Source organism: Mytilus californianus, unplaced genomic scaffold (genome assembly GCF_021869535.1).
Source record: "Mytilus californianus isolate M0D057914Y unplaced genomic scaffold, xbMytCali1.0.p SCAF_32, whole genome shotgun sequence".
Classification (NCBI taxonomy): Eukaryota; Metazoa; Mollusca; class Bivalvia; order Mytilida; family Mytilidae; genus Mytilus; species Mytilus californianus.
Genome location: NW_026262682.1, coordinates 9,038 through 132,162, shown reverse-complemented (window position 1 = coordinate 132,162; position 123,125 = coordinate 9,038). Strand labels below are relative to the sequence as shown.

General features: G+C 33.7%; 3 protein-coding genes across 15 annotated transcripts; all 3 read left to right on the top strand.

Moving 5' to 3' along the window:
• The first annotated feature begins 8,200 nt into the window (after positions 1–8,200).
• LOC127736535 (uncharacterized) lies at positions 8,201–21,201 on the top strand. The gene is made up of 3 exons (XM_052247099.1): positions 8,201–8,646; positions 11,274–11,507; positions 18,782–21,201. The coding sequence occupies exons 1-3, from the start codon at positions 8,466–8,468 to the stop codon at positions 19,462–19,464; spliced, it is 1,098 nt and encodes a 365-aa protein (XP_052103059.1). The 5' UTR covers positions 8,201–8,465; the 3' UTR covers positions 19,465–21,201.
• A 22,107-nt stretch (positions 21,202–43,308) lies between these two features.
• On the top strand, positions 43,309–69,728 carry LOC127736533 (uncharacterized). 12 transcript variants are annotated; one of them, XR_007999000.1, is made up of 15 exons: positions 43,309–44,054; positions 44,863–44,892; positions 47,873–47,955; positions 48,801–48,934; positions 49,992–50,802; positions 51,703–51,957; positions 52,600–52,762; positions 55,364–55,411; positions 55,852–55,896; positions 56,448–56,498; positions 57,129–57,173; positions 59,018–59,062; positions 60,629–60,838; positions 61,284–61,373; positions 62,421–62,475. XR_007999000.1 is itself a non-coding variant. In XM_052247095.1 (13 exons), the coding sequence occupies exons 4-12, from the start codon at positions 50,263–50,265 to the stop codon at positions 60,832–60,834; spliced, it is 1,398 nt and encodes a 465-aa protein (XP_052103055.1). In that variant the 5' UTR covers positions 43,309–44,892; positions 47,873–47,955; positions 48,801–48,934; positions 49,992–50,262; the 3' UTR covers positions 60,835–60,838; positions 61,284–61,374. The 12 variants fall into 12 exon arrangements, 3 of the variants coding, with proteins under 3 accessions (XP_052103055.1, XP_052103058.1, XP_052103056.1); XR_007999002.1 differs by having other exon boundaries at positions 43,309–44,892; positions 57,132–57,173; XR_007998999.1 differs by having other exon boundaries at positions 43,309–44,892.
• A 5,934-nt stretch (positions 69,729–75,662) lies between these two features.
• LOC127736532 (beta-1,4-mannosyltransferase egh-like) lies at positions 75,663–98,686 on the top strand. Of its 2 annotated transcripts, none has more exons than XM_052247094.1 (2): positions 75,663–75,793; positions 95,812–98,686. In XM_052247094.1, the coding sequence occupies exon 2, from the start codon at positions 95,830–95,832 to the stop codon at positions 97,207–97,209; it is 1,380 nt and encodes a 459-aa protein (XP_052103054.1). In that variant the 5' UTR covers positions 75,663–75,793; positions 95,812–95,829; the 3' UTR covers positions 97,210–98,686. The 2 variants fall into 2 exon arrangements, with proteins under 2 accessions (XP_052103054.1, XP_052103053.1); XM_052247093.1 differs by lacking the exon at positions 75,663–75,793 and adding an exon at positions 76,982–77,039.
• The last annotated feature ends 24,439 nt before the right edge of the window (positions 98,687–123,125 follow it).

Sequence of the window (123,125 nt, the reverse complement as noted above, 5' to 3'; positions counted from 1 at the left end):
TATTGGTATTAATTACCAATTTAAATAATTTTATTCAATCAATTTATGCAGTAAAATAATACATAAACTGAAGTTTTGTAAACATACACGTGATTGTTTAACATTCAATATAGTCACTCACTGTTAAGTACATTTTATACACGTTTTTTTTTTATATTATTTAAGGAATGAATGTATAAATATTGTTTTCTGTCTATTCGAAATAAAATCAAACATGTAGTGCACACTTCAAATAGATAGAAATAAATATACCAGTCATCCCTTATAATTCAATTACTGAAACTTGTCCGCAGAACTTTAAAGCTTGTGTCCGACGCGCTAGCCTGACCACTCGACCACCTACCCTCTAGACAAATTTTACCAAACATTGAAATTGAATATATAAAATGAATCGATGAGTTATTTTATACCTCGACTACTTACTTACCCATTGATAATTGAGATTTTACATGTAATCTTGAAGCGACAGAGTTATCCGGTCAACCAAGGGTTCCCTAGAATCCTATCTCTCTTGGTCTCTCCATAGTCCCAAACCAATTCTGCACCTTTTGGTATATCAACTTTAGACACCAAGAAAAGTTTCTTATAACTTTGTCCTTTATCATGCACCACAGATATAAGTTTACAATTCGGAAACTGTTTCGAATGGTTGAAATATCGTGCTAAATTTTCTTCTTCCTTAAACAAATCTCCGAGCTTATTCCGATTAGCATCCAACACTAAACTCTTTACAGGATCAAATACTGCTACTGGAAGCAAATTGTTCTCTGCATATTCCTTCTCGCGATCTTTATTTTCGGATTGTGTGATCCATTGTCCTTTGTATTCTGTTAAATGAAAATTCGATGGAATATTGCAGAGAGCGAAAACGCCACATCCAACGTTCTTGTTCACAAATTTTCTTTCATAAAATTGTCTCTCGAAAATTGATTCTGTTGCAGAATGAATTGCTTTTCTGGATATTCTAGGCAAGTTTACTTAATACCCCCTTGGTTTTGTACATTCTTTTATCTTGTGTATAATTGCTAGCTTTTTGAATCTTCTATAAAATCCCGAACTTGCTTGATGATGAAGGTCTACAGCCTCAGTTCGAGCACTTACGTATCTAAGGTAAATACGCTTTAAATCAGTACTTTTCACTGCAATGTCAGACGACTTCAGTAATTTCACAAAATCTTCAATATATGGAACAAATGCTCCAACGTCCCTTGGGTGTCGATTAGTTCCTCTTAAATTGGGATTCCTAGGCATTTAGCGTGCAGATGTACAACATTAGGGAATTCAAATTAGTCATTTCAAGTGTTATGTAACACGTAGGTTAATTGACATATCAAATGTAATTTAATAATTGTATGTTGAAAAGTTTGCACAGTGCTAGTTTCATTGGGATAGCGGTATTTGTGAACAATTGATAAGTTCATGCATACGATTCTCCTTTGAAAAATCATTATGAATAACACAAAGGTGGGTTTACAACAACATCCCGTTGGCCTTAATTTAAAAGAGAAGCAGAAGATACCAAAGGCACATTCAAACTCATAAGTCGAAGACAAACCGACAAAGTCATGACAAAAACGAAAAACGACGACAAGGCAAAAAGCACTACACAAAACAAAACATTGAAAACTAAAGACTAAGCCACACGAACCCCACAAAAACCAGGGTGATCGCAGGTGATCCGGAAGGGTAAGCAGATCCTGCTCCGCATGTGGCACCCGTCGTTTTGCTTATGCATATATACGAATTAGGTGATCACATATCATTTGTAACGGTCAACCAACTCGTGATGGCGTCCGTAACATTTTCGCAGGGATTACTTCAACTTTACCACTTGGAACCCTTGGTTTAGTAGCTTCCTGGTAAGCAGCAACCCTCAATCAAGAAAATCATGATAGGAAACGCAAGCCTCTGGAATATCGTATCAACTGTGAGATATATTCTCCATATGCAGGCGCTGCTGGAATGTTGCTACATAGAAATAGAAAGTTCACAATTGGAAAGCTGAAATCATCTCTTTTATCGTATAAATATCAGTAACTTACTATTCCAGTTTACTATTAATTACGACACAAAAAGAAATACAACCAATACAAGTAATCATAAAACAAAACTATCCCTATCTACATTATTAGCAGAAATTCATAAAGACAGGTTAGGACGGAAAAACTAAATCAAACACAAACTAACGATCGCCTTTTTCTATCCATAACAATATGATAGTGATATGCATCAAAGATATAACTTAAAAAAGGCGGAATACAAAAATAATATTGTCATTCTCTCATACACCCCTTACTTAGGAAAAAAATAAGTTGACGATCGCTCTTTCCTACCTACACACGTTTAAATTCTAAACAGCTTTTTTCCCCTTGTCGAAAATATATCAGTAACTTACTATTGCACTTTCCTACCAATTACGACACAAAAACTGGTACAATTAATATAAGGAAACATAACAACAAACTATCGCTATCTACATTATTAGCAGAAGTTCATCAGACAGGTTCTGACGAACAAACTTATCTCAAAACAAACTGATGATCACTTTTTCCTAACAATAGCAAAATGATAGTTATGTACATCAAAAAAATAAGCTGAAAACGGCCGATTTCAATAATGATTTTAATGTTGTCATTCTGTCATAAACCACTTTCAAAAATTTAAGTTGACGATCGCTCTTTCCTACCTACACACGTTTAATTTTGAACAGAATGTTTTACTTCCAAAAAAAAAGAGTTTCCTACCAATTACGACACAGAACGAGGTACAATCAATATAAGGAAATATCAAAACAAACTATCTCTATCTACATTAGCAGAAATTCATAAGACAGACGAGGACGGACAAGCTCTTTCGATCGCCTTTTCTTATCAATAAGAATGTGATAGCGATGTGCTTCAAAGCTATAAACCGAAAGGAGGTGGAATACAAAAATGATCTTATTATTGCCATTCTGTCATGAACCCCTTATTTCGAAAAATTTAAGTTGACGATCGCTCTTTACTACCTACACAGGTTTAAATTCTAAATGTCATTTTTCACTTCCTAAAAAATCATTATCAACTTACGTTTGCACTTTCCTACAAATTACGACACAGAAAGACAATTAATATAAGGAAGAATAAAAACAAACTATCACTGTTTACATTATTAGCAGAACTTCATATGACCGGTAAGGACAGACAAACTAAATCAAACACAAACTAACGATTATACTTTCCTATCAATAACAGTATGTTAGTGATGTACATCAAAGGAATACGCTGAAAAAATGCGAAAAAGGATCTCTTAATGTTGTCATGCCGTCATTAACCACATACTAACAAAAACTAAAGATGACAATCGCTCTTTCCTACCAACACACGTTTAAATTCTAAATAGCATTTTTCCCTTGTCGCAAAAAGATCAGTAACTTTCCTACCAATTACGACACAAAAACAGGTACAATTAATAAAAGGAAACATAAAAACAAACTAACGCTGTCTACGTTATTAGCAGAACTTCGTAAGACAGGTTAAGACCGACGAACTAAATCAAGCACAAACTAACAGTCCCCTTAATTTTCCTATCTATAACAATATGATAGTGATGTACATAAAAAAAAGAAGATGAAAACGGCGTAATAAAAAAATGATCTTAATGTTGCCATTTTATCATAAATCCCTTACTAAGAAAAAATTCCATTGACGGTCGCTCTTTTCTACCAACACACGTCTAATTTTAAACAGAATTTTTCACTTCCAAATAAAGAGCAGGTACTTGAGTTTTCCTACCAATCACGACACAGAACGAGGTACAATCAATATAAGGAAACATCAAAACAAACTATCCCTATCTACATTATAAGCAGACATTCATAAAACAGGTTAGGACGGACAAATAAATCAAACACAAACTAACAATTACCCTTTCCTATCAATAACAGTATGATAGTGATGTACATCAAAGAAATAAGCTGAAAAAGGCGGTAAATGATCTCAAGGTTGTCATTCCATCACAAACCTGCTACTTACAAAAAATAAAGATGACAATCGCTCTTTCCTACCTACACACGATCAAATTATAAAAGTCTTTTTCACTTGCAGAAAAAAATGTCAGCATTTTACTATTGCACTTTCCTACCAATTATGACACAAAAAGAGGTTTAATTAATACAAGTAAACATAAAAACAAACTATCCCTATCTACATTATTAGCAGAAATTCATAAGACTGCAGGTTAGGACGGAAAAACTAAATCAAACACAAACTAACGATCGCCTTTTTCTATCCATAACAATATGATAGTGATATGCATCAAAGATATAACATAAAAAAGGCGGAAAACAAAAATGATCTTAAAATTGTCATTTTCTCATACACCCCTTACTTAGGAAAAAAATAAGTTAACGATCGCTCTTTCCTACCTACACACGTTTAAATTCTAAACAGCTTTTTCCCTTGTCGAAAACATATCAGTAACTTACTATTGCACTTTCCTACCAATTACGACACAAAAACAGGTACAATTAATATAAGAAAACATAACAACAAACTATCGCTGTCTACATTATTAGCAGAAGTTCATCAGACAGGTTATGACGAACAAACTGATCTCAAAACAAAATGATGATCGCCTTTTCCTAACAATAGCAAAATGATAGTTATGTACATCAAAGAAATAAGCTAAAAACGGCGGAATTCAATAATGATTTTAATGTTGCCATTCTGTCCTAAACCACTTACTAAGAAAAATTTAAGTTGACGATCGCTCTTTCCTACCTACACACGTTTAATTTTGAACAGAATTTTTTACTTCCAAAAAAAAAGAGTATCCTACAAATTACGACACAGAACGAGGTACAATCAATATAAGGAAATATCAAAACAAACTATCTCTATCTACATTAGCAGAAATTCATAAGACAGGCGAGGACGGACAAGCTCTTTCGATCGCCTTTTCTTATCAATAAGAATATGATAGCGATGTGCTTCAAAGCTATAAACCGAAAGGAGGTGGAATACAAAAATGATCTTATTATTGCCATTCTGTCATGAACCCCTTATTTCGAAAATCTTAAGTTGACGATCGCTCTTTACTACCTACACAGGTTTAAATTCTAAACGTCATTTTTCACTTGCTAAAAAATCATCATCAACTTACTTTTGCACTTTCCTACAAATTACGACACAGAAAGACAATTAATATAAGGAAGAATAAAAACAAACTATCACTGTTTACATTATAAGCAGAACTTCATATGACCGGTAAGGACAGACAAACTGACGATTATCCTTTCCTATCAATAACAATATGTTAGTGATGTACATCAATGAAATAAGATGAAAAAGGCGGAAAATTATCCTAATGTTGTCATTCCGTCATAAACTCCATACTAACAAAAAATAAAGTTGACGATCGCTCTTTCCTACCAACGCACGTTTAAATTCTAAAAGTCATTTTTCACTTGCCGAAAAAATGACCAGTAACTTCGTATTGCAGTTTACTATCATCTACGACACAAAAAGGGGTACAATTAACACAAAGAAACATAAAACAAACAAAAAATGGCTGTCTTCATTATAAGCAGAATTATATTAAAAAAATTAGGACGGACAAATAAATCAAACCCAAAATAACGATTACCCTTTCCCATCAATAACAGTATGATAGTGATGTACATCAAAGGAATAAGCTGAAAAAAGCGGAAAAGGATCTCTTAATGTTGTCATGCCGTCATTAACCACATACTACTAACAAAAACTTAATAAAGATGACAATCGCTCATTCCTACCAACACACGATTAAACTCTAAAAGTCTTAGATCGCCTTTTCCTATCCATAACAATATAATAGTGATATGCATCAATGATATAAGCTGAAAAAAAGGCGGAATACAAAAATGATCTTAAAAGAGGGACGAAAGATGCTTAATGTTGTCATTCTCTCATACACCCCTTACTTAGGAAAAAAATAAGTTGACGATCGCTCTTTCCTACCTACACACGTTTAAATTCTAAACAGCTTTTTCCCCATGTCGCAAAAAGATCAGAAACTTACTATTGCACTTTCCTACCAATTATGACACAAAAACAGGTACAATTAATAAAAGGAAACATAAAAACAAACTAACGCTGTCTACGTTATTAGCAGAACTTCGTAAGACAGGTTAAGACCGACGAACTAAATCAAGCTTAAACTGACGATCACCTTAATTTTCCTATCCATAATAATATGATGGTGATGTACATAAAAAAAAGAAGATGAAAACTTTTTCACTTCCAAACAAAGAGCAGGTACTTGAGGTTTCCTACCAATCACGACACATATATAGCTCTTCAAGTGTTCATGTTCTTATACATACTTGGGTTTTCAACGTTTTATTTGCCAGATCGAATTTTAATCATAGGAACAGACATAGAGTTAAAATTGTTAAGCCATTCTACAGTCTATGTTCAACACAAGTCTTTTCTTTTTAAACTTTAGGGTTTATTATTATCATAATACATTTTCTTTAGAATGTTTTAACTAAACTCTACAGTAGTTAATATTTGCCGGCAGTGGATCAGACCATATTGTTCAAGGTCCTTCAAGATTATCATCGCTAACGTGGCGAATACATGTAATATAATATATATATGAATTGTTACAGTTAGGAAAATGTGGATGTCCAAATAATCAACATGTGGGTTAACCCGACTAAATTCATATGTCGTGAATTCCTGCAAGGACTGGCTCAGCTTTTTAAATAGCTAAATATTGTTCATAGTGACATTCCGCAGGCTCGTTTTCGTAAAGTCAAAATTGTCAAATATTGTCATTGATGATGACATAATCAGCCTGAATCAGGTTACATCATCATCACCATTATCGAACACAACCCCTGAAATATTATTCACATTATTATATTTTATAATGAATTTCAAAGGAAGCTGAATTTACAGAAAATTCTTCAGGACTGAATTAAATCTTAAACCACGTATAGTAGAGTAATTCATCAAAAGGGAATTCACGAATTAGACAGCCTGGTTTTCCCGCAATCTTTTTTTAGAACATACATTTATGATTAAGCAACTGTCCAGCGCCACATTCTATGTGGAAAACTGTTTAGGTAAACATGTTAAAATTGCTGTCTTATCTTAGGAATCCATGACAAATCGCCCCACTGGTAAATCGCCCCACACATAATCGCCCCACTTTTTCACCAGCTCGCCCCACTTTCTTAAAAATCGCCCCACTTTTGTTAACCAACTCGCCCCACTTATGAAAAGGATAAAATCCCATTGAAAATAGGTTGGATATATTGCTCCATTTATGAAAAGGGAAAAAAATCCCTCTGATATAAGGTCTGCCAACTCGCCCCACTTGTGAAAAATAAATAAATCCTGATGAATTTAGTAATGCCAACTCGCCCCACTTATGAAAAAAGATGCAATCCCGTTGTATATCTATGTTCCTGCCCCACTTATAAATAAAATCAATACCTATTAAAACCTTAGATACACATGTTTTTCCCGTTTGAATGGTTTTACACTAGTCATTTTTGGGGCTCTTTATAGCTTACCGTTCGATGTGAGCCAAGCTAGGCTCCGTGTTGAAGACAGTACTTTGATCTATACATAATGGTTTTTCTTTTACAAATTGTGACTTGGATGGAGAGTTGTCTCATTGGCACTCATACCACATCTTCTTATATCTATTTTGTAGTTCTTCTCTTTTTGTTGAAATAAAGCATAAAGAAGTGAGTATCAGTATTTTCTGTGACGTGAATGCCAACTAGCCCAACCAGTGGAAAATAGAAAAATCATGATGAATTGAGTAATGCCAACTCGACCCACTTATGAAAAATAGAAAATACCTGATGAATCAAGTTGAGTCATGCCAACTCAATGTCAATAATAATGATTTAGTAAATTTTCGTTTTTCGTTTTTTTTTTGTATTCTGTGTATAAGATTTTTTTATTTAAGTGGGGCGAGTTGGCAGACCTGAAATTATATATTCATCTAGGTTTACATTATTTCATTAAGTGGGGCGAGTTGGCAGGAGAAAAATTAACGGGATTTAACCCTTTTCACTAGTGGGGCGATTTTTTTAAAAATGGGGCGAGTTGGTAAACCAGTTTGGTGCGATTTTTCAAAAGTGGGGCGAGTTGGTGAAAAAGTGGGGCGATTTGGTGTGGGGCGATTTGCCAGTGGGCGATTTAAAAGGTCGAATCCAAATGGCGACACGTATTCTTTCGAGGTTATGCAACAAGGTTCGTTTACAGTTGACGTATACCCCAGTTTCTTGTTTGTATTCCAAAGAATCTGCATTATCACGGAACGCATCTTGTTCCAGACTTATAAGAGAAGCACTCAGTGATTTCGAAGACACAGAATTTCAACCCTTACGAATAAGAGGATATGCATTAGGTAGAAATTTTTCCAGGGCTAATGTTGATACTATACAGTATCTGGAAGATAAATCCGGAAAAGTTCTTGATATAATGGAAGCACAGGAAGTCATGAAAACAGGTGAAGGGGTTTTCACTAAACGAGTATCATTCAAGTCCATGTTTGAGGATGGTTTCCGTTCTCTTGAACTAAACATCGAAGGAAAGAAATGTCCAGATCCAAGTCTTCAGTTCGTTACGGACGCTTTTATATTAGGATTCTTAGAAGAGAAAGGTATGTAAAAATTGTAGTTTTTGTATACATTTTGATTTATGTCAAAAACCCCAAATGAAAAATTCATGATGTGAAATTCACAGGTGCTTGCGGAATGCCCCCCCTTTTTTATTTTACTTTTTTTTGTTGTTGTAAATATTAGGCAGCGCCTGCATATGGAGTATTTATCTCCCAGTTGCTACATTATTCCAGGGCTTGCATTTCCTATCATGATTTCCTTGATAAAAGTTTGGGATCACCTGAACTTGAGGATCACAATCTCGAGATCACATTACTGGTATACCATGTACATGTATACAATGTACACTGGTACATATACCAGTATTGCTAACAATAATGGTATAAAATTTTATTCGAGTATTGTGTTTTTTCTCTTAAAAATACTATGATACTGGAATATGAGTGTATTCTAGCAGTCTAGTCCAAATAATTATGACGTCTTGAAAGGCTATTTTAATTTTTTGTTGTGACGACAACGTAGTCTTTCAAGAAGTCATTTATAATTACATGTATTTAGACTGGGTCACTGTATACCATGTATACCAGTATTGTTAGAAGAAATGATCAAATTTTAAAAGTTATGTTAAATTTTGATTAACAGATTAAGTATGATAATTGTGCATCAGCCATCAGGAAGGTTTTTAGAGAAGTACATTAATTGTGCCCAATTAATTGTCATGATTGTTGTACTAAGTTATAAGATTTAGTTAGAGATTTGGCTCATGTTGATAAGGAATACCTTGCTATTTATTGTCTGTCAGATTTATAAGAAGACAAAATAATATCTGCACAACATTTTTATATTTATTCATGGATACATGTACTGTACATACTATGAATATACATGTAAACCAACAAATTGACACTTGCTACAATAATATCAATCAAATCATTAACATAATTCAAAAATGTTTATAAATGAAATATTAAACTGTATTATTGCTTAGCAATGAGAACCTCAGTAGTATGATGAAAACTACTTCTCCAGTTAATAACACCTTATATATAATTTGCAGAGGTCTTATTTGGCCTAAATATTATAGCAATTTGAAAAGTTACCATACATATTCTTAAATTTGTCCTGACTCTAATAAGGTATAAGCGCGCTTAAAGTTTTCAGAAAATAAAAACACATTTCACATCACAGTATAAACATGTTACTATATACATGTATTGCAATTAACAAACTATGACACACATGACAAAATGTGTGTATTTTGTAAAATTTCTTGATTTTCCTTGATTTACATCTTTTAAGTATATATATATTAGATTGGAAAAGTATGTGCATCCAAGAAACAACTTTATATTTAGTGACAGTATGTCAATATTTATAATAAAAATACTCTTAAATTATTTTGTTGTTTCTTGGCTGCGCATGATTTTTCCACACTGGAAATAACGATGGAAAACTGTAGAAATTCTGGAGTTTTCTATGTTTTCATGAAAACGGTGCATATTATGACATAATTGCGACTACATTACATCAAAAATCTTTTGTGATTCATTTACATTTTTTTTTATTTTATGCATTTCCAAACAATATGTGCAAACTTGAAATAGTTCTAAAAAACTTTATTTTCTTGGGCCAAACCCGGCCTTAATGCACCTACTTTGTATTAATATTAAGCAATGTTTTTCAAAAATATATGAAAAAGAATGAATTGACCACACATCTTTACTTTAAGCTGCAATCTTGTTTTCGAGTCTCTGGGCCAATACTAAACTCGAATCTATACCAGGGCTAATACAGAAACAGCCAGTTAATTATGCAGCACTAACAGTAAAATCTGTCCGGTAGTAAAATTTGTTCCCCAGTCTTTTTGTTTCCTAGGTAATCGTCCATGACCACAATTTTACTAGAAAAGTGAGCCCCAGGAAAAGTTTTCCAAGGAAAATAAATCTTAGTATTCTATAGCTAGTCAAATATGCTGTTTTCCTCTCTTTGGTCAGTTTGTTGTCTCTTTGACACATTCCCCACTTCCATTCCAATTTTCTAGAAAATTTAGAAATTTGTATCAAAAATGACTAAATAATATAAATATAACATTTTTGAACAAACGAGATGTCTAATTTATGGTTCTAAAAGTCTGTGATATCAATTTTTCTAGGGAAACAAAATCTCTGTAAAATTTCAATTCTTAAGACCTTGCTTAATATTATTACAAAGTAGGTGCATTAAGGCATTGTTGGGTTATTTCCCCTGAAATTTCACAGTTTTTGGTTATTATCTTGAATATAATATATATATACAAATGTAGATAGAGAGAAACAGTAACAGAAAAATGTTCAGCAAAGTAAGATATACAAATAAGTCAGACCGACGGAAATAGTCAATTGAACCCTTATAGGAGTTATTGCCCTTGAAAGACTATTTTATTAATTTTAAAAGTTTTTTGCAGAAGCTATGATAGATAGAGAGAAACTGTAAATGGCAAAAATGTTTAGCAGAGTAAGACCTACAATAAGTCACAGTGCTCCAGCTAGAAATCAAAAGGGGCAGGGCACTTTTTATGATAAGAAACTTGAAATGGCAAAAAAGTTCAGAAAAGTAAAACCTACAAATAAGTACAAGGAGCCTCTTGTTTCTTTACATATCTAATGCAAACATGTATATATATTTGCAGATTTCCATGAGGATTGTTTGAGATGCATGCATAGAATACCTGAACAAAGAGATAGACCTATAAAAAATGATGAATCATATATTTGCACATTATTAGCAAATCATCTGTTCTCCAGGCTAACTATTCGGTTCTCTGGACATCATTATTTTTTAACAAATGACTATCACAATAAGTTCGATGTTTGTCCTTGTATGAAATGTGGTCAGCAGATCAGATATCGGAATACTGGAATTGGTGAGTTATTTGTCATAATTTGCATGTATATATTTCTTTGAACAGCCACATGAATATGTGACAAGATTAAACCAGATCTTCTGAAATGCCAACCCTCCTCCTTTTTAACTATAAAAATGTTGATCGATGTAATTACATGTACAAAAGTGTACAGTGATTAGCCAATGAAATGTATGATTTTACAAATAAACATGAATTTAACATGTATACATACAAACTTTGAATATAATTATATAGCAAAGTGCTCTTGACTAATGAAATTGTAGGATTTGATGTGTTTTAATCGTGAAGAATGAATGTAAATCATGTTCTTATGTCCTATTGTTTAGGCCTACTTATTGTTCAAAACAAAGAATTTCTATAAATGCCTGATAGCTGCCCAAAGCATATTTATCAGCTTGAAAATATTAAATTTCATAATTGAAATTGTTTAAAAATTGAATTGTTAAACAAGCACTAAAATCAAAATAATTTGAAATTCACCGGTGCAGTAAACATTGGTACCATTAAAGTTATAAGTTGAATACTAATAACTTCAAAATTACTAGAAAAATCACAATATCAAAGCAATGCAAAAAGAAATAAAAAACTTTTAGAATTGAATATTATAACTCCAATCTTTATCTAGAACACGATTATCCCAAAACTCTGATTACTGGATCCGCGGTTGGTAAAAATAGTATTTGCAAATATTCTGATGCAATTAAAACAGGAGGTTAAATTAAAATGTCAATTGTTCTTGAACAATTGAGAGGTCTTTCCTTTTGTAATGTAAAATACATGTTCCAATAGACGTAGAGTGTATTGAAAAGTTCTTACACAGGTTATGCCCCTTACAGAAAGGTCAAATCTCTTCGGTCAAATGTAAAAAAGTTGCGCCTCATCTTCCTCAACGTTTTTCACTATTTACTATTTCTGTAAGTACAATCGTTTTTGAGATATCGACTAAAAAGTTGTAAGGTCAAAGGTCAAGGTCAACCTTAAAAAGCTTCAAAACACACTGAAAATGTTTAAAACACACTGAAAATCCTTTAAATTAGGTCAAAAACACATAATTCGCTATATGGGACATGACCTTGACCTTTTACCTTTTGACCTTTGTCAAGGTCATTAGTCCCCAATGTCATTGCTGAAAACCCCATGGGTCTAGGACCTTTGGTTATATAGTAAAAGCTGATTTTGTCTTTTCGGAAACCTAAAACTGGGGTTATGCCCCTTATAAAAAGGTCAAATCTCTTTGGTCAAAATGTAACAAAGTTGCGCCGTAATGACCCAAACATTTTCCACTATTTAAAACTTCTGTAAGTGTAATGGTTTCTGAGATTATCCCATAACAAGGTGTTAGGTCAAAGGTCAAGGTCAACATACAAATTTGACCTTGAGGTATTTTTCAAAGATACATGAATTGATGATGAATAGTGAAGATCCTAGGTGTCTACGACTTACGGTTTCTGAGTTTTGGTGGCCAACCGACACCGGTTAATTTTCATAGGGGCATAACCCTACCAATGAGTCGTTGAATCTTTTCGATCCAAATGTAACGAAGAACCAGGGTCTGGTCCTGAACAAATTTCACCCTTCGTTTTATTTCTACCTATTATGGTTACGGTGTTGGAACGATAACAAGGTTTTTGGGTTTCGGAGGGATTACTCCGAACCGACAAAATATTTCGACTAACAGGGTGAGTTCAGGATAGGTATTCATGAGACCGATACAAATTGTGAACATGAAAGCGACACGCCTTACGGTTAACAAGGATAAATTTGTCAAAGTTTGGCGGAAGAATAATAATAATAAACAGAAGAAATACAGTAAGGTCTTTCCCTTTTGTAAAAGGAAAGACCTTAATAAACCTTTGAATTTCATATAAAAGGCATTTTATTTGAACATTTAAAGGAGTAGGTCCGGTAAGGGCCGATTTTGGCCTCAAATTTCAGGTTCATCTAACGAAAGTTTTTGGGCACTTTTTAAACACTTAAGTGTTTATTTCAATTGATTCGATTATGTGAAAGATTTTAACTGATTTAGTCATTAAAAAGGCTCTGATTCAAGCTATAATATGAAAAATCTATCAAATATGCCAAAAAACGTCACTTTTAAGATGTTTTTTGTCAATAATGAAAGTGGCCGCATCCGTGTTCATCCTCAACCTTTATATATGTTTTGTATTATCATCAAATACAACTTACATTTCAATATTATGAATGAACATGAATGCGGCCACTTTCATTTTAGACGGAAACCGTCTAAAAATTAACCAAAATGCTAAAATTTTGAAGATTTCAGTAATTTAACATGACTTAATGATGCTAGAACACGATATTTGTGCATTGCATTGTCAAAAACTGCTCATATTTATGTAGCAGAAGCGCTTTACTTGGCAAAATATAGCTTAAAGATTACATTTTCACAATTTTCTAAAACTGCTATAATTTGGGGCCAAAAATGGATCTTACTGAACCTACTCCTTTTAGCATGTTTAGTTAATCATGTCAATTACCTCACTTAATGAAATAGTATTTGATGTAAAGTGCTGGAATAAAATTTAGTTGTAAGTAAAATTTTGCATTTATTGATTTGAACTGTAAACAAACAAACAGATACTTCCTCACTAACATATTAAAACTTAAAACCTTTACTAAATTCTTCCATAGATACAAAGATTTAGTTTGGAAGTTTGGCTGTACCTGTAGAAAACTTATTTCAAACGGAATAACACATACTACATGTCCTAATTTTTACGGTGATGTTGTTTACGGTGCCCGGAAATTTAGATACGATCAGGTTAAACTTATCAATCCTTTAAGTAAAATTATTCTAAAAGATTACCAATTCAATACTGTAAAAAAAACACCGTAAGGGAACCAATCACCCACACCTGTAAAAGTGAAAAGGCTTAAATTATTGTAATATATAAACAAATTTGTTTTCAAATTAGTACAATCTAAATAATTCCTTATTAATTAGTAATGTACATGTAAGTATGCTAAAATTGTGTATACATTTTTTAACAATGAACAAAAATTGTTGAATAGACAATTTTCCTTAACCAAAATTAATAGATAACTCTTAAGTTAATATAAGTTATATACCGTATATATAAAAATGAAATGACTTTGGCTTCAAGTTTGACCAATTTAGACAGAATGGCAATTTATGTTTAGGAGGGTTACATACATCTATAATCTTTATGAGTAAACTTTTCACATAAAGTTTGTCTATCATGTCTATGTGTGGTCATGTATATCTAAGAGTTAATGCTGTATAAATTCTTTATCCAATTTATACACTTTTTAGTTTATAAATGTCTCAAACAAATTAACTTATAAAGTAAATTAGTTTGTTTTACATACATGACATACATGACATATATATCTTTTATGTATTAAATTTTAATACTCTTAAAGAATGAGGCTACTATTTTATATTACCCATTAAAACCCAGGTTTTCCCAGTATTTCCCACCCGGCTGAGCAATACTCATAAAACACGTGTTTTTAACAACCCTGTTTGTAGTTTATTACTGTTTTATCTTTAATAATTTTGATGTAAGTTGAGTCGTGAAGTTATTAATAATTTTTTTTTATTTCAACCAATTGAAGTAAATATACTTCAGGGCAGTTGTAACTCATTGATAGAAATTCTTTGTTTTGAACTGTAAGTTATATTGATTAACATAAAACAGTAAAATTTGTCAGGGAATCTGGTAAGGCAGCTTGAGACAACAGATCAGAATAAAGCATTTGATAGAAGTCTCAAGTCATATATTTTATACATTCTATTTTATATGTACTGTAAACTGAAGAATACATGCAGTTGTCTATTTTCATTTAAACTAGATTCTATTTCATCAAACTATTTAGCTCACCTGGCCTGAAGGGCCATGTGAGCTTATGCCATCACTTGGCGTCGGTCGTCGTCCTTGTCTGTCAACAACAGCATTGTCGTCGTAAACTATTTCAAGAATCTTCTACTCTGAAACTACTGAGCAAAATATCTTCAAACTTTAAATGAATGTTCCTTAGGGTATCTAGTTTATAAATTGTATCTGAATTTGTGATCTATCAACAAACATGGCCGCTGTTGCTAAAATTAGAACATAGGGGTCAAATGCAGTTTTTGGCATAAATATCTCTGAAACTAAAGCATTTAGAGCAAATCTGAAATGGGGTAAAAATGTTCATCAGGTTAAGATCTATCTGCCCTGAAATTTTCAGACGAATCAGACAACCCATTGTTGGGTCGCTGTCCCTGAATTGATCATTTTAAGAAAATTTTACAGTTTTTGGTTATCTTGAATATTATTATAGATAGAGATAAACTGTAAACAGCAATAATGTTCAGCAAAGTAAGATTTACAAATATGTCAGCATGACCAAAATTGTCAATTGACCCCTTAAGGAGTTATTGCCCTTTATAGTCAATTTTTAACAATTTTTCGTAAATTTTTGTAATCTTATACAAAAATCTTCTCCTCTGAAACTACTAGGCAAAATACCTTCAAACTTTAAATGAATGTTCCTTATGGTATTTAGTTTATAAATTGTATCTGAAGTTTTGATCTATCAACAAACATGGCCCCTGTTACTAAAATTAGAACATAGGGGTCAAATGCAGTTTTTAGCTTATATCTCTGAAACTAAAGCATTTAGAGCAAATCTGACATGGATAAAAATGTACATCAGGTTAAGATATATCTGCCCTGAAATTTTCAGACGAATCAGACAACCCATTGTTGAATTGATAATTTTATGGAAATTTTACAGTTTTTGGTTATTATCTTTAAAATTATAGTAGATATAAAAAAAGTGTAAATGAGAAAAATGTTCAGCTAAGTAATTTCTACAAATAACTTAGCATGATCAAATTATCAATTGACCCCTTAAGGAGTTATTGCCCTTAAGACACAATTTTTTTACATTTTTTTGTGAGTCTATTACTTTTTCAAAAATCTTCTCCTCTGAAACTACTTAGCCAAATACTTGCAAACTTTAATGGAATGTTCCTTAGGGTATCTTTTTTATAAATTGTATCCAAAGTTTTGCTCCATCAACAAACATGGCCACCATTAATTTTTTTGCTAAAAGCAGAACATAGGGGACAAATGCAGTTTTTGGCTTATATCTCACAAACCAAAGCAGTTACAGCAAAAGTGACAGAAGTATTGATTAGATTAAAATCTATCTGCAACAAAATGTTAATTTTTATACGACCGCACAAAAATTGAAATTTAATCAAAAGGTTGTATACCACAACAGGAAGGTTTGGATTGATTTTGGGGGTGATGGTCCAAACCGTTTAGGAATTAGGGGCAAAAAAGGTGCCCAAAACAAACATTTTTCTAGTTTCAGGACAATAACTTGTGTATAAGTATTTTGATTGTTCTGAAATTGTACCATTAGGTTCAATACCACAAGTAAAAGGTTGGGATTCATTTTGGGGGTAAGGGCCCAAACCGTTCAGGAATAAGGGGCCAAAAAGAAGCATTTTTCTAGTTTTCAGACAATAACTTGTATTTTTAAAGTGGATGGATGTCTCTTTAATTGTATCACATTTTACAACAAGAATATATTTATTTAAAAATTATTCTTTTTGGAGGGGTCAATTTTTTTCCGAAGATTTAAAAAATTGGGGGTCACAATTTATTTTGCTAATTCTTTGTACATGTATATAGTCTGAAAACAGATTTTACTAAGTATTGCACAACAGCAAGAAATCTTCAATTGAATGTAAATTCAAATCATATAAACAATTTCAAGTTCTTTGACTAATCTGTATCAGAAACCTATAATGTGTCAAATATGTAGTTACAATCCAAATTCAGACCTGTATCAAGCTTGAATATTGTGTCCATTTTTGCCCCAACTATTCAGGGTTGGACCTCTGCAGTCATATCGGGCCGCGCTCGGCGAAGCACATTTTTTATTGTTTGGTCTGTTTTTTAGATACAAAAAATGTACTATAAGGTATCCGGAACTATATTTGGTTCATGGAATGATTTTAAGGTGTATATTTGTCTGGCAGGTTTCATCTGACCTTGACCTTATTTTTCATGGTTCATTGGTTGATGTTAAACTTCTCTGATTTGGTCTTTTTTTCGGTACTATAGAGATAGTTGTCAGCCAAAGAGTTGCATTCAAGTTACACAACTACATGTAACAACTTGATTTATGCAGATCAATTAAAACAATTGATATCTACAGTTTTTTTTCTAGGATCAATTATTGGACAGCAGAAAAATTTTAAAAATCACCCTCAGAAATGAAATGGCAAAAATAATTATACCTCAAAAAACACATTTTTAAGAATTATATATACAATGTAGGAATTACCCTGTCTGTCCCTTTGTCCATATTTCTTGTAAGTGAAACTCCTCCTTAATGTATTGACAGATACAAATGAAACTTAATACAGTTGCAGTACAAAACCTGAGTATGTACATGTCCATAAAGGAGAATAATCCTGGTCCAAAGTATTTCTAGGGAGATATTTGAACTTGCATGCACTTAGTTTATTACAACATGTGGCAACAGTTCTCAGAAGCACAACTCCTTAACAGCTCAATTGATATTGATGAAACTCCACATATAGTACACAACCTGCTGATTTGCATAATTAAAAATCCTGGTCTGAAATATTTCAAGAGAAATAATTGAACTAATTATGAGATGTGGGATCCTTGAGTGAATTGACTCACATTTCTATGCAATAATCTCAGAATGCTTACAGATACTATCCATGTCCACTCTTGTTTGAAATTATACCTTGAATTTCTATTCAGTATTTAGCTTAGAAATTATATCTTGAATATAATGCATTGTAAAACATGGCTGCTATTGCATGTATTGCCAAGAAAGAACATAGTAGTAAAATGCAGTTTTTATATTTCATCTCTTAAGCACCAAGGACAAAACTTACAGAATAAATATGATCAACAATTTAAAATCTACATGTATCTGCAGTGAGATTGCAGACAAATATTTTTTTTTAATTTTGAAGCAAATATGACCAAAACAAAGAATTTTTAAGTGGCATTTTTAAGCAAACACCCGATATACATTAAAAAGCAAATATATAAATCATGATTGATGAATGAATTGAGCAAAAAAATTCAGGTGAGCGATTCAGGCTCTTGAGAGCCTCTTGTTTACTAAAGAAAGCGAAATGTAATTCTTCTGCCACTTTTAAATTTGAATTTTTCCGCACAGCTGCCAAGATTAGAATTGATTATTTAAATTCTAATCATTCTAATTCATTGTTTATGTTATTTAAGGGAGTGAATATTTATGGTATGGAAGACCAGACATCATGTTGTTCACTATGGCAGGAGGTGGCTGTAATATTATATATGCAGAAGACTGCAGTGCAGATGACAGAGAGTTCGATGTAGACCAAGCAGAAAATCAGATAATTGAAATTGATTTGAAATCATCAACATTACGAAAAAAGGAAAAAATTGAGCAAGTTGTTGCACAGACAATTACTTATTCAATGTACCAGAGGGTACGTCAGAGAGAAAAAGGCAAAACACTTCCTCAAGCTTTTTTAATTCCTACTATTGTTGCAAGTTCTGATTACTTTGATATTTATATGTATGATACACAGAATGACATCCTGTTAAGAAATAAAGGAGATCCTATTCCTATTTGGAATAAGAATAAATTTAGTGCAGAGGGTGAAACATTAAATTTATCAAACATTTTAAAAATTTGGATGACATTGAATCATTTTACCTTAAAGCCTAAACTTTTAGTAGATGAGATTAAAAGTTTAAAAGGAACATGTGATTTTTTAGGTCGTATTGCTCCAAAACGCTTACATTTGATTGAAAAAACAATTTCTATGCAAAAAAAATTTCTCCCATTAAAGGAGATGGAATTGGAATTGGATGTTCCTAGTGTTCCATTAAAACAAAAGTCTCTACCCAGTACATGCAGTAATGATGAAGAAAAATGACAAATCTACATTTATGGTATAATTGCTTACATGTATGGCGTTCATTATTACTGAACTAGTAAATATTTTGTTTAGGGGGCAGCTGAAGGACGCCTCCGGGTGCTGGAATTTCTCGCTACATTGAAGACCTGTTGGTGACCTTCTGCTGTTGTTTTTTTCTATGGTCAGGTTGTTGTCTCTTTGACACATTCCCCATTTCCATTCTCAATTTTATTTCATTTGAACTCTGGTGGATAGTTGTCTAACATGTTTAACACCACCACATTATTTATGTATGTGCCTGTCCCAAATCAGGAGCCTGTAATTCAGTGGTTGTCGTTTGTTTATGTGTTATATATTTGTTTTTCGTTCATTATTTTTACATAAATAAGGCCGTTAGTTTTCTTGTTTGAATTGTTTTACATTGTCTTATCGGGGCCTTTTATAGCTGACTATGCGGTATGGGCTTTGCTCATTGTTGAAGGCCGTACGGTGACCTATAGTTGTTAATGTCTGTGTCATTTTGGTCTTTTGTGGAAAGTTGTCTCATTGGCAATCATACCACATCTTCTTTTTTATATATCATTGGCAATCATACCACATCTCCATATTTTTATATTTACATCCATATTATATTTTCAGCAAAAAAAGTTAAGGACCACCAACATGACCAATTTGTACTTTCCATTACAAAAATATTAAAAACTCCTGTCTGAAAATCTTCTGTAGCAGCCTTGGTATTAAAAGTGGCACAGAGAAACATCTTTTTGTCTGATCATTGACAACTCATTTTTACTCATTAAAAAGTTTTATGAAGTTGATAATTCCAACACATGTCAAAAGGTATAAAACATAATTTGTGAAATTTGATTTTCGTCCCAAAAAAGAGTTAAAAATGTGTTCTATTAAGATGGATTGTGTTACAAAAGATTTGTTTCTTTTGAACTGTTTATTACAGAAAATTTCATGACTTTCTCATTTTCAAAAAGTGGTTTTAATAATTATTTAGATTTTCCGTTAAACATATATATGCTAAAGAAAATGACTCATCAAAGCAATCTTTATTTCTGTCTTCATATACTGATAGTTAAATGGTGTTAGAATTCATTTAAATTGACAGAATGGAATTTTTCAGGGGGAGAATGTTGATATTAGAAAAAAAATGATAAACTTGATTTTTTTTTAAATGTGATAACGTTATAAAAGTTGGTTAATTGTTGCATAACACATTAAAACCACCCTGCCAAGTGTCATATTTCTGGCTACAGAAGTTATTCCTGTAGCCCTTGTAGATAGTTTAAGTCATCTATAATTTTTTTTTAGATCCCATACAACAAAGTAGCAGGGGTATATAATGTTTGTGCTGTCCGTCATTCAGTATCGTCATTTGGCAATTTGTAATTGTAATGCTTGTAATATTACATTTTTTTTTTATGTAATGTAAAGTAATTTGTAATGCACATTTTCTGCATTACAATTACATGTATTGTAATGTAATGATTACTTTTGTTAAAAATCAATGTAATGCCTCCATTACTGTACATTACTTTTCATTACAAATTGGTTAAATAAATAAAATTGCAGAATATTGTAAAATAAAAATAAAATAAATAAAATATTAACAAAAACAAAAGAAAGTATTGAATAAAATTATTGTCACAGTTAATTACTGTATTAAATAAATTGCATCAAACTTTAAAACACAGATAAAGGTAAGAAATATAAAAACTTCTTTAATTGGCAAAGGGGGGGGGGGGGGGGGGGGGGGGGGGGGTGAAAATTATCAAGTCTTGATCTTTGTTTCTGATATTTGTATAAATGATATTAGGAATATTTTGGTAGTCCATGAAAAATCTTCTAAAAAAATTATAAAACAAAATTATATTGATGAATAGAAAAAATATGGAGATGAAATTTCATTATTCCATACACACCTTACAGGTATTTCAATGAAAGATTGAATATGTCAATCGACATTTTTACACCAAACTGTAATTTGTATCCTGATTAATATCAAATTGTTTTTATTGTAATCAAATCTTCTCAACTTATGTTTGTCCTGAGCCCTTAGGCATTTAACAAGATAATCTTTTAATGACACATTTATTATATTCCTTTGAAATCCCTTTATGATGTCTTAATAATTAAGTGAGCAATGTTAGAAACGAAATTATATGATAATTTATTTATTTTTCACCACCACCTAAGAAACTTGAAAGTGACTTTTTCAGTTTCATGCCTCCTACTACTCCATCATAGAGAAGACACAGGTCTGGTGCAGTACATGATGTTGACATTTACTTGTCTGAGCCATGTAAAGAAATGTCAATCAATCCACTGGAATACTTGATGTCAAATTCAGTGCACCTTTCTTCTTTGGCTAATACATCTATCAAGTATTTAGCCATTTCCTCCACATCAACTCCTTTAGAAAGGCTTTTTAGTAATGCTAGAAAGGTGTACAGACCTGATCGCTGTTCTCTTAATGACAGCACGTTTGAAACACTTATGATGATAAAGTGCAATGGACATGTTGATTAACCAGTATTTGAAATCTATGCTCTAACACTATATATATATATGTACATATACCCTGCTAATATTTATCAATTTCTTTTTACATTGCAATGTAATGGCCCCAGGCCTGATTGCAACCATACTTTGATATATGGTCGCATATAATGAGAGTAAGGTCTCTGTTGATTTTGAGGTTACTATGTCTAAAGTCAAGGTCATAGTTACTACAGAAATTCTGAAATTTGTGCAGAAAAGAAGTTTCAGGATGCTTCATATACCGGTATATGGGATTGCAACCTAACTTGGATATATGGTCACATACAATAAGAGGAAGATCCCTATTGATTTGTAAGTCACCAAGGTCAAAGTTAATAAATATGGAATTGTGTAACACAATATTACTGTCTGAAATTATAAACCAAAATCATATTTTAATGCAAAGAAGAAAAAAACTGCCATCAGGTCAATATTAGCTTTTCCTCTTTATCTTGGGCATGGGGTATGTGAGCTGGCTCACTAAAGGTTCTTTAAAGTTATAAGTCTATCTCTTTCATATGAAGAAAAGCCAAACAAACTCTCCTAAAAATTATAGTATACCCTGGTAAGTAGGTCTGATTTTTTTAGGGTAAAAATTCTTATAAAATATTGTGTTTTCACTAAGCCTGGTTCATCTTCAGGAAACCACATGTCGAAGTTGTTAGCTTGTAATTTTGCATAACACTTACATATTTTCTATAATAATAAATGATTTATGTTTGTTCTGCCAATGCAATACATTGGGATGAAAATTTGGTAGAAGTGATGTTAGCTCCTTGTAATAAAGCTTTGTATTTCAGAAGGAATAGGAGCTTGGTATACAGATGTCTTATGCAAGTTATGGTCTAAATCTCCATCTGGCATATATGCCCATTGTTTTTTTCCTCATTTTCATTGTTCAGTGACTTCTTTTAAAAAATGTATTTTATTATCCTTTGATTTTCTCTTCATGATGACTCTCATACTACTTTTTTGTCGAGCCTGCGACTTTTGTCGCAGAAAGCTCGACATAGGGATAGCGATCCGGCGGCGGCGGCGTTAGCTAACTTCTTAAAAGCTTTATATTTTAGAAGGTGGAAGGTCTGGATGCTTCATACTTTGTATATGGATGCCTCATGTTACGAAGTTTCCGTCAGTCACATGTCCAATGTCCTTGACCTCATTTTCATGGTTCAGTAACTACTTGAAAAAAAAGTTAAGATTTTTTGTAATGTTAGATTCTCTCTTATTATAAGTAATAAGATAACTATATTTGGTATGTGCGTACCTTGCAAGGTCCTCATGCCCGTCAGACAGTTTTCACTTGACCTCGACCTCATTTCATGGATCAGTGAACAAGGTTAAGTTTTGGTGGTCAAGTCCATATCTCAGATACTATAAGCAATAGGTCTAGTATATTCGGTGTATGGAAGGACTGTAAGGTGTACATGTCCAACTGGCAGGTGTCATCTGACCTTGACCTCATTTTCATGGTTCAGTGGTTATAGTTAAGTTTTTGTGTTTTGGTCTGTTTTTCTTATACTGTATGCCATAGGTCTACTATATTTGGTGTATGGAATGATTGTAAGGTGTACATGTCTAGCGGGCAGGTGTCATCTGACCTTGACCTTATTTTCATGGTTCAGTGGTCAAAGTTAAGTTTTTGAGTTTTGGTCTTTTTTTCTAATACTATGTGCAATAGTTCAACTATATTTGGTATGTGCGTACCTTGCAAGGTCCTCATGCCCGTCAGACAGTTTTCACTTGACCTTGACCTCATTTTCATGGTTCAGTGGTTATAGTTAAGTTTTTGTGTTTTGGTCTGTTTTTCTTATACTATATGCCATAGGTCTACTATATTTGGTGTATGGAAATATTTTATGATCTATTTAGCAGTCACGCAGGTTTTTGACCTTGACCTCATTTTCAAGGTTCATTGCTCAGTGTTAAGTTTTTGTGTTTTTGTCTGTTTTTCTTAAAACTATAAGCAATAGGTCAACTCTATTTGTTGTATGGAAGAATTGTTAGCTGTACATGCCTGCCTAGCATGGTTCATCTGACCTTGACCTCATTTTCATGGTTCATTGGTCAATGTTTAGTTTACTTGGTTAATGTTAAGTTTATGTGACAGTTGTAATAAAGCTTTATATTTAGGACTATCAACATAATATCAATGATTAGTAAAGAAGGCGAGACATTTCAGCGTGTGCACTCTTGTTCTTAAAAAAGGACACATATTACATAGCCTTTTATTTTCCAAATCTGATCATTCAACATTCTATGGTGATATTTTATAAAATCTTTTCAAAGCAAGATTTTTGCCAAATTGAGGTAGATTTTCAGTAGATGTAGTTTAGAAAATCAAAATAATTTTGTTCATGAAGAGTACACAATTACATACACTGAATTCATATATTGATGACAAAATGGTGCCAGTTGTAAATAATCATTGATGTCATTTCCATCAACATGTGAATTTCTGGATTTATTTTGTACCTTATTAAATATTACAGACTTCTTTAAGTTTGAAAAATGGTAGTATGTTGTATAGTTTAAATTAAAAAATTTCATGAATTTAATCACATGTAAATACATAAACAAAAGGTGTATACACACTGTTATAATTTATATTGAACCTGTTTTTAACGACTATGTTTAAAACAATGATTTTATTATTTCATTGTATTTCAGCTTTTATTTGATAATATTTGTTGGAATTTTTTTAATGTTGATTCTGTCGTCAAACATTGTATTTATATATAATTTTTATTTTACTTATCAAGTATCAATCCATGTCAGTCCATTGCATTATTTTTCTACTCTGAAGTTTTTAAACAATAATGTTATCTCAATGTACATGTAATTTATTGGCATATATTTATATATATATGAATATATGAAATTTGATATAATAAAATCATTAATAACATGATCATAATGATATAAGTAGACTCAATTTCATTACAAAGGAGTATTGCAGTAAGGACACTCACAGTTCCTCCATATCTTATTAACTTATTTCAGTTGCATTCAAATATTTATACCCCGCTTTAAAAAAGGGGGGGTATACTGTTTTACCTCTGTCTGTCCTTCCGTCAGTCCGTCAGTCAGTCCGTCCGTCCCATGAATATTTTTCGTCGCATTTTTCTCAGGAACTACAATACAAGGATTTCTGAAATTTGGTTTCAGGGTTTATCTAAGTCAGCTATACCGTGTGATGCGTTTTCAGATTGATCACTTGACAACTTCCTGTTTACCGAACACTTGTATGATTTTACACATGATAGCCAAGTTGAAAATTTTCGTCACATTTTTCTCAGGAACTACAATACAAGGATTTCTGAAATTTGGTTTCAGGATTTATATAAGTCAGCTTTACCGTGTGATGTGTTTTCAGATTCATCACTCGACAACTTCCTGTTTACCGAACACTTGCATATTTTTACACTATTAATATTATCCACTTGCGGCGGGGGTATCATCAGTGAGCAGTAGCTCGCAGTTTCACTTGTTTTATTTGCTTGATAGACTTTTTTTATGTATTTTACATAAGCATGTAGGGACATTAGCTTCAAAAATACAAATCAGAACCCGAAAATGTCTTTACAGTGGTTTACAAAATTGACAAGTTGAGAAAATTAAAAGTTCTGATTTCACTTTTTAGTTCACCTGGCCTAAAAGGACATGTAAGCTTTTGCCATCACTTGGCATCTGTCGTTGTCTGTTGTAAACTTTTTCAAAGATCTTCTTCTCTGAAACTGCTGAACTAATTTCAACCAAACCCAAGAAAAATGATCCTTAGGGTATCTAGTATAAATTTTGTGATTTTTATACGACCGCAAAAAAATTTTTGTGGTCGTATATTGGTATTACGTTGGCGGCGTCGTCGTCGCCGGCGTCGTCCGAAGACACATTGGTTTTCGCACTCTAACTTTAGTTTAAGTGAATGGATCTCCATGAAATTTTACCACAAGGTTCAATACCACAAAAGGAAGGTTGGGATTGATTTTGGGGGTTATGGTACCAACAGTAAAGGAATTAGGGGCCAAAAAGGGGCCAAAAATTAGCATTTTTGTTACTTCCAGACATAACTTGTGTGTTAGTGTATGGATCTCTCTGACATTGTACCACAAGGTTCCATATCACAAAAGGAATGCTGGGATTGATTTTGGGGGTAATTGCCTCAAAATATTAGGAGTTAGGGGCAAAAAAAGGGGCAAAAAAACAAGCATTTTTCTAGTTTCATGACAATAACTTGTGTGTAAGTGCATGGATCTTTCTGAAATTGTACTACAAGGTTCCATATCACAAAGGAAAAGTTGGAATTGAGTTTGGGGGTAATTGCTGAAACGTTTAGGAATTGGGGCCCAAAAAGGGGCCAAAAAACACATTTTTCTAGTTTCCAGACAATAACTTGTTTTCAAGTGTATGGATCTCTCTGAAATTGTACTGCAAGGTACCATACCACAAAGGGAAGGCTGGGATTGATGATGGGGGTAATTGCCTCAATATTTTAGGAATTAGGGGCCAAAAAGGGGCAAAAAACAAGCATTTTTCTAGTTTCAGGACAATAACTTGTGTGTAAGTGTATGGATCTTTCTGATATTGTACTATAAGGTTCCATATCACAAAGGGAAAGCTGGGTTTGAGTTTTGGGGGTAATTGCCCTAATTGTTTAGGAATTTGGGACAAAAAGGGGCCAAAAAAACACATTTTTCTAGTTTCCAGTTCAAGTGTATGGATCTCTCTGAAATTGTACTGCAAGGTACCATACCACAAAGGGAAGGCTGGGATTGAGTTTGGGGGTGATGAATCATAAGGGGGGTTCAAAAAATTTGGGGGGGATTTTTTTTTTTTTTCCTTTTTTTTTATTTTTTTCCTTTTTTTTTTCTTTTAAAATTTTCCATTTTAAGCTGGTTATTTCTGATTTATATTTAAAAGCAAATAATAATGATATGGTAGGAGATACACACCAAACAGGATGTGTAAATTATTATATAATAAGTATTGTGCAATAGCAAGAAATTTTCAATTGCACAGTATTGCACAATAGCAAGAAATCTTCAATTGCACAGTATTGTGCAATAGCAAGAAATCTTCAATTGCACAGTATTGCGCAATAGCAAGAAATATCCAATAGCACAATATTGCGCAATAGCAAGAAATTGTCAATTGTACAGTATTGCGCAATAGCAAGAAATATTTAATTGCACAGTATTGTGCAAAAGAAGATACTTCGTATAAATTGCTTATTTCTTGACCAATTTCAATGGGGTTTTATTCTTGAATTCTTGGGGTTCTTTAATATGCTGAATCTAACCGTGTATTTAGTTTTTGGATTTTGGGCCCCGTTTTTAAATTGGTCCACATTGAGGTCCAAAGGGTCCAAAATTAAACTTTGTTTGATTTCATCAAAAATTGAATTATTGGGGTTCTTTGATATGCCGAATCTAACCGTGTATTTAGATTCTTAATTTTTGGTTCCGTTTTCAAATTGGTCTACATTAAGGTCCAAAGGGTCCAAAATTAAACTTAGTTTGATTTTAACAGAAATTGAATTCTTAGGGTTCTTTGATATGCTGAATCTAAACATGTATTTAGATTTTTGATTATGGGCCCAGTTTTCAAGTTGGTCCAAATCGGGGTCCAAAATTAAACTTTGTTTGATTTCAACAAAAATTGAATATATGGGGTTCTTTGATATGCTGAATCTAACCATGTATTTAGATTTTTGATTTTTGGGCCCCGTTATCAACTTTGTCCACATTGAGGTCAAAAGGGTCCAAAATTAAACTTTGTTTGATTTCATCAAAAATTGAATTCTTGGGGTTCTTTGATATGCTGAATCTAACCATGTATTTAGATTTTGGATATTGGACCATAATAGGTGAATGTCCAATTTAAAATTTTTAAGTTCTTAGACCACATTCATTCTGTGTCAGAAACCTATGCTGTGTCAAATATTTAATCACAATCCAAATGCAAAGCTGTATGTAGCTTGAATGTTGTGTCCATACTTGCCCCAACTGTTCAGGGTTCGACCTCTGCGGTCGTATCAAGCTGCGCCCTGCGGAGCATTTTATTATTCATTTTCATCAAGAAACATGGCCACCATGGCTAAAAATAGAACATAGGGGTAAAACGCTTGAAGATATTGATTTGATATTTGGTATATAGTTTTATCATGACAAGTTACAGACCAAGTTCGAATTTTGTTCCGGTCTGATGATTTTGTGCAGAGTTATGGTCCTTTGACTTAGAAAATGCACTAAAATAATCAGTTTTCCGCACTTTTTTTTGTCATTCTTCAAAATATTGATTTGTTTTTTTTTGGTATACAGTTTTATTATGACAAGTTACAGATCAAGTTCGAATTTTGTTCAGGTCTGATGATTTCGTGCAGAGTTATGGTCCTTTGACTTGGAAAATTCTTTTTTTGATTGCATCACTTTTATCGTTCTTGAGTAATGACCCTCCTTTCTAATGTTATGTAAGCAGGGGCATTATATCCATTATTTGGTTATATTCAGTAGTTCACAGAAGGTCTGAGTAAAATCAGAAATTTAATTATGTTCTAATTCACTTGTTCAAACGAACTGTAAGAATATATGTGCACATCGCTAATTAATTTCTGAAACCTACCGGTACTTCAAACCCAAACTGTATACTCTTATCATTCTTAATATAAAATAAGAATCACATATCTGAAATTGTCCAGCATGGTGACTATGTAATTTAATTAAACATTATACAAGCTAATTCAAGCATCATTTTCACTGTCCACAAAAACATTGGATTCACTACATATGCCGCATGAAATAACGTACACTAAATACACTGCAGACAGAATATCTAAAAATCTCTAGACAGAGAAATTTGTTTATTACTGAAAAATTATTACACAAGGGTTTTCAATATCACAAACTAGTCAAAACATTTACTAAATTTTATCATCGGTACAAGGACATCATTCGTAAATATAATTTAACACGCAGACTTCTTATACTAGCACATTCCGGTATTTCACATCCAATTTTTATGGTAATATTCTTTACAAAGCACAAAAGTGTCAACATTTACCTCAAAAGCTAACAAAACCTTTAAACAGACTTATTAAGAAGGGATATATTTATGATACTGTTGTCAGGTCATTAAAGATTGCATAATTTGGCTTTAATATTGATTCACTTATAGGATCTTTGCATCAGAAATAAACACATGTATTCTAAAATCAGTTGTTGGCATGAAACGGGTTATGTTCTTCTCATATATTTTATTCATTTTTATACGTACATTTAAGGGACGTATTATGGTATACCGTTTTCCGTCCGTCGTCAACATGTCGGACATTAACTCAAAAAACGCTCTAACCAATTTGCATTAAACTTTGGTGAATTGTTTATATCTATTGACGTTAGCTCCCTTTCGTTTTTTATAAATTTTAGATTTTACTTTTCCGAGTAATGGGGTTTTATTCATTAAAAAAAGGGGAATTTTCCAGTTTTCGGACAATAACTCAAGAATGCTTTCACCAACTTGCAATAAATTGTGAATTGTGTATATCTATTGACATGAGCTCCATTTTGATTTTTATTAATTTTAGATTTTACATTTCCGAGATACAGTGTTTTATTCATAAAAAAGGGAGATTTTCCAGTTTTCGGACAAAAACTCAAAAAAGCTTTCAGCAGTTCTTATGAAACTTTTGTGAATTGTTTATATCTATTGGTGTAAGCTCCCTTTAGAATTTTATAAATTTACATTTTACATTTCTGAATTGTGGGGTTTTATTCATGAAAAAGGGGTGATTTTCCAGTTTTCGGCCAATAACTCAAAAATGCTGTCAGCAATTCTCATGAAAGTTTGGTGAATTGTTTATATCTATTGATGTAAGCTCCCTTTTGATTTTCATAAATTTCTAATATGACTTTGAGAATTAATTGAACTTTATTTGTTTATAGTCTGACAACAGATTTACTAAGTATTGCGCAACAGCACAGTGTATTGCATAACAGCAAGAAATCTTTAATTGAATATAAATTCAATTCATATAACCAATTTCAAGTTCTTTTTATTCATTTATTCAAAACCCTATAATATGTCAAATATATAATTTTTACAATCCAAATTCAGACCTGTATCAAGCTTGAATATTGAGAGGAATATTGTGTCCATTTTTGACTCAACTGTTCAGGGTTAGACCTCTGCGGGCGTATCCAGCTGCGCTCAGCGAAGCAGTTTATTGCAAAGAGGCCAGCTGAAGCACGCATCCGGTTGCGGGAGTTTCTCGCTGCATTGGAGACCCATTGGTGGCCTTCGGTTTATGTCTGCTCTTTGGTCGGGTTGTTGTCTCGTTGACACATTCTCCATTTCCATTCTCAATTTTAAATATTATTATTAGTACACGTCAAATTGATCTTTGATTTTCATTACAATTATACACAACTGTAAATATGTTTACACTGTAGTAAGCAATGTGGTCACCGCCTAACCTCGATAACTGAAAAGAAAACGAGATCCTTTTCTTATATACTATACCCGCGAAATTCAAACCGGTTCTTACAATAGGTACTACTAGACTAAAACATATAACTCGTAGAGCACATGAATATATATATATATATGTACGTCTTAATAATCTAAATGGATTTGTTGGCAAGGCAAGATTCATAGCTGTGACGGAACTTAAAGGGAGCGTAGAAGACGAAAAAGAAGGCGTAGACAGCAACGTGAGCCAAGAAATCTAGGTGAGACAGTGGCTGACACGGCGACAACTGTATGGGCAGAGTGAGATACTTGAAGGAGATCAACAAAGAAGATCCCCATGGTTATAAAAACTTCCTCTGAGTGGACGTTGATATGTTATGGTAGTTTTCACTGCTCTTTTCTTGAAAATGACACCACCAACTGAGATTCGTCACCAGATTGGTACTTATGTTAGATAGAAATTTATATAAATAAACTCATAATAGATACCAGGACTAAATTTTGTACATACGCCAGACGCGCGTTTCGTCTACAAAAGACTCATCAGTGACGCTCGAATCCAAAAAAGTTAAAAAGACAAAAGTTGTCTCATTGGCAATCATACCACATCTTCTTTTTTATATAAAAGTGCTGACTACTGGGCTGGTGATACCCTCGGGGAAATAAATCTCCAGCAGCAGTGACATTACTTACTGTTTATTTCATATATGTGCATATATTTGGGTCTCTTAAGTATTTTTCATAGATTTGATATCCAGAAGTTGGTTGGTTAAAGACAATTTCTTTTTAGCGTATCCACGGTAACAACCTACATGTTTTTGATAAAATATATTGCAAAAATGGAGGTAAAGATGTGATATATACCCCCAAATTTGGTCAAAAGTAGACTTTCAATACTTTGGAGTGATACCTTGTCTGAAACTGTTTACATATATATCTATCAAGAGATCCAATAAAAAAATATTTGTCGTTTGTCTCATTTTTGTCGAGCCTTCGACTTAAGTCGAAAAAGCGAGACTAAGCGATCCTACATTCCGTCGTCGTCGGTGTCGTCGGCGGCGTCAACAAATATTCACTCTGTGGTTAAAGTTTTTGAAATTTTAATAACTTTCTTAAACTATACTGGATTGTTACCAAACTTGGACAGAAGCTTGTTTATGATTATAAGATAGTATCCAGAAGTAAATTTTGTAAAAATAAAATTCCATTTTTTCCGAATATTACTTATAAATGGACCTAGTTTTTCTACAGGGAAACATTACATTCACTCTGTGGTTAAAGTTTTCAGAATTTTAATAACTTTCTTAAACTATCCTGGGTTTGTACCAAACTTGAACAGATTAGCTTGTTTATGATCATAAGATAGTATCCAGAAGTAAATTTTGTAAAAAAATAAATCCATTTTTTCCATATTTTACTTTTAAATGGACTTAGTTTATCTGCGGGGAAATATTACATTCACCCTGTGGTTAACGTTTTTAAAATTTTAATAACTTTCTTAAACTATCCTGGGTTTGTACCAAACTTGGACAGAAGCTTAACTATGATCATAAAATAGTATCCAGAAGTAAATTTTGTAAAAAAATAAAACCATTTTTTCTGTATTTTACTTTTAAATGGACTTAGATTTTCTTCCAGTTAACCATACAAACATGTACAGTCTGCAGTTGTTTTTAAAACATTTATTAGATTCATAAACTATCCTGGATTTTAACCAAACTTGGACAGAAGCTTCTTACAATCAGAAGATTGTATCAAGAGGAATATTTTTATTGAGTTTTTTCCTCATTTTTGTTGAGCCTGCGATTTACAGCAAACGTAGGCGAGACACTGGGTTCCGCGGAACCCTTACAAATTTTATTTTTGTAAAATTGCGTCAAAAGGATCGTGTGAAAAAATAGTGTTTGTAAACATTTGGGCCCGCCGCATTTTGTGCCAGTCCCAGGTCAGGAGCCTCTGACTCTTGTTAGTCTTGTATGCTTTTTTTTTTTTTATATCTTTGTTCATTTATATGTTTTGGAGTTTAGATTACGTCCATTTTCAAAGAACCAGTACACATTTTTATTTAGAGCCAGTTGAAGCCCGCATCCTGTTTCGAAATTTTTCGCTGAGTTGACCCATTGGTGGGCTTTGGCTATTTTCTCTCTATGGTCAGGTTGTTGAATCTTTGCCCCAATGTCCCCATTTCCATTCTCAATTTTTTTGCCGTATGCAGAAAGTAAGTTTATTCCAAAAACCTTTGTGGATACAATGTTATAACAGAAAACAATAACAACAAAGTAACCCTCTGTCACAGCGATGGTGAAACAAGAGGTTTTCATAAAAACATTTAAACATGTACCAGATTGCCTTAAAAATGATTAATAGCAAAGCAATAATTTAAAGAAATAATGTTCCCTTTTCTCTTTAAAGTAGAATAACTTGGTTTCATGTTTAAAACACTGTTAATTGTTGGGTATTTCTTCCAGAATCGTCTGCGTTCTTTATTGTTTGGCAGTGGCTATTTGACCGGCACCGGCTAAATAGCAAATTTGCTATTTGACCGGCACTGAATAAAAAAGATTTTTTTTATTAGACGGTTTGTTGGAATCTATTTAGCAAAACATGCTGCTAATAACAACATTTTAATAACCGAGGAACAAGTTGAAGCAAGACCTGAACTTTTAACTGTCTCTTGTTTGGACTCAATTGTAAATATTGATTTAATTAAAAAAGATGTATGGGAAGCTATTAAGAGCGTTTATAAATAAAGAGAAATAAAAGAACCCTATGCACACATGATGCAGATTCAAAGGAAGCTAGAGTAACAGTGTAGTTCCTGTCTGGAGTGGCAACATTTATCTTGTGCTAGATTAAAACAACTTTCATTTGGGTGTCAAAATTCTGCAAGTTTTTTATATCTAAAATCGATTTTTACATATGTCCCTATATATCCCTATTGGTAAATCAATTTTTCCCTAATTAAGTTAAGAGGGGGGTGTGGGGGTCAGTGAAAAAACTATGTGAATTAAGTTTTTATACCCCCGCTTTAAAAAAAGGGGGGGGGTATACTGTTTACCTCTGTCTGTCCTTCCGTCAGTCCGTCAGTCAGTCAGTCCGTCCCATGAATATTTTTCGTCGCATTTTTCTCAGGAACTACAATACAAGGATTTCTGAAATTTGGTTTCAGGGTTTATCTAAGTCAGCTATACCGTGTGATGCGTTTTCAGATTGATCACTTGACAACTTCCTGTTTACCGAACACTTGTATGATTTTACACATGATAGCCAAGTTGAAAATTTTCGTCACATTTTTCTCAGGAACTACAATACAAGGATTTCTGAAATTTGGTTTCAGGATTTATATAAGTCAGCTATACCGTGTGATGCGTTTTCAGATTCATATCACTCGACAACTTCCTGTTTACCGAACACTTGCATATTTTTACACTATTAATATTATCCACTTGCGGCGGGGTATCATCAGTGAGCAGTAGCTCGCAGTTTCACTTGTTTATCCTACATTGAACTTTTGATGTCGTCCCTTATGTTTGAAATGTTGTCTTTACATCGATCTACTTCTTTGTGCATTACACGACCAATGTTTTCAACGCTCCCCTCAATTTCATTGCTTCTATTCATTGCACATTCGAGGTGCTTTTCAACATATTTAACTTTTTCGACGAGTAAAACCGTGGATGGCATAACAGTTATCTTCTCCATTTGCTGTTCAAAGACAAATCGATGCTGGAGATCTTGCACAACTTGTAATAAACTGTCAAGAATCGTAGCAGTTTTGGTGTTAAAACAGTATTGAGACATATTTTTTTTTTTATGAAAAAGTCTCAAATTCAGGTAAACAGCAAGTATATATATAAATCTATATTGAGGTACCGTTTCTAAGGCGCCATATTGAGACACATCTTTAGAACAATAGGATACTATTGGTGAGTTGCAACGTTAGCGTCGTCAAATTGAAGATCTCGCTCAGAGAAGAATTTCAAATTCTTCACGTTTACCTTTATTTTTTTGATAAATTTGAAATGCCTTTACACGAACAATCATAATATTAAATACCTCTCAACTAATTCATTCAGAATCACTACCAAAATCCAACGTAATATTCTATTTTTCGGGCGCTCCAATTTCGTGGCCGTTCCTTAGCAGTACATACGGGTCCTTCTTCCTATGGTGACCTATACTAGATGTTAATTTCTGTGTCATTTTTGGTGTCTTGTGGAGAGTTGTCTCGTTGCAATTATACCCATCTTCATATTTTTCACTAAAATAATTTCTGAGCCTACGGAAAATACGGACATTCAAACAGAAAATAACCCATAAAACGGGTGAAAAATAATCTTGATGTTCTTATAAACACACTTTGAAGGCTAAATTAATCTTTAGCTTTCTAAAAATGAATTTAATTGCACAATTACTTTCATATTTGAAAAATCCTCCGTGGCCAAGAGTGGCTATTTGTACGGCTATAGCCGTACGAAGAGTGTGAGGACTATCTGTCCGGCTATTTAAGTACGTGCACATGCCATTTTATGTGCGTGTGGAAGTGCGTGCAATATTATCTTGAGAAGCACCAGAGGTCGCGTGTAATCTGATCACTGATGTTGAAATCAGAATTCGTGATAATAAAATTAACGGTACCGATTTTCTTGCACTTTATCCAGTTTTTAGAATTTGATATTCAAATACGATAGTATGAACTTATAAGAAAGATTTAATTTTATAAAAGTGATTCAAAAATAATTGAAATCATTAGGGAAAGGGGAATTAAAGGGTAATTCATCAGATAACTACAATTCGAAAAAATAGCCGTATAAAAAGTATCACAGAAGAGTAATTGAGAAAGGCCTTTAAAGAACGGGGGCTTTACAAAGTCATGCCAACCCAATAGAATTTAATTATACTCAGAAAATGAAACTTGCAATTAAGTAGCCCGAGAACTCAATTGAAGGGATTTACACGCTCTTTGGAAGATCTTTAAGTGGGATATAGGGGGTTACAAAAAGTAGATTGTAAAAAGATGGGATATGAACTAGTATAGAGGACAACAAGGAGGAAAAATAAAAGAAGGATGGGTAATAGGGACACACTATGTGTATCGACCCCCCCTCCCCCTAACGTAGCGCATTTCTATGGAACACTAAATGCATATAAAAAACATCCCTCTTTGGATTTCATAATTGAAATAATAATATTTTTCAGTGTTGTATATTTTTTTTTAGACAAATTATATAGAAATATACACGACTTAAATTCTGACTCTATGGTAAGGGGTGTATAATTATGTTCAGTGACAGCCTCAGACATAGCAATTTTTTTTAGGACGACCATTTGATATTCGGTGATTTTTTTTTAGGGGGGGGGGGGGGGGGGTAGAAAATTTCATAATCACTTTAAACTAAGCCGGCTTAATTTTTCGCGAGGCTTTATCGTGCATCAGTTTGTTTTCATTGTTTTTTTTATTGCTCTTCGTAGAAGGTCGTATGGTAACCTATAGTTGTTTTAAATTCATATCATTTGATCTCTGCTTGATAATTGTCTCGATCATTGACAGCTATCTACTTCTACGGGTGTGTTTAACTAAATTGAGAATCCCGTGAGTCGGCAATTTGACTATTATTCCACATTTTCTATATCTTTCTATCAGGTTTTGTTCTATTTTGTATGCAATATTTGCCACTGAACATTATACACTTATATATCAATCCCATCTGTCACTGTTTGTACTGTGGTGTCTTCACGTTTTTACATACCGTCTCCTATACATGTTCATGTTGAAGCTTTCTTGAGCAGATTTTTTTTATGTGTTTCGTATTTCAAAATTAACGAATATAATGATATAGGCCGTTGAAAATGAAAATGAAAATTTTACGGACGTTTGAAAGATGTTCGATAGAAGTAAGAGTCGAAGCCTTATGGGCTACAGCTAGGACATAATATATTGTTCCATGTTATAGTTAAACGAAAAAGAGAGCAATTAAAGTCAATCTTTTGATCTTTTGAAAAAGACAGGGTCACTGTGGATTGTTAGAGAAACTTTCTAGAGTTCGCTTCGAAATTACAAAGCGTTGAAAGCAACATTTAGTGTAATTTGTTTTAAGTTCAACGGATGTATGTACCACATTCTTAGTCATTTTATAACATTAAAATTACATCGACCCAATATATTTGTTTGTAAATTTCATATTCTGCAAGCCATGCACTTGTCTGTCAAAATTGATTAGTGTTTTACTACGCAATAAAGGCATTTTAATTATATAATTTTAGAAATTGGCGTACCATACGGCCGTTTCTTTATTAAAACTGACACATTGAATTACCATAACAAATAAGGTGAACAAAAATATGATAAAACTTAAAATAGGTGCATATCCCTTGTTGATGTGTGTGAAATGTCAAATGCTTATTCAGCAAAGTGAAATTTCCTTTTAAATTTGTTACTCACTTTATTTTTTTGAAACGTATACTTGTATATTTAATTTTCTGAAACCTATTCGGTTGTCTTTTCTCTGGAAAAAAGAAGCTGTCATAATGGTACGTCGCTTGAAATCCATTCAAAAATTATGATACTTTTTAGAAATAAAAGATGTAACGAATTTATCACTGAGACAGCAATCTAACAGAAAAAAATAAAAATAAAACACATGCGTTTAGAATCCATCTTCCGATATTCTGTACTGTGAAACAACCGCCCACTAGTTCAAGCGGGTGTAAAAAGTAGTCATCAAATCTGATGGAGCGATCTTCCATAAATTCTCTTAAAAAAGCAACAACAACAAAATAGTCGATATGACGACTATAACCAAGGTTTTGACTTGATATTTGTTACGAGGTTTATCAATCTTGATCATTTAACTAAGAGAAGGTTAATTAGAGATCATTCCTATAGAATGCGGGTATGGGGTTTTCTCGCTCTGTTGAAAACCTTTTGAATCGCATTGTTGTCTTATGCTTGCTGTTTATATAGCTCTTTGGTCGGTTTGTTGTCTCTTTGACGCATTCTCCATTTCCATTCTTAATTGTATGGATGTATGCATAAAAGAGGGGCGAAAGATACCAGAGGAACAGTCAAACTCATAAATCGAAAAATAAACTGACAACGCCATAGCTAAAAATGAAAAAGACAAACAAGCAAATAATAGTACACATGACACAACATAGAAAACTAAAGACTAAGCAACACGAACCCCACCAAAAACTGGGGGTTGATCTCAGGTGTTCCGGAAGGGTAAGTAGATCCTGCTCCACATGTGGCACCCGTCTTGTTGCTCATGTTATTACAAACCCGGTAAATAGTCTAATTAGGTAGGTCACATTCATGAAATGGAAGGGGATTGTAGTTACAACGTAAGGAACATATCCGATATTATCTATGAAACGGTTATTCCATAACGGTCAACCAACTCGTGATGGCGTCCGTAAAATTTACGAAGTGATGATTTGGAACTCTTGGTTTAATAGCTTCCTTGTGAGCATCAACCCTCTATCATGAAAATCATGATAGGAAATATAAGCACGGGACTATCGTATCAATTGGGATACATAAAGTGTTTAATAGAGATAACAAACACACACACAAATAGCGCACACGCACAAAAACAATGGTGCTACTGTAATTACTTATTACGTGCATTTGTTTGCACGTGCGTGTCCTAAGTCAGGAATCTATTGTTCGGACCTTTGTTGGTGTAGTTCGTAAATGATTCTCGTTACTCTTTTTTTAAATAAATAAGACCGTCTCTTTTCTTGTTTGAATTGTTTTACACTAGTCATTTTTGTGTTCTTTAAAGCTTGCTGTTGGGAATCAGCCAACTTAAAAGGTTATCTGAAATCCTTTGTACTTTGTTACAGATAATGAAGGCTGCACTTTGACTTTGACTTTTTACACATTGTGACTTCAAGGATGCACTCATACCACATCTCCTTTTTTCTACATATGTGACCACAAACAAAAGTATAAATATATTTATAAAGTATGCGCACGGAATATATATATGCATTTGTTCCGCACTAAAAATATTGCTTCCGGCCGCGTTCCAATTTAAATACGATATGTTCGGTCATTAACATTAGTGTTCCACATTAAATGTCAGTGTTAAAGAGTATAATACGGAAGCGTATTCATATTAGCGCCACACATTTTTTTTTTCATTTTTCTTCCTATGTTTGCGTTGTAACGCCATCTTGAGTAAATTACTTATCACGTATATATTCTGATTGGATGCGGCTGAGATACAGCAACAGCTATTGGCTTAAAATAGATAAAGAATTACAGACTTTTCGCGGACAGGATAAATAAAGGCAACAGTAGTATACCGCTGTTCAAAACTCATAAATCCATGGACAAAAAAAAATCGGGGTAACAAACTAAAACCGAGGGAAACGCATTAAATATAAGAGGAGAACAACGACATAACACTAAGATGTAACACACAGAGAAACGGACCGAGCTTCAGACAAAATCCCACGAGAATAACAAATATAACATCAAAACCGAATACATGAATTTGGGATAGACAAGTACCGTGACACGTCTTATCGCAATGTGAATTTACACTCAAAAATAAGAGAAAACAAACGACACAACGTTAAAATGTATTACACACAGAAACGAACTATAATATAACAATGGCCATATTCCTGACTTGGTACAGGGCATTGTTAAAGGAAAAAATGGTGGGTTGAACCTGGTTTTGTGGCATGCCAAACCTCGCACTTTTACGGCCATGTGAAATATAACATCAAAATGACAACACAACACCACAGGACTACAATATAAAAAAATTGGAGAACACAATTGACAAAGAATCACACGAACAACAGCCAACAAAAGGCAACAAGTTCAAAATTTGACATCAAATGCCGGAAAATTGTCTGTGTATTTCAGTTCCGATCAACTGTCATTAATGCATGTTCGTTTCATTATGCATATATTTCACAGATAAATTCAATATTTAAATATCAATTATTAATACGTGTTTATTTGCTTTGTTACTCTGCAATTTGCACGATTTGCTTTGCTTAACACTGTTCATATACAATATGTTTACAAAAATGCATTATCTGAAGTTTATAACTTCTGACAATCTAGGCAAACTTCCAGAAAGGCCCACCTCAAAAGTCATGTTTATTTATAATCTGTTTTATTTTTCAACTAGAAATTTAGATTTTTTAAAAGCATGGGTGTAAAACTCATACTCTTAAAGTACATTCATTTTTTATCAATCAATATATAAAAATACCACATTAATAATAATTATCAATAACCACATTCACACATATCTATACCTTAAATTAGGGTAAAGGTCGTTAAAAACTTCCATTTGTTGGTAGAGCGAAGCAGTTCACAGCTTTTTAGAAAGCCAAAACTTGTTTTTTTTAAATTTTTTGTCAGATATTCGTAATTCTATCCGGTTTTATCTATGTATTGCCAATATAATATTTTGCCCGCAAACCCATACTTTTTCCTAATTTTGTTACATATATTTTAAGAAGCCATATTACGGAAACTCTTATAAAATCTTTGCTATTTTTTCATAGTTTTTGAAAGCAAACAGGTACCAATGACAGTTTGACGAAAAACCTAGAGAGAATCATTACCTGCCAAAGTTTTAATAGCTTATATCTTAAAAACAAGGACACGGCCCGATCATTTTTTCTCCTTTTTTTTAGTTCTGTTATTTATCAACTATCAATTATAAGTCTTTTAAAACGCTTGGGTTTTTTGTCGAGCCTGCAACTTTTGTTGCAGAAAGCTCGACATAGGGAAAGTGATCCGGCGGCGGCGGCGTTAGCTAACTTCTTAAAAGCTTTATATTTTAGAAGGTGGAAGACCTGGATGCTTCATACTTTGTATAAAGATGCCTCATGTTACGAAGTTTTTGTCAGTCACATGTCAAATATCCTTGACCTCATTTTCATGGTTCAGTGACCACTTGAAAAAAAAGTTCAGATTTTTTGTAATGTTGAATTCTCTCTTATTATAAGTAATAGGATAATTATATATGGTATGTGCGTACCTTGCAAGGTCCTCATACCCGTCAGACAGTTTTCACTTGACCTCGACCTCATTTCATGGATCAGTGAACAAGGTTAAGTTTTGGTGGTCAAGTCCATATCTCAGATACTATAAGCAATAGGGCTAGTATATTTGGTGTATGGAAGGACTGTAAGGTGTACATGTCCAACTGACAGGTGTCATCTGACCTTGACCTCATGTTCATGGTTCAGTGGTTATAGTTAAGTTATTGTGTTTTGGTCTGTTTTTCTCATACTTTATGCAATAGATCTACTATATTTGTTGTATGGAATGATTGTAAGGTGTACATGTCTAGCGGGCAGATGTTATCTGACTTTTGACCTCATTTTCATGGTTGAGTGGTCAAAGTTAAGTTTTTGAGTTTTGGTCTTTTTATCTAATACTATATGCCATAGGTCAACTATATTTGGTGTATGAAAATATTTTATGATCTATATGTAGCGGGCAGGGGCTTGAAATGCTTGACCCAAAAGTTTTACTCAAAATTATGAGTATTTTGGAAATTGCTAAGTCAGTATGACAAGATATGATCTGGTCAGTATAATATAGGCATTTGTTAAAAGTAACATATATAAGTTTCTATATTTTATTCATTTTGAGAATCAGAGATTTTCATTAATATTCAGGATAAACAACAATTTTAAGTAGTAAGATAATTAAATTATAGACTCTTAAATGATATGACAAGAATCTATTCAGTATACATGTAATAATTTATCTCTACACTCAAGAGATGATTAATAAAATCTTTATGATTGCAGGATAACTTTGTCCGTGCAATTCTAAAAAAAATATAACACTTGCTATTACCAATATAATTGTATGTTGGTATGTTAGAAAAATACATACATGAAAGGCTGAGTCCTGCTATATTACCAAGAAAATAAATTACCCTTACAGAAAATACTAATTTCAAGTGAATTTAGTCAGAATACCTTTTTCTGACATTTTTGTATATAGTAATAACTGATACCTCACCAGTTACATAAAAAAATGTTTATTATTATTAGTTATATTCAGAACCTTTCCTGAATAAAAACTAACAATGAAATACAGTTTATACCTTACATAAACTGTTTTGTTTATTATAATTTCCAGACCTTTAGGAAATTATCCCTTAATTGCCAAATGTTTTCCTATTTAATTGTATTTATTAAAAAAATAAGACAAACGTTAACAGTAAATGTGAACTACAATTTTAAATTTAAATGTACAATAACATTAATCCTAACTTTAAAAGATAAACTTGAAATTAAGCTTTGCCAGCAATAATACAATAATTAACCCAAAAGATATTTTAAAACAGTTTTAAGAACTTTCCTAAATTTACTAAAAGAATAAAATACTTTAAGCAAAAGATCAAAAATGTAGGATTCTAAGAGTCCGCTAAAAATGAAATATTCCTTTCTAACTTAGAAAACGCTAAATTTACTATTTTTCCTTTACAATTTAACCCCCCAAAAAAATGAAGTTTGTGAGAAAAATTAACCATTTTGACAAAAATTACTGATGAGCGAAATAAAATACTAACTGTAACGACCAAAGATTTAAGCAGAACCTGGGAACAGTATATCTAACTAAGTATATATCAATATATATGTTCCTTAGGATTAGAACAATGGCTCTAGAAACTTTTAAGATTATAAATAATATAGCTCCTGTGTGCTTACAAAATTTGGTGAGTGTCAAAAAATCTAAGTATTCTTTCCGGTATGTAAATATTCTAGATGTTCCACAGGTAAAGTCAACCCGTTACGGTAAAAAATCTTTCAAATTTGCTGCTGCTACTTTATGGAACAGCCTTCCAAACCATTTCAGGACTGAAAATAGTTATTCACATTTTAAAAGTCTTGTTCAGTCCTGGAATGGTTTGGAATGTCGATGTTCTGCTTGCAGATAATTCTTGAGATGTTTATTATTTATGTTGCTTTTGTTTGCTCTGGTCTAGCATGTTTTATTTCATTTTAAATTTGTTGCTAAATTTTTATTGCATGCTATGTAAGTGATATTTAACTTCGTATAACAGGTTGTTTTATATGTCAAATTAGACTGTTTTTATGTTATGTATATGTTTTTATATTCGGTCAAAAGCTCCTTAGAGCTTGTGTTGTGTCTTTTAACTTATGCCGAATCAAAATAAAGTTTTCTTATCTTATCTTATCCTGGCAGAACTGACGAACAAGCGTCGAAATTACGTCAATGTTGGATTGTTGGCAAAGTTGGAAAATTGTTGGATCGCGCGCTTGCTGTCCAACGAAATATTTGAATTCTCAAATAAATTACAAAAATCATAATAATATACAATTTTAGTAACAGTCATATAATAAACAAATTTTGCATGGTACTAAACAAATTTCTACAGTAGCTAAAAATACACCAATCAAACTTCACCGGAAGTCACAATACGTAAACAACATTGCCAAAAGTTATGTGTGTCACCGGCTAACCAAAATGACAAATATCAAGGATAGTGAGCATTAACATCTGCAAAACATTGAAGACGTTGACTACAAATACTAAAAGGAATTACAAAGAGTATTTGAAAACAGTTGCCGAAACGTAAAAATAGTGTTTTTATTGAAAAATCGTCCCAAGTGACACATGGGTTCCACTGCGCATGTCAGTACATTTCATTCATAAAATTCAAGCAAGGTGCGTGGATTTACTACGAGATTTACTACGATCTACTACAGTTGCTACAATTGGATCATCACAAAAATACAAGACATTCAGTGGATTATTACTATGAACTGGTAAATTATAACATGAACTTCAAATAGTTTATCAAATATTCAAATGTCGTGAAATGACAGTAATTCAATATTTCTAGAAAATCATAATATTGTAATTGTTCTAACTTTACTTAATTAAATGTTAATTAAAACTTATTTGCTTCAATTATGAATATGTTTCAGACTACAATCATTACAAGTAATATAGTACAAGTTATTTCACACAGTTACTGTTTCCTACATAATAAGACTTTCATAAAAAAATACAGAATATTAAACAATATGCTTTATTAATACCAATTAAAACATACATCAAAAATATCTTCTCCCTGTCTATGTAAACTTACATGTACATCACACATGTCACAATAAAATACATGTACCTTAGTCTTCGTACTCTACATATATGTCAGTCGTGCAGGTTTTATTTGACCTCGACCTCATTTTCACGGTTCATTGCTCAGTGTTAAGTTTTTGTGTATTGGTCTATTTTTCTTAAACTATAAGTTATAGGTCAACTATATTTGTTGTATGGAAGCATTGTTAGCTGTACATGTCTGCCTTGCATTGTTCATCTGACATTGACCTCATTTTCATGGTTCATTGGTCTTTGTTTAGTTATCTTGGTTAATGTTAAGTTTATATGACAGTTTTTAATAAAGCTTTATACTTAGGACTATCAACATAATATCAATTATAAGCAAAGAAGGCGAGACATTTCAGTGTGTGCACTCTTGTTTAAACAGAGAACTTAGCGAACATCCTTTGATTTCTCCTTAAAAAGCTTCACTGAAGAAAATTAACAGCAAAACTTTATTTAGTAGGTAAGTATATCTATATCTATAACACATCACGGCGAACTTAAAACTAATTATTTTATTATTAATCAACAAATTCATACTTTTATTTGTCATGACACACTGAAGTATACAAAGAAGTAGAACATTTTGTTTGAACACATAACTGTGCTGTAATGTCATAATTCGATTAAAAAAGGAGTAGGTTCTTTGTGAGAATACATTAAAATAATAATATTTTCTTATGGTTAAACAATTTTAATTTGTACATAAATGTTTTTGGACAATGAAATATGTTTAAACTATATTTATAGAAGGTATAGAAGCTATTGAAACATAAAGCGTATGATGAAAAAATATATAGTACTATCATTCAATACCATTTTTTAAAAAGGGCAATTTTGATATGTTTTGAAAAAATAATATGTTTATTTCATCCCGTTAAGGCGTTTGCTATTTGTAACATATATATACATAGAGAATTTGAGTCACTATTTTTGAGGTTATTTTTTCTTCTTTGTTTTGTAAACGCAATATGGTATCATTCCTGTAATGACATCATTTTAAAGTTACTTCATGAAGATTTATGTTAGCTAAAAATGTGCTTGATCAGCAACTGGGCATGTGTTAATAATCCAATTATTATCAAATTACTTTTTGTGAAACAGCGTCGAGTATAAAAGCTAATAATTTAGTTATTGTTAAATCTTTTCTTGCAACTTATGAATTAGAGTGTTGCAAGTGTGATTGCGCAATTTCAACACGAAAGATATGCCGACGTATAAACATTGGAAGATTCAACTTATTAATGAAATTGAACTTCATCTGTTTTTAGATTCAAAAGATGTTGGGCAGTACTTTGCAGGTACGTTTTATATGGTAAAATAAGTATGTTCAGTTTTAAACTTTTAATTTCGTTTTTGGAGCAGCGCAAATTGAAAGCGCAAATACTTTCGAAAGATTTTTTAAACAAAAAGAAAACTATTCAGCATTTCAAATACACAGTATTACGAAGATGTTGTTCTAAAAGTAAACGATTATAACATGATTTTATTTTCAAATTTAGCAATTTAATTGTGTTTTTTTAACATGCATAAAGTCAATTCTTTTGAACTCATTACAGGAAAGTTAAAAATGTCAAAGCACATGCTATTTGGGAATGGACCCACTTTTTCCGTAAAATAAAAATATTTATTCCATATCGGTATCATTTTAGAAGGTTTCTCTATTTGATTTTTAAATTTATAACATTTTTTCACCGGGTATAGAGACGAGCACAGTGTTTATCGTCAGGGTGATTTTTACATGTAATGTTTTAGTAAAATGATTGATGTACAAATATTTTGTTTTTTAAAATATTTGTCATAACAAATATTGTTTTCTCTCGGAATATGTAATAAAAGAGTTACTGTCTTTTGCTTTGATAAATATGTGGTTGAATTTTGAAAATAATATAAACTTCGGCCGTTGGTCTCAGTGAACATCAGTTTTTCAAAAGTCAATAAAACAACATATTTACAACACCAAAAGACAGTAAATGTACATATCCACTGTTATTATAATATCGTATTGACAAAACAAAGAGCACTTTATACAATAAGTGAAAATAAGATGAAATAATATATTTTGGAATTTGTTGTGAAAAAAAAAATAATAGAGAAGGGTCTTTCCCCCTAGAGCATGTGAAACAATGTGCAAATGGCAAACAAAATTACGGTCTCCCTTTTGAGAGGCGTCTAGTTAAATGTAAATACGTGTTATTTCTTCACAATCGAAATTGTTTTGTTGTTTTGCACGTAATGAATGTGCATCTGTGATCATCTGTGGAGCGAACCCCATTTTTATACCAACCGTAATCTTGATTAACAGTCGGATTATAAAATATTTAACAGAAAAGCTGAAAACAAACGTCATAAACAGTTACTATAGTCAGAAACATATTACATATGTCTCTGCTATAGTCAATAAAATCGAACTTCACAACGTCCACTGATGAGGGGGGGGGGGTTGGGATCCCACTAACATGTTTAACCCCGCCACATTATTTATGTATGTACCTGTCCCAAGTCAGGAGCCTGTAATTCAGTGGTTTTCGTTTGTTTTATGTGTTACATATTTGTTTTTCGTTCATTTTTTTTACATAAATAAGGCCGTTAGTTTTCTCGTTTGAATTGTTTTACATTGTCTTATCGGGGCCTTTTATAGCTGACTATGCGGTATGGGCTTTGCTCATTGTTGAAGGCCGTACGGTGACCTATAGTTGTTAATGTTTGTGTCATTTTGTCTTTTGTGGATAGTTGTCTCATAGGCAATCATACCACATTTTCTTTTTTTTTTATTCACTGATATTTAAAGTGGGGTTAGTTGGCATGTTTAAGATCGTAAATTTAAGTTCATCGTCTATTTCTTTAGTATTTTTCATACTTGGTGGGATGAAATCGCAGACCATTATTCAGTGGTATTTTAATCCTTTTCATAAGTTTTGGGTGCCGGGTGCATTTTAGAAAGTGGGCGAGTTGGTGAAAAAGTGGGGCGAATCGGTGTGGGGCGAGTCATCATAGTATACAAAAAGGATCAGAAAGTTGGTTTCTCTCCCCCGAACTATTATAGTGTTCTATAACTACAGATGCTCGTTGCTCGGTGAAATCTAAATGTATTTCATCTTCAAAAGACGACCTGTCACTGTCTTAAGTACTATATTTGTGCTAATTTATGTTTTAAATATGTTAACACAAGCTTGTACTCTGAGTGTTACTCAGGTCAATCTTCCGTTTTTTGCTCCTGAGTCCTGGTCAGGTTGTCTCGGACTCTCCTTGACACATTCCCAGTTGATAATCTTTGGACTTCTATTCTGTATTTCTGGAGATTATTTAAATGAATTGCCGTTTACTATATAGAAGGCAGAACAGAGACCAGGGCCGTGAGGGGCGGATCCAGCTATTTAAAAAAGGGGGTGTTTCAACCACATGTCCCCATTCAACATGTTCAAATCATGCATTGATCGTCTAAAAAGGGGGTTCCAACCCCAAGAACCCCCTCCCCTGGATCCGCCACTGTAAACATGTTGCAGTTAAGTACAATTTCCAACATCCAATGGATTTAGTGTAAAGAGGTAATAAACAGTGACAAAGAAAAACATGACCTTGTGCAATGCCAAAATACCGAGCAAAATACAGGTATGAACAGATTGTAGATCTATGAATGTATATATGTATACAACAATAATATTTAGTCTCCTTTTAATTTACTGATAACAAAATCAATATTATACCAATAAGACATTATTCAATGATCTAATCATTGTGTTGAATTGATAACCTTTTTTCTCTAATTCTTCGTCAATTTATCCCTTTCTGCACCCATTGTATAAAAAGAATTTAATCAACATGTGGTTCGTTTGATCTTAGAACTTCATTGGTTAACATGGTTAAAATCCGATTATGACATGTATGACGTCGAAATTTCTTGCTTTCCTCTGAAATTCCTATTGTGACGGCATGAAAAAAGGCGACCATGCCTGATGACGTCACATAGAAAGAACACATCTTTTTGCAGATCATTCGAAAACAAGGAATAAGTTTACCTGCATAATGTTAGAAAATCATTAGAGAAACAGATTCCACCACCATTGGCACCAAATCTCGTGTAATACCTCGCGTTTTTAATTTGAAAATTTAACTGTCTCGAGTGGATAAATATCGTATTACACTCGATGCAGTGGTAGAATCTATATATACATGTAATATAACAGTGTTAAAAGTATTTTTTTAAAGAATAATGTTTTCTTATCATGTCAATAAAAATAATGTTATTTTGATTTATAACACATATATTTTAAATTTCAGATCAGTCTCTTACTAATTTACAAACACATGTACAGCATATAACATGTATATCAGAATGTACAGACGATATAAAGAAAATACAGGTACATTTTATATTGACAATTTTGATTTTAAAGAAAACCACTCACTAATTTGTCATCGTGAAATATGATCATGATGTACTGTTTTCAAAAACAAAATTCTCCATTAAAATGTGCATGTCTTAATGCTTCTTAAATTAAGAAATAACTATTTAAGCACATCTGCTAGGCCAAGTATTCATTATGATTATTTTTTTTATGAAAATCAGTCTTTGGTTTTTATTTTAAAGATTGAGCTAAAGTGTTAATTGCAGGACTGTACGGCAAAGTAAGGTTTATATACAATAAACAGTTGGATAATAAGATTAAAATTGAACCAAAAAGTTTGTGTGACGAAAAGTTTTCATAAAATGCACAGGGGCCATAATGTGAAACTACACACCTAATTGTGTATTGCTACCTCAGATCTACAGATATAAGTCAAATGACTGAAACTCACCCTTATATTAGAGTTTTTGCCTTTAAAAGATGATTTTAAGCTAATTTCTTAGTTTGATTTACCAAAAATCTGTAATGGATAGAAACATATGATGGAAATTTAAACATATATACCATGTATACAAGTATCAATATTCTATAGATATGTAAAACTATGCTATCATTATTTTACTCATAGTTGAAGGCTGTACAGTGACATATAGCCTTTAATTTCTGTGTCATTTAGTCTCTTGTAGAAGTTTATTTCATTGGCAATCATACCACAACTTCTTATTTTTATTATATTGATGAAAGATAATAGAAATAACAGGTGAGCAAATTCAGGCTCTTGTGATCATCCTGTTATTTATTTTCATGAGTAGGCATTAACAGTAAACTGATTAAATTAGCCATTTACAATATGATTTTAGGTGAATTTTGGGACATCAGTATTAAAGATTAATAAAAAGAAATTCACAGGAACAACTTTGTTTGGTCTCATGATAAATGATACAAAGAAACTGCTGAAGTTCTGGCTCGACACTGGAGAATTCTTAAAAGACAGGTTATTATAATTATTATTATTTTGATATATATATAATCTCTTAAAATAAATAATTGTGCGCACCATTCTTTGACAATGAAGAAGTTGACTCCTAATTTTTAGTCTTTTAACAAGAAACAAATTATAAGGGCTTCAAGCATCCATCTGTGCTTCCAAGTTTATGTTACAAATCATGTCTTGTCTGTAACACTGCAACTGCTAACCAGAACACAATTAAAGTTGCTATGCTGTTCTAGATTTAATAGATTACCATGTCCAGCTGTGACATCCAGTGTTAGAATTTTCAAAATAGCCATCATGCTCATGTTGACTGCTTAAACAAACTCAATTTATCTTTCAAATCTTATGTTAGAAAAAATAAAGTCTGTCAAATCTTATGTCAGAAAAAATAAAGTCTATCAAGTCTTATGTTAGAAACAATAAAGTCTGTCAAATCTAATATCAGAAACATAATATTTAAGGCTTTGTTTATATAAAGGACGATGCTTATAATTTTTTTTGGTCGAATTGTGTTTATCTTTATTAGTAAAGCATGTATTAAAAACCAGAGGTTCATTGCTTATGACTTTTGCCTAACATGCTTATGGGAGTTGTTTCACTTTCTTATATGGAATCTGCCATATAGTATTCGTCTAAATAATAGCCCAACAATGTTAGATCTGTAAATTAGTGGAAGCAAATTTTTGTTCTTCCTTGGCTGGGATTCCAATTCATGCTACTGAGATACCGTGGCACCAAACTGCAATGGTCTATGCCTGGTGGTCTAGACCACTTGACCACCTAAGCTTGACAAAAATGAACCATTTGGTGGAAGGGTGTTACTTTTCCTTGTCATTTACATCTGGTAACCAAAAGCTTGATTTTTGCACTTAAAAGGCTGAACATGCATGATATATTTATATTCAATATGAATATTCACATTTTGTCTATTAAAACATCAAATTGTTCAAAAAATGTTTTCCATAGTTTCCTACTGGTTTCACTGTTTCACAGTTATCCATGTTTTTGGTGTATTTCAGCCTTATTTGTTTCCTATATATGTCTGAGTGTGTTTTAGGGAAAGATATGTTCAAGAATCTTCTTCTAGTGGTGAGCAATCAGAAGGAGAGGATGAGTATTACAATGAGCCGGTCCAGAACATTGATAACCTTTCAAATGAAGACAACCCCTTTGTTACACAACTGTCACAAATTTTACCAGAAAGAGCTATCAGTATAAAACATTTGGATGTTCAACATGCTGAAGACAATTTTTCTCAAGAATCAAAAAAAAAAGGATGAAAGCTTAACTGATGAGTCCACAATGCAAGGTTGAACAGAAGACAGTTGATGAAAAGTATTAGTTTAAAGGCAATTGGGTTCAAATTCCTAGACATATTTAATTTAAAAGATCCACCAAAAAGGTTCAAAGTCAGAGAAGCTGATGAAAACTTTGTTGAAAAAATAGCGAAAGTAATGGTTGAAAAAAATTCTGTAAGTGTTGATAATGCTCCAAATATAATTGGCCTTATTGACATAAAAAATAAGGTTGATTACAAAGAAGAAAATTTTTCTAAATATGAGGTATATATAGTGGATGGGAACCACAGTATTAAAGCACAAAAAGAGGCATACATACAGACAAAAGACGAACTGTTCAGGCATCGTGGAGTTTTCATATACTGTGGTTTAACAGAAAATGAAGCAATTCTGCTTGGAATCAGCAGAAATGAGGACACTGAATCGTTTGTGAAGTTCTCTGATTTTCAGAAGGTTGATGTACTGAGGCGTCGATTGTATTCCATGACAGGCACACCAGCCCACGCTGATCCACCTACAGTTCCTAAAGAATTTAAGGATGTATTTATCACTCTACTTAACTTGCAAGGTGTAAGTAACAGTTAATTGCATCTATATAGATCTTTTAAAAGTTGAAGTAAGAAATGTGAATGGATCTGGTTTATGTGCATGCAGAAAATCTTTATGCTCTATTTGACCAAACAAAGTTGATGGGGAAATGTTAACAATTGAAGTAATCTGCCTTAAAAGAAATCAACAAAATTGTCTAAAATCAAGCCAAATCAAATCAAAGTTTTAAACTTTAAACATAAAACTACTCAATACATGCAATACTACATACAGGCAAGACAAATCTCTCTGTCATCAGATTTTCAATCAAAAACAACACCAATTTAAACAAGTATCACAAGTTGAAATTTTTGTAGGTTACAATTTTTGTCCAGAACATTTTTTAGAAAGCATGAGTCTATAATTTATATTACTATTTAAAATTACATGTAACCTAGTCAGTAAACAATTTATGTTTATATTATAAGATTATGTTTGCTTAAACATACTTGTCTTATAGTTGACACTTTTTTTTATATTTGATCAGAAAAAAAATAATTAGCAATTCCTGCATGTGTCTGCTTTACCTATAGATGTTTAACATTGTGTATCTTAGAAGAATAGTGAACATCGTGAAGGTATCAACTGAAAACTTAAAATGTTTCAAATTTTGTTCTGTTTTGTTTAAAAAAAAAGGTGACTACTCTACTGAAGTCTGCTCCATAAATCATGCATGGTACCCAGGAAGGTACTTTCAAAATGGAGTAAACATCTGAAGAAGCAATTTTATAATTTTTTAGCATTTAACTGTATGAAAACACTCACCAATATTTAAATTCTGAAGTGCCTTCTCCATGCATGAATTTACGAAACTGCCATGAGAAAAAATTATATATGAAATCATTTGTAATTAACTACAATGACTGTTCTGTATTTTCACAGAAAAAAGCAGTAGACAGCAAAAGCATGCTGAGGTTCCTTGCAACTGGACTTTCCTATCAATGCTATGAACTGTTTAAGAATATATGCTCAAAAAGCACTGGAAAGGTTCCGGCATCAAAATTTGATGGAATAAAGGGTTTGAAGGAAGAAGATGCATTATTTTGTCTCATCAATCTCTCAAGTAGCAACCTTCAAAGAAAAGATTGGCAGAAATTTAACTACTTGTGTCAAAGCAAGCAATCAAAGCCAAAAAAGGTATTTTTTAAAACTTTAGAATGTAGTAAGATGCAGCATAGTTTATGCATAACGAATTATTTCAGTAAACCTGTACATGCAGTCTACATTTCTAGGGAAAAAAGGACAGGATTAGGGTTAATACAATAATTGGAACAAATCTGTCATCATCTGTGAAACAAAAATTCAATAACGGTCAATTAACTCTTGATGGCATCCATACAATTTACAACAGAATAATTCCAACTTCACCATTTTGAACTCTTAGTTAAATAGTGCAGCAACTCATGATAGGAAAAACAAGCCCGGGAATATTATATCAACTAGGAGATATATGCTCCATATGCATGCTGGAATGTTTTCTACGTAAGTAAAGGCCTGTACCAAGTCAGGAATATGACATTTTTATTCATTTATTTGATGTGTTTGAGCTTTTGATTTTGCCATTTAATTGGGGACTTTCCGTTTTGAATTTTCCTGGGAGCTCAGTATTTTTGTGATTTTACTTTTTGCTACATAGAAAAGGAAAGTTTGCAATTAAATTGAGTATGATCTATTGGTGTGTATATTGTTAATGATCCCTAAACCTGAAATAGAATACTAACAACAGATTAAAATTATGTTAAACATTCAATTTTTAGTTTATGTCTGTCATTTTTTCAGTTGAGGAAAGATGTAACACTAAATATAAAGTTCCAAACAAAGTGTACTCAGGGTTTTGTTGGACAGAAACAACTTGCAGGGAATTACACCTGGTTTCATTTCACTGATTGTAATAACAAGCAGATTATCTTAACTGATAAAGAAATGGAAAGGCTGGTGTTTTGTAAGTTTTTTCTTTATTTTTTTAAATATTTGTTTTTGTTTTTTAATGATAAGTAGTTTTAAACACTTTCCAAATGCTACTGATTTTCTGGACAAAACTTTGGCAATTAGGTCCTTTAATATGGTACAATTTTTCAATCGAAAATCAGGCGAACTCCAAATATGTCTCCTTTTCTGCATATTCATTGAAAAAAATAAAATACGAAAGTTTTGTATTTTTTTTCTATAAGAATCATTTGTTGAATAATACTTTTCTTCAATTTAAATATGTTCCGGACCATATGAGTATTTGGACCATACACGTATGGTCATGACCATATGCGTATACTCATATGGTCCGACCGTACGCGTATGGTCGGACCATATGAGTATATACTCGTATGGTTATTAACGGCCCGGACCATATGAGTATTTTGACCATATAGGTATTTTTTTCAAATATGCATCACACCGTTTCAATAATACAATAAACTTTATCTAAAAAAACAATTATGGTAACATAACAATGTATTAATTCAAAGGCTACGTTAAAATTAAATATTGATGCCAAAGTTAATTTTCATCGTTTATTACATTCTTGCATGTAGGCTTATTGTAACATTTACTTCCACACGCGCGGTAACATAACTTTATTCGAATTTGCACGTCATGGCTGTGCATGATCCTAATCAGTTACACCTTTTGTTTGCAAATGAAAAGATAGCCTTCTTTGCAGCTGCATGCAGTGATGCAGAGGTTTTGGGTTATTCCGATGTGTCTACGGTGTTTATGAAGCTCTAGATTTCAAATATCGTAATATGACTACGGTACACCATATTCACAAAACAACGTAAATAAAATATGTTCTTTGGAAGTGACTTCTTTTGTAACAGTTTATTGAGCAATTTTTGGAAGTTATCTTTTCAAGTCGACATATTGCTATTTACTCGTAATAACAAATCGGTAATGGACATGGGTATAAAATGTTTTATTATATACTGAAAGACTTTAGAAACGCAACACTCATTTTGTTGATTTTTTTTACCAAATCTTGTTTGATTTTCTTACAACTACTTTGCATGCTTATCATACTTCTTTTTCCGTACAAAAAAAATCAAAATCTGACTTACCTGTGGTTATTGAACATACCGAATTTTTGAAGTCGCACGAATTTTCTTAAAGCAAAATTTTGGACCCATGAAAGATTGTTTCATTTTTTTTGCTTTGTGAAGCAGTCCTTTCAATCCTTTGCCTCACTTAAACCAGCTTAAAAATGTTGCATCTCCATGTTGCCAAGACTGAGAAACAAAAAACTGAATTAGCCCTTAAGAATACTGCAAACATTAAAACATAAGCGTGCTGCAACCATACTGTATGACTTCAGAAACTCGTCTTACTGTCCTTCCGACAACGATACAAGTAGACAAGATTAGTTGCTGGCCATCAATGAACAGATAAACGTTTAGTGACAATGACATGTCTACAGAATTTGATTACGCAACGTCATTTGCCAGACATGTTAACGGTCGCAACGTCAACTGCTAATCAAATTGCCGAGTGCCATTGAATACACCATAAATGTTTACCATCAACTGATTTGCCAAAGAGTCGACTGAAGGAAAACCTTAAAAGCCCTCAAGTTCCAACCGCATAATTGCCAAAACCAATTAATGGGTTGAACAAATGCAAAACCAGATGATGTAGAAGAGAACCCGAAACATGTCAGACAGAATTTGTTGACCATTCTGACAATTATTTTGGCTTTTGTAACATGCAGTCATCGCTTTTGACAGGGACACATTCATTAAAAAATAACACAAATATAATCTTGTGTTGCGTTTCTAAAGTCGGTCAGTATAGTTTTGACTAGGTAGTAAAATTAACGATGTGAAACTTCTAATTTTTATTCAGTTAATCTCTTTATTATGATATGATAATAAAATTACCTATATGATAGCGTATTTTTAAGGAACGGTCATACCATATGAAGAGTTTAGAAGTACTCAAAGTAGCCTGAAACAGAGTGTTAATTACCCCGACCATACGCGTACGGTCAGACCATACGCGTACGGTCAGACCATACGCGTATGGTCGGACCATATGAGTATATACCCATATGGTCATGACCATACGCGTATGGTCCAAATACTCATATGGTCCGGAACAAATACACAACATGTGCAGTGTAAAAGATCTGATTTTGTCCACTGTATTTATACATGCTGCTGATTGCTGCTAGACAATTAAATGATTGGCCATTCAAATTTTATTCTAGTGTTAGTACTGCTTTTTTTGTACTTCCTGTGTTATCTCTTCTGCTGCATGTCATTATTTCTTTATAATAAAAATTGAAATATAAATCTCTGACCTAAAACATTGGCATATAGATCTATGACATAGAGCATTGGCATATAGATCTGTGGCATAGAGCATTGGCATATAGATCTATGACATAGAGCATTGGCATATAGATCTATGACATAGAGCATTGGCATATAGATCTGTGGCATAAAGAAATATCGACATATTTAGAACTATAGCCTAAAGCATTGACATATTGATCTATGACATCTTTTAACAGTTAATTGGAATTGATTGATTATCATTATCTTATTTTTTTCAGCATCAAAAGACAAGAGGCTTCCTATTTCTTCAACTCCAAATTTGGATGGTAAGTTTTATTAACAAGAGAAAACAATGAAAAGACATTTTTTTTTTTAAATCAGTTTTTTTTCTTACAATTCCATATTAACCCTAAAAAATTGATATAATACTGATGGCTGTATTTTTGTTCAGCTAAGATTTAGGGAAAGACAAGAGAATAATGATTATTTGATAGATCTTTTATATTTACCGTTGTTCCTCTGTAAGTCTGTCTGTCCCAAAAGTTATTTCAGTTCTTTAACTTTTAAGTTTTCTTCAACCAAATGCAGACAAAGTTTGATATTTGGTGGGGTCTTTTTTGCTGTTCTTGTGTTATGTTCCATTGTAAATACTAAATTGCAGAGTTTGCTGTAATTATAAGTGGGAGCATGGAAACATTTTTATTTAATTTTTAATTTTGAGTATATGAACAATTAGTAATTAAAAGAAATGTAATGTGCTTTTCAGATGAACAAGATTTTTTGGATAGATTCTCATCTCAAAGAAGCAGTGGTAAATTTTGTGATTAGAATAGATAACAAGCAACCAGAGTAAGGGTTATAGCAATAAACAGAAGAAAAAAAAACCCAGTTTTTGTAGATGGCATCCAATGAAATTCACTGGATTACAGGCTCTTGAATTCCGGAGAGGCACTTAAACAATGTGACAGGGTTTAACATGTTTGTAAGCACTTGACACCCCTCCTAACTTGGTGTAACGTTGAAAGGATAGAACAAACTCATTAACAATCAGTTGAAAAGAATCACATCAGTATTCAAAAAAGTTTGTTCTCATTGCTACCTAATTATATGTAAAATTGATCTCTATTGGGAGGATTCACTTTCTTAACAGAATAATATGTTAACTGTTCATTGAATATTAAAGAAATAGAGAGATTTGAACACACCAAAAATGTTGATTGCAGAAATGTGCCATATCATATATTGCTGCTAAATGATTAATCTCCTTCATTAAAATGAAATCCTTAGTAATTTAAAAAAAAAAGTTTGTTTGCATATCTTTTTACTTGTTATTTTAAAAACATAGGTTTTTTTTTTCTTCAGACCTTGATTCACATGATTCAACAGATCAATTTTTGACAGGAGCAGAATGTGGTAAGTTTTGTCTCACTTACAATAAATGTCACTGAAGTCAAACTATGGCATGCTGATATTGTTATCTGTCGTTGGCTTTTCAACAGTTGTGAAAATTTGCAGTAAGTCAATTTAAGGAGTATATCACTAAATGTAAGTCAATATATGATATGCATTTTTCTTAGGTTGGCATATATCATTTCCCTGTAGATGCCATCCCAAGTTGTAATACATTGTACTTCTAAAATTTACTTTGAAACTTTTGAACAGTATATTTATAAAATAAAGAAGATGTGGTATGATGGCTAATGAGACAATTCTCCACAAGAAACCAAATGACACAGAAATTAACAGCTATATGTCACTGTACAACCTTCAACAATGAGCAAAGCGCATATCGTATAATCAGCTATAAAAAAAAAATCACAAAATTACAAATGTAAAATAATCAAAACTAGAATACTAACTGCCTAATTAATGTAAAAAAACATTGAACAGAATGTGGTGGGGTTTAATATGTTAGTCCGATCCCATTCCTCCCCCTAACCGGGGACAGTGGTGTAACAGTGCAACATAAAAATGAACTATAAAAATGATTTGTCAGTTGGTGGTTATAGACACGTTTATATACTGAAATATGTTCTATTTTAGCAGCTACAACTTCACTTCCGGGAACTACAAGTTTTTCATCTAATGGTATGTAAGACAATATACTATTTTCATATTACCGACTTTTGACTGGTTTATATTATTGTTCGACAGGTTACCTACGACATCCAAGTACTCGGTCAATTAAGATAAAAGTAAGGAAGTAACATCAAACATTAGATCTGTACAATTCTTAGGGGAAATATACTGCTTTATATTCTCTTTACACGACAAACTCATTGGTAAATAGTAAAATTTCCCCTCAAACCACACCAATTAAATGTTTGATGTAACTTATTAACGTTGCTCTTAATCGACTGAGTACAAGGATGTCGTAGGTTATAAACAGTAATCAAGGACAACTTTTTGTTTTAATGTTTTAATGTTTTAATATTTATATACTGTTATTGTGTATTCTACCTGTACTCCTCTTTACACCCTTTAGAAAAAAAAATTCAGTATTAACACATTTCAAAACAGTTTGCAATTTTTTTTAAGTCTGCTATTTTATATTTCACTCTTATTTTTCAACATGCCTGGCCACGTAAATTGAAATACTTCATGAAGAAAACTGTTTTGTTCCAGGAAAGCCTTCTATTTTTCGTGCCCACACTTATCACCCAGTATATTAGCATTAATTTAGAGTTCCCAATATCAAATATAATCTTTTTGTATGTGATCAAGTTTACATGCATGTGTGAAATGTTCTAATTTTTAAATTTTTAAATATTAAAAACAGAGTAACAATTTCTTTTTTGATAAATGGGATTTTTAAACCCTATATTTTATTTTTACTTAGTCATCACTTTTTAGGAACACTTTATTTTTAGTGATTATGATAATTGTCGCACCTGAAACAAAGTTAGTAAGATAAGAACTGCTTCTCATTAAGTAAAGTTATTGTATATAAAGTTGAATTAATTAATTTAAAAGGTTGTGAGCTCTGTTTTTCTCTCTCTTTCTATAGGAGTCTATTGCTGTATTTTGAAGAAAAAAGACTTTCAATTAATGCAAAATTTTCAGTGATAAGTTTTCTGCTTAAGTAAGCTTGAAAGGAACTTCTTCTGAAAGATCAATGTTATTATCTAATAGTTGTATTACTATCAGTACATAGCAGTACACTATTCCAGGCCCTGCCCTTAGGTCATTGTAAAGTTTTCTGTCTTATAGTCATTTTGATAAGAGTAACTTTAGATACATCAATGATTTTTTTTGAATTTGCATGACTATTAGTACACATCAGATTGAAGATTATTTCAAGGCCATGCCATCAATTGAAGGTTCTTGTTAAGTGACTTTGAATTAAGTATAAATTTTCAGTGTAAAGTTTTCTGCTTTAGTCAGTTTGACAGGATCTTCTTGTGAAAGATCAATGATACTTTGTATAAAGTTGCATGTCTATCAGAAAATATCAGTTTTGCAATTTTTTTAGAGGCACTGCTGCTTAGTATATGGTCCACTGATTTTGAATGTTAAGTTTTCTTGTTAAGTCAGTTTGATAGGAACTACTGATAAAATAAATGATATTTTGCATAGTTTTAAGTGGTACATCTATTACTATGCATAGGCAGATCCATTACTGGATCATGACTGGAGCCCCCCCCCCCCCCCCCCCCCCTTTTAGGTCAGTCAGCAGGCCCCCTTACAAAAATTTCTGGATCCGCCACTGCTATCAGTACATATCAAAATGATGACTATGTTATGGCTCTGTCCTTAGTCATGGTACAGTGATTTTAATTAATAAGCAGTGATGCTGTCCATCAAATTTGCTGTATCTAAAATTCTGCAGACAGACAAGATGCAATGTTATTATTATTTTTTATGGAGAAACATTTCCTTATGACAGGCTTACAATATTATCCCTATTATTATACACAGTTCTGTAATTGCAGGTAGCAAAAGTTCCCTGGGTATATCATTTTCAATGAAACTAAGTGGTAAGTTTTGTAAAATTATTCTTGCAAGATTCACTTTTAAAAATATTACAGTTACACAACCATGGCTTTCTTTTCAATTGTGTGTAAAAAGTAAAATCACAAAAATACTGAACTTTGAGGAAGATCAATTCGGAAAGTCCATAATCACATGGCAAAATCAAATAACAAAACGCATCAAAAGCGAATGGACAAGAACTGTCATATTCCTGACTTGGTACAGACATTTTTAAATGGAGAAAATGGTGGATTAAACCTGGTTTTATAGTGCTAAACCTCTCACTTTGATGACAGTCTCATCAAATTCCCTTATATTTACAATGATGCGTTAACTAAACAGACACACAATCAATAAAATAGTCAAAATATGGGTACAGCAGTCATCCTCATGTAACAATTTTAAAAGGAACAATTTAACAGAACACAAAAACATCTATCTACAAACACATTCATTGATTTGCATGTCTGACGTCAGAAAATTTTATATGTCACATATATTTGTCTTCAATGTACATACAAACAATTTTAAAATTTCACATATGCAATGTTAGCATACAGGGTTAAAAAATCAAAAGTATGCAAGAATAAATTTCAGAAATAGACCAAGATATAAAATAGTCCAAAAGTTATATAGAACTTATAAGAATCCACAAATAGTTAATTCCATTACGCGATTGAAGTGAAAATATTTTTAACACATAAAAACTAACTTGACATGTTTTGAAATATTTTTAATTTTTTTTATTAGTCAAGTTTACTGGGAACCACTTATGGCAAGATTTTAGTATGCAGTTGTTATACTCCTGCTTTAAAAAAGTTAAGGGATACGTGTTGTTTTCAATTTTTTTTCCCTCTCTCTGTCTGTCGGTCATTCCCATGAATATGTTTTCCTTGAATTTTCTCAGGAACTGCTTTACAACTGCAAGGATTTCTGAAATTTGGTTTCAGGGTTATATGAGTCAGCTATACCATGTGATGTGTTGTTAGATTCATAAGCCAAAAATTCCCATCTACCAAACACTTGCATCATTTCAAGTTATTACATGACATCCAAGTTGAAAATTTTCATCACAATTTTCAGTAACTACATTACAAAGATTTCTGAAATTTGGTTGATATGAGTCAGCTTTACCGTGTGCTGCGTTTTCAAATTAATCACTCAACAACTTCCTGTTCACTGAACACTTACATATTTTTACACTATTAACATTTTCCAGTAGCTCACAGTTTCACTTGTTTTAACTTTGGGTTATCTCATCTTCACTGAGATGAAATGAAATGGCATATTGCACTTTTGGTCATGGTTCATTGACTTTAAATATTTTGCAGAAGTATTGCTACATTAATTTCAACATTTGGATTACTTTTAATGTCATATCAACATTTTTATTTATTTATTTGGAAAACTTGGTATTACCACACTTTTCTCTTGAATAAGTAAGTGTTGTGTATAGATACCTAGAAGTAAAACATACTATGGAAGGCCACTCTTTTCTACATTGTAAATGAATAATTTGAAATGACAGTTTTATAAATGTTCACCTATAAACTTGAATGATATTGTTCAAGGGTTTTTACATCACATGGCTGATTCAGATGCTGTTTTAAGAGCAGAATCAGGAATGTCCTTAATTGAAGAAGAAGAGGTGGAGACAAAGCCAGAACAGTTGATCAGTTATACTGATGTGTTGTTGTGTCCAGAAACACAAACTGCAGCAGAGCCATACTTTAGTACAGATGCATGGCAGCTTGTTTTAAATACTCTCAAAGTATAAGAAGGTAATCAGTCTGAATATCTATAATATGGCATTGACACATTCCCTTGGAACTGATTTTTCAAATGATATAAAAGGTTTAATCTAAATGGTTGAAAATATATTGAAAGGTACAGAAAGGTAGTAAAAAAACCCACCATAAAGCAAAGAACATTGGAAAAAAATTCAAAATAATATCAACCAAGATATTAAACAGACCTATGTTTCTGGGATCTCCTTTACTTAAGCATGTTTAGCTCTTGAGAATATCATGTCACATGTGAAAAGGAAGCATTGATTTTCATAGGAAAAACATTTAATAGCAAATATCAGAGCATGATGCAGATATTCACAGTTTCAAAACTTATTTGAATGACTAGGTTTTTTTTTAAATGATTTTATACTATAGTGTTATTTTTAAAAAGAACCTTCAATTATTAGATTATTTTCATTACTTTTTTATGTTTTAGATATGTATATTGTTAACACTCAGAAGAAATATGATATGATTTCTCCATCTTGGACAAGAAAAGGCAAAGCTTTAATAGGATCAGCTAAAGGTTGGTCATTAAAAAAATCATTTTGAAAAGAAATATATATATAAGGACATGATGTGTTAACGTTATAGTCAATGAGACAACCATTCAGAAAAGCCCATTAAACAAGTTTTAAACAAACAGACCATTGTACGGTCTTCAACAATAAGACAATAAGAAAAACCTATGCCTTCTTGAGTATTCAAAGTTTAAGAGACCTCAACAATAAAAATATTGGTATTCTATTTGTCAAGAACAAATTAGAAACCTTTTCATCAAATCAATGACGTGACTATAAAAACAACCATACGAGTTATCTCATTCTGATTAGATATACTGTAAATTCAGAAATTATTGCGATGTTTTTATTATTGCGAAAAATGCGACCGGGTTATAATCGCAATAATTAAAACTCGCATTTTGAAATTTTCTATATGAGTTAAACAGGATTTTTCTCAATATCGCAAAAAATTAAAATCGCATTTTAGTCTAAAATGACAAAATCGCAATAATAAATGCACGCAATAATTTCTGAATTTACAGTAGCATGTTCTGAAGGGCTATTTTGCCAATGAAAAAAGAAAGATATTTTTCGCTTGAAACCCTGCTGATATTTCTGCTTAATAACACATAACATTAATACAGATGGGAAAGTGAAACATTTGCTATTGATTTCAATTGTTCTTTCTCTTCAAGGCATTACTAAAAAAAAAGTCACAATTAATAAAGCAAGCTATTGATTAAGCATCATTGTGAAGTGGGAAAAGAAGTATAATTTGAGCAAATACCATGGTTGAGATAGTGAACCATGATTTAGCATGTTACTAAGACAATTAGTATATTCTAATTCCATTTAAAGAATGTCATTGTGTTTAAAATATGACCAAGCTTTGGCTTTGTCTGAATCCGTGAACCAGTTTTGATGGTCAACAATAGTTATTATATATGATATAAATTGCAAATTCATGTATGATTCTTGTTCTTTGTAGCATTAAAAAAAATATTTAAAAATTTCACTTTGTAAACTTTATTATTGAATTCAGGATCAAACAGTTTATAAATTTATTGTAGGAAGAATATTTAAAAAGTGTTCAAAAAAGAAATCAGACCAGATTGATTCAGGTAATTAATTCTTTCAAGAAGAAAAAAAAAGGAAAAATCAAATACTTAACTGTCCTTCGTTGGTTGAAAGGTCATTTTGGGTATTACCATTTATTTGGTGTCAATCATATGTAATTAAAAACCTGCTCTTAAGAGCCTCAAGTTTTATATATTGTTGATTTTACGTTTTTGATTTATGGGAATTTATTCATAAAAATTTGAGAGAATTCTGATTAAAACTCAAAAATGCTTTGAGGGATTTCCATGAAACTTTGGTGAGCGGTGGTGTAGTGGTGAGTGCATCGGACTACTATCACAAAGTTTCCTGGTTCAATTCCCAGTTGGGATGAAAATTTCAGGAACTGAATTGTCAGATCTCCCTTGACACCATTTGCGAGTATGGTCTTGAGAAAACGATGATAGTCCGTTGGAAGGGGACAATAAATGGCTGACCGGTGTTAAGAGAGAGCCATAGCTCTTGCATGTAAGAGACACCCTTGGAGATTTCGAAACAGAGCAGCACTTGTACCCGCAAAGTGGAAAGAAATTAATATAAGTTGCAAAACTTGATTCCCAATCCACTATAAATAAATATGTGTAAACTAAACTTTGGTGAGTTGTTTATTTGCATTGACATACCTTCCCTTTTTCTTATTTTAAATTTTGTTGATCTTATGTTTAAAAGGAGTATTGGGATTTTATTTATAAAATAGGAGGGATTTTCAAGTTTTCTAACTCTTACACAAAACACTTTGAGCAGTTTTCCTGGTGACTTGATTACATGTATAACCACCCTTTTTTCAATATAAATATCATATGAAATGGATACCACTGTGTTTTCATGTCTCACAATTTACCATGTTGGGGGCCGAAGTCTATTTAAGCAGTGCTCAAAGTATTTCTAGCGGATCATTTCATTAAAGCATAATGATAATGAAGAGCTGAAAGGGTGGTGAGGTGTATATCATGCCCTCATGGCCCAGCTCTTTGATAATTGTATCTGACAGACATCCACTGCCTGTTTGCAGATACTTTGAATATTTCAGTTTGATGTTTGAACTTCAATGTTTTTATTACTTATTTCTCCAGTACAGCGAAATAAAACTCATTCATCTAGTTCAAGCGCATTTTCATGTTGTCAACTACTTTGAATAATGAGTGGGTTATGCTTAGCAAAATATGGGATAAAGTTTCACTTTCTAAATTTCTAGCAATATATTTACACAGTCAGTATTGTACACAAAAGCTTACCATGAATGAGCATAGTATTTGATACAACCAATACTTTTTAAAAGGATCAACAAGTCATTAGCAGGTCATGTGTTTAATTTGTTGTTGGGTAAGGTTAATTTTATTTTACTTGTGTTAGAATATTTGGGTCACAATGAGCTACAATTATTAGATGTGCTAGCTAAGTCAAGTTACATCTGAAGTATTTGGTGATAAGATACTTATTTTTAGAATATATTGTATTACAATTGAGCCCCTAATGTAATGGTGTGACTAGTCAGTTTCTTCAGCACAGTCGCATTTAACCCTTAATAATTGATTACTTTATAGGAAAAAGAAATGTATATTCCTTCACAAGTGAAGACAGTTCTCCACTAAAAGCAATGGAAGGTGAGTGAGTAAAAAAATGTTATATTCAAATTAACTTTATTTTAGAAAAAAACAATATTTAGCTCACCTTACTCATAGGGACAATGTAAGTTGAAACTATGACTTATTCTTATATCCATATAAATGGCTGTCCTTAAGACCAAAGAATTGTTAAACCATTTGGAAACCTGAAGCCTAATTTTTTTCTGTAGTTGTCTTGTTTCATAATAATTTATAGGTAATGAAGATTAAAGTTATGACCTATTTGTAGGAAAAACAGAAAAAAAATCCTCAACAAGTGACGACAGATCTCCATTAAAAGCAACAGATGGTAGGTATATTTTCTTATTTCAGTATGTATATATACAGCGTTATGTTGTCCTAGATATAACTATGTGTCTAGCCTACTTCAAAGAAAAAGAATTAATGTGACAAATTTTTTTCTGGGCTTTTAATGAAAATACATAGAAACCATATATTTTCAGTATCAGGGTAAGATTAACTGTTTTTTGACACCTTCATTGTCTACTTTTCACCTTTCTTATGTTTCTTTTCAACTAATACCACTTGTAATTAAGAATGTAAAGACCTATATAAGTCTCTGAACAATTGGTTAAGATTGTTATTTTATTCAAAGTAAAATTGAGAATGGAAATAGGGAATGTGTCAAACAGACAAAAATATGACCGAAGAGCAGAAAACAGCCAAAGGCCACAATTGGTCTTCAATACAGCTGGGCCCTAAAAAAAATGTGTACTAGTCTAGTGATAACTGATGTCAATCTAAACTCTGAAATATATTAATGAACTAAACTTAAAAATCAATCAAGATGAACAAAGGCCAGAGGCTTCTAACTTAGGACAGGTGCAAAAATGGGATTGGTTAAACATGTTATTTTGAGATATCCCCTATGCCTCTTGCCAATACAGAAAATACAAACACACAGCAATATGCACAGTAAAAGAATAGGTAACAAAAGAAACTAAAAAAATGACAATGGTACATAAATTAACAAAGTAATACTAGCATTTACTGACAGGCCAGCTCAAAACTTGGATTAAACTGACTGAAAGTTAATGTCTTCATCATATGAATATCAATCTCAATTCCTCCTGTTAGTGATTAAGTATCATTACATCATAAAATATATGAGAAGTACATAACCCCGTCTCTTGCAATGACCCCCATTAGTGAATCAATATTAAAGCTAAAATTTGCCATCTTTAATAACATGAAAACAGAATCGTAAATATATCCCTTTTTTAATAGGTCTTTTTAAAGATTTTGAGTTGAAAGCTGACATTTTGTTGCGTTTGTAAATAATTTAACCGTATTGGATTTGAAACACTAGAAAGTATACGAAGTCTGCATGCTGATTTCTATTTATAAATGATGACTTTGTACTTATGATAAGATTTAGTAAATGTTTTGACTAGTTTATGATATCTAAAACCCTTGTGTAATTATTTTTCAGTAATACATAGATTTCTTTCGCTAAAATCTAGTACATTGTTACATACACAAGCGAAATTGTAAAAGTTGAAATATAAACACCATAAGATGGTGAAAAAGGAATGTCACCATCTAAAAATGGATAATTAACCATATGAAATGTTTACTTTTTCAGATTTAAATGATGCTATAGATGTGTGCCCAATTTTAGAAAAGACCAGTGAAATTACTGGAGACGGTGAAAAGATAAGTGAAACTACTGGACAAGGTGAAAAGATTAGTGAAACTACTGGACAAGGTGAAAAGATTAGTGAAACTACTGGACAAGGTGAAAAGATTAGTGAAACTACTGGACAATGTGAAAAGATTAGTGAAATTACTGGAGATAGTGAAAAGATAGGTGAAACTACTGGACAAGGTGGAAAGATTAGTGAAACTACTGAAAATGGTAAATATTCTGAAGTTTTTACAATATCAAATCAGTCAAAGGTTGTATTGGTGACTGTGGCTTCTCTTCAAATTTTTGAGATGGCCACCATATACTTAAAATTGGAAGATTGTGTAAGGCTGAAGGTTTTATAATATCTCTTAGTATTTAATACAATGGACCCAATAGAGATTGTTTGCATCTCACTGATTTTTACTTTACCATAGGGCAGATGTTTTATGAATGTGATAGTTTAGTTTCCTTATGCAACAATCTTTCTCAGGTGCTTTGCTGTTATTTTGATAGATATTTTTGAAATGAATGATAACTGATTAAACAGATTTAAGGTGTGTGAAAACAAATTTCAGCTTCATAATGCAAAATTTAAAGAAGTTGAAATAATGACAAAATTGATAATGGAAATTGGGAATGTGTAAAAAAGCAATAATCCAACCAAAGAGCAGAAACATCTGAAGACCCCCTTTGGGTCTTCAACACAGAGAGAAAATCCAACACCTTTAGCTGGCAACTTATAAAAAATGTGTACTAGTGCAGTGAAAATTGACGCCACACTATTATTATCCAAAACATATAAAAGAACTAAACAAATAAGTGTCCCAGGTTAGGTGAGGGTTGAGATTCCCCTAACTGGGTATTAGGGGAATAGAAATTTGTTGTACCCTGAGATAAAGCTGAGGGTAATAGTTGTATCTAAGAGGACAATAAACTTATTTTTCCACAAATATCCATTCAGTAAGACTTTTATTATACTGAAAGAAACAACATACACAAAATAATGCCAGGGACTGAAGGGCATAGTTGACCATAATTCATTTATACAAATGTAAGAGACAGCATACACATTGTGATGACACCTTGTCTATCTCTTCTAAGGTATTGGAATGCTGTCTTTTCTTTTAAGGTAATCAGAAATAATTTTTTGTCAGTTTGAATGACTGAATTTGTGTTTTTGGCATCCTAATGCAGATCAAAGTGAAAGATCCAAAATATATTTTATATGCCTTGGACAATATATTTGTTTCATTAAAAACAAGTTGTTGTTTTGAACTGTACTTGGATAATCTAAGTATAAGTTGATCTGAATATATGATATAGTTTCCAAGTATTTACAAAGTAAGAAAAGTTATCTGTTCCTGATATGTCATGTGATTTAAGCAATATAAAAGTTTTTTTGCTAATATAATAAATTTATCTTTCTAGGAAGAAAAAGAACAAGTTGTTCTTCAAAAAATGAAAAAGTGGATGCAACAGAATCCAAGAAGTGCACAGTAAGACTGACTGATATTGGTACTATTAAAAACTTGAAAACATATGTTGATAAGACAGAGAAAAAAAGAAAAAGAAAAAAGATATGTCTAAAGAACTTGTAAAATAATATATGTAATATGTTAAGTTTTAAATAAGTTCATCTGATATGAAACAACAAATTCAGGATACTTTGTGTCATATTTCAAATAAGTTGAATGGATATCTACTTTTATGATAAAACTATAATATTTCAAAAAGTTGTAAATATTTTTTTGTCTAATTTATGAAAATCAGTAATAGAATAAGGAAAAAAGTGTAAATATATTAATATATAACAAAATCCCTTCAAGAAAATCTTGACCTTTAGCTTAGTCATGCAGTTCTATGACAGCAGAACTTGTTTTATGTTATAGTAGCAACTTAAATATAAGTATGACCAAATGCTAAGCAAATAATAGAAATCAGGAAAGAGAACACATTGTTGTGTATTAATTCTGTGGGACTTGATTATTTATCTAAAGTTTTTCAATAGTGTTAATGTATGTCATGTCTGCAAATTTTCTACTCTAATATTTTTCAATGTTAAATTTTTTTCCATCAAGTAAATGAGTCTGCAATACAAACAAAAGAGTGTATTGCACAGTTCTTTCCATTAAGGTCATGTGTATTCATTTATGCACAAAAAAAGTCATAACTATAAGTATTGTTTTTATAACTGTGTAATGTTTACCCTCCTATATCAAGTATATTGGCCAAGAAACTTGAGAAAAAAGTTCAAATTCTGTAAAGTTTTGCTTGAGCCGGATTTTTTCAGCAAGATATTATTATATATATATAAAGAAGTTCAAGTCAAATATGAACTTGATTTTTACATTATACTATATATAGATATAATACTTTTACTTAATCATGCTCCTCGGATATACAAGTTGTCCAATTATTGAATTGAATAAAAGACAAATATTGGTGTGTAACGATCTTCATACTGTTAGCGTTCAGCCAGGATGAAGAGGTTATGCTCCAATTGGATTGAGTTATTATAGTTATAAAAAAGGAAGTGCATTCTAGATTGATTGATAGAGATGGAATCTTATAGTTAATTTTAGTTATGATTTGAGGATAATGATATATAAATAAAGTCTATCTTGTGACTTTAATATTTTATTGTTGTTGTTTGCTTAAACAATATGTTAAGTTTTTTGTTAATAAATTTTGTGTCTTTATTTATTCTGTTACATTATCAGCTTTTTTGTGAACCTTCAGAATTTGTGGATAATCTTTTGCAACATAAATGTCAAAATATTCATGCATCATGCATCTTTAATTTTCTTTTTCTTTGCATAATATGTACCATAATGTATATAGAGATAATCTTTTTACCTAATCATTCTGCTCGGATATACAAGTTGTCCAATTATTGAATTGAATAAAAGACAAATATTGGTGTGTAACGATCTTCATACTGTTAGCGTTCAGCCAGGATGAAGAGGTTATGCTCCAAATTGTCTCTTGTTGATTATTGATTAACCCTTAAGGGTAAAGACCAAATGTTTGGACATTCAAAGAGTGTTTTGAAAACAATATCCACATGATTGTCTGAAGGTTTGCTATGGCGTAGAAGCATCTTGAAAACATATCTGCTTTTATCCTTTTTCCTTTTTGGGGTGGATAAGAATATAATTCTTAATAGGGAACTATAGTTAAATAGTTGGGAAAAAAGGAAAAAGGATATTGCAATTCTATCATGAATAAGCTAATTCTTCATTTAAACTTTGGTCATGATGGTGAACCCAGTGTGGTTACCATTGCGCCCCAGGCCAAAGTTAATTTAGCACTAAAAAGGAGTGAGTTTTTATTAGATGTTGTTAATAATTATATGCAAATGCAAAATGAAAATGATATTGTAGAAATAGAAAGTATTTTATCAGAGTATAATCGCAATTTTACATAAGGCTTTTTATTTAAACAATTATTAAATGACAATAATGAAGTAAAAAGATGTAGAGAGGGCAAAACAGCTCATCTTGTTCCACTGATTGAAAAGTTCAAACTTGAAACAGACTTTGTTAAACTGCTTCTGCCACGAAAAATCAGAGCAAAAAATGCTGTTGCCATTCATTCACTTTATATCAAACCAATGTATCGTTCTGTCATTAATGAGTTTTATTTACTTAATTTACATGGAGTAAATTCACAGGGACATATAAGTGCAGAAGATTTTATGAGGTTATTGCACGAACTTAAAACCTGTCATGCTCATTATTTAGTGCACATTTTACCAGTTTGCATTTGTTTGAGATGCACTGAATATAGACATGAAAGACTTAATCAGCTTTCAGAATGTATCTATGCAACACCTTACCATGGTCCTATTACAAATAGCCCTTTCCGTAATTTACCAGTAGGACAACAACAATTAACAGGTGGCAGACCTGGATAATGTTATTCTGTTATTCCATAGTTTACATGTATTACATCTTTCACATTGTTATTTGTTTATTATGCTAATAAATGATTAGTACACAATTGAATACCATTTGTCTTTATTTTAATCATATATAAGTTACTAGTAGTTGTTGATTTATTCATAGACGAAACATACTGAAAAATAATAAACAGAAAAAAAAGATTTGAAGAGGCCATATTTTGAATGAACATTCAAAATATTGTGGCATTTAAGGTCTCAAGGTCTATTGATTATTTAATATTTCATGGGAATGTGTTTTTTTTATTTTTTAATAAATTTCCAAATATAGGCAACCAATGTTCAACAGTCATAATTCGATAAAAAGAAAACAAATCAAGGCTGCAAACAAAAACTGTTAGAGTATTTTAAAGTTTCTCAACGTAACAGTTTTTTTCTTATTTTCCTCCTTACAAAGTCATTAACCATAGACATGGAATAACTTTTATGTTTAGGTAATTAGGTTTCATGATTGCCAATGTTCTACTATAATGTTCCAGCCAAAGACACAAGGATATGAATATTACAGTATAGCCTTTATCATGAAAAAACTCTTTGATTGTATTTAAAGCAACAGTAGTATACCGCTGTTCAATAGCCATAAATCTAATCAAACAATAAAACAAATTCGGGTTACAAACCAAAACTGAACAATCAATTATAAGATGAAAACAACATCAAAAGCACTGAACTACAACGAAAACAAACGCCAAGTTGAACATACATAGAAGCTGTATAGTCAGGAATAACATTTAGCCTCAGAAACAGTTCAAAGAGATTATTCAAAAGCAGAGATCAAGTTTAGTGTAAATGTTGAATAAGATTCTAGCATATCAAATCACACAAAATATCAGAACCCTATAATTTCTGTCATCAATACAAGTGTTCTCTAGAAATTTCAACGAGTGAATAAGCCATATGGTACTAGCATTAAACATCAGCTCCCTTTACAAACCTTAACACAAAATTATAAGCATTCGCCGAAAATTGAAGGGTTTGTTAGCATTGATAGCATGGAGAACTTGCATCACATTTCATAAACAATGCGTCTTTGGAGTGCTTTGTGGATGCTTCTTCAGCGGCTTCTGCTTGATCTCTGATTTTGAAATGTCGACTTATTTTTTTTGTTTTGTTTCGGACTTTTCTCTAATGGTTGACATTCTTCCTACACCAATGAATGAGAAAGTGAGCTTAACATGCTTAAGTGGAAAAATCGGAATTACAAATAAATAATCATGCATATTATATATACATTCGGAAGCATCGGTATTTCCTTCCAAAAATCACGACTTTGCACGAGTTAACACATACTACTGTATCATTTTGTCCACTATTGCAATTGCTATTGTGACTATGTTGAACGCATCCATCCCATCGAACACGAGATAAAGGATACAACAGATACAGTTAAGTCGGCCTCATATATTGACTTACATCTACACATTGACAATGAGGGTCTAAGTAGCAACATTCCAGCAGCGCCTGCATACGGAGTATATATCTCCAAATTGATACGATATCAAGAGCTGGTTAATAACCGCTATGGATGAACAGTTTCACAGATGGTATCAGATATGTTCCTTACGTGGTTACTACAATCCCCTTCCCTTTTCGTGAATGTGACCTACCGAATGAGACTATTTACCAGGTTTGTTGAAATAACATAAGCAACACGACGGGTGCCACATGTGGAGCAGGATCTGCGTACCCTTCCGGAGCACATGAGACCCCCCAGTTTTTGGTGGGGTTTGTGTTGCTTAGTCTTAGTTTTCTATGTTGTGTCTTGTGTACTATTGTTTGTCTGTTTGTCTTTTTCGTTTTTAGCCATTGCGTTGTCAGTTTATTTTCGATCTATGAGTTTGACTGTCCCTCTAGTATCTTTCGCCCCTCTTTTGCCAAACAGTTTACCTTATATCCTCTTCTGCGTTGTGTCATATATTTCATATAACAGCACTTATAAAAACAGTTTGTGACTGAGGTCAGACTAAGATAACCGTTGACAACAAAAATCTCTGCAATAGTTAGAAAAAATGAAAATAAGGTATATATCGCATGCGTCCAAAGCGCTATTCCGGGTTGATCTTAATCATTTACGCTCAGAGCCTTATATTTGAAAGACGAGGATGTAAAAAAAACCAACAGAAACAGTTGAAGAGCTATTCGACCAAAAGAACAAAAAAATAAGACAACATAGTTGACGGTCAGCTGCACCTGGTGGACTTGAAATCTTAGGTTTTTTTTATTTAAATATTTATAATTGGACAATTGAAGAGAATTTGAAGGAATTGCAGAATCAAAACTCCTTTTTTTGCTGGCATGGTTTATAAAAAAAGTCGATATGATATATGTTATTACCAATGTAATTTCAACTGATCTTACGCTTTAATTTGCATATGGACAGTCTTTTTGAAGATGTGTGCAATAAGGATGATTTCCGTTACAATTATAATTGATTTCTAATCACTTATCAGTGTCACAAAACGGATATACAAAAGAGCTGACGGTATGATACTAGTATGGGACAAATAGCTGAACACTAATTGATGAATTTATCCAAAAAAACACCTGTATATATACGGACTGGTCCATGATGAGCAAACCGGTTAAACACCGCCAGTCAAGTGAAATAAATCAAGTATTAACATCAGAACAGTTATTAAAAATTAAATTGGAAATATATTATAATTGCTTCCTTTGTTGAAACACCATTTAAAAACAAATAATATAAAGGTCATACAATTATTCAAGCATTTAGGAGACAAAAGTCAAAACATAAAAGCGCTTTTAATGCTGAACTCACCTGAACGTTTGAAAAGTCCTTGATTTATCCTTTGTCTAAAGCGTTTGAAAGATAAAGAATTTTGAAGACTTCAAAATGGCGCAAATTTATATTTTATTTATAGTTAAATGGCAAAAACATCAAATTTGTCTGTTTTATAAATTGCAATGAGAATTTTATTAAGAGAAAGAATCATACCAAAACAGGAGGAAACATCAGGAATCTTTTACGTGAGTATTTCCTTATATTTGACTTGTTTATCTATCTGTTTGTATGAGAAAATGTAAACAAAGTATCTACTGGACCCATATGCTCATGTACAAGTTCTATAGCTGATATATATGTTCAAACAGCTCTGTCAATTGTTGATTATTATACATTTTTTTCAAGTATTCTTTTATTCATATTTTGGACATCTTCAATCGCCTGTCCAAAGCCAAACTGACTCCTCGTTAGGTTTGTCTTGACTTAATCTTAATGGTTTATATATTGTTTTTAAACGACGTATAATATATGTGGACACAACATATAATAAACAGTACTGCCTAGTATACAATATGAATTTGAAGTATACAAAAGGAGGATGATAACAAACATTTAGCGATAATACCGTGTCACAAATATGCAAATGCAGCTATTGTGTTTCTTTGAAACCTACATGTAAATAAGTACCTGTGTTACTTAGTATTCTTAAATCAAGATACAGGGGCAGATCCAGCCATTTTCATAAGGGGGAACGGGGGTCAAAGCATAAGTTCCAGGAATCTACCCCCTCCCTAATCTGCCCCTGAGACATAATATACATAACACGTACCTCATATGTGAAATATTTTACATTTACTGTATCATCATACAATTTCGTAAAAAACTAAAACTTTAGCATTTTATATCATGTAACTTTAATATTATAAGAACTTGTTCAAATTTCGAAGAATGCTAAAATTTTAGTTTCATAGATTGAATCTTTTTTTTTGGCAGCTAAAATTTTAGCCGTAAGAGTTTTGAATTAAAATTTTCGGTAGGCTAAAAATTTAGTTTTAATATATAAATGTATTGTGTATTATATATAAAAAGGGAATGCTAAATTTATAGCAAAGATGTTATTTCTTTTCTTTTTATTGCAGGATGATACTAAACCAGTTCGGAATTTTCTTATCTTATTTCTTTAATAGATAAATTGTATTCAGCTGAATTATTGAAAAGCTGAATGCAGTTTCTCTGGCACAAAAGAAATTAAGGTTTTTCAACATGGATGCGAATTGCTTCTTTTTATGAAATGGTTATTTAAAAAGATATATGTAAGTAATCATACATTAAATTTAAAACACAGGTTTTTAGCGAAAAAACATAAACTTTTAGCCATTTTGCAATGATTCAAAACAATCCATTTTAAGAATGAAAATTGCAGTGAATCAAAATTTATTGCAGTCCGTTATATGTATCTATAGTACATTCTGAAAGAAAACATCCTGTCAAGTTATAATGACAGATTTGCTGAAATAACAATGTAATGGGTTGTTTTGTATATCGACAAAAGAAGTATTCAACTCGCCGTTTTGATTAACGAATGCAGTAATTTCTAACAGCCTATTTGAACACAAATTTCAAATTATACTATAAATAATTCTTTGCTCTTTTAAAAAAATGTATATATATAACAGCCTATTTGAACACAAATTTCAAATTATACTTTAAATAATTCTTTGCTCTTTTAAAAAAAATGTATATAAACTTGCAATGAAATTAGTTTAAAATTTGTCTACATGGTAGCTTGTAGTAGGTTTTTTAATGAAATTTTCTTTTAAATTTTACAGATTAATGCGTGTTTCTACCACACATAGCATGCGAACAGTTTGTTACGCCCCAGTTCTATTGTTATACTTCATAGTTTCTATTTCTGAAACATGTGTAAATTGAATAGATCTATTGTTACGAATAACAATGGATTTTGACCACAGGGTGTGACGAGCGGGATTTCTAGAAACCCCTGCTTCTACATCCCGCAAACAAAGCCCATTGTTATTCGTAACAATAGAAATTGATTAATTTTTTAATAGTTTGAACATAAGAAATTACTAATAGTGTTCACTACAAATTTTGCTTAAAGGTAGTTTTTTTTATCCCAGTCATATGTCTCTCGGTATCCCCCCACGGTTACCTAGTAGCCGATCCGGGGTTGGGGGTTCCGCGGATTGGACCCGACTTTTTTTTAATAGATCAATGCATTTGAATGGTTGGACCCCCTTTTTATCTTGAGTTGGGAACCCGCGGGATCAGCCTGTGATTGCCCCCCCAAAAGGGAGTTCCTTTATATGCAATATTGTGTCTGGTAGTCGGGTTTTTAATGCAGACACACCTATCCCTTAGTATGTTCGAATATGAATGTTTGTTTATTCTCGAGAAGAGCAAAGGGGGGGGGGGGGGGGCTTTGGTTTTTGATAAAATCGTAAGATATAAAATACAGTTATGATTACCTTTATTAAACTGTTACAAGTAAGTACTTTGGGTTATAATATTGCCTATACCTTTAGTCTCTTTTACCAAATCCAACGCTTGCCACAAAATGTCGTCCGTCTTATACCCATCCATATTGACAACTGTATACCCGGAGCATGATGTATTTTTTGTTTGTAATAAGAATACACGAAACAGTCAACCTTGACCTGCTGATCCATATTAGCACAGGATTTAACGGGACTATGCAAAACAACTTGACATTTGTAAAATATACTCACTTGTCAAAGTTTGAACGAAGATAACCAAAGAAAGGTTAATAGCGGGGTTTCGTGTAATTAAAAAATATTTTCATAAATCATGGTTTGATATTATCAATAAATATGCTATCGTTTTCTTTTCTTTTTTTTTGTTTAATAATCAATGTTAACAAATATAGGGTTTATAATGGGGTGTAAGTTAGTTATACACCTCGGGATACGGCGTGTCTGGATAAGAAACCCCTCCGGCCGACGGAGTTTCTTATCCAGACACACCTATCCCTCGGTGTATAACTATTACAGAAGTATGTAGCAAAATGACATCTCAAATTTTCAATCGATACAGTACATTTGTTTTAATGAATTAATTTTATTAAATCTAACTATGCGAACTCTATAGAGCAGAGAATTTCGAATTTTAAACACATTAAAAACTTGTTTATCAATTGATTCAGGGTAAAGTAATTTTAATTTGATACACAATTTTAAAACTGCTTTAGAATTTGTGTACTTGCCATCAAAAAATGAAATTGAAGTAAAGATGTATACCTTCTTCACACATATATCATAACGACAATCAAACATCATTAAATTTAATCTGAAGGATTGAAGGAATTATCTAAAAACAGTTTTGAATTTGTAAGTGTTTGATCGACCTTCAGTTTATATATTATTTTTACCAGGCTTCTGCTTATGAAGATAATTATATTTGAATCTAGTATGCTTGTGTATAATTTGGAGTTTAGTATGACGTCCATTATCACTGAACTAGTATACATATTTGTTTAGGGGCCAGCTGAAGGACGCCTCCGGGTGCGGGAGTTTCTCGCTGCATTGAAGACCCATTGGTTGCCTTCGGCTGTTGTCTCCTCTATGGTCGGGTTGTTGTCTCTTTGACACATTCCCCATTATCATTCTCAATTTTAATATATCAACGACTGCTTTGGACTTCTATGATAAATTATCTTTCTGTTTACTTATATATGATGGGGAGTTGTCTCATTGGCACTCATACCACATCTTTTTATATCTATATATGGATATAAATGAAGACCCCAATCCAAACCTTCATGCATGTTGTATATTTTGTGTAGTTTTGCCTCAAAGTAACACTATACATGTTTATTCGATTGATATGAGAAACACCAGGCCGTTTTTATCACTGGTGAATTCTTTGGTTTTTTTTTCAGGAAATATATTTTACACTAGTTGCAATAAAATTGGTTTTAGAATTTATTTAATTTGATTAAAGATTGTAGTACGGGGTTTAAATTACCTTACTTCTTTGTCTCCAAAACAATGTTATAATGGATAATAAAGTGATTGTTCTTAAGTGTTCATAGAATTTAAGAAAATGAAATAAGAAGTAGGCAATGGTCTTTAGTTGTGCAATCTTTTTGCCAACTGAAGTGTATGGTAACTTTTGTACTGTTGAAAAGCCAGCTATATGTATATATATGCGTTTTGATTAGTTTTGAAAATTTATTATACATATAGTAAACTTTTTGATTTTCAAATTCAAATGACCAAACATTGATTTACCTATTATTATACCTTCTATTCGTTTTAAATTTTTAAAGGTTTTGCTTTAGAGTCTGTAATGATGCATGTCTCTAACATCGGAAGCATGCGAAGCATAACAGTTATGGATTAGTAATAACATTTCAGATATTATACGTTTGATACGGTTACCTGATTTTTAAAAATCGAAGAACTAAATCTATAGAGCATTAATTATTTATGTTGAAACTTCTCTTTAAAGTTCAGTCATGCATTCTCAATTCAAACATAAAACTTTTTACAAAACCTATAAGTTATATACCTTTATACAGAAAACATCGATTTAGTGCAGACGACATTACTACCTGAAAGCTGTTAAAGATAAGTAAGTGTTTGTTCTATCTTTCAATTTTTACATAAGTAAACTAACTATAATACTGAGTCGATTGGACGAAGTTATCATTGTTTCACCTTCACCGGTTTACGAAGGGTTTAAATTGGCCCTAAGAATTTGATGTTTTTTTTTATTAGGCCAAAACACCTCAAATTTTACATAGAAATATTTGTGATATAACTATTAAAACACAATCGCTTCTTTTTGGGACACCACATTAAAAATAACAACGAAATTACACCTCAAGTATGCATTATTTGTGTTGTAACGTCAGTTTTGGTCCAATTTTCAATACTTCTTATCACTTTTTAGCATAATTTACTTTGGCCGCCACCCTGGATCCAGAGTTTATTTTTGTCTAGGATTTCAATGTCATCATTGGCAACTTTTGGCTACAAAACATTTTGGATCCTAGGTTGCGGCCAAGGATTTTCTCTAGCTTTTAGGTCCAAAAATGCACAAAATGATAGTTTTTTGACAATATACCCAAAATGTGCTAACTCTGAAGCCTACAATATACTCTAATGAACATTAGAGATTTATCTAACCAAATAGTTAGGCTTTTGAAATATATCCATTTAAGAATCAAATTATGGCTATTTTGATAATTTATGATAAAGTTAAATTTCAAGGTCATATTTGGCCGAAAGAGAACTTTGCCCTTTGTCCTGCGTGTATGATGTCAGAACGTTAAATTTTATTATGTAACAATAATTGTTTAGAAAGACCAGTCTATACAAAGTGCGAATCCTGAAATATAGTTTTTACTGTATCTGTCATGTATTTCTAATGTTGAATGATAAATAAACAGACGAAAAATTGATGATTTCTGAATAAAATAAGATATAATTATCAATTGCATATTATTTTAATAAATTAATGACACATGCAAGAGATACAAATGGGTTTATATCACGCCTTCAGCCATGCAGGTGTGAAATCGGTAAACAAATAGTTACATATTGAGAATATTTCACAAACAGAGCTTGCAGAAGATTTAAAAGCAGCAGTAAAGTTTTTTTTTCAGAAAAGTATACCTTTTAACATAATCATTAATGTTGCACAACCTAAAACAGGTTTTGCCATTCAGTTTGTTGATATGCTGCTTTCGTTATTCGATTCATGTTTTCATGTCGAATAATGATACAATACTTTCATTTTCACTGTAGGGGCGATTTATTTCTTTTGTATATGCGGTGCATTTTCACAGCAGGAATCTTATTCATTTTCATCAAATAGAGTCAATTCAGCCGACTCGCTCACAAACTAAATAAAATCAGAAGGATTTGATAATGCTTTTTGAGTGAAAGTCTAACGAATTCCAAAAATGAATTAGTAAAGATAGCATTTATTGCTTAAAATGTTCAATTCTATTTTTTCTAATAATTCGTCCGGTTATATACGTAGGGTAACATTTAGACCAAACAGCCTATTCAGTTCTACCAGTGATTTTTTATTAAAATTGTGTACATGTATGAAGATATTTCATGATTTTGGAAACAAAATATGTTGAAAAAAATTGGGGGTCACCAACTTCGTTTTTTTCCCCCCCAATATGAACATTATTTGGTTGTTATTTTAAAATTTCAAATAATCCATTAAAATCGAACCTACAAGCATAACACTTTTTCACGTTAAACTGTAGACGTGTATCTATCAATTAACGATTCTAGAGTTTAAGATTTTTGGTGTTTTGATCTTAAAAGTATGATTTATTTCATTCCCGCCAAAAATAAGACGTAATAATGAAAACACGTTTCCAGTATTTAAAAATATTTACCAGTGATTTCTCGGTCATAAAAGTTTCAAGAAGGATAGTGCTTTGTGTACTCTTTCAAATAAAGCCATAAGAAGTATACGTCACCGACCTTTTGAAAAAAGTTATGAGTAATTTGTATGTTTTTTTTTTTATTATTTTGTTTTCAAGAAAAGAATCGTCTTTCTTCAAAAAACTGAATCTGACTTCATAGTACAATTTTCCCGCATTTTTCGCAAATTTAAGAAATAATTCATGGAAACCATAGATTTGTTGGAAATTTACACATGGCCTGGGCCGTGATATTCGAATTTTATCCTGAGTCTTGAATCACAACATGTTAGCTTAAATAATTGAAGAATTACTAAGATATAAAGTCAAGATGTTTATTTTTTCAAAAAATAACGTTATTTATTTGACATTACATAACGTCATAATGGTGTTCACGTCACGTTCTTAAGAAGTTTCGCGCTTTTCAATTAGCTAACGTCAAGCACTTTGCAGTGGTTGGAAGAAAACGTTCAGTTTTTGCAAAACAGCACTATACTCTCCAAAATTTCATGTCAGTTTTACATATTTTCGGTTGGTTATCTTAAATTTAAACCATTGTGGTGACGTCAGCCTATTCATTTACCGTGGATTCTTTTTCTAGAATCAACGCTTCCTAAATCTGCCGCTGAAATTGACTCACCAAATTATATTCAATTGTTTCCTTTGTGTGCTTAATTTCATTAAGTTTAAATAGGCTAATTTACTGATTTCTGTTCACTAATGGAATTAATTTAAAAACTTACTTTTAATTTTTGTAATTTTTATATACCTTCACTGGGAATCGAACCCTTCCTTGAAATCTGTTATGTGTGACTGACATCAACACACCGACGAAACCTCTCGGCTACCAATGGGTTACACTATAGATGTTTATTATATATATTTAAATGAACATCTGATATACATCGGTTCATCGGACACACAGGGCTTGTACCTTTATATAGACACAATAGGCAGTCGTATAGTATGAGTTGGTAGCCGCGAGGTTAGCATGGTTAAAATCAATGAGTTAAAGATCGGGATTTGTCGGTTTAGGTTCGAATCCCTGTATTCTCTTTGTTGTACCAATTCTTAAGTTATCCTAGTTTTTTTTTCTAATTTTGCAAGTTATAGTGGATATTTTTGTAATAATAGCGAGTTTTACCGGGTTTTTTTATTATTATTGGCTATTTCACATGTTTGAAACAAAAATGATTACATTCTATTTGTCAATTTTTGTTTTATAAATATAGTATGATTTCATTTGTTTTACTACATAATTTTACAAAGGTTTGTTCGCAAATTCCTATGCGAGAAAATCGTGATGTGCCTAGAGTGCTAGAAAAATTTCGATAACATACTTATTATATATACTTTATATATGCTTTTTGGTCGGGTTGTTGTCTCTTTGGCACGTTCCCCATTTCCATTTTCAATTTTATTAGAAGTAATTTTGAATATGTCTTATTTTGTATAAACAGATAATATTCATATGCCTGGTAATATAAAATTCTTTAAAGGTAGAAGTGTTATATTTGTATTTTGTTAACCAATTAATTGTGATCTGAGATTTATCAATGCATCGTTGGACACGATAACATGTATATGTAAGAGAATGATAATCCCTTTCTTCATGAATAAGTACGAGCGTTAGCGAGTACTTATCATGAAGTAAGGGATTATCATTCTCTTACAAACTTAGAATATTGTAAAGTGCTCAAGGCTCAAATGTCCTATTCAAGAATTAGTTTCATTGTCAGTGCAATGTTTATAATTGATGCATGACTTCCTTTTTCGGCATGTCATTTATGGATTAGTTTTAGTGATGTGAGGACTTTCTTATCATTTGGGAAATATTTAAAAAAAAAAAATGCGTTATAGATATTAGGTGACACAACAGTAGAAAGAAAAGGTAGGAATTGTATGTTTCCTAATTGTGAGTATGAATGTAAATCATGAAATATTTTAGTGAGGAATTATCCTTTTTTTATTTACAGTTTATATCAATTAATACATTTGAGTTACAACTATATTTTATTTCACAGCCAATAATTTGGTCCGGCTTTTTACATCAAATACTGTTTCATTATGTCAGGGAAATGTTCAAAAATAATGCCCTTAAAAGTTTTTAATATGTTCAAAATTAAATTCCTGTTTTTTTTTATCGGAATACATGTATTGGAAATAACTTTTCTCCCCAACCGCTGATCAAGTAATCAAAGTTTTGGAAAGCTAAAGATTTAGGTTATTTTTTATCTGAAAGATTTTTTTCTGGTTTTTTTTGCATTGCTTTGGTATTGTTTAATTTTATAGTAATTTGAAGTTATTAATATTTTCATAATAAAATTCACGGTACCAATTTTACTGCACCAGTAAACTTCAACTTATTTTGAGATTTTTGTTTGTTTCACAATTCAACTTTTAGTCAGTTTCAATCACTGTGTGATAAATCCTTTCAATCTAATAATTGTGCTTCGGGCAGTAGTAACTCATTTAAAGAAACTCTTTGTTTTGAACTGTAAATAGACCCAAATAATAGGATAATCCCTTACTAAGAACATGATTTACATTCATTCTTCACAATTAAGAGGCATCCAATCCTACAATTTCATTGGTCGAGAGTACTTTGCTATATTCTAAGGTTATTTAAACCCACTTACAATACCTTCTAATTAAGAAAAGGCTTTAATTTTGAAAAGAAATTAACACAATAGTTTAAGTTATAGATACAATGGATAAGCGTAGATTCATGAAAAACAAACCATTCGCCCTCCGGGCTCATGGTTTCTTTTTCAAGAATCCACGCTTATCCATTGTATCTATATAACCAAATCAAATATTTTATTGGATAAAGCACACATATATATATATATATATATATATAAAATATGACATTGCGTAATCCAAGTGTACAACATACATGACAAAAAATGTAAATAAAACATAATGCATAATAAGAGAAAATTAATTATATGCTGTAAATATAACCACAAGTCTATTTTTTTGTACGGTACTTCCATTACTTATGCTAGCCTAACTGACACTAAGCATAGTTTTTAACTTCAAATTGGGTTTTTCTCATTGTTGAAGGCAGTTCGATTGACTGTAATTGTTTACATCCACTTCATTTGAACTTTGGTGGATAGTTGTCTCATTGGCAATCATACCACATCTCCTTTTTTATATTCAAAGGCTTATCCATATTTTTACAAATTTGATTGGCATCAGCCAACTTATTTTGATTAATTAAATATAATTTAAATTTGGATGAAACGCGTCTCCTGAGTGGCTGCCAATGTTTGTCTATCAGCTCATAGACATAATTTTGTCATGTGACCGTGATGACCATGATGTCATCAACGTGATTTACTCCGGCTTAAAATGGAAATTAGAATTAAATTATAAGTTATGACTAATATTTTTTCTGTCTATTCGAAATAAAATGAAAAATGTGGTGCACACTTTTAAATAACCCGCTATGCTGGTTATTCAGTGTGTTCCACATTTTTGATGTTATTTCTTCATAGACAGAAAACATATTACAGTCATTCCTTAAATGTTACTGATTTCATAACATCATCTTTAACCAATTTTTGAAAACTTAAATTCTCCCAAAGGTTTTTATATAGGGGACTTTATAAAAGGAAGTGCACACCATATTCTGCTTTATCTCCGCAAAAGTTGCAGAAACTTTCAGTTGCTAAAGTTTTTGGTAAACTGTATCACCCCGTTTCAAAAGCAAGTGATTGTGCACTTATTCTTATTTTTGTGAGAAGTGATCACTCATATTTTGGAATATCAAAGCATAGGTAAGCTTTTAAGTCAAACGATGAGCAAGTTTTACAATACAATCTGAGTTTAACAGTGCAGTAGATTTAATGTGCTCAAATTGATATAATTAATAATTTATAAAAGTTTTTAAATGTTTATCCAAACGCAGTATATAATTAGGGAGCTACCATTTGTGATTTTTGTGGTGGTGGGGATAGGGGTGGGGTTGGGTGCTAGGATAAAAAATCTTGTCCTGCATTTTTTTTAGTTGTAATCTCTGTTCTGCCTTTTTTATTTTTTCACTCTATTTGGTCCTGCCTTTTTTGTATTAGTTTATTCTGACTTTTTTTTTACATAAATTGTCATCCTGCCTTCTTTTTTTTTACCAAGTTGCTCATCCTGCCTTTTTTTAACTCAAAACTCCTGTCCTGCTTTTTTTTCAAATTTCATTTTGCAATTAATTTTAAGCCTTGATTTCTTAACAAAGACCCATTTAAGATTAATGGTGTCTACACATGCACACAAGCACAAGCATGCACAATTTATATCCTTTACTTTAATAGAATTGTTTAAAGATGCCAAAAATATATCAATGCTGTGAAATGTTTTGCTATATATACTGTAAAATGTATCTGTCTCCGGAAATATCCCCCCCCCCCCCCCCCCCCCCCCCCCCAGTGAAACATTGCAGAGGCGGATTAAGGGGGGCCGGGGGCCCGCCCCCTTTTGTGGGAAAAATTTGGTTGATTATACATGTATAAGGAATCACTGAAGCATGACTGGAGCGGGTCCCTTCTTAGGCAGTCAGTGGGCCCCCACTTATGAAAATTTCTGGATCCGCCACTGCATTGTAATCGTCTTGTTCCCTTTTCTTTGTAGACGATGGTTGCACCGACGCTAGTGTCATCACATGAAATATTTCTTGTGTTTATTATGGTTATTTTTTTCTATGTTATACATGTCATATCATATTTCATATGTCATATTTATTATCATATCACATTGACGCTTGACGAATGACAAATCCAAATCGAGCACACCTTTTTACCTGCATGATTTCTAATTACCGCCAAAAATGTGGATGGGTTACGCTACTAGCTATATATTTGCATGTTTGTTTTTTTTCTGTTTCTTGGTTTTTAGGTTCGGTTCTAATATTTTCGTTAATAACTGCTTAATTTCTTTGATTAATACTGTTCGATGGTATATTTATACTATTTGTACATAACTATCATTATACATATATATTTACAGAATAAATAATAAGAGGGCCCTTCCGAATTTATATAGCTATATGGGGAAATATAACTCACAAAAACTTATTCCATAATAATACCGTATGTGTTAATTTATATGTGTACATCTATGGCATGGTATTGGTTGCAAAAATTTGATATTTTTCATTTAAATGCAATATTTTTCATTTAATTGGTATATTTTTTCATTTATATGCAATATTTTTTCATTTATATGCAATATTTTTTCATTTATATGCAATATTTTTTCATTTGTATGGTATTTTTTTTCATTTAAATGGTATATTTTTTCATTTATATGCAATATTTTTTATTTTAATGGTATAATTTTTCATTTATATGGTATATTTTTTCATTTAAATGCAATATTTTTTATTCAAATGGTATAATTTTTCATTCAAATGGTATAATTTTTCATTCAAATGGTATAATTTTCATTCAAATGCAATAGTTTTTATTCATTTGGTATAAAATGTCATTTGAATGCAATATTTTTTATTCAATTGGTATAGTAGTTTTTTATTTATATGCAATAATTGCATTTTGGGAAATTCTTTGACGTCATAAGGTCAAATTTGCAACAACGTTTGTGATTGGTCGGAAATTGTTTGGATTTCTCCCCTTTCTTTCTAAACATGGGTGACCAAGAATTAAAAAACGCGTCAGAATATCACCCATCTAACTAAATCTAACGTGCGTGCGAGTCCTGCACTGGCTGTTAAAATCTTGTGGTCATAACTAGTATTTCTATTGCAAAATTTCGATGGTCAAAACGTTCGGTCCACTTTTCAAAAACCGTTTCATTGTATATGGATTTATATGCAAGTATATCAGGTTTTTAAATAGATTAGACACCGTTGGTTTTCCCGTTTGAATGGTTATACACTACTAATTTTTGGGGGCCCTTTATATCTTGCTGTTCGGTTTGAGCCAAGGCTCCGTGTTGAAGACCGTACGTTGACCTTTAATGGTTTACATTTACAAATTATGACTTTGATGGAGAGTTGTCTCATCGGCACTCATACCACATCTTCTTATATGTATATTCAACGTAAACCAGACGTTTCTCAGACTGTTTTCTTTTTTTAATAAATCCTTTGCCGCGCGTTGTGTACTGATTGATAACTCGGTCTGGGAGAACAAGATTTATTTCAGTACCAGTTGTAATTAGGTTTGAGCAAACTTCCAGTAATTGCAAATACTCTTATGTCGGTGCTTTGTGTCTATTGCCTTAATGTTAGTTTTTGTGTGTGTCTCCTACCGATCTTTTGAGTAATTTGCTGATTTGTGCAGGTTGTTATTTTATTGTACCGTTACACCACTGTCCCAGCTTCGGGATGGGTTGCTCACAAACATGTTGTTGTACTGTTACACCGCTGTCCCAGATTAGGGGGAGGATTGGGATCCCGCTAACATGTTTAACCCCGCCACATTCTGTATGTATGTGCTTGTCCCAAGTCAGGAGCCTGTAACTCAGTGGTTGCCGTTTGTTGCTTTGTTATACATATTTGTGTTTCGTTCATTTTTTTGTACATTAATTCGGCCGTTAGTTTTCTCGATTGCATTGTTTTTCATTTTTGATTTCGGGGCCTATTATAGCTGACTATGCAGTGTAGGCTTTGCTAATTGTCGAAGGCCGTACGGTGACTTATAGCTGTTGATTTCTGTGTCATTTGATCTCTTGTGGAGAGTTGTCTCATCTGCAATCATACCACATCTTCGTTTTTATATCCACCCTGCCATATTCTTTATTTGCCTGTCCCAGGGATGGAGCCTGTAGTTTAATGGTTGTCGTTGGTTCCTGTCTCGACTCATATTTGATATTTTGTAAATTGTTTTGTTATGTATAATTAGGCTGTTAGTTTTTTCGTTTGAATTGTCAGTCACACTTTTAATGTAGGGCCTTTTATAGACGACTTTACAGTATCAGGTTTTTGTCATTGTTGAAGGCCTTACGATTGTCTACAAAAATCATTTGTCTACATGACGGCAAAAAGCTCTACAGAGCTCATGTTTGTAGTATTTCATGTAACCCGAATTAAAATAAATTTTTCTTATCTTATCTTATCTATAATTGCTTACATCCACTTCATATTTGAACTCCGGTGGATAGTTGCCTTATTAGCAATCATATTCCATCTCTTCATTTTTATATTATAACGTGACTTCTAAACTCGTGTTTTCCTGAACAAGCATGAAATAATTTTCACTTGGCGTTAAAATTAGCAACAAATAATCAATCAATTTAAACTTGTGTTAAATTAGAGGAAACCCATTTGATATTTATTTATTTGTTGGGTCGGGGGACAGAAGGATTTCATATATGAATATGGTTGCCTGGTAAGAGCTGAAAAATAGGCATGATTAGCGACAGATTGAAATGAATAATAATGCCCCCTCTCCCCTTCCCCATCCTTCATCTATAAATTTAAACTGACCACCACGGAATAGCCCAATAGTGTTGAAAGTAGCGTAAAACACCAATCAATCAAAATCCCTTCCTTAGAATATCAAATAATCGTCCCTTAACTGTTATTGTCCGTGTAGGGGGGGGTAGGGGGTCAGTGAAAAAAACTATATGAATTATTTTTTTTTTATCCTACATTTAACTTTTGATGTCGTCCCTAATGTGCAAAAAAATAGATAAGGGGCGGGACCAAACCTATAGATAACATAATAAAGAAATGATGAAATATACAGAATACGTTGATTGACTTTTGGTTGCCTTATGTCCAGTGGCAAATATGTCACGCATGTTTAGAACAAATATAATAGAGATCAAAGGATAAAGAATAGAGTGAAATGGTAAAAACTAAAAGATATAGAATTATAGAAACGATCTTTGATCTGAAACCCCCTACCCTCACACACACACTATAACCATTACTGCCAATACTCGCAAATATACATCTCTATACAAATATCTAAATTTGAACCTACTCCCCCCCCCCTTTCTAGACACCGAGGTTTTGGATCCGCCCCTGTTACATGTGTCTAATTATATACATTTTGTACGGGTCTAGATAATAGCTAAACGTACAATCATATAATTTGTTGGATACCTAATTATATTATATCATGTGTCAAAAAATAAACTTGTATACCCCCTTCCCAATGCAGTATTGAAAAGTAAATCATTTAAAACATGTAAAAGTCCTGAAGATAAAATATGTTTTGAAATATGTCCTGCATACTTATTTATGCAAAGACATATAGTAATTATTGAACTACTGTGGGGCTTGAAAAAAAATCTATTTAAGGGATTCGGAGGCGAGAACAGTAAAAAAAAGCTCAGCAACGAATCCTAAATGTAAAATGATTTGCAGCATAAGACATGAGAGCACATATCATAGATAGTATTAAATATGAAGTTCACGCCTCATATACATGTAGTGAAGTCCTATGTCATAGGACTATTGTTGTAACATGGGTTAGTAACTGGTTCCAATTTATCCTGAATTGTCTTTATTAAAGAATTAGTTCCGGAGTATAACAGCTTATGTCTCTACTTGTGGGTTTCTAGTTCTGCTGTCGTAATTAGGTGATTTTTTTTCTACATGTAGTAAAAAAGAGGGGGCTTAGTCCAAATAATTGTAACGTCCTGGATGCTTTTTATTCTTTTTTCATGTGCCTTCCTGCAACGTCTCTGAGGATCAAGAAAAGTAAAAAATGATATAGCACTAAAGAACGTCATGATTACATGTATCTGGACTTAGAAGGGGGAGGGGGGCTAGCTATGTATTTTTTTTTATTTCATTGTGTAGACTGTAGGAGAGTTTCTTCAGAAAAGGTTTTCATTGGAGGTGTTTTTGCCATGCACGCAGGCATCTGTTTCAGCGCTATCCATGAACAAGTTGTGTGTCAAATTAATTATTATTACTTGTCACTCGCATTTTTTGCTCGTCCTGGCCATTATTGGCATTAACAGCCAGTGCAGGACTCGCACGAACGTTAGATTTAGTTAGAGGGGCGATATTCTGATGCGTTTTTTAATTCTTGGTCACCCATGTTTAGAAAGAAAGGGGAGAAATCCAAACAATTTCCGACCAATCACAAACGTTGTTGCAAATTTGACCTTATGACGTCAAAGAATTTCCCATAATGCAATTATTGCATATAAATAAAAAACTACTATACCAATTGAATAAAAAATATTGCATTCAAATGACATTTTATACCAATTGAATAAAAACTATTGCATTTGAATGAAAATTATACCATTTGAATGAAAAATTATACCATTTGAATGAAAAATTATACCATTTGAATGAAAAATTATACCATTTGAATAAAAAATATTGCATTTAAATGAAAAAATATACCATATAAATGAAAAATTATACCATTAAAATAAAAAATTTTGCATATAAATGAAAAAATATACCATATAAATGAAAAAATATTGCATATAAATGAAAAAATATTGCATATAAATGAAAAAATATACCAATTAAATGAAAAATATTGCATTTAAATGAAAAATATCAAATTTTTGCAACCAATACCATGCCATATACATCAATGTAATATTTACACATATTTAGAAAAGATCTTTTATTACATCTTTCTTTTATTTTTTTCCCCAACTTGGCATTTTACACTCACTGTATATAACACATGAAGTATAAGGAAAATATAGATCTTTGTTTGAAGCATAGTATTCAGTATCAGCATAATATGAGTTAAAAAATTATACTTGTCTAAAATTTAAACATCGTAAGGAGTTACTTCATTGAATAAATGTGAAGGAATTTCAAAATTTGCCGTTTTTAAAGATAGCACACTCTTTTGTTCACGTCCCAAGTCAGGAGTCGGAGCCTGTAATTCAGTGGTTGCCGTTGGTTCATGCCTGTCAAATGTTTTTCATAAATTGTATTGTTATAAATTATGCCGTTAGTTTTCATGTTAGAATTGTTTTACATTTTTTCATGTCGGGGCTTTCTTAGCTGACTATACGGTATAATGGCTTTTCTCATTGTTTGGCTGATTCCTGCTACTAACGGGTTTTATATAACTGCATAGTATCTATTCATTTTTGCACATAAACTAAAGCCTATAATAGCTAATAAAACTTAAAAAATATTCAGAATACTGAATGCTTTTTTATGCCAATTTAACAATTCGTATCAATAAATTAATTGTAGACTTATTTATCTATATACCAAGGTAGACTTTTTCGTTGTGTAATTCATTTGTTTTCAAACAAGTAAGAAAACCAAGGCAAGCACTAAGTTCAACACTTAGTATATATCAGTGTCCCTCCCAATCTAAAAGAGTTGAGGACATTTGTTTGAAATATTTATAATTGTTGGATACAAGAATTAAAACCAAATAGCAAATATTTTTGTGTGTACTTTTCAATGATTATTTGTTCATGTTGATTTTTTTTCTGTTTCATACTATGATTTTATGTTATCTTATCAATACGAAGCTTATAAAAGGTTCATTCTAAAATTTGATAGCGCTATTTCGCCTTCAACTCAATTATGACATAAAATGACGTCAAATAATATATGACGTAATGATGACGTTTTATGAAAAAGATGGATAAAAAGAAAACAACAACAAAAATAATAACCACATAATGAATAAAATATATAAAATGTATTCAATAAATGAAGGAAAGGTTTTTTTTAGAAATATTAAAAAGTGAAAAAATAATCGATTTTTTTTTACACAAAGGACATATATGTCCTTCCCGCAGTAAGCCAGGGGAAGACATATATGTCCCTGCCGCAGTAAGAGGGTTAACTTGTTTTTCTCGTAAGCTACCGTCAAATCCTAAGTTGACATTTCGTAACTAAGGAGCCGCCATGTTGACTTACTGAAATTCGTTAATATGCAAATAATGCAATAGGATAGAAAATAAAACAAACCCTACCTCAAAAATCCATTTTAATGCAATTTTATACGAACTTCGATGGTTCACGTAACGGAAAACCTTCAGCTTTGGCGATTTCATTTGTATGACGTCATGTTTTGAAATGACTTAAATGCGCCGAAAGAATTAATGGACTTTCGCGGAATTTTATTTTATTTTTGTTTTATAGATTTCTCTGAGCTCTAGTGCATTAATTCTTATTGTTATGCATCCGAATAAGAATAGAAGTTCTGTAGTCTTTTTTCTATTGCAATTTTTAAAACAATAAAATCGGAATAGCGTTTGCAAATAGGTTCCGATACATGTGGATTTACGTAGGAGGTATTTGTAACATCCATTATTATGTATATCTCTGAGTCTGCGCTAAGTGTAGATATATCGAGTATTTTATCACGGTGTTGTTTACAAAGCGAAAGCAGCACGTCATATCAGAATGGACGTTTGAAACCCACATTAAGACTTTCAATGATTACAACAATATACACATACTTTATCGGAGATCATAGTTATACATCAGTATTTGTCAAATCTCATTCTGCACAAAAGTAGCCTTTAGAAACAGTTTGTTGGAATGTTAAATTGTCCGAAATCACCCTCTACTCCGCTTTAAAAAGGGAAGTTTGCTTTTGCCTCCCTCTACCTCTCTTAGGCAAATTATTGAAAATAAAATCTATACAAAAAAAGATTTCAATCAGTAATATTTCAGACAATAAATGAGATAAATGCATTATTTTTTCGATTTTTTTTTTAATGTGCAATGAGCCAAAGTTGTATGCAAAATTTTACCAAAACCTGTGACATTGCCCATTTATTGTTACCTGACCTGACGTTTTCGGATTCGGTCTACTGTATATCTAGGGTACTTTATACAAAAAACATAGTGATGAAACTTCATTAATGGATACAAATAAAGCTCGCCCACACAACTAGACTAACATTTCACGCTTGAATGACGCTTGAATGACTTTTGATGCTTTAAATGTCCCATGAATCTTGAACAGTGCATACATCTTACACAGTAAAGAACGATCAAGCAACAATTCAATCACTTTGATTTATGTTTGAATGTCATGCTTATTGTTGTTACAAATACGTCATTTTTAAACTACAATGACATATTTGGAACAGTTTATTGTTACACGGGTATAACCGCCTATACAGTTGATGCCAGACGTTGCTGCGTATCGAAGCGAAGTTGGTAGATAGAACGTTTAAGTATTTTTCGTCAAATTAAGTATTGTATTTTTATAAATCTACCGTTTCATACTCAAAAAGTAAGAAGGCTCAAGAATCCGGGTCATTTTCCTAATTCCCGGGTTATTTAACGACCCGGCGGCTATCTCAAAAATCCTGGGTGAGGGGGAAATTTACGGGTATTACCCGTAGAATACCCGTAGAATACCCATAATACGTGTATTACCCGCAGAATACCCGTAATACGAGTATTACCCGCAGAATACGGGTCAGTTGACAAGTATGAGTACATAGTAAAGTTATATTCTAAGGAAATTGTGTTTATACATACATTCAAATCAATTATTTTGTATTTTTAAAGCGTAAACAAACACAAATGTTTTCCTCGTCATCCTTTATTCTACAATAGTAAATAAAGGCAACAGTAGTATACCGCTTTTCAATAGTCATAAGTCGAATAAGCGAGAACAAATCCGGGTCACAAAGCAAAACCGAGGGAACACATCAACTATAAGGGAAAAACAACGGAACAACAGAAACACTGAACTGCTACAAAACATTTGAAATTATGCAGCTTTTTTACTGTTCCGTTCATTAAAAAGTCATTTGCACTGAGGAGAGTAGACACTGTATATACATATCTTTACTTCATTGTGACTGTTGTCAAGTCAGTTAAAAAGATAGTTATATAAATAGTTAAAATTACAAAAAGTAGAGGTTATTTGGTCAAGTATGGTTCAGACCGGTCAAGTATTGTTCAGACTTTGGTCGAGTTTGGTTCAGACCTTTGGCCGAGTATGGTTCAGATTGAAAAATAGGTCCAGTACAGGTCGATAATGGGTTAATATAAATAAGAAGATGTGGTATGAGTGCCAATGAGACAACTCTCCATCCAAGGCCGTGTGCACACCAAACGCTGTGTACTGTAAACCTGTTTACAATTAGTTTCATGTAGTGAACACTGGTTTCACATTAAATTTATTCTTATCTATACATCGGTTTTAATTACCTGTACATGAAAATTGTTCACATCAGTAAACAACATGTCCACGTAATTTACATGTACATTAAATAGAACTGAACTAAAAATTTCTCTGTTAACTTTTGTATCAGTTAGGTACGGAAGCCGATAAGGGCCATTAAAAAAAATAAAAATGTCGTAATTACGACATAGCATGTCGTAATTTCGACATAACATGTCGTTATAACGACATCGCTATGTCGTAATTTCGACATAACATGTCGTTATAACGACATCGCCATGTCGTAATTACGACATAACATGTCGTTATTACGACATCACTATGTCGTAATTACGACATAGCTATGTCGTAATAACGACATCGCTCTATATATATATATATATATATATATATATATATATATATATATATATAAGAATATATATTATGATTGCCAAGAGACTTAATGACACAGAAATTAACAACTATAGGTCATCATAATGCCCTCAATAATGAGAAAAGCCCCCGCATAGTCAGCTATAAAAGAGGGACGAAAGATACCAGAGGGAGAGTCCCCGAAATGACAGCTGTTTAACAATTTAATTCAAACGAGTGAAAATAACGGTTTTAATAATGTACAAACAAAGACCGAAACACGAATATGTAACACAGCAACAAATGACAACCACTGAATTACAGACTCCTGACCGCTATCTGATAATAACGACAACCTTATAGTTTAACTTTTCACTTTTTGAAGTGATAGGAATTTCAAAATGGTCGCCAGTAAAGGCAAAGTTTGTATCGTAAACAAATTAATTTTTTTTCTGAGAATATTGAACAGTTTATGCAATCAAGCTTAATTAAAGTTATTCACTAGCACCTCAGACTTGCACATACTAGAACGTTATTTATAATCAAGTCAAATGAGACTCAGTTGAATAGGGGAGCAATTCAAGATCTCTGGAGCCTCTAATTATGTTTGGCATTGCAGGTTCTGAATAAGATGAATTTTAAGCTTTTCCCAATAAAGACTATGTTTAACTTTTGACTCATAGTGCTCAGACCCACTGATCTCTGTACCTTCATTTTTACACACTTGTATCGTAATGTACTACTGAGTCTTGATGCAAATTATAACTGCATTGCTATTGTTGGTTCTTAATGAGATTCTTCAAGCGTCCTCCCCATTGAAGCCCTATTAAAACTTTGTACCCCAATTTCTTTTAACCACTGTTCCCCGGGACAACTATCTTGTTGAGAGTTTCGTTTTTGAACAAACCAGCGTATCCCAAGGCCTTGATAACCTCTGTAGGCCCCAATTAAAACGAAAAAAACTTCAAAATTGGAGAGAAAACTGAAAAAAATGGTTTCTAACCTCAGGGATATTAACCCTTGGCTATCTTAGATTTAATGCAATCAGTATGCATCAGCATCAGGGTACAGCTCATTTGCATATCATTTGCATATTTTTACAAATACTCGAAATTTAGACAATTTCTGATAACAATTCAGCATGCAAAGAGTTAATATCCCTGAGGTTAGAAACCATTTATTTTCAGTTTTCTCTCCAATTTTGATGTTTTTTCGTCTTATTTGGGGCCTACAGAGGTTATCAAGGCTTTGGGATACGCTGGTTTGTTCAAAAACGCAACTCTCCACAAGAAACTAAATGACACAGAAATTAACAATTATAGGTCACCGTACGGCCTTCAACAATGATCACAGCCCATACCCCATAGTCAGCTATAAAAGGCCCCGAAATGAAAAATGTAATACAATTCAAACGAGAAAAACAAGCGGCCTACAAAAATAAACGAAAAACAAATTTGTAAATTAAAGACTTGGGACATACACATACATAAAGAATGTGGCGGAGTTAAACATGTTAGCGGGATCCTAACCCTCCCCTTAAGTTTGTAGGAATAGTTGCCCTGGGGAACAGTGGTTAAAAGAACTTGGGGTACAAAGTTTTAATAGGGCTTCAATGTGGAGGACGCTTGAAGAATCACATAAAGAACCAACAATAGCAATGCAGTAATAATTTGCATCAAGCCTCAGTAGTTTCTGTACATTAAGATTCAAGTGTGTACAAATGAAGGTACAGAGATCCGTGGGTCTGTGCACTATGAGTCCAAAGTTTAACATAGTCTTTATTGGGAAAAGCTTAAAATTCATCTTATTCAGAACCTGCAATGGAAATGCAGGACTTCATAATTTACACAAATCTGTACATGCCAAACATAATAAGAGGCTCCAAGGAGCTTGAATTGCTCCCCTATTCAACTGGGTCTCATTTGACTTGATTATAAATAAAGTTCTAGTATGTGCAAGTCTGAGGTGCAAGTGAATAACTTTAATTAAGCTTGATTGCATTTAGTGTTCATTATTCTAAAAAAAAAAAGATGAATTTGTTTCCGCTACAAACTTTGCCTTTACTGACAACCATTTTGAAATGCCTATCGCATCAAAAAGTGAAAAGTTAAACTATAAGGTTGCCGTTATTATCACATAGCGGTCAGGAGTCTGTAATTCAGTGGTTGTCATTTGTTGCTGTGTTACATATTCGTTTTTCGGTCTTTGTTTGTTCATTATTAAAACCGTTATTTTCACGCGTTTGAATTAAATTATTAAACAGCTGTCATGTCGGGGACTCTCCCTCTGGTATCTTTCGTCCCTCTTTTATAGCTGACTGCGGGGGCTTTTCTCATTATTGAGGGCATTATGATGACCTATAGTTGTTAATTTCTGTGTCATTAAGTCTCTTGGCAATCATAATACATATTCTTATATATATATATATAGCGATGTCGTTATTACGACATAGCGATGTCGTTATAACGACACGTATGTCGAAATTACGACATAGCGATGTCGTTATAACGACATGTTATGTCAAAATTACGACATGCTATGTCGGAATTACGACATATTTTTTTTTTTTTTGAATGGCCCTTATCGGCTTCCGTATATTATTACAGTTTAAGTAAGGAGTTGTAAGTGATATACAATGCAGAGGCGTCGAAATATTCGCGACAAGAATACTTCCACACCCCTGCAATGTATTTATCAATTCCAATTTTCAACTAATATAACCTGCAAATACTTTTTTGTTTTGACATGTATTCAAAACACAGATTTTCACCACTGTTGCTAAACTACTGGATATCCAAACAACTACTGATAAAGGGCTATTCACATGGGCTACGGATTATTGAATGTAGATTTTTATATCATAACTTTACATGTACTAGAAACCTATTTGTTTAGCTGATGAATGGCTGCGATCTATTCCTTGTTTTTTACGTTCAGGATGTTTTGTTTCATTCGTTTTAGTATTTGATAAATCCTCATCAGCTTTATATTTTTATGTTATTATTATATCAAAAACAATCTAGGTTTTTTATAGCCGTACTTATGAATATGAAAAATAAAGCTGGTAGTTAAACGTTATGGAAAAAAATATTAACGATATCGCTATTATAAATTATATTTATATATGCATTGTTTTCCAATGCGCCAAACCTGCAAGTTTCCAAGGGAAATCAAATATATTTTTTTCTGGAAATTATCAAAATTGAATTTAGCTTTAGACATTTACAAACGTACTCAGTTTGGGCCGAGTTAAGTCGCTTTCTCCGACAAACATTACTTGAACTCATTAAACTGATGAAAGAAAATCTCACATTTTTCCTCGTTCCAACTCTCTCCAAAATATGTCTACCAAACGCAAAACACAAACGCATAACACTGTTGGTGCATAATTCAACATTTAACATATTGAAGAGTTCTTTTTGTGAGCCAATAGAAAAAATGCCAAATATACACCAAACACGGACATCTGAGAAAAATTATATACAATTTGTTATTGGAAGGTCTATCCAAATTCATTCATATGTTCTTTTGATTTCAGATTTAAAAACTGAAGACTATGGCTAAGCTTTCTGGAGAGAGCATCAACATCAAACATTGCCTTACCATCTTCCTCTTCCTAATAATTTTGACGATTGTTTGTTTCTTGACAGGAGGATTTAGTTCTACCAACTACAGTTTTGATCCTTATAAAGCTTATGGAAAATGGCCGACAATTATTTTATATATAATGAGATACATAACATTGATACATTTGCCGATTGTTATATGCAACTTTTTAGGAATAGTCATGTTCAACACACATCCATCAAAGCCCAAACTTAAAACATCCCCAATGTCTTTACCGTCCATCTGTTTCAGAGTTGTGACAAAAGGTAAATATCCACATCTTGTGAATCGAACTGTTGACAAAAATATCAAAACATGCTTAGAGGTAGGATTGCATCATTATCAGTTTGAAATTGTAACCGATTCTCCAATAGGCTTACCAAATAATAGTTGTATCCGTGAAGTAGTCGTTCCATCCACATATTCCACTACAAATGGTAGCCTCTACAAAGCAAGAGCCTTACAATTCGCATTAGAAGATGAAGTTAATATACTATCGGACAATGACTGGATAGTTCATCTGGATGAGGAGACAGTATTAACCGAATCATCTGTAATAGGGATAGCTAATTTCATTCATGATGATATATATTCATTTGGTCAGGGAGTAATCATCTATACAAAAGAAGAAATTGTGTGCTGGATAACTACCCTAGCAGATTTAGTACGCATCGGAACTGACTATGGAAGATACCGATTCTGCTTTAAATGTTTACATAGGCCAATATTGGGGACCAAGGGGAGTTTCTTAGTTGTGAAAGCATCAGTTGAACTAAACGTTACCTTTGATTTTGGTGTTGATGGTAGTTTAACGGAAGATTGTTTCTTTGCATTGAAAGCCTGGATGAGAGGTTATACATGTGGATTCATCGAGGGAGAAATGTGGGAGAAGAGTCCCTTTTCACCAAAAGACTTTGTTCTACAAAGAAAACGTTGGATTCAGGGACACTTGAAGACATTATTTTGCAAGACTATTCCTATGAGATATAAACTTGGAATATTCTTCATAGTGCTTAGTTACTTTACCATTTTGCTTTCAATACCAAACATGGTCCTTGTTCCGCTTATCCCGTTACCAATACCACAAACTGTATCCTATTTGTCTGGTTTCACTGGCGGTGTGATGGCATTTTTATATGTATTCGGATGTATTAAGTCATTCGACTACAGACGTTTAGGCTTATTCAAATTTATCTTTCTTTGTATTTTACCAATTTTACTACTCCCTGTTTTTATAACAATGGAATATTGTGCGGTTGTTTTAGCTTTTCTAACATCCGGAGGCTTTCACATTGTTGAAAAAGAGTTGCCAAAACAATTACTCATCTAAGTTTAATTTTCATAAATATTAATATGTTATTTCTTGCAGAAAACTTTTGCATGCATGAAAAATTAAAGCAGAGGCAGCAATAGACAAAACAACACTGTGCCAACTCCAAAATCAGGAAAACAGTATACGGGTAAACTTATCAATCCGTTAAATAAACTCATTCTAAAAGGTTACCAATTCAACACTGTAATTAGATCTTTGAATATTGCTTTTACTGGTATAAATAATGTCGATACCTTTATTTTGGCATGAAACAAGGTCATGTTTTTCTCTGACTGTTAATGACGTCTTTACACTAAATCCATTGTATGTTGGATGTGTACTGATTGATATTTTAGTCCTGGTTTAAGGTTTGTTTTTCATTAGTTGTTATTGACTTTGAACTAGCTATCAGTAACTGCGAGTACTCTCAGATCGGTACTTAGAGTCCTTTTTGTTGTTAGGGATGATGGATGGATAAATATACCCTGCCACGTCCGGTCTGTGTTTATGTTTGATGTTTTTTCTGCTTTGTATCGATCTAATGAGTTAAGCCTTTTTCAACTGATTTTTATAATTTGTTTTTATGTTGTGCTGTTACACCACTGTCTCAGGTTAGGGGGAAGGTTGAGCTCTCACAAACATGTTTAACTCCGCCACATTCTTAATGTGCCTGTCCCGAGTCAGGAGCCTGTAGTTTAGTGGTTGTCGTTTGTTCATGTCTGTCAGATTTATTTTTCGTAAATTGTTTTGTTATAAATTAGGCCGTTAGTTTTCAAAATTGAATTGTTTCATATTTTTATGTCGGGGGCTTTTATAGCCGATTATACGGTATGGGTTTTTCTCATTGTTGAAGGCCGTACGGTTGCCTATAAATGCTTGCATCTACTTTATTTGAACTTTGGTGGATAGTTGTCTCATTGGAAATCATACCTCATCTCCTTGTTTTTATAAAGACAATTGTTTTCTTATTCATACAGGGGCCTCGGTGGCCGAGTGGTCTAAGTAGACAAAGTACTGTATCAATAGCCAGTCAACACTGATATTGTGAGTTCGAATCCCGCACGGGGCAGGTGCATTCGACTCCAATCTTAGTTGACTAGGATTGTCAGTTTTCCTACCGATGGTTGGTGGTTTTCTCCGGCTTCCTCCACCAATAAAAATTGACCGCCACGAAATAGCACAATAGTGTTGAAAGTGGCGTTAAACACCAATCAATCAACCAATCAATCTTATTCATACGATATGTATGCAGTCATTAGACTCACTCCTAGTTCTTAGTGGAGTCCGGGTAGCTCAATATTAACTTTTGTGTGTGGGTGTTTTATTCTATCGCAATTAACTTTGAAAATAAATATCTAAATTTACATCTAGTATCTGTATTTCATCTGTAATATCTGTCTGCTGTGATGGTAGCAGTTTGTTCCGACAACGTCTGCAAATAGCTGAAAGGTAAAACGTTACCAAATTAGTAATGTTAATCTACAATATAGTTATACTAACCGGGCTACGTTCACTATTCACTTTTCACTTTTCACTATTCAAAATTCATGAATAGTGAACTGTTTTTTTATGTACTATTCACTATTCAAGTTTATTCAAATTGAATAACTTTGATATCTACTTGTATATATAAAAAAGAAAATGCGGTATGATTGCCAATGAGACAACTCTCCACATGAGACCAAATGATACAGAAATTAACAGATATAGGTCACCGTACGGCCTTAAACAATGAGCAAAGCCCATACCTCATAGTGCAGCACTTAAAGGCCCCGAAATCACAAATGTAAAATTAATTCAAACTAGAATACTAACGGCCTAATTAATGTACAAAAAAAATTAACGAAAAACAAATATGTAACACAGATAAAAACGACAACCACTGAATTACAGGCTCCTGACTTGGGACAGGCACATACATACAGAATGTGGCGGGGTTAAACATGTTAGCGGGATCCCCCCTAACCTGGGACAGTGGTGTAACAGTACAACATAAGAACGAACTATAAAAATCAGTTGAAAAAGGCTTAACTCATCAGATGGATACAATTAGAAATACATATAACAAAAACATAGAGTGAACGCGGCCGAGTATTTGTACATCTCAACAACAAAAAGACACTACTGAGAGTACTTGCAGTTACTGACAGTTAGTTTAAAGCCAATAACAACTAATAAGAAAATCATGCATCGAAGACTTAACTGATTATCAATCAGTACACATGAAACATGGATTTAGTGTTAAGACGTCATAAACAGTCAGAGAAAAACATGACATTGTGCAATGCCAGGATACAGGAATTAACAGATTGAAGATCCATACAAGAGGGGCGACAGATACCAGAGGGACAGTCAAATCATCTATATGTATATAACAATAATATTCAGTTTGCTTTTAATTTACTGATAACAAAATCAATATTAATACACAAAAAAAAATATTCAAAGATCTATTGACAATGTTGAATTTTTTACCTTTTAGAATAAATTTATTTAAAGGATCGATAAGTTGATCTTTTTTGTGTAATAATTTTTAGAATTCGATTAAAATTCTATCAGCTTAAAACGTTGAGGCCTAGTATTATATAGTATTATGGTTTAAAGAGATAGGCTATTTGTTAGCCCTGCCCCTTTTACCTAGAATAATTTATTTTTGACGTAAAATTGCACTTGATCCGTAGATTAACATTACTTAAGAAAAAATACTTCAACAAGCACGTTACGATCGATTTTTGAACCCTTGAATCCCCTAATTACGGGTATATCCTATATATCCTAAGAAAGCTAATAGAATGGGGAACACAACCTATATAGTGAATATAGGGCACAGATCCGGTTAAAGTGGTAATAAAGCCCCCGAATACCAAAAACGGCCGAACCTAAGAAAAATACTTCAACAAGCACGTTACGATCGATTTTTGAACCCTTGAATCCCCTAATTACGGGTATATTCTTTATATCCTAAGAAAGCTAATAGAATGGGGAACACAACCTATATAGTGAATATAGGGCACAGATCCGGTTAAAGTGGTAATAAAGACCCCGAATACCAAAAACGGCCGAACCTAAGAAAAATACTTCAACAAGCACGTTACGATCGATTTTTGAACCCTTGAATCCCCTAATTACGGGTATATCCTATATATCCTAAGAAAGCTAATTGAATGGGGAACAAAACCTTTATAGTGAATATAGGGCACAGATCCGGTTTAACGGGTAATGGAGCACCCGAATACCAAAAACGGCCGAACCGAAAAAATACTTCAATAAGCACGTAACGATCGATTTTTGAACCCTTGAATCCCCTAATTACGGGTATATCCTCTATATCCTAAGAAAGCTAATAGAATTGGGAACAAAACCTATATAGTGAATATAGGGCACAGATCCGGTTTAACGGGTAATGGAGCACCCGAATACCAAAAACGGCCGAACCGAAAAAATACTTCAACAAGCACGTTACGATCGATTTTTGAACCCTTGAATCCCCTAATTACGGGTATATCCTCTATATCCTAAGAAAGCTAATAGAATTGGGAACAAAACCTATATAGTGAATATAGGGCACAGATCCGGTTTAACGGGTAATGGAGCATACGAATACCAAAAACGGCTGAACCTAAGAAAAAATACTTAACAAGCACGTTACGATCGATTTTTGAACCCTTGAATCCCCTAATTACGGGTATATCCTATATATCTTAAGAAAGCTGATAGAATGGGGAACACAACCTATATAGTGAATATAGGGCACAGATCCGGTTTAAGTGGTAATGGAGTCCCCGAATACCAAAAACGGCCGAACCTAAGAAAAATACTTCAACAAGCACGTTACGATCGATTTTTGAACCCTTGAATCCCCTAATTACGGGTATATCCTATATATCCTAAGAAAGCTAATAGAATTGGGAACAAAACCTATGTAGTAAATATAGGGCACAGATCCGGTTTAATGGGTAATGGAGCACCCGAATACCAAAAACGGCCGAACCGAAAAAATACTTCAACAAGCACGTTACGATCGATTTTTGAACCCTTGAATCCCCTAATTACGGGTATATCCTATATATCTTAAGAAAGCTAATAGAATGGGGAACACAACCTATATAGTGAATATAGGGCACAGATCCGGTTAAAGTGGTAATAAAGCCCCCGAATACCCAAAACGGCCGAACCTAAGAAAAAATACTTCAACAAGCACGTTACGATCGTTTTTTGAACCCTTGAATCCCCTAATTACAAGTACATCCTATATATCCTAAGAAAGCTAATAGAATGGGGAACAAAACCTATATAGTGAATATAGGGCACAAATCTGGTTTAACGGGTAATGGAGCACCCGAATACCAAAAACGGCCGAACCGAAAAAATACTTCAACAAGCACGTTACGATCGATTTTTGAACCCTTGAATCCCCTAATTACGGGTATATCCTCTATATCCTAAGAAAGCTAATAGAATTGGGAACAAAACCTATATAGTGAATATAGGGCACAGCTCCGGTTTAACGGGTAATGGAGCATTCGAAAACCAAAAACGGCTGAACCTAAGAAAAAATACTTAACAAGCACGTTACGATCGATTTTTGAACACTTGAATCCCCTAATTACGGGTATATCCTATATATCTTAAGAAAGCTGATAGAATGGGGAACACAACCTATATAGTGAATATAGGGCACAGATCCGGTTTAAGTGGTAATGGAGCCCCGAATACCAAAAACGGCCGAACCTAAGAAAAATACTTCAACAAGCACGTTACGATCGATTTTTGAACCCTTGAATCCCCTAATTACGGGTATATCCTATATATCCTAAGAAAGCTAATAGAATTGGGAACAAAACCTATGTAGTGAATATAGGGCACAGATCCGGTTTAATGGGTAATGGAGCACCCGAATACCAAAAACGGCCGAACCGAAAAAATACTTCAACAAGCACGTTACGATCGATTTTTGAACCCTTGAATATCCTAATTACGGGTACATCCTATATATCTTAAGAAAGCTAATAGAATTGGGAACACAACCTATATAGTGAATATAGGGCACAGATCCGGTTTAGGTGGTAATGGAGCCCCCGAATACCAAAAACGGCCGAACCTAAGAAAAATATTTCAACAAGCACGTTACGATCGATTTTTGAACCCTTGAATCCCCTAATTACGGGTACATCCTATATATCCTAAGAAAGCTAATAGAATTGGGAACAAAACCTATATAGTGAATATAGGGCACAGATCCGGTTTAACGGGTAATGGAGCACCCGAATACCAAAAACGGCCGAACCGAAAAAATACTTCAACAAGCACGTTACGATCGATTTTTGAACCGTTGAATCTCCTAATTACGGGTATATCCTATATATCCTAAGAAAGCTAACAGAATTGGAAACAAAACCTATATAGTGAATATAGGGCACAGATCCGGTTTAGCGGGTAATGGAGCACCCGAATACCAAAAACGGCTGAACCTAAGAAAAAATACTTCAACAAGCACGTTACGATCGATTTTTGAACCCTTGAATCCCCTAATTACGGGTATATCCTATATATCTTAAGAAAGCTAATAGAATAGGGAACACAACCTATATAGTGAATATAGGGCACAGATCCGGTTTAAAGGGTAATGGAGCACCCGAATACCAAAAACGGCCGAACCGAAAAAATATTTTAACAAGCACGTTACGATCGATTGTTGAACCCTTGAATCCCCTAATTATGGGTATATCCTCTATATCCTAAGAAAGCTAATAGAATTGGGAACAAAACCTATATAGTGAATATAGGGCACAGCTCCGGTTTAACGGGTAATGGAGCATCCGAATACCAAAAACGGCTGAACCTAAGAAAAAATACTTAACAAGCACGTTACGATCGATTTTTGAACCCTTGAATCCCCTAATTACGGGTATATCCTATATATCTTAAGAAAGCTAATAGAATGGGGAACACAACCTATATAGTGAATATAGGGCACAGATCCGGTTTAACGGGTAATGGAGCACCCGAATACAAAAAACGGCCTAACCGAAAAAATACTTCAACAAGCACGTTACGATCGATTTTTGAACCGTTGAATCCCCTAATTATGGGTATATCCTATATATCCTAAGAAAGCTAATAGGATTGGAAACAAAACCTTTATAGTGAATATAGGGCACAGATCCGGTTTAACGGGTAATGGAGCACCCGAATACCAAAAACGGCCGAACCTAAGAAAAATACTTCAACAAGCACGTTACCCCAAGGGTGACTGGGGAATAGAAGTATGGTCACCATTGGTCTTCCTCCGACCGGCAGTAAAACCCGTGCTAAAGTGGGGCGTCCGTTTGGCTGTGCGGGATGTACAAATTTGCAGCCACGTCCGGTCAGAATGGGGACGTTAAATCCGATGCCTCGTGTAAAGAGAGTGCCACGCTCTTTGCACGTTAAGAACCCTTGCAACAACTCTTTGAGGGGTCCGTAGGTGACCTGTTGCAAGGCGAAATTTCTGTCCCTATCCAATATACCCTCATTTCCCGTGGCAGTCTAAATTTCTCCGACCTTAATCCCTTAATCTATTACAGAACCTACCTATTGTATTTATTGTGAACTTGTTCTCGTCCTGAATATGCATGAAATATTTGCCACTGGACGTTAAGCAACCAACAATCAATCAATCAATCAACAAGCACGTTACGATCGATTTTTTAACCCTTGAATCCCCTAATTACGGGTATATCCTATATATCATAAGAAAGCTAATAGAATTAGGAACAAAACCTATATAGTGAATATAAGGCACAGATCCGGTTTAACGGGTAATGGAGCACCCGAATACAAAAAACGGCCGGACCGAAAAAATACTTCAACAAGCACGTTCCGATCGATTTTTGAACCGTTGAATCCCCTAATTATGGGTATATCCTATATATATCCTAAGAAAGCTAATAGGATTGGGAACAAAACCTTTATAGTGAATATAGGGCACAGATCCGGTTTAACGGGTAATGGAGCACCCGAATACCAAAAACGGCCGAACCTTAGAAAAAATACTTCAACAAGCACGTTACGATCGATTTTTGATCCCTTGAATCCCCTAATTACGGGTATATCCTATATATCTTAAGAAAGCTAATAGAATGGGGAACACAACCTATATAGTGAATATAGGGCACAGATCCGGTTTAACGGGTAATGGAGCACCCGAATACAAAAAACGGCCTAACCGAAAAAATACTTCAACAAGCACGTTACGATCGATTTTTGAACCGTTGAATCCCCTAATTATGGGTATATCCTATATATCCTAAGAAAGCTAATAGGATTGGGAACAAAACCTTTATAGTGAATATAGGGCACAGATCCGGTTTAACGGGTAATGGAGCACCCGAATACCAAAAACGGCCGAACCTAAGAAAAATACTTCAACAAGCACGTTACGATCGATTTTTTAACCCTTGAATCCCCTAATTACGGGTATATCCTATATATCATAAGAAAGCTAATAGAATTAGGAACAAAACCTATATAGTGAATATAAGGCACAGATCCGGTTTAACGGGTAATGGAGCACCCGAATACCAAAAACGGCCGGACCGAAAAAATACTTCAACAAGCACGTTACGATCGATTTTTGAACCGTTGAATCCCCTAATTATGGGTATATCCTATATATATCCTAAGAAAGCTAATAGGATTGGGAACAAAACCTTTATAGTGAATATAGGGCACAGATCCGGTTTAACGGGTAATGGAGCACCCGAATACCAAAAACGGCCGAACCTTAGAAAAAATACTTCAACAAGCACGTTACGATCGATTTTTGATCCCTTGAATCCCCTAATTACGGGTATATCCTATATATCCTAAGAAAGCTAATAGAATGGGGAACACAACCTATATAGTGAATATAGGGCACAGATCCGGTTAAAGTGGTAATAAAGCCCCCGAATACACAAAACGGCCGAACCTAAGAAAAAATACTTCAACAAGCACGTTACGATCGTTTTTTGAACCCTTGAATCCCCTAATTACAAGTACATCCTATATATCCTAAGAAAGCTAATAGAATGGGGAACAAAACCTATATAGTGAATATAGGGCACAAATCTGGTTTAACGGGTAATGGAGCACCCGAATACCAAAAACGGCCGAACCGAAAAAATACTTCAACAAGCACGTTACGATCGATTTTTGAACCCTTGAATCCCCTAATTACGGGTATATCCTCTATATCCTAAGAAAGCTAATAGAATTGGGAACAAAACCTATATAGTGAATATAGGGCACAGCTCCGGTTTAACGGGTAATGGAGCATTCGAAAGCCAAAAACGGCTGAACCTAAGAAAAAATACTTAACAAGCACGTTACGATCGATTTTTGAACCCTTGAATCCCCTAATTACGGGTATATCCTATATATCTTAAGAAAGCTGATAGAATGGGGAACACAACCTATATAGTGAATATAGGGCACAGATCCGGTTTAAGTGGTAATGGAGCCCCGAATACCAAAAACGGCCGAACCTAAGAAAAATACTTCAACAAGCACGTTACGATCGATTTTTGAACCCTTGAATCCCCTAATTACGGGTATATCCTATATATCCTAAGAAAGCTAATAGAATTGGGAACAAAACCTATGTAGTGAATATAGGGCACAGATCCGGTTTAATGGGTAATGGAGCACCCGAATACCAAAAACGGCCGAACCGAAAAAATACTTCAACAAGCACGTTACGATCGATTTTTGAACCCTTGAATATCCTAATTACGGGTACATCCTATATATCTTAAGAAAGCTAATGGAATTGGGAACACAACCTATATAGTGAAAATAAGGCACAGATCCGGTTTAGGTGGTAATGGAGCCCCCGAATACCAAAAACGGCCGAACCTAAGAAAAATATTTCAACAAGCACGTTACGATCGATTTTTGAACCCTTGAATCCCCTAATTACGGGTACATCCTATATATCCTAAGAAAGCTAATAGAATTGGGAACAAAACCTATATAGTGAATATAGGGCACAGATCCGGTTTAACGGGTAATGGAGCACCCGAATACCAAAAACGGCCGAACCGAAAAAATACTTCAACAAGCACGTTACGATCGATTGTTGAACCCTTGAATCCCCTAATTATGGGTATATCCTCTATATCCTAAGAAAGCTAATAGAATTGGGAACAAAACCTATATAGTGAATATAGGGCACAGCTCCGGTTTAACGGGTAATGGAGCATCCGAATACCAAAAACGGCTGAACCTAAGAAAAAATACTTAACAAGCACGTTACGATCGATTTTTGAACCCTTGAATCCCCTAATTACGGGTATATCCTATATATCTTAAGAAAGCTAATAGAATGGGGAACACAACCTATATAGTGAATATAGGGCACAGATCCGGTTTAACGGGTAATGGAGCACCCGAATACAAAAAACGGCCTAACCGAAAAAATACTTCAACAAGCACGTTACGATCGATTTTTGAACCGTTGAATCCCCTTATTATGGGTATATCCTATATATCCTAAGAAAGCTAATAGGATTGGAAACAAAACCTTTATAGTGAATATAGGGCACAGATCCGGTTTAACGGGTAATGGAGCACCCGAATACCAAAAACGGCCGAACCTAAGAAAAATACTTCAACAAGCACGTTACCCCAAGGGTGACTGGGGAATAGAAGTATGGTCACCATTGGTCTTCCTCCGACCGGCAGTAAAACCCGTGCTAAAGTGGGGCGTCCGTTTGGCTGTGCGGGATGTACAAATTTGCAGCCACGTCCGGTCAGAATGGGGACGTTAAATCCGATGCCTCGTGTAAAGAGAGTGCCACGCTCTTTGCACGTTAAGAACCCTTGCAACAACTCTTTGAGGGGTCCGTAGGTGACCTGTTGCAAGGCGAAATTTCTGTCCCTATCCAATATACCCTCATTTCCCGTGGCAGTCTAAATTTCTCCGACCTTAATCCCTTAATCTATTACAGAACCTACCTATTGTATTTATTGTGAACTTGTTCTCGTCCTGAATATGCATGAAATATTTGCCACTGGACGTTAAGCAACCAACAATCAATCAATCAATCAACAAGCACGTTACGATCGATTTTTTAACCCTTGAATCCCCTAATTACGGGTATATCCTATATATCATAAGAAAGCTAATAGAATTAGGAACAAAACCTATATAGTGAATATAAGGCACAGATCCGGTTTAACGGGTAATGGAGCACCCGAATACAAAAAACGGCCGGACCGAAAAAATACTTCAACAAGCACGTTACGATCGATTTTTGAACCGTTGAATCCCCTAATTATGGGTATATCCTATATATATCCTAAGAAAGCTAATAGGATTGGGAACAAAACCTTTATAGTGAATATAGGGCACAGATCCGGTTTAACGGGTAATGGAGCACCCGAATACCAAAAACGGCCGAACCTTAGAAAAAATACTTCAACAAGCACGTTACGATCGATTTTTGATCCCTTGAATCCCCTAATTACGGGTACATCCTATATATCCTAAGAAAGCTAATAGAATTGGGAACAAAACCTATATAGTGAATATAGGGCACAGATCCGGTTTAACGGGTAATGGAGCACCCGAATACCAAAAACGGCCGAACCGAAAAAATACTTCAACAAGCACGTTACGATCGATTTTTGAACCCTTGAATCTCCTAATTACGGGTATATCCTATATATCCTAAGAAAGCTAACAGAATTGGAAACAAAACCTATATAGTGAATATAGGGCACAGATCCGGTTTAGCGGGTAATGGAGCACCCGAATACCAAAAACGGCTGAACCTAAGAAAAAATACTTCAACAAGCACGTTACGATCGATTTTTGAACCCTTGAATCCCCTAATTACGGGTATATCCTATATATCTTAAGAAAGCTAATAGAATAGGGAACACAACCTATATAGTGAATATAGGGCACAGATCCGGTTTAAAGGGTAATGGAGCACCCGAATACCAAAAACGGCCGAACCGAAAAAATATTTTAACAAGCACGTTACGATCGATTGTTGAACCCTTGAATCCCCTAATTATGGGTATATCCTCTATATCCTAAGAAAGCTAATAGAATTGGGAACAAAACCTATATAGTGAATATAGGGCACAGCTCCGGTTTAACGGGTAATGGAGCATCCGAATACCAAAAACGGCTGAACCTAAGAAAAAATACTTAACAAGCACGTTACGATCGATTTTTGAACCCTTGAATCCCCTAATTACGGGTATATCCTATATATCTTAAGAAAGCTAATAGAATGGGGAACACAACCTATATAGTGAATATAGGGCACAGATCCGGTTTAACGGGTAATGGAGCACCCGAATACAAAAAACGGCCTAACCGAAAAAATACTTCAACAAGCACGTTACGATCGATTTTTGAACCGTTGAATCCCCTAATTATGGGTATATCCTATATATCCTAAGAAAGCTAATAGGATTGGAAACAAAACCTTTATAGTGAATATAGGGCACAGATCCGGTTTAACGGGTAATGGAGCACCCGAATACCAAAAACGGCCGAACCTAAGAAAAATACTTCAACAAGCACGTTACCCCAAGGGTGACTGGGGAATAGAAGTATGGTCACCATTGGTCTTCCTCCGACCGGCAGTAAAACCCGTGCTAAAGTGGGGCGTCCGTTTGGCTGTGCGGGATGTACAAATTTGCAGCCACGTCCGGTCAGAATGGGGACGTTAAATCCGATGCCTCGTGTAAAGAGAGTGCCACGCTCTTTGCACGTTAAGAACCCTTGCAACAACTCTTTGAGGGGTCCGTAGGTGACCTGTTGCAAGGCGAAATTTCTGTCCCTATCCAATATACCCTCATTTCCCGTGGCAGTCTAAATTTCTCCGACCTTAATCCCTTAATCTATTACAGAACCTACCTATTGTATTTATTGTGAACTTGTTCTCGTCCTGAATATGCATGAAATATTTGCCACTGGACGTTAAGCAACCAACAATCAATCAATCAATCAACAAGCACGTTACGATCGATTTTTTAACCCTTGAATCCCCTAATTACGGGTATATCCTATATATCATAAGAAAGCTAATAGAATAGGAACAAAACCTATATAGTGAATATAAGGCACAGATCCGGTTTAACGGGTAATGGAGCACCCGAATACAAAAAACGGCCGGACCGAAAAAATACTTCAACAAGCACGTTACGATCGATTTTTGAACCGTTGAATCCCCTAATTATGGGTATATCCTATATATATCCTAAGAAAGCTAATAGGATTGGGAACAAAACCTTTATAGTGAATATAGGGCACAGATCCGGTTTAACGGGTAATGGAGCACCCGAATACCAAAAACGGCCGAACCTTAGAAAAAATACTTCAACAAGCACGTTACGATCGATTTTTGATCCCTTGAATCCCCTAATTACGGGTATATCCTATATATCTTAAGAAAGCTAATAGAATGGGGAACACAACCTATATAGTGAATATAGGGCACAGATCCGGTTTAACGGGTAATGGAGCACCCGAATACAAAAAACGGCCTAACCGAAAAAATACTTCAACAAGCACGTTACGATCGATTTTTGAACCGTTGAATCCCCTAATTATGGGTATATCCTATATATCCTAAGAAAGCTAATAGGATTGGGAACAAAACCTTTATATTGAATATAGGGCACAGATCCGGTTTAACGGATAATGGAGCACCCGAATACCAAAAACGGCCGAACCTAAGAAAAATACTTCAACAAGCACGTTACGATCGATTTTTTAACCCTTGAATCCCCTAATTACGGGTATATCCTATATATCATAAGAAAGCTAATAGAATTAGGAACAAAACCTATATAGTGAATATAAGGCACAGATCCGGTTTAACGGGTAATGGAGCACCCGAATACAAAAAACGGCCGGACCGAAAAAATACTTCAACAAGCACGTTACGATCGATTTTTGAACCGTTGAATCCCCTAATTATGGGTATATCCTATATATATCCTAAGAAAGCTAATAGGATTGGGAACAAAACCTTTATAGTGAATATAGGGCACAGATCCGGTTTAACGGGTAATGGAGCACCCGAATACCAAAAACGGCCGAACCTTAGAAAAAATACTTCAACAAGCACGTTACGATCGATTTTTGATCCCTTGAATCCCCTAATTACGGGTATATCCTATATATCTTAAGAAAGCTAATAGAATGGGGAACACAACCTATATAGTGAATATAGGGCACAGATCCGGTTAAAGTGGTAATAAAGCCCCCGAATACCCAAAACGGCCGAACCTAAGAAAAAATACTTCAACAAGCACGTTACGATCGTTTTTTGAACCCTTGAATCCCCTAATTACAAGTACATCCTATATATCCTAAGAAAGCTAATAGAATGGGGAACAAAACCTATATAGTGAATATAGGGCACAAATCTGGTTTAACGGGTAATGGAGCACCCGAATACCAAAAACGGCCGAACCGAAAAAATACTTCAACAAGCACGTTACGATCGATTTTTGAACCCTTGAATCCCCTAATTACGGGTATATCCTCTATATCCTAAGAAAGCTAATAGAATTGGGAACAAAACCTATATAGTGAATATAGGGCACAGCTCCGGTTTAACGGGTAATGGAGCATTCGAAAACCAAAAACGGCTGAACCTAAGAAAAAATACTTAACAAGCACGTTACGATCGATTTTTGAACCCTTGAATCCCCTAATTACGGGTATATCCTATATATCTTAAGAAAGCTGATAGAATGGGGAACACAACCTATATAGTGAATATAGGGCACAGATCCGGTTTAAGTGGTAATGGAGCCCCGAATACCAAAAACGGCCGAACCTAAGAAAAATACTTCAACAAGCACGTTACGATCGATTTTTTAACCCTTGAATCCCCTAATTACGGGTATATCCTATATATCCTAAGAAAGCTAATAGAATTGGGAACAAAACCTATGTAGTGAATATAGGGCACAGATCCGGTTTAATGGGTAATGGAGCACCCGAATACCAAAAACGGCCGAACCGAAAAAATACTTCAACAAGCACGTTACGATCGATTTTTGAACCCTTGAATATCCTAATTACGGGTACATCCTATATATCTTAAGAAAGCTAATAGAATTGGGAACACAACCTATATAGTGAATATAATGCACAGATCCGGTTTAGGTGGTAATGGAGCCCCCGAATACCAAAAACGGCCGAACCTAAGAAAAATATTTCAACAAGCACGTTACGATCGATTTTTGAACCCTTGAATCCCCTAATTACGGGTACATCCTATATATCCTAAGAAAGTTAATAGAATTGGGAACAAAACCTATATAGTGAATATAGGGCACAGATCCGGTTTAACGGGTAATGGAGCACCCGAATACCAAAAACGGCCGAACCGAAAAAATACTTCAACAAGCACGTTACGATCGATTTTTGAACCCTTGAATCTCCTAATTACGGGTATATCCTATATATCCTAAGAAAGCTAACAGAATTGGAAACAAAACCTATATAGTGAATATAGGGCACAGATCCGGTTTAGCGGGTAATGGAGCACCCGAATACCAAAAACGGCTGAACCTAAGAAAAAATACTTCAACAAGCACGTTACGATCGATTTTTGAACCCTTGAATCCCCTAATTACGGGTATATCCTATATATCTTAAGAAAGCTAATAGAATAGGGAACACAACCTATATAGTGAATATAGGGCACAGATCCGGTTTAAAGGGTAATGGAGCACCCGAATACCAAAAACGGCCGAACCGAAAAAATATTTTAACAAGCACGTTACGATCGATTGTTGAACCCTTGAATCCCCTAATTATGGGTATATCCTCTATATCCTAAGAAAGCTAATAGAATTGGGAACAAAACCTATATAGTGAATATAGGGCACAGCTCCGGTTTAACGGGTAATGGAGCATCCGAATACCAAAAACGGCTGAACCTAAGAAAAAATACTTAACAAGCACGTTACGATCGATTTTTGAACCCTTGAATCCCCTAATTACGGGTATATCCTATATATCTTAAGAAAGCTAATAGAATGGGGAACACAACCTATATAGTGAATATAGGGCACAGATCCGGTTTAACGGGTAATGGAGCACCCGAATACAAAAAACGGCCTAACCGAAAAAATACTTCAACAAGCACGTTACGATCGATTTTTGAACCGTTGAATCCCCTAATTATGGGTATATCCTATATATCCTAAGAAAGCTAATAGGATTGGGAACAAAACCTTTATAGTGAATATAGGGCACAGATCCGGTTTAACGGGTAATGGAGCACCCGAATACCAAAAACGGCCGAACCTAAGAAAAATACTTCAACAAGCACGTTACGATCGATTTTTTAACCCTTGAATCCCCTAATTACGGGTATATCCTATATATCATAAGAAAGCTAATAGAATTAGGAACAAAACCTATATAGTGAATATAAGGCACAGATCCGGTTTAACGGGTAATGGAGCACCCGAATACAAAAAACGGCCGGACCGAAAAAATACTTCAACAAGCACGTTACGATCGATTTTTGAACCGTTGAATCCCCTAATTATGGGTATATCCTATATATATCCTAAGAAAGCTAATAGGATTGGGAACAAAACCTTTATAGTGAATATAGGGCACAGATCCGGTTTAACGGGTAATGGAGCACCCGAATACCAAAAACGGCCGAACCTTAGAAAAAATACTTCAACAAGCACGTTACGATCGATTTTTGATCCCTTGAATCCCCTAATTACGGGTATATCCTATATATCTTAAGAAAGCTAATAGAATGGGGAACACAACCTATATAGTGAATATAGGGCACAGATCCGGTTTAACGGGTAATGGAGCACCCAAATACAAAAAACGGCCTAACCGAAAAAATACTTCAACAAGCACGTTACGATCGATTTTTGAACCGTTGAATCCCCTAATTATGGGTATATCCTATATATCCTAAGAAAGCTAATAGGATTGGGAACAAAACCTTTATAGTGAATATAGGGCACAGATCCGGTTTAACGGGTAATGGAGCACCCGAATACCAAAAACGGCCGAACCTAAGAAAAATACTTCAACAAGCACGTTACGATCGATTTTTTAACCCTTGAATCCCCTAATTACGGGTATATCCTATATATCATAAGAAAGCTAATAGAATTAGGAACAAAACCTATATGGTGAATATAAGGCACAGATCCGGTTTAACGGGTAATGGAGCACCCGAATACAAAAAACGGCCGGACCGAAAAAATACTTCAACAAGCACGTTACGATCGATTTTTGAACCGTTGAATCCCCTAATTATGGGTATATCCTATATATATCCTAAGAAAGCTAATAGGATTGGGAACAAAACCTTTATAGTGAATATAGGGCACAGATCCGGTTTAACGGGTAATGGAGCACCCGAATACCAAAAACGGCCGAACCTTAGAAAAAATACTTCAACAAGCACGTTACGATCGATTTTTGATCCCTTGAATCCCCTAATTACGGGTATATCCTATATATCTTAAGAAAGCTAATAGAATGGGGAACACAACCTATATAGTGAATATAGGGCACAGATCCGGTTTAAGTGGTAATGGAGCCCCCGAATACCAAAAACGGCCGAACCTAAGAAAAATACTTCAACAAGCACGTTACGATCGAATTTTGAACCCTTGAATCCCCTAATTACGGGTTTATCATATATATCCTAAGAAAGCTAATAGAATTGGGAACAAAACTTATATAGTGAATATAGGGCACAGATCCGGTTTAAGGGGTAATGGAGCACCCGAATACCAAAAACGGCCGAACCTAAGAAAAAATACTTCAACAAGCACTTTACGATCGATTTTTCAACCCTTGAATCCCCTAAATGCGGGTATATCCTATATATCATAAGAAAGCTAATAGAATTGGAAACAAAACCTGTATAGTGAATATAGGGCACAGATCCGGTTTAAGTGGTAATGGAGTCCCCGAATACCAAAAACGGCCGAACCTAAGAAAAATACTTCAACAAGCACGTTACGATCGATTTTTGAACCCTTGAATCCCCTAATTACGGGTATATCTTATATATCCTAAGAAAGCTAATAGAATTGGAAACAAAACCTGCATAGTGAATATAGGGGACAGATCCGGTTTAAGTGGTAATGGGGCCCCCGAATACCAAAAACGGCCGAACCTAAGAAAAATACTTTAACAAGCACGTTACGATCGATTTTTGAACCCTTGAATCCCCTAATTACGGGTATATCCTATATATCTTAAGAAAGCTAATAGAATTGGGAACAAAACCTATATAGTGAATATAGGGCACAGATCCGTTTTAAGGGGTAATGGAGCACCAGAATACCAAAAACGGCCGAACCTAAGAAAAAATACTTCAACAAGCACGTTACGATCGATTTTTGAACCCTTGAATCCCCTAGTTACGGGTATATCCTATTTTACCTAAGAGAGCAAATAAATATGGGAACAAAACCTATATAGTGAATATTATTATTTTATTACCTTTCTTGTGATATATGGGATATACCTGTAATTAGGGGATACGGGGGTTCAAAACTCGATCGTAACGTGACCTGTGGTGTATTTTTTCTTAGGTTCGGCCGTTTTCGGTTTTCGGTCGCTCGTTACCCCTTAAATCGCATCTGTGCCACATATTCACTATATAGCTTTTCTTCCTCATTTTATTACCTTTCTTCTGATATATAGGATATACCTGTAATTAGGGGATACGGGGGTTCAAAACTCGATCGTAACGTGATCTGTGGTGTATTTTTTCTTAGGTTCGGCCGTCTTCGGTTTTTGGTCGCTCGTTACCCCTTAAATCGCATCTGTGCCACATATTCAATATATAGCTTTTGTTCCTCTTTTTATTACCTTTCTTGTGATATATAGGATATACCTGTAATTAGGGGATACATGGGTTCAAAACTCGATCGTAACGTGATCTGTGGTGTATTTTTTCTTAGGTTCGGCCGTTTTCGGTTTTCGGTCGCTCGTTACCCCCTTAAATCGCATCTGTGCCACATATTCACTATATAGCTTTTGTTCCTCATTTTATTACCTTTCTTGTGATATATAGGATATACCTGTAATTAGGGGATACGGTGGGTTCAAAACTCGATCGTAACGTGATCTGTGGTGTATTTTTTCTTAGGTTCGGCCGTTTTCGGTTTTCGGTCGCTCGTTACCCCTTAAATCGCATCTGTGCCACATATTCACTATATAGCTTTTGTTCCTCATTTTATTACCTTTCTTGTGATATATAGGATATACCTGTAATTAGGGGATACGGGGGTTCAAAACTCGATCGTAACGTGATCTGTGGTGTATTTTTTCTTAGGTTCGGCCGTTTTCGGTTTTCGGTCGCTCGTTACCCCTTAAATCGCATCTGTGCCACATATTCACTATATAGCTTTTGTTCCTCATTTTATTACCTTTCTTGTGATATATAGGATATACCTGTAATTAGGGGATACGGTGGGTTCAAAACTCGATCGTAACGTGATCTGTGGTGTATTTTTTCTTAGGTTCGGCCGTTTTCGGTTTTCGGTCGCTCGTTACCCCTTAAATCGCATCTGTGCCACATATTCACTATATAGCTTTTGTTCCTCATTTTATTACCTTTCTTGTGATATATAGGATATACCTGTAATTAGGGGATACGGGGGTTCAAAACTCGATCGTAACGTGATCTGTGGTGTATTTTTTCTTAGGTTCGGCCGTTTTCGGTTTTCGGTCGCTCGTTACCCCTTAAATCGCATCTGTGCCACATATTCACTATATAGCTTTTGTTCCTCATTTTATTACCTTTCTTGTGATATATAGGATATACCTGTAATTAGGGGATACGGGGGTTCAAAACTCGATCGTAACGTGATCTGTGGTGTATTTTTTCTTAGGTTCGGCCGTTTTCGGTTTTCGGTCGCTCGTTACCCCTTAAATCGCATCTGTGCCACATATTCACTATATAGCTTTTGTTCCTCATTTTATTACCTTTCTTGTGATATATAGGATATACCTGTAATTAGGGGATACGGTGGGTTCAAAACTCGATCGTAACGTGATCTGTGGTGTATTTTTTCTTAGGTTCGGCCGTTTTCGGTTTTCGGTCGCTCGTTACCCCTTAAATCGCATCTGTGCCACATATTCACTATATAGCTTTTGTTCCTCATTTTATTACCTTTCTTGTGATATATAGGATATACCTGTAATTAGGGGATACGGGGGTTCAAAACTCGATCGTAACGTGATCTGTGGTGTATTTTTTTTTAGGTTCGGCCGTTTTCGGTTTTCGGTCGCTCGTTACGCCTTAAATCGCATCTGTGCCACATATTCACTATATAGCTTTTGTTCCTCATTTTATTACCTTTCTTGTGATATATAGGATATACCTGTAATTAGGGGATACGGGGGTTCAAAACTCGATCGTAACGTGATCTGTGGTGTATTTTTTCTTAGGTTCGGCCGTCTTCGGTTTTCGGTCGCTCGTTACCCCTTAAATCGCATCTGTGCCACATATTCACTATATAGCTTTTGTTCCTCATTTTATTACCTTTCTTGTGATATATAGGATATACCTGTAATTAGGGGATACGGGGGTTCAAAACTCGATCGTAACGTGATCTGTGGTGTATTTTTTCTTAGGTTCGGCCGTCTTCGGTTTTCGGTCGCTCGTTACCCCTTAAATCGCATCTGTGCCACATATTCACTATATAGCTTTTGTTCCTCATTTTATTACCTTTCTTGTGATATATAGGATATACCTGTAATTAGGGGATACGGTGGGTTCAAAACTCGATCGTAACGTGATCTGTGGTGTATTTTTTCTTAGGTTCGGCCGTTTTCGGTTTTCGGTCGCTCGTTACCCCTTAAATCGCATCTGTGCCACATATTCACTATATAGCTTTTGTTCCTCATTTTATTACCTTTCTTGTGATATATAGGATATACCTGTAATTAGGGGATACGGGGTTTCAAAACTCGATCGTAACGTGATCTGTGGTGTATTTTTTCTTAGGTTCGGCCGTCTTCGGTTTTCGGTCGCTCGTTACCCCTTAAATCGCATCTGTGCCACATATTCACTATATAGCTTTTGTTCCTCATTTTATTACCTTTCTTGTGATATATAGGATATACCTGTAATTAGGGGATACGGGGGTTCAAAACTCGATCGTAACGTGATCTGTGGTGTATTTTTTCTTAGGTTCGGCCGTTTTCGGTTTTCGGTCGCTCGTTACCCCTTAAATCGCATCTGTGCCACATATTCACTATATAGCTTTTGTTCCTCATTTTATTACCTTTCTTGTGATATATAGGATTTACCTGTAATTAGGGGATACGGGGGTTCAAAACTCGATCGTAACGTGATCTGTGGTGTATTTTTTCTTAGGTTCGGCCGTTTTCATTTTTCGGTCGCCCGTTACCCCTTAAATCGCATCTGTGCCACATATTCACTATAAAGCTTTTGTTCCTCATTTTATTACCTTTCTTGTGATATATAGGATATACCTGTAATTAGGGGATACGGGGGTTCAAAACTCGATCGTAACGTGATCTGTGGTGTATTTTTTCTTAGGTTCGGCCGTCTTCGGTTTTTGGTCGCTCGTTAACCCTTAAATCGCATCTGTGCCACATATTCACTATATAGCTTTTGTTCCTCATTTTATTACGTTTCTTGTGATATATAGGATATACCTGTAATTAGGGGATACGGGGGTTCAAAACTCGATCGTAACGTGATCTGTGGTGTATTTTTTCTTAGGTTCGCCCGTTTTCGGTTTTCGGTCGCTCGTTACCCCTTAAATCGCATCTGTGCCACATATTCACTATATAGCTTTTGTTCCTTATTTTATTACCTTTCTTGTGATATATAGGATATACCTGTAATTAGGGGATACGGGGGTTCAAAACTCGATCGTAACGTGATCTGTGGTGTATTTTTTCTTAGGTTCGGCCGTTTTCGGTTTTCGGTCGCTCGTTACCCCTTAAATCGCATCTGTGCCACATATTCACTATATAGCTTTTGTTCCTCATTTTATTACCTTTCTTGTGATATATAGGATATACCTGTAATTAGGGGATACGGGGGTTCAAAACTCGATCGTAACGTGATCTTTGGTGTATTTTTTCTTAGGTTCTGCCGTCTTCGGTTTTTGGTCGCTCGTTACCCCTTAAATCGCATCTGTGCCACATATTCACTATATAGCTTTTGTTCCTCATTTTATTACCTTTCTTGTGATATATAGTATATACCTGTAATTAGGGGATACGGGGGTTCAAAACTCGATCGTAACGTGATCTGTGGTGTATTTTTTCTTAGGTTCGGCCGTTTTCGGTTTTCGGTCGCTCGTTACCCCTTATATCGCATCTGTGCCACATATTCACTATATAGCTTTTGTTCCTCATTTTATTACCTTTCTTGTGATATATAGGATATACCTGTAATTAGGGGATACGGGGGTTCAAAACTCGATCGTAACGTGATCTGTGGTGTATTTTTTCTTAGGTTCGGCCGTTTTCGGTTTTCGGTCGCTCGTTACCCCTTAAATCGCATCTGTGCCACATATTCACTATATAGCTTTTGTTCCTCATTTTATTACCTTTCTTGTGATATATAGGATATACCTGTAATTAGGGGATACGGGGGTTCAAAACTCGATCGTAACGTGATCTGTGGTGTATTTTTTCTTAGGTTCGGCCGTTTTCGGTTTTCGGTCGCTAGTTACCCCTTAAATCGCATCTGTGCCACATATTCACTATATAGCTTTTGTTCCTCATTTTATTACCTTTCTTGTGATATATAGGATATACCTGTAATTAGGGGATACGGGGGTTCAAAACTGGATCGTAACGTGATCTGTGGTGTATTTTTTCTTAGGTTCGGCCGTTTTCGGTTTTCGGTCGCTCGTTACCCCTTAAATCGCATCTGTGCCACATATTGACTATATAGCTTTTGCTCCTCATTTTATTACCTTTCTTGTGATATATAGGATATACCTGTAATTAGGGGATACGGGGGTTCAAAACTCGATCGTAACGTGATCTGTGGTGTATTTTTTCTTAGGTTCGCCCGTTTTCGGTTTTCGGTCGCTCGTTACCCCTTAAATCGCATCTGTGCCACATATTCACTATATAGCTTTTGTTCCTCATTTTATTACCTTTCTTGTGATATATAGGATATACCTGTAATTAGGGGATACGGTGGGTTCAAAACTCGATCGTAACGTGATCTGTGGTGTATTTTTTCTTAGGTTCGGCCGTTTTCGGTTTTCGGTCGCTCGTTACCCCTTAAATCGCATCTGTGCCACATATTCACTATATAGCTTTTGTTCCTCATTTTATTACCTTTCTTGTGATATATAGGATATACCTGTAATTAGGGGATACGGGGGTTCAAAACTCGATCGTAACGTGATCTGTGGTGTATTTTTTCTTAGGTTCGGCCGTTTTCGGTTTTCGGTCGCTCGTTACCCCTTAAATCGCATCTGTGCCACATATTCACTATATAGCTTTTGTTCCTCATTTTATTACCTTTCTTGTGATATATAGGATATACCTGTAATTAGGGGATACGGGGGTTCAAAACTCGATCGTAACGTGATCTGTGGTGTATTTTTTCTTAGGTTCGGCCGTTTTCGGTTTTCGGTCGCTCGTTACCCCTTAAATCGCATCTGTGCCACATATTCACTATATAGCTTTTGTTCCTCATTTTATTACCTTTCTTGTGATATATAGGATATACCTGTAATTAGGGGATACGGTGGGTTCAAAACTCGATCGTAACGTGATCTGTGGTGTATTTTTTCTTAGGTTCGGCCGTTTTCGGTTTTCGGTCGCTCGTTACCCCTTAAATCGCATCTGTGCCACATATTCACTATATAGCTTTTGTTCCTCATTTTATTACCTTTCTTGTGATATATAGGATATACCTGTAATTAGGGGATACGGGGGTTCAAAACTCGATCGTAACGTGATCTGTGGTGTATTTTTTCTTAGGTTCGGCCGTTTTCGGTTTTCGGTCGCTCGTTACGCCTTAAATCGCATCTGTGCCACATATTCACTATATAGCTTTTGTTCCTCATTTTATTACCTTTCTTGTGATATATAGGATATACCTGTAATTAGGGGATACGGGGGTTCAAAACTCGATCGTAACGTGATCTGTGGTGTATTTTTTCTTAGGTTCGGCCGTTTTCGGTTTTCGGTCGCTCGTTACCCCTTAAATCGCATCTGTGCCACATATTCACTATATAGCTTTTGTTCCTAATTTTATTACCTTTCTTGTGATATATAGGATATACCTGTAATTAGGGGATACGGGGGTTCAAAACTCGATCGTAACGTGATCTGTGGTGTATTTTTTCTTAGGTTCGGCCGTCTTCGGTTTTTGGTCGCTCGTTACCCCTTAAATCGCATCTGTGCCACATATTCACTATATAGCTTTTGTTCCTCTTTTTATTACCTTTCTTGTGATATATAGGATATACCTGTAATTAGGGGATACGGGGGTTCAAAACTCGATCGTAACGTGATCTGTGGTGTATTTTTTCTTAGGTTCGGCCGTTTTCGGTTTTCGGTCGCTCGTTACCCCTTAAATCGCATCTGTGCCACATATTCACTATATAGCTTTTGTTCCTCATTTTATTACCTTTCTTGTGATATATAGGATATACCTGTAATTAGGGGATACGGGGGTTCAAAACTCGATCGTAACGTGATCTGTGGTGTATTTTTTCTTAGGTTCGGCCGTCTTCGGTTTTCGGTCGCTCGTTACCCCTTAAATCGCATCTGTGCCACATATTCACTATATAGCTTTTGTTCCTCATTTTATTACCTTTCTTGTGATATATAGGATATACCTGTAATTAGGGGATACGGGGGTTCAAAACTCGATCGTAACGTGATCTGTGGTGTATTTTTTCTTAGGTTCGGCCGTTTTCGGTTTTCGGTCGCTCGTTACCCCTTAAATCGCATCTGTGCCACATATTCACTATATAGCTTTTGTTCCTCATTTTATTACCTTTCTTGTGATATATAGGATTTACCTGTAATTAGGGGATACGGGGGTTCAAAACTCGATCGTAACGTGATCTGTGGTGTATTTTTTCTTAGGTTCGGCCGTTTTCGGTTTTCGGTCGCCCGTTACCCCTTAAATCGCATCTGTGCCACATATTCACTATAAAGCTTTTGTTCCTCATTTTATTACCTTTCTTGTGATATATAGGATATACCTGTAATTAGGGGATACGGGGGTTCAAAACTCGATCGTAACGTGATCTGTGGTGTATTTTTTCTTAGGTTCGGCCGTCTTCGGTTTTTGGTCGCTCGTTACCCCTTAAATCGCATCTGTGCCACATATTCACTATATAGCTTTTGTTCCTCATTTTATTACCTTTCTTGTGATATATAGGATATACCTGTAATTAGGGGATACGGGCGGTTCAAAACTCGATCGTAACGTGATCTGTGGTGTATTTTTTCTTAGGTTCGGCCGTTTTCGGTTTTCGGTCGCTCGTTACCCCTTAAATCGCATCTGTGCCACATATTCACTATATAGCTTTTGTTCCTCATTTTATTACCTTTCTTGTGATATATAGGATATACCTGTAATTAGGGGATACGGGGGTTCAAAACTCGATCGTAACGTGATCTGTGGTGTATTTTTTCTTAGGTTCGGCCGTTTTCGGTTTTCGGTCGCTCGTTACCCCTTAAATCGCATCTGTGCCACATATTCACTATATAGCTTTTGTTCCTCATTTTATTACCTTTCTTGTGATATATAGGATATACCTGTAATTAGGGGATACGGTGGGTTCAAAACTCGATCGTAACGTGATCTGTGGTGTATTTTTTCTTAGGTTCGGCCGTTTTCGGTTTTCGGTCGCTCGTTACCCCTTAAATCGCATCTGTGCCACATATTCACTATATAGCTTTTGTTCCTCATTTTATTACCTTTCTTGTGATATATAGGATATACCTGTAATTAGGGGATACGGGGGTTCAAAACTCGATCGTAACGTGATCTGTGGTGTATTTTTTCTTAGGTTCGGCCGTTTTCGGTTTTCGGTCGCTCGTTACGCCTTAAATCGCATCTGTGCCACATATTCACTATATAGCTTTTGTTCCTCATTTTATTACCTTTCTTGTGATATATAGGATATACCTGTAATTAGGGGATACGGGGGTTCAAAACTCGATCGTAACGTGATCTGTGGTGTATTTTTTCTTAGGTTCGGCCGTCTTCGGTTTTCGGTCGCTCGTTACCCCTTAAATCGCATCTGTGCCACATATTCACTATATAGCTTTTGTTCCTAATTTTATTACCTTTCTTGTGATATATAGGATATACCTGTAATTAGGGGATACGGGGGTTCAAAACTCGATCGTAACGTGATCTGTGGTGTATTTTTTCTTAGGTTCGGCCGTTTTCGGTTTTCGGTCGCTCGTTACCCCTTAAATCGCATCTGTGCCACATATTCACTATATAGCTTTTGTTCCTCATTTTATTACCTTTCTTGTGATATATAGGATATACCTGTAATTAGGGGATACGGGGGTTCAAAACTCGATCGTAACGTGATCTGTGGTGTATTTTTTCTTAGGTTCGGCCGTTTTCGGTTTTCGGTCGCTCGTTACGCCTTAAATCGCATCTGTGCCACATATTCACTATATAGCTTTTGTTCCTCATTTTATTACCTTTCTTGTGATATATAGGATATACCTGTAATTAGGGGATACGGGGGTTCAAAACTCGATCGTAACGTGATCTGTGGTGTATTTTTTCTTAGGTTCGGCCGTCTTCGGTTTTCGGTCGCTCGTTACCCCTTAAATCGCATCTGTGCCACATATTCACTATATAGCTTTTGTTCCTAATTTTATTACCTTTCTTGTGATATATAGGATATACCTGTAATTAGGGGATACGGGGGTTCAA

Coding starts and splice junctions, on each gene's coding strand:
- LOC127736535 (XM_052247099.1), top strand. CDS start 8,466: ATGGAAGCACAGGAAGTCATGAAAACAGGTGAAGGGGTTTTCACTAAA. Junction 8,647..11,273: donor AGGATTCTTAGAAGAGAAAG/GTATGTAAAAAT, acceptor ATATATTTGCAG/ATTTCCATGAGGATTGTTTG. Junction 11,508..18,781: donor ATATCGGAATACTGGAATTG/GTGAGTTATTTG, acceptor ATGTTATTTAAG/GGAGTGAATATTTATGGTAT.
- LOC127736533 (XM_052247095.1), top strand. CDS start 50,263: ATGAAAAGTATTAGTTTAAAGGCAATTGGGTTCAAATTCCTAGACATA. Junction 50,803..51,702: donor CTCTACTTAACTTGCAAGGT/GTAAGTAACAGT, acceptor GTATTTTCACAG/AAAAAAGCAGTAGACAGCAA. Junction 55,897..56,447: donor CTCATCTCAAAGAAGCAGTG/GTAAATTTTGTG, acceptor TTTTTTCTTCAG/ACCTTGATTCACATGATTCA.
- LOC127736532 (XM_052247094.1), top strand. CDS start 95,830: ATGGCTAAGCTTTCTGGAGAGAGCATCAACATCAAACATTGCCTTACC.